The sequence below is a fragment of the Thamnophis elegans genome, chromosome 8, assembly GCF_009769535.1.
Source record: "Thamnophis elegans isolate rThaEle1 chromosome 8, rThaEle1.pri, whole genome shotgun sequence".
In the NCBI taxonomy this organism is placed as follows: domain Eukaryota; kingdom Metazoa; phylum Chordata; class Lepidosauria; order Squamata; family Colubridae; genus Thamnophis; species Thamnophis elegans.
Genome location: NC_045548.1, coordinates 17,969,323 through 18,092,120, shown reverse-complemented (window position 1 = coordinate 18,092,120; position 122,798 = coordinate 17,969,323). Strand labels below are relative to the sequence as shown.

Here is a 122,798-nt window from a genome sequence, read left to right as displayed (position 1 = left end):
TTTTGAGCCAGATTTCATCTAATCAGTACTTGCACCTATGGTTTTTCCTGGCCAGGTGTATAACCTTGTTTTTCTCCACATTAAATTTCATTTTGTTGGATAGGGCCCATTGTTCAAGTCTGTCAAGACTTGAAATAAGATTGATTGGCATGATCTGTTTTACCAAACTCATGCTGGCTACTATATATAACTTTATTTGTTTCTAGGTGTTCACAGATCTATTTTTTAATTATTTTTTCCAGTATCTTCTCAGGTATTACGTTAGGCTAATTAGTCTCCTAAGTCTGCCCCCCCCTTTTTTTGAAGATGAGAACCACATCATTCTAATGATGAGATTCCTATAAGTGATACAGTATGAACATTTAATTTTTCTATTTCTATGATTTAGTTCCTTCCATTCCATCCCAAACTAATTCAAGTGAGCTAAAAAAAACATACAGAATTGTAATGGAAGAATAAGATTTAATCAGTTCAAATGCAAGAATTAATAACTTTAATGTAAACAAAAACTGACACTCATGACACTGAGTGATTTCAGCAAACAAACCAATTAAAATTCCAGAAGCTTGCTTAAATAAAAATTTATATTGTTAAGTAGAGATGACCTATTGTGCCTGCCTTTGTGATTAATTCTAGGGGTTAGAAAACCCTGTGGGCATCCAGAGGGGAAGGTCAGTGTCAATGTCATTATAATTGAAGTCCCACTCCTTTTATATGTTCATGCAAGGAAGAAGATCTCGATCGCAATGCCATGCTTGTCTTGCAAATGTTGACTCTCTATCCCTGGGGGTCAACACTACTGGAATGCCTTCTCCTATATTTGTACATGTTCCTCCAATAGTCATAAGTCAGAGAAAGATGCTTATTTACCATAACTTAAGGCAGTTTTGGCTCATCCTTTTAATGAAGTAGAATATATTAGCAATTTATTTTACCCAATGATCACAATCTCAGACACAAGGTAGTATTCCTGGTCACATGATCCAAAATGTCAAAGGATACATTGACTGTAAAAAAAATACTCTTTCATTAGGTAATATATAATTCTTCCAAGATAAGTTTTTCCTGTGAAATTCATGATCCCCAAAAATGTTTTATTATCTTTAAAGGCAAAATCACAAGCATGATGCAGCAAAATTAAATCATGATTCAATTGAAATTGATTTATTATTAGAATATTTTTCAATATAGCATTTTGAGAAGACAGCAAGAAAAAGTAATAAATTTCTGAAAGAAAAAAAAAATTGAAACAGGGCCAAATCCATCATAGTAGGGTTAGTTATTAAGGCTGACAGCCAATAAAGAAATTGGAGTGGATTCAGATTTAATCATACTTAGTTTAAACCTCCTGAAATCAATGAAACATAAGTAAACTGTGGTACACTGGAAGTTCAAACATTACTGTATGTAGATTTTTGCAAAAAGACAGCATACTTGGCAATAATAATAAAGTCATGGTGAGTCAATTTGTAGTAGGATAACCAGGTCAGGCCACTTGGCAAGAAGATTTTAAAATGTGCTCAGAACAGCCCAAGTTCATTTTGAACTAAAATATCCTCAACAATCACTTATCTTGTGCAAATACCTAAACTTAGTCAAACCTGGGGTAATATTCAAACCTTATGCTACTACAGCCGGATTGCAAAACTCCAAATATCCACTAGATGGTAACCAAGAGTTAGAAATTTCTGCACTATAGGCTGTCAACTAGTGATTGTCCAGATTTTTGCATTCCAAACTAGCCCAATCAACACTCCAAGAAAAAAGAATAATTGTGTAAGGTTCCAGGTATTTCCCGAGAAATACCTGGCTTGGGAAAGTATCAGCTTTTTATTTTGGCCAAAGCAAAAAGAATCTGTGTGAAACTATTTTCAAAACACACAGGCAAAAAGCATGTAAGGAATAGCCACACCTCTGCAATAGTGGCCCAGAGTATTATACCCATTTTTACACTGTTAGAGGCAAAGTTTACCCAATCAGAGACAAAGGTTTGTTACCAAAGTGGATCTTTATCTTCAAAGCTTTCTTTGTTCAGCCCGCCCCTCTCTGTTCCCCTTATCTATGGAGCATTCCTATAGCCCTTTGTGTGTGAGGGGTGTGTGTGTTAGGGTTAGGGTTATTGTTTATTCAGCAGAATGCTTTCAGGTAACTCCCTGCTCTGGTACTGCCTGTGAGGCAGGAAACTCCCTACTCTGGTTCCTTTATCTATGGGGCCTGATATTCCTGGGTAATGCTTTCCTTTATATTTTGAAGGATGTACCTAGCTTTGAAGCAAAGATACAGAAGCAAGACACAGAAGTGAGATAACAAGCTTTGCACTAATGCCAACCATTATGCATGCTACAATTTGCTAAGCTAGAATTAATTCCTAACAACTAATTTCTGACAGTATACAATAATATAAGCAAAAGCCAATAACAAAGCTCAATTACTAACAAATGATTTCTTGCAGTATATCATATCAGAAGCAAACAGTAAATATTGGTCTGATCACTAACATATATAGTAGCATAAGCAATTCAAAACAAAACAAGTAGCCATTATTAATTTGATCACTTTGCTCCTTCAATAGTGTAACTAAAAAAATTCACTAAGATCTAGTAGCATAGAACACACTTCCCAAATACTGATTATACTCAAGCTCCTGTTGTCTGCTAATCAGGAAGAGCCATTGATGCAATCAAGCCTTATCAGTACTCACTTGATACATGGGCTCATGGGATATCATGCACTTTCCCTAAGAGAGTAGGTAGGGACTCTGGGTTCTCAAAAACAGTGACTTTTGACTCATTTGTTTTGCCTGTGTACTGGAAGACCCATTAATAAAGAGGCCATTGACAATGTCAGTCTTCTCAACCTCAGCAATTCTAAGCTGTGTAGATATAATTCCATGCTGGAGAACCCTGGAAGTTGAAGTCTACACAGCTTAAAGTTGCTGAAGTTGAGAAATAATAGATTTGGTTGAACTTATTACTCAAATTTTGCCTTACAGTTGCTCACTCAGCAAGTGGATTTTTATGAGCTTTTTTTCGTACTTGCAAGAGACATCAAGCCATCCAGCCGTAATTTGCTGGTTTCTCTGAATTTTTGTTTAGAAAACAATGTTACATTCATCAAGCCTCAGATACTTAGCAAGCCTTAGATATACTACCATATCTTTTGTTAGCAGAATTTCACATTTCTTTAAGGTCAAATGCATGCATCTAGATGCTCTGATTTCTTCACCTGTTAATATTCAATTGATCCCTTTTCTAATTTAGTATCCTCCAGATAGTTTGGAACTTATTTGGAGATACTGATGGATATATATATATATATATCTTATTGGGCCAAATAAAGACTGAAGAGCAAGAGCAACACAAACCACATTTGACTCTCTTTTTATTTACAACAAGAAGCTCTATATTGATTCTGCTAAGGTGTATGGTACCTGAAAGACACCGTGTGAAAGATTTGAGGCTTACTAGAGAGAGGGGGAAAAAATCTTTAAAAATGGCCAACGTGGGAGCTGTCAGAGTAAATGATTAAAGGACATGGAAAGGAGCCAGAGAAAACAATGGAAAGAAACTAGAGGTTTTCAGAGATTTATTGCTTCAAAAAGTTATGCATTCCTTTCATATTGGTGTTTAAAAGTTGTCTTTGGCCTTTATTGCACAGTAATCACATTGCCATTGAAAACTGCTGATATAAAATAAGTAACGCCTTTGTTAGCATTTAGTAGCAAAATCCTTTTTATTTTATTTTTCTTTAATAAACAGTAACGGTTCAGCAAGAACTTTATGGAGAGAAATGCCACAATAAAATCAATGTCTGTTTTATATTAGATTTTGAGGATCAGCACAAGCAGAGCTTGTCTGGCTAGAGGCTTCCCCACAGCAAGGTTTCATCAGTCTGTGCAGAGATTGTGATGGCATTGCTTTTCAGCATGGCAAGTAGGCCAAACAGAGGGTATGCGGTGTCTTGGCAACCACACTTGGCGATGATTTATGGGTCTTTTGTTTGCTTAAATGCATGAGTTAGAGAAAGCCAGAGAAACAATTGGCTCCTGCTGTGTTTTAGACCACATGATGCTTCCTTCTTTCCCTCTTGTTATTGTTGGGTATAAAAAAACAACCACAACAAGTACTTTGGAAAATATAATATAGCTTTGGCCTTGTAATTTGGAATGAATCTAAAGGAATTAGTAGAAATATGGTAATGTGGAGCACTGGAATTACAGGGGTGGGTAGGTATAGGAACTGAAATAAATATGTGTTTGCACAAATCTGCATACATGGATTTCTTCTCCACCAATAAGAGTTAATTTTGCTAGAACTTTGGGGGAAATGACTCTATTGGAGAAATGTCTATCTGGGTTCGGTTCCAAGTGGGGAGAAAGACACTGGAAACATGGAGGCTATTTGGGAAGATGGTTTAATGGTGTACAGGACTAAAGTAGAATAAAATGTGAATTAAAATATCAGGGACAGTTAGAAGCTTGCTTAAAGGGACAGGGAAATGTCATCAGCCTCTAACCACAAGATGTTCTAGCCAACGTCCCTATGTCAAAAGTCCAAACCACAAGGTTCAGATAAAGTTCATTAATGACACGTAGTCCATACCTGTAACAAAAGGAGAAGTAAGACCCTCATCTGCGTATAAGGCTCCCCCCCCCCAAAATAACCAATAAGAAATGAGTTAAGTATTTTCGTGTTGTGCTGCTTATGAGAATTTATAAGAACGCGTGCTTTGATAATGAAGGTTGTTTAGAATTTGCAATGTTAGAAATTTTGCTAGCTTTCTGAACCTGGCAGCCAAATAAACTTTTCCTGTATCCTGACAAGTCTAAAGCCTGCCATTTTCTGCAACAGGACCACATGGTTTGAGGTCCTGGGCAAAATGAACACATCGGTGTGTGTGAGAGAGAGAATTATACCTCTGTTGGGCTTTGAACTTACTTCCTCTTCCTGTGGCAAGAAATGTATCCTGATTGGTTGTCAGACTCCCATGGGGCATGCAGGGGTAGCTTTGTAGGTTGTCTTGAGTCCCAGGCTTGACTGAATCTTGATGGGTGATGTAATCTTTTCAGGTGTCATGTGGTGAGATAGGTAGAGGGTTAATCCTATTATGTCCTGAGGGTGAAGATCTTTTGTGTTGTAGATAAGCTGGCCAAGCCTTTCTGGGGCTATTCACAAAGGTGGGGGCTGCTTTCCAAGACCATGTTTCTCCTTTTCTCATCCAGGAAGGTATAATATTCTGATTTTTTAATATTTCCTAGAATATTTCATTCTTCTAGGAGAGGGGTAGGTGCTAACTTCCTACAACTCTAATGGTAAGAGTAGTTCACTATTGGTACCAGTGCTGGGAATCAGCCAGAATCTGAACAGTCATCTTCTGAAGATGTTCTCACTCTGAATCTCCTACATTGGGTATTGGATGAGATAGCCTTCAATATTACTTCTACATTTACAAGTCTATGACTTTTAGCTTCATAAATCACAAGATTGTGGAATGGCTCAAAAGGCGAAAGAGTGCAGAATAGAGTGAAATTGGAAGGATGCCATTTTCATTTAAATATTTAAATAATTTAAATAGAATAGAATACTTTATTGGCCAAGTGTGATTGGACACACAAGGAATTTGTCTCCGGTGCATAAGATCTCAATGTATATAGAAACAAGAAAGTAATATAATCATAAAATACCAATAGGAGAAGATAGTATAAAAGATAAGAAGGATAATAGTAATCCAGCCACACTATATTAAATGCAAATAATATCATTCACATTATGTTTCTTTATCTTTCTGTCATATTAAAAATTGTAATCCAGAAGCCACTTTTAAAAAAGATATGGGGCTATCCAAGTCTTTGAAGAAGCTGCTATGGCCAGAGCATAGGTGGTATTCAGCCAGTTCTCTCCAGTTCGGATGAACCGGTAGCGGCGGCTGCGTGAGGCTCTGCCCACCCACCCCGACATAATGTGCGAGCACTGCACACGTGCGTAATGCGCATGCTGATATTTTTTAACTGGTAGGGAAGGTAAGTGAATCCCACCGCTGGGCCTGTACAAACTGTACAATTGGTTGCCCAAATATTTTGCCACGCCTAGTATTATTGTGTTAATTGGTTCATGAAGATCTATTCAAATTATTGCTGCTTTTCCCCCCTATCACTGTGGGTAGCTTACATCTTCACAACAGAATGAATTGTGTAACCAGTGGGCTCTGTTTGAAATCCTTTTGAAGCCTGAGATTAAATGCATAATATTCATCTTGTAACTCTGATAAGAATGTACATACAGATGGAGAGAGAGAGAGACAGAGAGAGGGAGTGAGTGAGTGAGTGAGATGATCTTGAAATTCTTGTGGTTTCCTACAAAAATAAATTCCATTACATCCAAATCCTTGCCAAGTCATGAAGTAAACTGGGTGGCCTTGGGCTCCTTCATTTGCTGCAAGTAACAGAGATACTTAGAGAATAAGTGTTACAGAAAGACTTTCTACACTACAAAGTGCTGTGTGTGTGTGTGTGTGTGTGTGTGTGTGTGTGTGTGTGTGTGTGTGTGTAATATTTCCAAAGAAACATTGTTTAATGTCCTCATTCTGAAGCGTGAGAGAGAGAGAGAGAGAGAGAAAAGCCCTTTGGAGTCTTTTTCAAGTACAAAGTGATCTGGTTATTTCTTTCAAACACTTTTTAGAGAAGCTGGAGGCAGGGATAGGGGACGGGTAGAAAACTTTTGAAACTCGTTAAATTAATGTTTAAGGATATCATCCACATACAATTCAACTGAATGGCATTTCTTCAACTGATTATAAGACTTGCACATGGAGTTACACTTCAATGCTAAGAAGATTTGTATGTGCAAGTCAAAGGCCAATTAACTTCAGTAAGATTAATGGAAATTAATCATTCTGATTTAAGAAACATATCCATGCATGGAAACAATCCAGTGTGCTGATATAGGTACAAAAATTGAAGTGTAGCTTAAAAGGTTTAAGGCTGCAAGCCTAGTCTACTTATCTAGAGGGGTCACACCATTATATTTAGTGGCATTTACTTTTGAGGATTATCTTGTTGAAATTTGAGCTATGAAACAGGAATTTCCTTACTGAAATTTCAGCTCTGCCATTAATTGTTAAAAGTAGTAGCAGTATTATCTTACTGAGTATTACAGATACCTCTTTTGACAGAGTTGGCTAACAACAGTTTTATTTTAGGTGTGCCACTGAAATCTCAGCAGGTAACTGCTGATAATGGGGAAATACTCAGTGTTTATGTAATTTTCACTGAGTTCTTCTTTCAAGGTTAAATGCATTCTAATTAAAAGTAAAGGTTAGGATTTCCCCTGTCCAAGTGTGTTCGACTCTAGGGGTTAGTGCTCATCTCTGTTTCTTAGCCAAGGGAGGCTGCATTGTCTGATGACATTTTCCATGGTTATGGCCAGCATGACTATACACTGAGGCTCACAGAACAATGTTATCTTTCCACCAACATGGTACCTATTTATCTACTTGCATTTGTATGTTTTCAAGTTGCTAGGTGGGCAGGAGCTGGAGCAAGTAATGGGAGCTCACCCCACCGCACAGCACATGGGTCTGAAACTCAGCTTTCTTGCTGACAAACTCAATCTTTAACTACTGAGTCATCACGCCCCCCTCCCTGCATTCTAATTACATTATTCTTTTCATTAACAGTGGTGAGACCTATGGCATAAAAAGCAAAAATAAGTAAATAAACTATAGATGTACTGTACATGTTCTTGCACAGACAATCATACACAAATCCTAGAGAACACAATAGAGAAGTGAGAAAAAATTGCTGACCCTTGGTCCTTCATAGAACATTTGCAGGAAGAGATTGGTTTGATCTGGCTGTAAGAGCAAACAGATATGTTGGCTAAAATATATTGATCAGGCCATTCTACTTATATCTCCTAGGCAAGATTTTAAACCTTTTGTAGACCTAAACCTAAACACAATGGACCTGAGTAGAACCATTTTTAAACAACCAGAAAACTATGGATAAACATAAGACTATTTAGGTAAAGGTAAAGTTTCCCCTCGCATATATGTGCTAGTCGTTCTTGACTCTAGGGAGTGGTGCTCATCTCTGTTTCATAGCCGAAGAGCCAGCACTGTCCAAAGACATCTCTGTGGTCATGTGGCTGGCATGACTAAATGCCGAAGGCACATGGAATGTTGTTACCTTCCCACCAAAGGTGGTCTCTATTTTTCTTCTTGCATTTTTACATGCTTTTGAACTGCTAGGTTGACAGAAGCTGGGACAAGTAACTGGAGCTCACTCTGTTACATGGCACTAAGGATTTGAACCGCCGAACTGCTGACCTTTCTGATCCACAAGCTCAGCGTCTTAGCCACTGAGCCATCGTGTACTTTTAGTTCACAACAAATTGTGTAGATCCTTTCCATGGACACATACTTTTATGCTAAATCAGTTCCCTTAAATAACTGCTGCTTTTAGACTTGTCAAAGAGATGCATTTTTCTTTAACCTAATGATTTGTCCCAGAAACTAGGAATTATTTCAGTTCATAGGAGGAAGATATGAAGAAAACGCAGTATGTAACAAAAAATATTGTCACATTTAGAATGCAGACATTGAATAACACAATATTTAATCCATCAATTTTTAGAAGACTTCTGAGGAGGTGATATGATGAACCACCGAAGCTTGGAGAATTATACAAGCTGATTTCATGCAGAGAAAAGGGGTGGGTTGTTAAGACTATTGTCATTTCTCTTGCAGCATGTGGGAAGGGAAATCCACATAATGCTTTTCATGCCAAAAAGGTTTATAAGATGCTGCTGGAAGGTGACACCAACACATCTAGCTATACTGTATGTAATGCACTGTGTTTTGAGCAACCAAGGTCATCAATCAAATTTCTACATTGATACTTGATTCTGCCCTTTCAAGAACACCATTTTCACTATTCTTCTTTGGGAACTTCAAGGTGGGCAAGCTGAGCACCATCAAAAGGTGGGAATTTAGGCAGGTTCTGGAAATATATGCTATAGATGTAAGCATCTGGATCTCTCAATTCCTAGCAAATAAATGGAGAAGAAATGGAGGTAGTAACATTTTATTTTCTTGGGCTCCAAGATCACCACAGATGGAGACTACAGCCAAGAAATTAAAAGATGCTTGCTCCTGGGGAGGAAAGCTGTGGCAAATCTAGACAGCATAGTAAAAAGCAGAGACATCAACCTGCCAACAAAAGTGTGTATAGTCAAGGCTATGGTTTTCCCAGTTGCAATGTATGGCTGTGAAAGTTAGACCATAAGAAAGACTGAGTGCCAAATAATTGAGGCCTTTGAACTATGGTGCCAGAGAAAACTCCTGCGAATTCCTTGGACTACAAACCAGTCAGTCCTAGAGGAGATCAACCCTGGCTGTTCTTTAGAAGACCAGATCCTGAAGATGAAATTCGAATACTTTGGCCACCTAATGAGAAGGAAGGACTCAGTGGAGAAGAGCCTAATGCTGGGAAAAATTGAGGGCAAAAGAAGAATGGGACGGCAGAGAATGAGGTGGCTGGATGGAGTCACCGAAGCAGTCAGTGTGAGCTTAAATGGACTCCAGAGGATGGTAGAGGACAGGAAGGCCTGGAGGAACATTGTCCATGGGGTTGCGATGGGTTGGACACGACTTCGCAACTAACAACAACAATAAGCAAACATGGCTGGTACTGCTATTTTTCCTGTGTCAGCCCAACCTTCTTTGTGATCCACCAACATACCATAGTTTCGTCACGCAGGAAAAGAAATACTAGGACTTATTATCTATCTGGATCTTAATCTTTCAGGGATTCCACTTAGGATCTTGCATTAGAATGTATATTGTACAGGAGATCTAGTTTCTCCATATTTCATAATCTTACTTAGTGAAAAATGAAATTATATTTCAAATACAAAGTAAGAGGCTTTCCATTGAGAGGTACAATATCTCTGCCAGATATGTCATGATGCAGCTCTTCAGGCATGTTCTCCACTCTAATTGCATATATTAGCAAGCATGCCAACGGGGTATTCTGGAAGTTCAACTCCACACATCTTAAAGCTGCCAAGTTTGAGAAACACTGTATTAGGCACATACAATCTTTGAGAATGTCCCCTTTGAAATAATTGGAATTTCGCAAGTCAGCTTTTCCCATTTGTATTCACTCTTATCCTTCCACTTTCATCTGTCTTATTTTCATCAGCCTCTAATTCCTGTCCCCTATTGCCACTTCCAGTTTGCCATGTTTTCATTATATCTTTTGTGGACAGAACTGTCTTCCTTCTTCTCTTTTTCCCTTTTCCTAATTACAGTGACTTATCTTGGATCAGGCTATAACTCCGAGAACCAGATTTGCTTGTTAAAAGCACATAATGATTATAGAAGTTTAATTTTATATTTCATAATAAGGCTATTTTGTATCCTTGAAAATATGCTCACCAAATATCAAAATACATCAGCATTAATTGCACGTGAGTTCTGTTTTCTGGCTGGATTTTAAATACTACTGGTGGTATGCCATGATTGGCTACAGAATCAGTTGGAATCTGTTTTCTGTTTTGGCAGAAGCTGTGGGGTTTTCCTGGGGCTTCCACTAAGCTAGGCAGGAGTGTTTAATGCTGATACCAGTAAGGGAATGAACAAGGACCAACTAAATATAAAGCAGACAGATCCATGCATTTAAAATGTGTTAATTACAGATTATCTAGGTTAGTGGGCTTAGCTTTAAATACAGTAAGAAAATATAGCAAAAGTATGCAGAAAAGTGCTAATCAATTCATGCAGGATTTTTTTCCCTTCTCAGTTGCATTTTCCCACCAATTTAAAACAATTCTGAAACTTAAACTTGCGTGAGAATAAAAGTACTTGGAAGGAAAAAATTGCACACTATATACTGTAAGTATATATACTGTAAGTGGGGTGAAGTAGAATATCTTATATTTTCAAATACCTCCAGCTGCTCTGGCCGGAGGTGTTTGAAAGAAGGCCATTTAATACCTTTCTGCATCACCTGGGTTATTGTGCAAAATTTAAAGGGACAGGGGCATTCCTCATTCATAGATCTAGGTGCCAAAGCTGTAGGCAAGCACAAGAGGCATAACTGTCATCACCAGAAAGTTGTACTGGGGAGCTCAGGCAACAGTAACAGTCTAAATGTTGGCAGATGCTGATACCAACCATACATGTCCACCTGCAGATCCTTTAGCTGTGTAAAAATAGACTCCCATATCTTTTACATGACTGAGAAAGCTCCAGACTGAATATTCTTGCAATCATTTTTTTAAAATGTTTCAGGACCAGGGAAAGGAATCATTTAACTCTTATGATTGGCACCTAACACTTAGTCTTCCCTTTCAAGTGCATAATTTTCCTCTTGGGACTGATTTCGACTCTGAAATGTCACAGTTTAAATATTTGACCTAAAGTAGGATTAAACATTCTTATTTCTGTAACACTATGCATAATAAAAGTTCTGAAGAAATGCTGTTTTCATTAGTCCTGATGAAAACACCACTCATTAATATATATTGAAGAATAAAAGAATAAAAGGCAATGTGTGAAGAAATATAGTGATATTTGGGTTAGGTTTTGTTTTTCTCTGGGCTTGGTAGGAGACATGTAGTGTAGGATGATCATCCTCATTTCAATCCAAAAACCTTAGAAAATAAATGCTCCTTAATCTCATCACTAACTAATATAAAGAAATGCTTCTTAAGCCTAAACTCTCATTCTAGCCAGGAATAGGTGAAGCATTCTAACTACAAGATAGACTTATCCTTCTTGTCCTTGGCAAACTCCAGTGGGATGAGACCTTTGAAAACAAGATGCTTAATTATAGTTCAGAGCCAGGCTTAGCTAGTCAGAAACTTCCATGCTTGTCAGTCCTTCAAAGTAAATCAGGCCATGAAACCAATACCAATAGTTCAATACTACTTTTATTGTAAAGCCAGGGTTGAAATCCACTTACCTTTGCTACCAGTTCAGTAGCAATGTGAGGACCTTCTGCGCATGCACAGTGCATCAAAATGACATCTGGACTGGTGGGTGGAGCCTGTTACCGAGCGCGCCTGCAAAGGTGAGTAGAACAGCAAAGGGGGAATCCGCTGTGCCACACAATTTAGATTAGCTAGAAAGCAAGATTTATAAATTGCACGGCACAGCTGATCATCGGAAAAACTGGTTCGCCAAAAACTGGTTGCATTTTTTTACTACCGGTTCAGGCGAACAAATGGCACCGCCTGGAGAACTGGTTTGGCGGCGTGGCAGGCCTGGGTTGCTGCCGGTTCCAGCTGCCAAACCACTACTGGTTCAGTCGAACCGGTCCAAACCGATAGGAACCCACCACTGTTTCTCTTCTTTTTTTTCTTCCGTGTGCCCTGTATGTTCTGTGATTCACCTAATGATGCTCCTGTTTGCCTGACTATCTTATTTGCTGTAATATAGATGTGAAATAAATTTATATAAAACTACAAGTTCATGTGAGCATCGCTGCCTTCATTTGGACACGGGCTGAGCAACTCCCTGACAGAAATGCACTCCAATGCACCCTAACTGGGTGGATGGTGCATATTTGCTGGCTTTGAAGTGGGTCTACCTGCAATCATTTCTTTGGGGTTTCCTGACTGACAGAAGGGATGTCAGGTCTTTGTTTTAGTTATTGTTTGCTTTAATATTCTTTAATTGCTATTTTACATTATTTTCTTTTGCTGCCTTGAAATAAAGCCTTAGGTCAGGACTGTCAAACTCGTGGCCTGAGAGCCAGATATGTCACACCTTACTGCCCTTCCAGCCTTCCTCAAAGCAACTAAGACCTGGCTGTTCCGGCAGGCCTGGGGCTGTTGAATTATCCAGCCCCATCCTATGTTATGACTGTTGCTGAATTTTTAATTGTTGTTTTTATTTTTGTACCCCCCTTCCCTTCTTATTGTTAGCCGCTCTGAGTCTTCCGGGAATAGGGCGGCATACAAGCTAAATAAAACTCTAAACACACGCTGGCCACGCCATGCCTGGTTTAGCAAAGGGGAGGGAATCATGATACATCACGTGACAACGACATGAGTTTGACACCCCTGCCTTAGGTACTCATACTGGTGCTTTCATTGCTTCTGAATCTAAAGTAGTGGTCCCCAAACCTGACAACTTGTGGATTCTCCAGCCAGCTGAAGAATTCTGGGAGCTGAAGTCCACAAGTCTTAAAGTTGCCAAGTTTGAAGACCTCTGATCTAAAGGAACCTCTGACCCAACCTGGCTGGGGACAGCAATATGCAAGGTATGGGTGTTCTTTACATGTCTTTGTGTCCTTGGTATCTACAGTGTCAATGAGTTGGAAGCAAGCCTATCCTCAACCATCAAATACGAATTGGTTTTAACAATCCCATAACAAAGGAAGCTGTGGATTTGCCATATTTTTCCTTTCAAAGGGAAACAAATCAAAAGCCACTTGAGAGGAAATTAAATTTATGGAGAATGAATGTCATATTTTATACAGCTGTGTGAGAACAAGGGAGCATAAGAAATGATTAATCCCAGGGGAATTGAACAAAAGTCTTTCAGCCAATCTTTTGACAGCTTTCATATTAAGAGTGGGCTATTATTCAGAAAGATGTCACATAAGCTCATTTTGGAGGACAATAATGATATACATACTCTGATTTGTAACATCTTTTCTTTTTTTTAAAAAAACGCTGTTTTCTTCAGCCACAACAATGATTCCCTGCTATCAAAAATCACATTAGTTTTAGACGAGCATTGTTTTCTCCTGTCAATCACTCAGAACTTAAATGTCAAGTATGGAACTTCAGCCACTCTGTAATAATGAAAATAATGTGGGTGTGATTTTGCAACAAGGTCATGTTGTGTAATCCACTTATGTGCATCCAAATGAGATAAGTGTGGGGAGGAGGTTAAAACAAGATTGCTGTTGACTGGGAAATTTATGTTTGAAATGTTTCACTTAAAAGTTCATAGAGCAGTTTGAGACAAAAATATTCATTGCCCAACCAGTTTATATTCCAATATAATAATAACATCTATAACATTCAATGAGTGAACAAAAAGTGGAAAATGAAGCAGAATTATTTTGAACATGCAAATAAAACTGGGAGATGGTTGGCCCACAAAATAAGAAAGGAGAAGGTCAAAAGAATTATTAAACAACTGTATGACGAGGAGGGGAATCTGAAACAAGAAATAGGAGAAAAGAAAAAGATAGTACAGAACTATTATAGGAAACTATATAAACAAGACGAAATTATTGAACAGGACATTAGAAAATACCTTATAAAGCAGAAGCTTCCAGTCTTGTCGGAGGAGATGAGAGAGATGCTCGATAAAGAAATTACACAAGAAGAACTGAAAAAGGCCATTCAAAAACAAAAAAACAATAAAACACCTGGGCCGGATGAGCTCCCGTCGGAAATATATAAAAACTTCAAAATACCATAGAAGACAAATTATTAGAACTATGTAATGATACATTGCAAAATGGTAGGGTCCCAAAATCATGGGGGGAAGCTTACATTACCCTAATACCAAAGGAAGAGGCGGACAGTAGCAAGGTCCAAAATTATAGACCCATATCCCTGTTAAATGCAGATTACAAAATCTTTGTATCAATATTGGCGGAAAGACTAAAAATAATATTAAATCAAAGTACCCATTCGGATCAAAACGGCTTTCTCCCAAAAAGACATATTAGAAACAATACAAGAATAATAATGGACACCCTGGAATTCTATCAAACAAGATCCGAGAAACAACTCGCATTAATCTTTGTCGACGCTCAGAAAGCCTTTGATAACCTAGATTGGAACTTTCTAACCACTCAACTAAAAATGATGAAATTTGGCGATAAATTTATTAGGATTATAGAATCTATATATTCACGGCAATCTGCAAATATTATAGTCAATGGGGAACTAACGGAGAGGATACAAATTGGAAAGGGTGTTAGACAAGGGTGCCCGCTCTCCCCACTACTATTTATTACGTCACTAGAGGTCCTTTTAAATCGGATAAGATCAAATCAGGAAATTAGGGGCTTGACCATAAAAAGAGAACAATATAAAGTACAGGCCTTCGCGGATGACATGGTCTTTATCGTAGAAGACCCCTTACTTTCAGGACCGAATTTGATGAAGGACATTGAGAACTTTGGGTGTGTGGCCGGTTTAAAAATAAACAAGGAAAAAACAAAAATGATTATAAAAAATTTCCCCAAAAACCAGATTGGAGAACTAGAGGAAACAATGGAATTAAAGGTAACTAAAAAAATTAAGTATTTAGGGATCTGGCTGTCTGCGAAGTGCTCTTCCATAAAAGAAGACAACTATGATAAGTTGTTACAGAATACCCAAAAGGACTTAAAAACCTGGTCAAAACTACAACTATCACTGATGGGAAGAGTCGCAGTAATTAAAATGAATGTTCTCCCAAAAATCCTCTACCTATTTCAAACGGCACCGGTTAAGCTAGGGGAAAAATTTTATAATGATTTGGACAAAATGATTCGAAACTTTATATGGAATGGTAAAAAGCCCAGAATAAAATATATGCACCTGCAGGATAAAAGAACTCAAGGGGGAATGGGATTACCGGAATGGAAAACATATCATCAAGCAGCAACAACTATGTGGATAAAAGAATGGGTAATGTTAGCTAATAAAAGAATCTTAACAATAGAGGGCCACGACCTGCAATACGGGTGGCACAACTACTTATGGTGCGAGGGAAATAAAATCCACAATTATTTTAGTAGTCACCATTTAAGGGGGGTATTGATTAAGGACTGGCTCGAAATTAGAAGGAGATACTATACGCAACTACCTAAATGGATATCTCCGACGGAAGCCCTGATATACCCGAATTTGATAAACTTGGATAAAATTGTTACCTACCAACAGTTGCTAGACGACCAAAACAAACTAAACCCCAGGGAAAATTTGGCTGATAAGGGAATAAACATCGATTGGTGGCCATATCTTCAAATTCAAAACAAACATAAATTCGATCTAGCACAACCTGGCTTCCAGAACAAGAACCAGGAATTAGATAAAATTTTAATTGGACCAGATGAGAAATTAATTTCAAAAATATACAACTGCTTACTGATTCGAAAAACGGAAGCAGAAAGAGTAAAAGAAGTCATGGTAACCTGGGCCCAAAACATCGGCCACTCAATAGATCTAGACGACTGGGAAAGAGTCTGGGAATGGAATCTAAAATTGACAAAGTCGACGGCCTATAAAGAAAATATATATAAAATGTTCTACCGCTGGCATCTTCCACCGACAAGACTGGCGAAAATGTCTTCAAAAGTTTCAGCCATATGCTGGAAATGTAAAACGGTGCTGGGCACGTACTACCATATGTGGTGGACGTGTCCGGTAGCCAAAGCATATTGGAAGCAAATACTAGGATGGCTGAATGGAATCCTGTCAATTAAACTATGCTTTAAGCCGGAAACTTTCTTATTAGGAATAATAGATCAAAAAATTTGCAAATCTGACCAATACCTCCTAGTCCATATTCTGACAGCGTCAAGGATTGCTTACGCACAGTGCTGGAAGAGTGAAAATGCCCCCACCAACACTATGGTGATGAATAAAATTTTAGAACTAGCAGAAATGAACAGACTGACGATGCGAATTAATGACAAAGAAGACACAGACTTTTATACAGTCTGGGAGAAGCTATACAAATGGCTTGATGAGTCAGTGAAGACCTAGACATAAAAAGAGATAGCTAACTAACCTATCACGATTAAACCAATAACTCAAATGAACAATAAACAACAACTGAGAGATAAACGAAAGGAGAAATGTATCAGGGGCGAGAACCCACCGTCGAGCAATTTTGTCACGCTACAATGCTGGGAAAACTTTAAAAAGCTGATAGGAAATTCGCTATAATTACCTGCATGAAATTAGTGATCAAACTTCATTTTAGATGAGGCGAGAAGACGTATAATCCTTGCCTCTTCAAGCAAGGAAAGGGAAAGAGAACCAGATTGTCCTCAGCAGAGGAAAATATGCAAATGTAACAAAGGTTAGAAGGGAGGGAAGGAGGATAGTAGGGAAGTCAGGATGGAGAGGAGAAAGGAGAGGAATAGGAAAGGCAGAAGAAGGGGGGAAGAAAGAGGAGGAAGAGAAAGAAGAGAAGGGAAAGAAGGTGGGAAGAAAGAAGGAGAGAAGAAAGAGAAGAAACTGGGGGAGGAAGGAGGGAGGGAAGAAGAGAGGGTAGTAAAGAGGGAAAGAGGGAGGGAAAGAAAGAGAGAAGGAGAGTTGAAAGGAAGGAGGGAAGGAGGGAGGAAAGGAGGGAGATTAAGAGAAAAGGAAGGAGGAGGGAAAGAGGCAGGGAAGGAGGGAAGGTATGTGTGAAGGAGGGGGGGAGCGAGGGAGGGAAAGGAGGGGGAAGGAAAGGAGAAAAGGAGAAAAGAAAGGAGGGAAGGCAGGGGAGAAGGAAGTAAGGGGGGAGGGAAGAAAAGAGGGAGGGAAAGATACCTAACCTTTGATGTTTATAATGATTTGATAGTATGGGAATATCTCGAAATGTAGTTGTATTGTTTGTTACAAGTTATGGATGTTGTATTTTCTTTTTACCAATAAAATCTTAAAAAAAAAAAAAAAAAAGTGGAATATAAAACATCATACCAGATTAAGGATGTATTTATACATACCTCTTTAGAGGATGGTGGACAGTATGAGAAGAATTCAGAAAGAATAGCCACACCCAGCTCCAAATCCAGTATGGATTCAAAGACCATTTTGACATCAAAACAAAACAACGTTTGCCAAAAGCACCAAAACCTGGTTCAATGACTGTGGGATTACTGTGCTTGATTCACCAGCAAACTTACCTGACCTGACCCCATAGAGAATCTATGGGGCACTGCCAAGAGAAAGATGAGAGACATGAGACTGAACAATGCAGAAGAGCTGAAGGCCGCTATTGAAGCATTCTGGTTTTCCATAACACCTCAGCAGTGCCACAGGTTGATAGCTTCCATGCCATGCCACATTGAGGCAGTAATTGCTGCAAAAGGGGCCCAAACCAAGTACTGAGTACATATGCATGTTTATACTTTTCAGAGGTCCGATATTGTTCGATGTACAATCCTTGTTTTATTGATTGCATGTAATATTCTAATTTTCTGAGATGGTGGATTTGGGGTTTTCATGAGCTGTACGCCATAATCATCACAATTATGACAAATCACAGCTTGAACTATCTTGCTTTGCATGTAATGAGTCTTACCTCATATATTAGTTTCACCTTTTAAGTTGCATTACTGAAATAAATGAACCTTTGCATGATATTTTAATTTTTTGAGTTTCACCTGCATTTCCACAATTGTTTCATCAGTAACTCTGTATACATCTGATTGGGACCTACTGTAATAGGGAAATAGCCTGTGATTTTTTCTTTTGAGAAATGCAATTGATTTCTTCATGCTTCATCTGAAAAGCCACAGCTGTTGTATTAACAGAGGTAAACACAAGCATAGGAAAACTCAAGCGGAGAAAGAAAAAAATTGGCTCTGGCCTGATGAGATAGCAGGAACAGAAAACAAGGAAAGGGATAGCCTTGGATGCCAAATTAACTCTACTAGTTCTCTCCCCTCCACTCCTAGCTGGGGATCTCCCCTAATTCATATCTATACAGTTTCTATGGTCTGGGGAAAAAATCTGGCCATTGCTGGCTCAAGCCTGAAACTCTCTAAGGGATTATAGTGAGATAAAGGATTGTTGGTTTACTTTGATATTAGCTCTATATGCCATAGAGCTAAACCCAGGTTATTGTTACAGTTGCCTGGGTTTGCACAAAACTTTATGCCAGATATACAGCAGATGTAACACCACTTCTGTGTGACCTTCATTGGTTACCAATGTCTTTCTGGGTGCGATTCAAAGTATTGGTGGTTTCCTTTAAAGGCCTACATGCTTGAGACTAGGATACCTGTGGGATAAAGTTTTTCCAAGAATCTCTATTGGTCAGAAGTCAGCCAGCTCAGAGTGGTTCGAGCAAACCAGTAGTTGGTGATTCAACTGCCCTGGCTCTATGACGTGCTATGTAGCCACGTTTTCAAAATCGCGCACATGCATGCAAGCAGAATGCGCTAGCAAAGCACACACATTGAAGGCTGCGCACATGCACAGAAGGCACCCATGTTCACAAAGAGAGCGTGCGCATGCGTGATGAATCGGTGGTAAACTTCTGTGAAACCCACTCTGCTACTGATCCAACCAGTTCTAACAGCATGGACATGTTGCAGATCCTGTCAGCCAAAGAGTCTTGGCTGGCAGGGAGTAGAAGACAGCCCTTTTCTGCAGTAGCCCCTGATCTATGGAACATTATCTCTTCAAAGATTGGAATGGCCCCCAAATCTGTTAACCCAGGGGTGTCCAAACATGGGAACTTTAAGGCTTGTGGACTTCAACTCCCAGGTTTAATCTTTTGTAAGGTCTGAGGTTCCTGAGCCTAGGGTGCTGAATGTATTAAGGATCCTGTTTCCTGGCTGCCTTGCAAACTGACCATGTGTCTAGGTTACTATGTATTTTGGAGGTTTCTACTGTTTTTATTGTTTTAAAATATTTTTAGTATTTTCATTGTAATATATGTTTTCAATGGTAAGCCACCCAAAGTCATTGACCGAGATGGGTGACTCTAGAAAATGAATGAATGGAGAAAGGACGGAAGGCAACTTTTCAGGAGCCACATGTAAGGCTTCTGAAAGGGCCAAGGATCACAAGTAGGTGAGGTGAAGATGCAAAAGCTAGGATTTGGATAATAAAATGGGTAAAATAAAATAAAAATTATGGGGGCACTTACTTATAATTGATGTGTTTTCCAATTTGAAATGGCAAAAATGATAACACTGAATTCTAGTAGCTGTAGTTACAGTGTGCTCAAAGTCCAAGGGAGGTAAAGACCTCTAACAGTTCGGCCCCTTGAATTAATTCATTATCCTCACCTTCAGAGATTAAAGAAGATGAGAGGAAGGAGGACATCATTTAAGGAAGTTAGAACCTCATCACTATATTATTTGGGATATTTCAGCTCATTTTTTCTTTAGCAGAAAGAAACAGGAGAGTGTGAATCTGGCTCAGAACCTAGTTCTGGCAGCTATTAGGTCTTTCTTTGCCCAAAAATGGGTGCAGTGCCAGGGAAACTAATCCCATTTCAAGAAATAATTCCAACTGTGTGAAAAGTGTGATAAATGTCCTTTCCTCAGCCAAATGTGCCCCCGAGGTGCCTGCAGTTGCTTGTTAATTTTCCATTAGGCAATAGGTTAGCAACAGAAAATTCTGGGGTTTTCTTTTCTCAAATCAGATTGTATACATACAACCTTTTAAACTTAAGCTTGCTATTCAAAAATGTAAGATGTAACAATTTTATTTCTGAGCTATGATAACATGAAATCCGACAGCAGACTAAACATAACTGGCAATTTTTATTTGTTTGCAAATAACTTAACCGTTGTTGTCAGGTTAACTGTGACTCTTGGCAAATGCCTAGGCAAAACCCTGTGGTTTCCTTGGCAATAATTTCAGGAGTAGTTTGCCATTGTCACCTTCCTAGAACAGAGAGAGAATGACTGGCCCAGGGTCATCCAGTTGGCTATGGCAGGACTAGAATTCATGATTGCTCCGTTTTTAATTCAGCATCTTTAACCTTTGTGTCAAACTGGCTCTCTCACTAGCCGTACTTTTTTTCAAAGTTTCATTGGATCATCTGTAAACATTAAGTATATTTCAGAACGTTATTAATGACTTCCACTCCTTTTGTTTGAAATGCACATTATTCATTCACTTTGCCATAGACAGTTATCCAAGGAAGGTATCCTAAGCTTTTACTTATGATGAAGCAAGAAGGAAAACATGTTCCAGTATTTTTATTGCCTATTTCCTCATAAATATATCTCATTTTGACTTACAGATAAATCAGCTAGGATTGCAGCCTTCTAAGTAATGGCACAGAACTATCATTTGCTCTTTTAAAATTTTGGTTTAAGGCTTCGGAACTAGGGGGAAAAACGTTTGTTTCATTTCATTTATGATGATGTTATAGAAAGAAAAAAAGGAAGCTCCACTTGACTTAAGTCTTTTTTTTCAGGCTGCAATCCAGGGGTGAAATCCAGCAGGTTCTGACAGGTTCTGGGGAACCGGTAGTGGAAATTTTGAGTAGTCCGGAGAACCGGCAAATGCCACTTCTGGCTGGCCCCAGAATTGGGTGGGAATGGAGATTTTGCAGTATCCTTCCCCTGCCACGACCATCAAGCCACACCCACAGAACTGGTAGTAAGCAAATTTGAATTTCACCACTGCTGCAATCCTGTCCATATTTATCTGAAAGTACTTGGGTTTTGTTTGCATATCAAAGCATGATACAAACCCCACCAAACAGGCTAACTCAGTAACTAGGTCAGGGCTGTCAAACTCACGGCCAATGGGCCAGATGCATCACACGCTGGCCACACCCATGCCCAGCTTAGCGAAGGGGGGGGGGAAGTCCCGATATATCACGTGATGTTCCCGTGACAATGTGAGTTTGACACCCCTGAACTAGGTGAAGCATGTTTTGTGACACACAGGTAGTCCTTGACTTACAACACTTTATTTAGGAACTGTTCAAAGTTATGCACTGAAAAAGTGACTTGTGACCATTTTTCACACTTATGACCATTGCTGTGGTCATGTGATCAAAATTCAGACACTTGGCAACTAACTCATATTTATGACAGTTGAAGTGTCCCGGGATCAGGTGGATCACTTTTTCTGACCTTCTTGCAAGGGAAGTCAATGGGGAAGCCAGAGTCACTTAACAACCTTATTACTAATTTAACATCTGCAGTGATTCATTTAACAAATGTGGCAAGAAAGGTCATAAAAAGGGGGCAAAGCTCACTTAACAAATGTCTTACTTAGCAACCAGAAATTTTGGGCTCAATTTAAGTCGAGGACTACCTGTACAGATAGACCTTGACTTACGACCACTCATAGCGGCCATTCAAAGTTAGGGAGGTCTGTAGAATGCAAAAACTTTTTTAAAAAATTTGCCTCTTCAAAATCTTAGCGCGTCTTATACTCCAAAAATTTCGGTAATTATATTGTGTGACTTTTTGCCACAAAACCCCTTTGGATTAGTTAGTCAGATTCACTAACACGATTTGCTTAATGGCTCTCATAAAAATGGTCATAAAATTGAGTGAACTCACATGGTGAATCAACTTACAACTGCAAAAAATTATGACCAAACCTCTGGGGTCAGTCATCATGAATTATTTTTATTTCGATTGTAAGATAGTGATCAGAATCCCATCATGCCCTTCCCCCTCTCTTAATAGGACAGTCTGTGTTGTAAACAGTTTCTTTTTTTTAAAAAAAAGTATGTTGTGCCTTCCTTCAGAGTGGCTAAAAGTCCAAGTTGCTTCAGGCACAGAACCATAATCCAATCTTATCATTTCTTCATTTATTTATCATATTTGTGTAGCTGCCCATCTTACATGAAATGGACTTTGGGCAATGTACAACACTTAATTAAAAAAATACATTAAAGAGTCACACTTTAAAAAAATAATAACTATAAAAAGGCACATAAACAAGAGATGACCAGTCCTAATAAGAAAACCAGAACTTGGGGGAATTGTTGAGAGGATGGAGTTAATTTTACTTCTGGTCGGTAGAATCCCATAAGGAAGGTGCATTGGGAGAGAAGGTCCATCTCCTTGGCCCGCCAGATATAAATCCCTGGCAGATGGGACCCATGGCATGGCTTCTATGCCAGATCTGACAGGGTGAACAGGTACATTCAAAGGAAAGCGGTCCCCATGCCATGAAAGGCTTTTAAGGTCAAAACAAGCACCGTGAATTGGATGTAGAAGTAGACTGGCAACTAATGCAACTCATGAAGCAGAGGTGTAATTTTACTGCTCTTACCATATAATTGCTCCCACTACTGTAATTTGCATCTGCGGAGATTTCCAGATACTCTTCAAGAGCAGCCCCCTTGTAGAACACATTATAGAAATCCAAAAGGAAGGTGATTAGGACAAGAGGGATTGTGAGTAGATTTTCCCCACTTTAGTCAACCAGGAAGCACTTGGATCTATAGAGCAGGTGGCTGGCTCACAGCCCTAAGGACCTAGTCCACTTCCACAGGTCCAGTAGGTTCATACCATTCCCAGGTTCATACCATTCCCAAGGCTTCTCCATCAGATCTGCAACAAACCCAGTGTTGAATGGAGAATGAATCTGAACAATTTCATCGACAGGGCTGGGAAATGTTTTCCACAAAAGGTTCTCTGATCCACCCTTACCCAGAAAAGCTTGCATCACCCAAAAGAGGGTCACAATATGTGGACACAAGAAGAGCAGAGGAGCAATGATGCTTCACCATCCTTATTATCAATATACTGCATACATGGTCAATATATCACTATGGTGGTGCCATGCCAAAAATGAAAGATAGTAGCATACTATGGAGTCTGGGTTGATTCATCCTCAGCATTCCTTAACAGAGCTATCAGATTAGGGATGCAAAAACTAGACAAACATTCTCAATAGTCTCTATTGATCATCAGGACTTTTGCAGCCCAGGTGTGTGAAAAACTGCTGCAGAAGCAAGAAAGCAGTTATATTTAGTCTGAAAGATAGGTGTCAAGCTGCAGTTCATTTTGCTCACACAATCCTTTAAGTCAGGGGTGTCAAAATGGATTTCTTTGAGGGCTGGATCAGCGTTGTAGTTCTCCTCTGCAGGCCGGGGGGGGGGGGCAGGACAAAACAGGGCACGGGGGGGGTCCATGCGTGGCCCCACTGTGCCTCATTTTCACCCTCTATGGTCTCCTGCAGCACTTTGTTGCCCATTTTTTGGCCCATTTTCTGTCCGTTTTTGGCCCGAGTGCTGCAGGAGGCCATCGAGTGTGAAAATGAGGCACAGTGTGTGTGTGTGCACCCAGTCCATTTTAGCCATCAGAGGCACCAAGGTCCTTTGATATTTCCAGGCCAGTCCCGGAGGACGGATTCAAGCATCCTGCAGGATGGATCTGGCCCACGGGCCTTGAGTTGACACCCCTGCTCTAAGTGAATACTTCATGGTTACACTTTCTCCAACATAATTTCCATTGACCCTCCTTTTGGTCATCTGCAAACTGCAGATTTTAGGGCAACAGAATAAAGTTAAAATGTGGTTTGCATCTTTGCGGATGTCTTTCTAGTTGCTGTTGTTAACGATGGTTTTTAATTTACGGGATATGTCAACCCTGCTATTTGCAATTCATTCAATTCAGTCACACTGTAGTTTAACACACTGGGTGGACATTGCTTTTGTGAAATGTACAATTCCACAAAGGAATGGGTTCAAATAAGAGGAAAAATATAAGTGGGAGAATTATGAATAAGGAGGATCCAACTTCATCACAGGGGTTAATTTTAAAAAACACTTGAAAAAGATTTGTCAGATTTATGCTAAAAGTTATTTCACTTATGGCCTGCAAACTGGGAAAGAACGATGATGTTGAAGAAAATAAGAAATTGGCAGGGATGTTAGAGAGAGAGAAAACCCAGTGTTTTATCATTGGGTATTAGCACTGAGTTTTGGTCCCAACCAATGTCATGCCATCCTGTTAACCGTCAGAGACTGCAGCCATAAAAAAGTCGGTCCTGATTTAAAGCTATCCTTGGATTACAATCTAGCAAACAGTGTCAAATATATGTATTTGTCCTTCATAAATTGCTAGTTAATTCCATCAGTGTTACAGCATCACTCAAGAGAACATAACTTGCGGGTCCAGATATAACAATATGACATTGCATTTATTCGCTATTCCACTTCCATCACTAAACTTAGTTAATATAAAATAATTTGACCTAATTATGAGCAACAAGAAGGCTGTAACTGATAAATTTATTTAAAAACTGCTGTTTGTTAAAATATTTGCAAAGTTCTTCATTAAACATGTTTATTAAACACCCAGCCATTTCCCCAACTATTCATTTTAGAACTAAAATTAAATTACTAAGATGTTCTATTTTTCTCCTCCCTTAAACACTTTGAAATGTAAATGATTGAGTTTTGTATTAGTTTGGCTGATATTACTGCTTTCCCCATTTCAGAAAGAATTCATACAGCTAAGCCTTAATTTAATGGCTCATTTGAGGAAAGGAGGATATATTTGTTCCTCCCAATGCCTGATAAATACAAAAGTACATCTTCACAGTGATTGGCATCACTTACATAATGACATCATTATGCAAATGACCTAAAGTGTTGCATCATAAAATCAAGATAAAATTCGTGTAAATTAAAACAAACAAATTATGTGCAATAGACTTCTGTTATTTCAGGGGAGCTGTCCGGTCCACTGTATCCAAAGTCTACTGAATGTAAGTCTATTAAATCAGGATTTCATTAATTAATTAATTAATTCATACATACATACATTCATACACACACACACACACACACACACACACACACACACACTCAGTTGTGGTTTTCAAAATATAGTAAAATAAAAAGTAGAAAATAATTTAATTCAGCAACAGCAATGAGAAAAAAGTTATGTTTCCTGGGTAACCATAACTGATGAATGTGCTAGACTAGATTTCTGAAGTTCCTTTTGGCTGACTTGGAGCAAGTAGTACAGCTGAGAAAGAGAATTTGCAGAATTGCTCTGGATGTTGGAAATATCCTTGATCCTTGGTTGTGCACAATCATGCACAGCCTCTTGTAACTGCAGCTGCATGGGAAAGGAAACGGCTGATCCTCCGAGGTTTAGAGTGAACCAGGGGCGAAATATTTTATCACAGATGACCTATTGAAAAAGAAGGAAAACAGAGTCTTGTACTGAAGAATCACATGAGTTGTTCAGTCCTGTTGCACTTTGCAATTTATGGATGTGTTTTTTTATTTATTTGTTAAGGCTCCTATGCTGCTAAATTCCCATTGGCTCTATATGGCTCAAAGAGCTTCACAATAAGGGCTATAAAATAAAAATCTGACACATAAACACTACGCAGACCATGGCAGGGCCGTTTTGTAATGAGATCTTGGCTCAGAGCAATTTTTATACAAGTGACTCACTCTGCTTGGGCAGAGAAAAATCTATGCACTGTGTGGCAAAGGAAATAACCAGCAACCAGCCCTCCACCCAAGGATTTGGTTGTGGCTCCCAGCCTCCGAATTCCATCATCTAGCCAGTGTAGACTGGCAACTACCCGGAGGAGAGCCTTCTCGGTGGCTGCTCCGACCCTCTGGAACGAACTCCCCGTGGAGATTCGGACCCTCACCACCCTCCAGTCCTTCCGCGCCGCCTTAAAGATCTGGCTGTCCCGGCTGGCCTGGGGTTAAGACTCTAACCCCACTCGAATTGTGTGGCTGTTGTGTTTTTTAATATGTTGTATTGTCTGTATGTTGGAAACTGTTTGTCCTTCCCCCCCCCTTTTTTTGAACTGTGAGCCACCCTGAGTCCCCCCAGGGAAAAGGGCGGCATACAAATAAAGGGAAAATGAAAATGAAATGAAATGTGATCAGTCTCAGGGTTTGGTTTTTTGTTTTTTGGTTTGCTTTACTGGGGACTTGGAGGTTTCATGGGCACCTTAAATCTGTGGAGCAGTGGTGAAATGTAAATTTTTTTGCCATCGGTTGTCTGGGCGTGGCTTGCTGGGGGAGGGGTTTCATGTGAATGGGTGGGCATGGCCAACTTTTTTTAATTTTTAAAGCATTTTTTACTATCTATTTACCTGAACTAGTAGTAAAAAAAATGCTTTAAGAAGTGGGGAAAAAGGTTCAGCTGTGCCGTGGGATTGTGGGAACCTTTTTTTTCCATTTTTTAAATACCGGTTCAGGCGAATAGGTAGTAAAAAAATTCTTTAAAAAGTGGGGAGGGGAAAGGTTCCCATGATAGCACAGCACAGCTGATTGTCATGGACCTTTTCCCCCACTTTTTAAAGCATTTTTTCCTGCTAGTTCGGGTGAATAGGCAGGAAAAAATGCTTTAAAAAGCGGGGGCGGGGGAAGCTTCCAACAATCGCGTGACTCACAGCCAATCCATGCGATCCTCGGAAGCTTTTTTTTTTACCACTGGTTTACAGAACCAACGACAACCGTCTCTACCGGTTTGGCCTAACCAGGCTAAACCGGGCCAAACAGGGAGGATTTCACCCCTGCTGTGGAGACTTAAGGACACTTTTTAACTCCCCATCTCCTAGACCAAAAAGTTCAAAATCTGTTGGGTCCACGACCCTCAATGTTGATGTTACAATGCCCCCTGATGAGACCCAGAGACAAAAAATTATCTCCAGGCAGAAGAGTTCCCCAGCCAATTTTTCATTAAATAAATCAATGCAAACTCATACACATCCCATCTGGCCCAAAAGACTGATTTGTGGCATCTAAGTAAATTGCATCGTTCTGCACTAGAGGCAGGTTATGCTTTAGGTTTTTCCTCTCTTCTGACTGCTATTAAATTTCCCCACTGTTTTATTTATCATTTATTTTAAAAGACTCATATAGCTGCCCATATTGTAATTCTAACCCTGGGTGTTGCATAAAGCAGTAAAAATAGTTCTTCACCCAACCATAGGAATAAAAACTCAATAAAATTTTATTTTGCCTACTCCTCTCTTGGGTAAACACTTAATAGAGCCGAGGTGGCACAGTGGTTAAATGCAGCACTGCAGGCTACTTCAGCTGACTGCAGTTCTGCAGTTCGGCTGTTCAAATCTCACCGGCTCAGGGTTGACTCAGCCTTCCATCCTTCCGAGGTGGGTAAATTGAGGACCCGAATTGTTGTTGGGGGCAATATGCTGACTCTGTAAACCGCTTAGAAAGGGCTGAAAGCCCTATGAAGCAGTATATAAGTAACTGCTATTGCTATTGCTATTAATCCAACTTCAAGAATTACTCTGAGGAAAGCATAGAAATGGTTTCCAATAAAATGAATAAGAACACGATCAGATTAATATATTTGACCTTTACACTGATTGTAAAATAGGAGACCATCAACCATTCAGAGCAATAACTCCATATGAAGTGAGTCCATTCACAGAGGAAAAACGCAGCAAGCAGTTATACAATATAAGAACTGGAAGTAAGAATAAGTTATGTGATAATAAAGTCCTGTAGTTCGGAGCTCTCCAACCTTGGCAACTTTAAGACTTGTGGACTTCAACTCTCAGAGTTCCTCAGCCAGCTATGTTGGCTCTGTGAACTGAAGTCCACAAGTCTTAAAAGTGACCAAGATTGGAGACCCTTGCTCTACCTCTTTTGTATTTGAACATTATGGACATAAATTGCTGTTGCTTTACCTATGCAAATACTGTGCGTAGTCATAGTAGTATTAGCAAGCAATAGTAGCAACGGCCCATTTTTACTACATACACATAGTCTGATTCCTTATTGAGAGTGTATGTTTTACTCATTTTGGAAAAGGCTACTAACATCACTCCTGTGCAGTGGTAGAATTCAAAAAAAAATTTACTACCGGTTCTGTGGACATGGCTTGCTGGGTGTGGCAGGGGAAGGATACTGTAAAATCTCCATTCCCTCCCCACTTTAGGCGAAGGTTACTGCAAAATCCCCATTTCCTCCTGATTAGGGAGGCAGAGAATAGAAGGGGGCAGGGCCAGTCAGAGGTGGTATTTATACTGGTTCTCTGAACTACTCAAAATGTCCACTACCGGTTCTCCAGAACTGGTCAGAAACTTCTGAATACCACCTCTGCTCCTGTGGCAAATTCTTCTTCTTCCATATTGTAATATCTGGGACAGTGTTTCTCAACCTTGGCAGCTTTAAGATATGTGGACTTCAACTCCTAGAATTCCTCGGCCAGCATGGAATTCTGGGAGTTGAAGTCCACACATCTTAAAGCGGCCAAGGTTGAGAAACACTGCTTTAGAACAACTTGCCACGTTATATGATGTTATCACATTATGAAATGCCTTGCTCTGTGTTTGGCATCATTCGCTACCACTGGCACTGTGGTGGAGGAATGCTACACCAGATGTTGACAGTGCAGATGTTATTGCAGAGTCTAGAATACTAACAGAACCTGTTAATTGTCTTCCCTAAAAAGTATGACATGATATGACACTGCATGATCTGTCTGTGGCCGGTGTCTCTGGGCTCATTTATAGCTGTATCTTGAAGTCATTACTTGGGACTTCACACACCTAGTGATTGTGCTGATGTATGTGTATGTGCCCAAATGTCAGTCATGGATACATTCATTTTAATCAGTACAGTAATTAGGATTTTAAAGCAGAGACACACATCAACTTGAATAACAATATTTCTACTTAGCCTCTCACTTGAAGGTTAGTGTTGGCTCTTTCTGCTCCACATTTTCCATTCTTCAGATCGCATTTGGAAAAGCAATCGAAAAAAACACAGTCTTCATCTCCTGAGCAGTTTTGTTCGAGGATGTCTCTCATCTTAGGTTCAAAAAAGGCCATGTCTACATCAATGGCAACCACCTGCAATGAGAGCAAATGCATTTAGGCTGATTTACTCTTGCGTCAAAACCCCCATGCAGTTTTAGGAATTCTGAGTTCTGAGAGAAAGCTATGCAGGATAAATTCAAGAGAAAATGAGAAAGTACACACGAGACCCGTGTTACTCACTACCTCTGAAACGCAAACTGACTACTCTATAAAAGAAAATGTAAGCTTTCCTTGGACATCGTGGAGAAAATGTGAGCCTTGCAATTATTACAATTCTTTAAGGACACGCTGAGCCTCTGCAGCTGGGGAGAAGCAACTGACAAATGTGCGGTAATTGACCACCTGAATTCATATACTGACAACCAAGTGCACTTGTTATCATTTTGTCAGAACTTGCTGCAAATGCCACTGAAAGGCATATCCTTCTTTTATTACATCAATGAAATAAAAGTACTTTTAGGTACTTTTGCAAAAGGACCAGCATATCCCTTCTCAGTGATAGAACTCACCTTTTCATACAGAGATTCCTGGGTACCTTTTTTTAATTGTCCCACTATTTTCCAGAACTGGATGAAACCCCAGAGGTACCGAGCATCTTATTGCAATCCACATTTTTTTAAAAAGTATTTTTTTGTTTAATGGATACGCAGTAAGTGCAATGGTCAGAATGAGTTAAAAGTTGCTGATGAACTCTGGAGGTTTTCTCCATTCAATCAGCTTCAGTACTGAAAGAGACAAAACCTTTTGACTCCAGGGAGCCCTCGACGTATGACAATTGAGCCCAACATTTCTGTTGCTAAATGAAACATTTGTTATGTGAGTTTTGCCTCGTTTTAGCTCTTCTCTTGTTAAGTGAATCTCATTTTAGGACTTTTCTTGCCACGGTTGTTAAATGAATCACTGTGGTTGTTAAGTTAATAACACAGTTGTTAAGTGAATTTGGCTTCCCCATTGACTTTGCTTGCCAGAAAGTCGCAAAGAAGATCACGAGATTCCTGGGACACAACAGCTCTCATAAATACAAGATGAGTCTTTTGCCAATCATCTGAATTTTGATCACATGACCTGCAATGGTCATAAGTATAAAAAACTTGCCACTTTTTTCATTGCCACAGTAACTTTGAACCGTCACTAAATGAAGTGTTGTAAATCAAGGACTACCTGTACTTGAAAGTGTTGGGCTAAGGCTCAGAATTGGAAGCTCAGTGCCCATATGGCTGCACATCTGAATCCAATAGGACTTATTTGAGGATCTGAAGGATGCAACTGGGTTGTGGACTTAATGCTAATCTATAGGACACAACCTCATTTATACAATTACTCAATTTGAATCTAGCCAGTGATGAACAATACCTTTCATGTTAGGTTCTAGACTAGAGAACTCTCAAGCTAATTTGAATTTCTTATCCTTGATCCAAAGTATCATTCTTATTCTTCACATCTTCTTAAGTCATGGTTTGATTAAACATGATTTGTTTGTGACCTATAACAGACTAAACTATAAAACGTAATCACAGCTTCTAACGCCATGATGGTGAACCTATGGAATGGGTGCCACAGGTGGCACGTGGAGCCATTTCTGAGGGCACGTAAGGCATTGCCCTGTCAGCTCCAGTGCACATGCACGCACTGGTCAACTGATTTTGACCATGAGTTTCGGCTGTTTTTTTGCCTTCAGGAGGTTTCAGGGAAGCCTCCTGAAGCTGAAAAACAGCCCAACACGCAAACCGGAAGTTTGGGAATGGACTTCTGGTTTGCGCTTTGGGCTGTTTTTTTGCCCTCTGGAGGCTTCAGGGAAGTCCATTCCCGAGCTTCCGTTTTGTGTGTTGGGCTGTTTTTTTGCCCTCTGGAGAGCGAAAAATAGCCCAACGGGCAAAACGGAAGTCGGAAAACGGGCTGTCTCTTTTCCTGGTATTATTCATTGGCAGCACATAACCCAGGACAGCCATGTCAGTCTTTTGTTGCTCTTTTTTTCCCCCCCAAAAGAGACTCGCTCATCCCTAACACCAATGAAATCATGGGTTTTAGCCATGGCAGGAGAGGTCACATAAACACTTTTATCATTTCAGAGAATCAGGGAAATACAATGTGTGCAAATGACTGCCCTAGAAATTAGTTGATGAGATCATTTCACCTCTTCTGGAAGTTGCAGCAACATATTGATTCACTTTCTCCACTGATCCAGTTAAGCATGTTGTATGAATAAGGCCAAGGAGAGCTTAAAAAAAAAAGAAGCTACGGAGCTGACTGAGGCTGTTCCAAATATTGCTGGTTTCCCAGATTTATTTATTGCATTTCAATCATTTCCAGCCCTCCATGTGATTAAAAATAATTCCAAAGCCGATTCATATTTATTTTTAAATGACATACTCTGTGAATTTGTGCCTTTCAATGATCCATGTCAAAAAATGAAAAAGACAGACAGCAGATGAAGAAAACAGATCTAAAACTCCATCAGCCCGAGTGACAGGGTGATATTTCTGAATTTGAAACTTTCTTCTAATTTTTCCTGAGCTCCAAAAGAAACTACAGATTCCCTTTCCCTTCCCTTCTTTGAAAACAGTCCTGGGTCTTTCACAGGTTGATGCAGGCACTATCAAGAACATCAGTAATTCTTGACATCGCCTCTTATGTTTGCAACTTCTTTTGAGTTTCTCTTTCATTAAGAACTTCTAATGGAAAACATTTCCGGTTCATTGCCTTTTGTTTCATATATTTATTGAAATGCAAACAAGTAAGCGGGCCACATTTAGATTGTGGTCCAAATATTAGGAGAAGGCTAAGCTATAACTCAGAAGCTTCACAGAGATTTCTTTCGTATTCAAAAAGCAATTATAGGCAGCATTTATAAAATAACCTTTCTCTCTCTCTTGGTATCATGTGCTGGCCACTTCATTAATTTCTATTAGCAAAACTGGCAGATTGGCCAGAGTCTCCTCTCAGGGCAGCGTTTGGAACAAAATTACAGGAAGTCCTCAACAAAAAACATGAATAGGAATTTGAAACACATTCTAAGGCCGACTATTTGAAATGCCAGGCAGATTGTCATTTGTTTCTCAGATTCCTCTTCCTCAGTTAAATCCCATACATTTTCCTACTTTTTTGTTTAAAATCTGAAAATGACTAATTTTTCTCTTCTCTATCCCAAATGCCAGTATAGGGATTGTTTTTTTAAAAAAAATCTGTTATTTCATCCTATGCCTCAGTATCTTTTTGACACCAAGCAATTAATAACAACAGCAGCAGCAACAATAAATTGATGTGAAGGACACCCACCTCCTAGTGAGTCAAAAACATTCCTGTTCTCTCTGACATTTCTATCACTTTCCATTTGGTTTAATTTTAAGAGAACGGCATTTTTGGTCTCCTGCACTATTCATTAAATGTATTTTGCAATTGCACTATAGGATTATTTTGCTTGGAATATATGCAAAGAATCATTTAATGTTTTAACTAGCACTGTAACTTGCCTGTGCCCGGAGAATTCTGGTTACCAAGTGGACTTAGATATACTTTTAATACTAGTAGGAATAATAATGCTTATATTTTCTATTTAATGGAATAATTTGAGTGAGATGTGTCTTTTCACTTCTAAATGTTCAATACATTTAACAATGACAATACAAAATATGTTATTTGTGGTCTACACAAATGTGGCCTACATTATTTGCATTATGTCATTATGCAACTGAAACAGATTAATTTATTTGCATCAATTTACATGAAGATCTCAATAAACAAATAATGTTAGTACAAATGATCTTGGTACATATAACACAAATTCAATTGTTTCATTTAGACCTCTTTGGACATAAAACCTTGCCAATTATTTCCAGGAGGTGAAATAGAGATTTTCTTCTTTGCATCTGAAGTCTGCAAAGTGGAACTCTGGTTAAGCTGAAGTTTTATTGTATTTTCTTTCTCTTCTTCTACCTTTTGCAATCATTTTGGTCACTTACCCTTGGTACCTCTTTTCTAATATTTGCAATGAACTGTAAAGTGTGATCATTTCAAACTCTGGGGAGGACTTCATTCTTCTCTTGAAGAAAGTCACTATGCCATGTTGCATTGCAACTGCACATGTGTTGCTTGGATAGATATGCATGATTAACAAGTGAGATGAATACCAATGTTATTGCAGCTGAGTCAGCACTGTGTGTCTATGATGTTGAGCAATGGCTAGCAGTGCCGACAGCGGCAGGAGCTAATGTCTTCCAGTCAGCTGGAAAGAGTCCTGCATGCATAAAAGGGCATTCTGCAATGATTGTGCTGAATTTGAGTAAACATATAAGTATAATTAATCCAGGAAAATTAATCTGTTCACCACTTAATAATTCAGACTGTCTTATGGGCTAAGAAATAGAAAATTGAATTATCCCGACGCCTTTAACTCACCTTAGCATCGGGCTTTCCAGTGTGGAATTCTATGCAGGTAATCCTTGACTTACAATTGTAATTGAGCTCAGAATGACAGCCATAAGTTGCTGCAAATAGGTATCAAGCATCATGTAACTTGAGCCGATTTTCAACATTTTTTCCAATGGTCATTAAGAGAATTAATTTTTCTCAAAAACTGGAAGTAAACTAATAAAGGATGATATAGCTCAGGATTGAAATGAGAGGTCCTTGATGCTCTCTGAGCTTTTCTTGCAGATGTTTCTTTACCCAAACTAGGTAACATCATCAGCGCTAGTCACATCAAGCTCAGACAGCACCAAGGACCCCTTACTGGAAGTCAATGCCAGAAATTGGCAAAAAAGACATCATAAAGAGCAAACACATTACTGCGGGATGGTGAAAAAAGCCATAAAAGTGAACTGGCCAAATACCCAAAATACTGTCAAGGGAGGAGCTGCTGTATGGCCATCTTCAAAATGATCATCAGTAGCTTTTGAGGGTGTTGTAACTTCAACTAGTCATTGAGTGACCAGTCATAGATCAAGGACTACCTGGATAGGTACCTGAGCCGTGGTGGCGCAGTAGTTAGAATACAGTTTTGCAGGCTAATCGTGCTGACTGCCGATTCCCAGTAGTTTGGCAGTTCGAGTCTCACCAGGCTCAAAGTTGATTCAGCCTTCCATCCTTCTGAGGTGGGTAAAATGAGGACTCAGATTGTTGTGCAATAGGCTGACTCTGTAAACCGCTGTAAGCACTGTGAAGCGGTATATAAGTCTAAGTGCTATTGCTATAAATAAATACCGATTCTGACAGCAGCTGTACTAGCTTTCACGCCACAAAAATAAACTCATTACTTAAAGTTGAAAACATGAGTTGAAAGCACTTTTATAGACGTTTCAGTCCTTATAAAACTAATGCTGAGATCAGAACTCAGTTGAATATCTATTCCACCTTCCCCAAAAGCTCTTGATGGGTTAAATCAATAACATGATTTCCTGCAAACTACTCGGTGTATTTCAAGACTGTCAGGAAATACAATAGAAAACAAATCTCTCCCACTCATCTCTGGCATAGGAGGGCAGTTTCCTGGTTTTGCCTCCAGGGTGGCCCTCAGCAAATACCAAACTCTACTGAATTTTCCTGCTTCCTGGTATTTCATTTACCTTTCCTGGTATGCTGGCCAAGAGAAGGAGATGTGGATTAAACATTAATGTATGAATCCTATATGGATGGATGAAAGGATGAAAGCATAGGAATGAGGCAAAGGAGATTGTATCAAGGATTACGTATTGATTGATGGAAAGTGTCAGAATGGAGATAAACTAATGGATTTATCTCCATTCTTTTTGTATGTGTATTTGCCTGATTGTGTGGGTGTGAAAAAGGTAGAATGGGAAACAGCACAAGAAAAGGAAGCAATCTCAACCACTTTGCTGTTATCCACAATTAATGGAGAGATGGCTAATATTTGTGCAAATGGATCAGTGCATGTAAAAAATGTGTTGTTACAGAATAGATAAATGAGGAAAAAGAAGAGTCTAAAAATTTTTTTAGAACCTCTTCTGTAGGTGTAGCCTGCTTTGTGGGAATGGCTTGCTGGCCATGTGACCAGGTGGGAGTGGTTTGCCAGCCATGTGACTGGGTGGGCATGGCCAACTTGTAAAATGTGGTGAAACTCACTTAACAACGCTCTTGCTTAGCAACCAAAATGTTGGCTCAGAAACTCTGGCATTTGAAGCATGCAAGTTTTAAAACTACAACTTACAAGACCCTTGTACCCCTAACTCTTTAGAAAAAAAACCCCAGGGGTGTTCAAACTTGACAGCTTTAAGACTTTAAGGTTTAGATAGGACTCTTAGAGGTGGGCGGGGCGATTGGTGAGCTAGCCAATCAATGAGCGGCAGGCAGGGCAAGCGTGGTGCGGACGGGCATGGGGAGGGAGCTGGAACCGGTTCTAAACAGCACGGTAGATTTGTGGAACCTCTTCTATAGAAGAGGTTAGAACTGGCAGGAACCCACCCCGGTATGTAACTATAACACCCATTCCCCAATTGCCATCCAGGTTATACATTTATAATATCTTTGGAAAATGTTGGAGACTGGAATTTCTACTTCCAAGGAGATGGAATCTACAAGTGAGAATCTTCACTCTTTTTCACTTTCATAATTACATACTTCTGATGTTGGAGCTCCAAATAATTATTTCTTATACAACCAAACCAGTATTACCTTTGCACAAGGTGATAGCTTGTGCACGAAATACTTATGTATTTTTAAAATATAAGTAGAAACATAAAAAATGTAGGATGGGAACCCACAATCAGAAACTTTAATGACTATGTAAGGCTAAAAGTGTGTGTTTGGTGTAGTGGGGGCAAGGAGAAGGAAGCGCAAGAGAAGAATAAGTGTGGTCAGATATTCAGGTAGAAGGCAAGTCTGGTCTCTTGCAATCTGAAACAGAAGCAGATCAACATTTTTGCATAGCTTCTACTTATTCAACCTGCCATCAGTATTTTTTGCAAATAGCTTATACATTCAAGAAAATTCTTGCTGACGCTGTAGAACAGCACATAGAAAAAGAGACTCTTAACAAATGCAGAATATTAGAACAGCACAAATGTAAAGGGCAGAGTTTTAAATAGCAAAATTTCATAGTCTGGTCTAATGTATTATGCTGGCAATATCTAGAAAACTGTTGCCTTGCTCTCAACAAAGAGATGAACAATTAACAAGATTTCCTTATTACCCTGATCATAATATAGGTCAAAGTCTGTGCCACACATAAGTCTTCACAAAGATACCCAGTCAACCCACTGGTGTTCACAACTTTCGTTATGACAATAAACTCTATATTTAGTTATGAAAAGCTCGGTCCTAACTTACCGTCAGATCATTCCGGATGGCAAAATTTTCTGGCTTAATATCACAGAGATGAAGAGGATAAGAAAAGTCGTTGTCAAAATGATTCACCATATCCAAGAAGCTGATTGCAATTTGGATTATGGCTTTGGCCTTGTGTTTAATCCCAGATAGGGAAGCACCAACAGCATCTTCCACGGAGAAAAGGGTACTGTGCCAGGCGTGTCCAGCTGTCAGATATTCCACCGCATAAAAGTGGCCACAAGAACCGATCACCCTTAGAACGTGTTTACTGATGTCCTGCAAAACACTAAAATAAATGTACTCTTCCTGTTGGAGTAAAGACCACAAACTAGCCAGCTGTGCTTTCCAATGTGGGCCTCTTTTCTTCCACAAAGGTCCCACAGTTTTGTTAGGAAGTTCCAAACCCAAGGTGTTCTTGACTTCCAAAGCAACCATCAGAAGCAGCTCTGTTTCCGGAATTCCCTGTGATTCCATTTCTTCCAAAAATCCAAGACTACGGTAGCTAGAGAATATTTCGTTTTTTGATTTTAGGATCACAGGGCGGCCTCTCCAGTCAGCTTGGATGACCTTCTTCCCCTGGTCATAATAAAGGCAGCGTTTATAGGTCAAAGTCTGGGCCACACATAAGTCTTCACAAAGATCCCCAGTCAACATGCCCGTCCCGTAGTCAAAACACTGCAGAAAAACGGAAGGAAACAATCAACGAAAGGCTAATGATAGGAAAGTAAAAACTTCCAAGCACTTTGAAAATCATTGATTCTTATCTTGAAAGTATATTTTTCATCCTATAGGAAGCAAAAAATGCAAACAAGGTGATGGGACCAAATGATGCATTTTTTTAACCCTTTCTGTTTGCCTCTCCTGAAAAATTGGCTGAGCAATAAGCAAGAAAACTATGAAATAACTATAAAAGAAATAAGCATAGAAAGCTATGGTTGCCTCATTTAAGGCTAGTGCTGTGATAACAAGCTTTGCCCACAGTAAATAATAAGTTGTTTCTCATGGTAAATTATAACCAGAGGTGGTATTCTACCAGATTGGACCAGTTCGCCCGAACCGGTAGCAGAAATTGCTTATGCGCCCGCCCACCCACCTGGCTCTATTTCGTCCTAGTTAGGGACTTTTTTTTAGCAAAGCACATGCGCAGAAGGCCAGATGCATGCATGGATGGGGTATATGCGAGCAAAGTTAGTGTGTGCACAGCACACACACATTTGCAAACCGTAAGGAAGGTAAGTGCAAACCACCCGATTATAATAACCGTGTCCGTTTTACAGTAAATCATAACTTTAGTTGCTTCTCTGTCCCATGGTGAAAGACCAGCTCTAGACCTCTGTAGCTTAGAGCTAGCCTCTTAGCTAATCACCATGTAATTAAGAGTTCAAATCCCATAGGGGGAAGAAACTAAAAACAACCTCTTCAGAAACATATTTTCATCATATTTAAAATTGTTAAAAATGTATCACTTTTGGGTACGTGATGTTGAAAACCAGTGATATAATATATAAATATGTAAGACATGAATGAAAATATGGGCAAGATGTGGCCTTCTAGATATTGTTGAATCACCATTAACTCCAAAGAGGTATGTTGCAATCCAACATTCTTCTATCCAGAACAGTGGATGCTGGTTACCTAATATTGTGCGAAGATGCCCAGTGGGATGAAGCTGAAGTCATAAAAGTCAGGGAACATGACTTTAATTATTTCATTACATTCAATACAAATTTCACATGATAAAAAGTGAGTGTGAACTACCATTAGTGTTTGTTCCATATAAAACACAGCATTCGATCTATTATATGTTACAAATCCCAATAAATGCAGAAACCAATGATTAAAAAAAAGATTAGATCACAGCACCAGCCTCTTTCTTTACTGCGTTATTAAGCTAACTTCACATCCCTGAACAAAGGGAATGGAAGCTGAATATATTTGTGTGGTTTATATATTCCATAATTTATGACTGCAAAGCTTAAAAGGAGATTAAAAGTCTGTAGTTATGTGGTCATTTCAAATGCATGGAAGAAACAAAGAGGATTTCCCCTGCCGGTCCCTTCTTCCACTCATAATTGTTTCCATCCTTTCGTTTCTAAATAGGCATAGGTAGCCTGTATAACCACATCCATTCAGTCCTTCAAGAAAATGCAGCTGCAAAAGTTTATTCTGGGCACAACTCTGAAGGAGACACTAGTTCGTGTGGATTAGAAGATGCCAAAAACTAAACAGTCAGACAGCGACCTTATACCAACTTCCTCCCTGTTTTTCTCTGGCCTTCCTTTTTTACTTTCAGTCAACATTTCAGAAGGAGCATCAGGCTTTTCTATACCTTTCTAGAATATTTTCTATATAACCCTTCCCAGACCTTTTCAAACTTCTTCAGCCCATTTACAGATGGAACTATCTGTAAATGGGCTGTAAACTATCTGAAAATACACTACTTAAGTGTATTTTCCGAAGTATGCAAATTGGAAGACATGACCCCAGATTATTCCAAGAACAAATCCACATACCTCACCACTCTCTAGAGTCAAAGAGGTTGAAAGGTCTGGAAACCCTGTAACCAGATCCAAAGGTTGTGAATAACGTAGCACACATAGAGTTTTTAAAAAAATGGCTTAGTAAAGCGTAATGCAATAAAGGAACATAATGTACATAGTAAAACACTTCAAAAGGAAACTTTTTATAACATCTAAAGTTTAAATGTTTCATATTTACATCTGAATCAAGTTTTCTTTTTTTGCACGCAAGCATTCTAAAATTGTATCTATATAATAATCTTGATTTTGCATGAAGATATACATTCATGCAAGTACCGTATTTTTCAGAATATAAGACGCACCAGAGTATAAGATTTTGAAGGGGCAAATTAAGAAAAAATGTAGGTAGATAGAGGGATAGAGAGGGAGAGAGAAATACAATAGGAAGGTAGGGAGAGAGAGAGAGAGTAGTTAGATAGATAGGTAGGTAGATAAAGGGAGAGAGAGAGAGAGAGAGAGAGAGAGAGAGAAATATATATATATATATATATATATATATATATATATATATATATATATATATATGTATGTATGTATGTATATATATGTATGTATGTATGTATAGAGATAGAGAAATACAGTAGGTAGGTAGAGGGATAGAGAGAGAGAAATAGAAAGAGATAAAGAGAGAAATACAGTAGATAGGTAGGGAGAGTAGGCAGGTAGGTAGATAGGTAGATGGAGAGAGAAATACAGTAGGTAGTTAGGGAGGGAGAGAGAGAGAGAAAGAAATACAGTAGATAGGTAGGTAGATGTTTCCAGGTGTATTTATCCATATGCTGGAGAAGGAAATTGCTGACAATCTGCAGCACCTAAGACTTTGTTTCTGCTGGCACAGCATTTGATCAATGTAATTCTCATCAACCAGTTAAAGAGTTTTCCAAAAGGAAAAAAAAGTTTTGCACTCTGCAAACCTCCCAAAACTGGGCCATTTTTAAAAATGCATGAATAGCCTTGGGGGGGCTTGTAGAGTGCTCCTGGGGGGGGGGGGGCAAAAACAAGCAAAAAAGGGCCCATTTTTGCAAAAACTTTTATCAAAAAATTGTATGCATAGCCTTATGGAAGCTTATGGAATGCTGCTGGGGGCTGGGGTGGGAAATGGCCTGCTTTTTGCTCATTTCTGCCCTCCCCAGCCCCCAACACTCTGAAAGCCTCCATAAAGGTATGCAGGGCCATTTTGGTGAAGGGGTGGGGCTTCAGGAGGCAAAGAAATGCTGCATTCAATGTATAAGACGCACCCAGATTTTCAGCCTCTTTTTTTGAGGAAAAAAGGTCCGTCTTATACTCCGAAAAATATGGGTAGTATTATATGAGGAGGAGCTCTGCTAGTAGTTTCCCCAGTGTTTACTTGAAGTAAGTCAAAAGTTAATTAATAGAAGATTATAAAACAACTTTTTCAACTTTGGGGGAAGGTGAGTTCCAGAGATGGTATTCAGCAGGTTCTGACCAGTTCTGGAGAACCGGTAGCAGAAATTTTGAGTAGTTTGGGGAACCGATAAATACCACCTCTGACTGGCCCTGCCTCCCAAGTCCCAGTTGATCAGGAGGAAATGGGGATTTTGCAGTAAACTTCCCCTGGAGTGGGGAGGGAATGGAGATTTTACAGTATCCTTCCCCTGCCATGCCCACCAAGCCATGCCACGCTTACCAAGCCACGTCAACAGAACCGGTACTAAAATTTTTTGAATCCCACCACTAGTGAGATCCACGATTCTTAATCCAAACACATCTATTAAAACAACACAATAGTTTTTTCTCAGATATTAAAGATAAGTAACAAACAAATGCAATAACTTTAAATGACTACTTCAAATTACAAGCAGTTAAAATCAGCAAACCTTTTCAGGGATTAATCAGAAATTGCTAAAATTATAATGTTCGCTTATAAGACAATTTGGTTTCTTCAAGGGCAATAAAACCACTGGCTTAAACCCAAGCAGAGTACCATCTTAACTGGCTTGTGGATAAGCATAAATAACTTTTATCCTTCAGAAATCAGTAAGAGGCAGGCTCAAGGATGAAGGCAAAATGCAATTCTCAAATCAGGCCCAAATGGCTCCAAATCCTTTGGGGATAATAATGTAGCTCTGTGGGAAATGGCAAATATCCCATACAGTATCTCAGAACTTTCAAAATGTCCCATCTGCCTGTCAGAAGAAAAATATGGAGTATTGTTGCCAATAGAAAAAGGTATTTATAACTCAGGGTTGAACTGGGGGTCCTTGGTGCTCTAGATTGTTTTCTTGCAAATGTTTCAATACTCAACTAGGTAACATCATCAATATTGTTCCATTTCCACAAAATCGGCAAAGCTGCTGCCACAGCATCCTATTTGCTATTGTTTGTTATGTATCACACAAGGGACATTTGTAGTCATCAATTGGTAGTTACCATAACAGAATTATATCTCTTAAAGTTACTTTTCCATTTGATGAAGAAAACAAGAAACAAAGCTACTTGACTTTACACCTTAACCCTCTTAAAATTAGATAAATAGAAATAGCACTTAGACTTATATACCACTTCACGGTACTTTACAGCCCTCTGTAAGTGGTTTACAGAAATCAGCATATTGCCCCCCAAAATCTGGCTCCTCATTTTACCCACCTAAATACAACCTCAGATGAACAACAACACATCACCTTAACATAATTTTATTTTCAGGGAATGTGTAATGGAACAATTGTGAAACATAGCAGATAACATTTTACTTATAAAAATGTTTACATTGGCAAAGGTCCATGGCCTGGTTACTTGAGGGACCACCCATCTCCCATAACATCTGCCTAGCCAATTTGGTCCATGGCACACTCCAAATTCCTTTGATTAAATAATGTAATCTCTCACAATCCCCAAAGTGCACCTTCTTCTTAGCAATGAGTACTTCTGGGAAGTGGTTTCCTACATATGTAGATGACAATCCCACCCCCAACTCTACTGTTGTTTAAAAGATCTGTGAAGATCTGGCTCTTCACCCAGGTCTCTGATGAGGGAGAGTGAGCCCCTCCCTCATCTGGACCCTCATGCTTTCCATCTTTTATTGATTTTATTGTAATTTCTTTGATTGTTGTGAGCTATCCAGAGTCATTGAGAGTCAGGTGGCATATGAGTGTAATAAATTATGGGTATAACCGATCCAGCAAATTCAATTTAACATTCATTTTAACATCCTGTTTAGGAACAAAATAATTCACTGTGGAAAGAAACAGAAATAATGGAATAACTTTGACTTTATCACTATGTTGCCATATATTATATCATGATGTATTATAGATAATACAGAACAATCTTGCTTCTTTTATCACAACACAGAAAAGGGAACCCATTCCTTCTCCACAGTTGCCAAATTACTCTATTGCCACAAATCAGATACATCTCCTGAAATAGATTACAGTTCAAAAAAGGAAAATAAGTGCACTGAAAGCCATCCTTTTATCTACATTTTGTCTGTTTGAGTAAGTTTTATCAGTGAGATCCATCAGCTGAGTATTCTGACTTGTTTAATTGACACTAAGGGTTGCCTAGAGCAGGGGTCTCCAATGTTGGCAACGTTAAACCTGGTGGACTTCAACTCGCAGAATTCCTTTGCTAGCTGAGGAATTCTGGGAGTTGAAGTCTGCCAGGATTAAAGTTGCCAAGGTTGGAGACCCCTGGCCTAGAAGGCTAAAAATGCCATCGTACTGGCAAAGGCTTTTCAGTCCTTAATCAGCAGCCTGACTCCTTTCCTTCCTCTCCCCTTTTCCTTTCAAAATCCAGGCAAAACTTCATCAGCATGGACTACAGTCCTTGTCTCTTTTCATGGCAATATATTCACAAGCCTCCTATTCAGAGCATCAAGCTTTCGGGAGTTCTTAGCCAGCCTCTGCTCAAAAGATTCATTCCTGATCGTATTTGGGTCACCATTTAGCATTGTGAAAAAGTAATCAGTTGCATTTGGCAGACTGGAGTGGAGGGGAAGGACCTGCATACCATAAAGCAGAGAAAGCAGATAGTAGAGAGCCATTTATTGGAACCTGTTGTATTTTTTTTTAATATTAAGTAGCACATGCCTTCTTTCTGGCAACACAAGTCTGACTTTTTTAAAAACAAAAGCAGTGAAAAGGGGTTCAACTCTTTTGCTGGCCACAGGGCAGTGGTGGGTTGCAGGTGGTGCGCCCCGGTATGGGCGTACCAGTGCTTGCCCGGAGTACGGGGTACCATTCCGGTATGGTGCTCCAGAGGGCCCACCGCCCGAGCTCCTTATCTGTATTTGAGCTCTTCGGCGCTTCCTCGCACGGAGCACACAGCGGTTGAGCGACACTCCACCGATCAGCTGGAGCGTCACGGAGGCTCATGAAGGCGTTGCAAGAGGTAAGGATGCATGCATGCACCGGGCGCGTTCATGCGGTGGACGCTGGACTTCATTGCACCGTACCGGTTGCATGGGGATCCGGAACCCACCACTGCTATAGGGATGAGCTCAAAGTAGCGAGAGAGCCACTGCACAAGGTTTGGATTTTTAAACAATTAAATGATTAAAGGTAGCAGCGGTCGATAATGTAATTATGGTTGTAAGTTGTGGCAGTAGTTAAGCATCACATGATTGCGCCCGATTTTACAACCTTTATCGTGACGGTCATTAAGCGAATGCCATGGTCATTAAAGAAAGTTGCAGTCATTAAGCGAACACAGTGGTTGTTAAACAAATTCATTATATGCAATGGACTGTTTTGCCGTAAACCAGAAATAAATGCTGGAAACTAGCAAAAAATGATGAAAATTATGGTCATTTCACCACCATGGCATGCTTCACACAGCCATAAATGCAAGCCAGTTACCAAGCACACACAATGCGATCATGTGACCATGAAAATGTGTAGCCATCACAATAACTTTGTAATCAGTTAATCAGTTCATTTTTGGAGGATGCTGATGAATATACATTTCTGCCCATAACCTTTCTTAACTGTAGAATTAACACCCTACGTCTTAGAGTTAATAGCTCTGGGTTGGAGTTTTCCATGGAGAAAATCCACACAAACCCCACCCCATTCTTGTCATACTGCATACCATATTCTATTCAGATATCCTAAATATCCTTATCCAAGAACAGTTATTTAGACCCAGGTGTCCAACCGTGGCAACTTTAGACCCAGAATTCCCCAGCCAGATGTGTGAACTTCAACTCCCAAAATGCCCAGCCAAGATGGGGAATTCTGGGAGCTGAAGTCCACAAGTCTTAAAGTTGTCAAGATTGGGCACCCATCATTTACACTATGCAGCAGCACTAAATTAATGCAATATGTGCCATTTATTTAATGCATTATCATTTTTGTCATGTCTAATTCTCATGGAAGGACATATGACTGTCAAGCCATTTCCCTATTTCAATTTCACATCAATCTAGTAAAGTGCTCTGAGTTCAGAATTAAGGATGGCTATGGAGTGAATGAACTGAAGGATCGGTGGTGCTTCTGAGCTTGCTTTATTTCTTGCAGATATTTCATTATCCAAACTAGGTAACATCATCAGTGCTAATAAGGAGTGTAGTTTAAGAGTTTAAGAGTTTAAGAGTTTATTAACATTTATAGGCCGCCCTTTTCCCTGAGGGGACTCAGGGCGGCTCACATAAAATCAGGAAGGGGAATACAAACAATAACGTAGACACACATAAGTAAAAATAATAGGCAACATTCATTCATCATTCGGGAGGGGCGGCTATCTTTGTCCCCAGGCCTGACGGGCTAGCCAGGTCTTAAGGGCTATGCGGAAGGCCTGGACGGTGGTGAGAGTACGAATCTCCACGGGGAGCTCGTTCCAAAGGGTCGGAGCTACTACTGAAAAGGCCCTCCTCCTTGTAGTTGCCAGCCGGCACTGGCTGGCAGATGGAATTCGGAGGAGGCCCAATCTATGAGATCTAATTGGTCGCAGGGAGGTAATTGGCAGAAGGCGGTCTCTCAAGTACGCAGATCCACTACCATGAAGGGCTTTATGGGTGACTAATAGCACCTTGAAGCGCACCTGGAGATCAACAGGTAGCCAGCGCAGCTCGCGGAGGATAGGTGTTATGTGGGTGAACCGAGGTTTGCTGTCAATTTATATACTGTCAGTGTTGGTGGCCATGAGAATATAAACTCACAGCAAACTACACTCCTTGCGAGCATTGATGATGCTACCTAGTTTGGGTAATGAAGCATCTGCAAGAAAATAAGCAAACTCAGAGAACCCCCAAGGACTCCACATATCAAACCTGAGCTACAAAAATTCTCCTTTATTAGTGAATGAACTGCATGGTGGAATGGAAACTTCAGTCCAGACTTTCCCAGTTATATTTCAGCCTTTACCAGCTTGAAACTCAGAGGTCATCTAGTCCAACCCCGTGCTCAAGCAGAACACCCTTACAGAACAACAGTTGGAAGGGGTCTTGGTGGTCATCTAGTCCAACCCCGTGCTCAAGGAGGAGACCTTGCACCATGCCAGACTATTGGCTGTCCAATCCTCCAGTGTTGGAGCCCCCCACAACTTCTGGAGGCCAGTCGTTGGGGTTTCCCCTTATTTAACAACCTCAGTGTTACTGCCTCAGAAAATGATTCTCCCACCTGGTGAGTAATTTCTCACCGAACTCGGGGGCGGGGTGGGGGGGGGGAGAGAGAAAGGGAAGGACCCACTGCCAATGCAAGTCGCTGGGGGATGATCTTTAAGGCACATCTCGGTGGCCCTGAACCACTGGAGAACAGCTGGTTCTAGGCGGCGTCTTTTGCCAGGACAGCCCTTAAAGGGCACCGGCCCGATTTGGTGGCCAGGTCCTGCAGCCGCCACTCCCGCTGCTGCCACCTACCAGCTTGGCCAGGATCCGGCGACTCTGCTCGTCCGTGCACCGGCCGGAGAAGACGCCCCCGTGCGCCAAGAAGAAGAAGGCGAAGAGGCCGCCCCCTACCGCCCAGCACGCTCCCCAGAAGAGGCACTGCGCGGCGGGGCGGCGGCGGCAGCCCAGCCTGGCTCTCAGCAGCCGCTTCAACGCGGGCATCCTTCGCACCGACGACAGTTGCCCGAGCTTCTCGCTTTAACCCGCGCCTCGGCACCGGCAGCAGCAGCCAGCATCCATCAGCCCACCTCGGTCGGATTCCCAGCCGCTTGCGAAGGCGCCTCCCGGATCACTCGGAGCAAAAGGCGAAAGTCTGCAGTTCGGCTGCCTGCAAACCGACGTCCCCAAAGGGGCGAGAGCCGGAGCCGCGGACGGCGGACGCTCGCACATTTCCCGGGCGAACGCCCGTCCGCGAGGTTCCACTCCCTGCGGCTCCAGTCGCCCCCGACGCGCAGTGCCGGCGAGCCGCCGCGGTGGGGACCTGGGGGGGCTCGGGGAAAGCGCAGCCTTTTTCTCCAGCCCCAACCACGCCGTGCCTTCGCCGCCGCCGCCGCCGCCTCCTCCTTTTGTCTGCTGCGGCTCTCGGATAGTTTTTCTCCGGCGGCTCCTCTCGCCCGACAAAGTTTTCACGTGCCGGGGAAGATTGCTGGGGGAGGGGGGAGAGAGAAGGAAGGCAGATCTGCCTCTGGGAATTCAGACCGACTGAGCGCCACCTTTAAAGAGACGCTTCCGACCTGCGCGTCCGGTAGGGCGGACGGCTTCTCTTTGAATTAGCGGCCAAATGTGCCTTGGTTTCGTTAAACAGACATCCCGATGTGTATCTGAAAGAAACGGGATCACTTATGTGCCTTTTGTATTGCGAGTTGACGTTCTTCTCGCTGGATCCTATATATCAATGTAAAGCAGGGGTCCACAAACTTGGCAACTTTAAGACGTGGACTTCAACTCCCAGAATTCTCCAGCCAGCTTTGCTGACAATGGGTTAAATGATCCTGAAATGGCTAAATCCTGAATTCTTGTGGTGTCTTTTCTGTCATAACTTGCAAATGGCAAACTGAACAAGTGGTTGCCAAGTAAGGACTGTCTGTATTTTAGTGTAGATACTACCTGTAAGGACTCTCTTAGTGCACCTATGCAAACATGTAATTTTTCCTCATCAACCTGAAATAATCCAAAGCAAGATGAAGGACTTGTCACTGAAGATCACAGACTATAATTAGACCATGCCGGTCTAATGTGAGCTGGTAGAAATATCCCACTTCCCAGTCTATGACTCAGAGAAAGTAATTGGCTGAAAGTCATTCAGCCCAGTTGCCAGTAGTGGCTTCCAGTCCAGCACTTTAACCACTATACCACACTGCCTCTGTTCCTTAGCCTCAGTTTCACAGGCTTGCTTTTAAGGACCCCGGCCTAGCTTGTCAATGCATTCTCCTTCAAAGCAGTTCCTGCACATTAGTTGACCAATATAATGAATAAACAAATGGACTGATCACCCCTCAGGGAAGAAAAGTCCTGACATGTGCCTTGTCTGTCAGACATATATTATGGGAACAGCCTTGAGAGACCGCCTTATGCCAATCACCTCCCAAAGACCTATTAGATCCCACAGATTAGGCCTCCTCCGAATTCCATCCGCCGGCCAATGCCGATTGTTGACCACCCGGAGGAGGGCCTTCTCTGTGGCTGCTCCGGCCCTCTGGAACGATCTCCCCATGGAGATCCGGACCCTCACCACCCTTCAGGCTTTCCGCAAAGCCGTCAAGACCTGGCTGTTCCGACAGGCCTGGGGCTGATGAGTTCCCATCCCCACTCGAACTGTGTGGCTGTTGACTGCTTTTAAATTGTTTCTGTATTTTGTTTGCTTGCCTTTTGCTTTTTTCTGTATTATTCCCTTCCCTTTTGGTTTGTTAGCCGCCCTGAGTCCCTTCGGAAATAGGGCGGCATACAAGTGTAATAAACCTTGAAACCTTGAACCTTCCCCTTCGTGGTGTTTGGCTAGAGGTGTTCCCAAACTTGGCAACTTTAAGACTTGTGGACTTCAACTCCCAGAATTCTCCAGACAGCATGCCCAATGGCTGGCTGGAGTTGCCAAGGTTGGACACCTCTGCTTTAGATGTTGCTTCTTCCATTGATGTGGCTGGGAGCTGTTGTTCCCATTGCTCTGAAAAAAAGTCATGTATTCCTAAAACTGGCTTCATAATAAAAAACCCTAGAGTAGCCTCACTTGTCTGTATCTTTTGGGAGGGAGTAGGGGAGACTATCTTGAGCTACCACAGCTTTCTTATTTGAATGATATGATTTGGGAAATTCAAATAAATAACTAATAAGTTTAATAATTGATTACTCTTGCATATATCTGCTTTTAGTTTCCTTTCAAAAGTGCGCTACCCAGCCCTTAAGAAATGTCCCATTTGATAAAAACATAGCATATATTGAAATGATCTTCACCAAAACAGCCACAAAATTACTAGAACTTATTTGAATACCCTTAGAATAATGCAACTAGAAAATTAGGTGCATGACAAATGAGTTAAAGTGGTTCTTTTTCAGACAATAGTTGTTACTACTACAGGTAGAATGCTAGCTTAGTGTAGTGGTTAAAACACCAGATAGAAACTTGGAGACCATGAGTTGTAGTCTCCCCTTAGGACAGTGTTTTTCAACCTTGGCAACTTGAAGATGTCTGGACTTCAACTCCCAGAATTCCCCAGCCAGCAATGCTGGATGGGGAATTCTGGGAATTGAAGTCCAGACATCTTCAAGTTGCCAAGGTTGAGAAACACTGCCTTAGGAAAAAAGTTAGCAGGATGACTTTGGGCCAGTCACTCTCTCAGCTCTAGGAATAAGGTTGGCAACAGTAAAGAACTTCTGCAATCTTGCCAAGAAAATTCGAAGGTGCGTACCAGAGGTGAGTTGCTCCTGGTTTGGCCGAACCAGTAGTGGAATTCTGGCCTGGGTTGCAGAACCAGAAGCAACCCAGGCCTGCCACGCCCTGGAACCAATTCCCTCACTGCCGCTGAGACACCGCCATTTTGGATTTTAGTGACTGTGCGTGCGCAGTTCACTGTAAATTGTTCTGCGCATGAGCGAAGAACAATTTATATTGAATAGCCCTTGCGCATACAGCGTGCATCTGGCATGCACACGAGTTGCGAAGCAGTAGTAAAACTGGCAGCAACCCACCCCTGGTGCGTACACGGACATACACACATACACTATAATATTTAGTATAACAGCTACTTGTATAAGATCATCTGGGGGCCACATTGGGGGTGTAGATTGCCCACCCTAATATCTGGAGTCACTTTTCCCATTTTCACAGTATGCCTCTGTGAGTCTTCTTTTTTTTTTTTAACCATCTCTCGTTATGAGCTCACTAATTTTACTTTTCTGTTATCTGGTGTTCATCAGGATTCCCACAGCCCAAATACAGTCCAGATAGTCCTCAACTTAGGAGTCAAAACTGAACCCAAAATGTCCATTGCTAAGCAAGACAGTCAAGTAAATTTTGCCCCATTTTATGATCTTTCTTGCCACCATTAAGTGAAAGTGTTAAGTTAGTAACACAGCTGTTCATCGGCTTCCCCACTGACTTTGCTCCTCAGAAGCTCGCCAAAGGGAACCTGGATACCGCAACCATCCTAAATACATATCAGTTGCCAAGTATCTGAATTTTGATCATGTAACCATGGGGATGTTATAATGGCCGTAAGTATGAAAAATGGTCATAAGTCACTTTTTTCAGTGCCATTGTAACTTTGAATGGTCACTAAACCAAAGGTGGTAGGTCAAGAACTACCTGTAGCCCTACTGATGGGATCCACAAAGTGGGATGTAAAGTTAAAAGCTTCTCCTTTTAATAGTGCATTTTTCTACTCACGCTGGACTAAATTATTCAAGCTATTGGGGAAATTGTCATCTGTAAGAAGCTGTTTCTGCCTTATTGCCAGGAGTGAGTTAAAATAGTTTTTTTTTCAGGTCTTTCTAAGCTTTGCAGAAGGTAAACAGGAAAAGGACCAGAAGCTAAATCAAACAGAACTCAATAACGGCAGGTAAGATGAATGTGCTTTAGCAGAGATGAACAGATCGGATCATGAGGACGGGGCCTTGTCCTCAGGTTGCATCCGATCTCAGTGCATTTTTTTCCTCCCTTACTTTTTTGTCAATTGAAATTAATGGGGCAGTAAATAGGAGAGTGTGAAGAAACTCCAAATACTAAAATCACTCTTGGGAAGCTATTTCAGCTTACTGCCTTGAAGGAAAATTATTGATCCGTCTCATCATTCAAATGCTGAACCATCATTTGGATGGAGTTTCCTCCAGGAAGACGGCTGACCAAGGCAAGGACTATTAAAATCCAATCACGACTAGAGATGGCAATAAAACAGAAAACACTCACTTTTTGTTGCTGAATTTTTGCAGATCAGATCTGGCAGACCTTTCCCTTGGGGTAGTGGGCATCAAGAGAGAAAGAGAAACAGAGAGAAAAAAAAACAACATGGGGGAAAATACAGCATTTTAAAGACAAACAATAGAAGCGCACTCACATAGCTGAAAAGCCCCCACTCCCATCACAAACTTGGAGCCCCCAAATAGATCAACCAGATCCAAGCACTTTATTTATATAGCATAAACTAAACATAAACTAAAACAAGACACATTTTAAAGGCTTTTAGAGGCTTTTCTGAATGCAGATAGGTCTGTTTGTGCTGGTATTAGAATTCCCTTGCTACAGGAATGGAAGTTGCTAAAATCTATTTTGCGCACTTAAGTATTCCACAACAGTCCCTTATGTTTAAGAATTATTGGGGGGAGGGGGAGAAGGGAGGCAGATGGATGAAACCTAAAGAGTAAAAAAATGTTATGGATGAGGCAAAAGACTTAAAATCTTTGCTTTGGCAGGAAGAATAGAACACAAAAGCGCCACTATTCACCCTCCATATACCCCCGAGGCTGAAACAGTACTATAAATGACACTTCTCTATTCCCTTCCCCATGGGTAGGGTCTTTTACTAACCTCTTCACCCTCTTTCATTCCTTGTTTTCATTTGCAGTCAGCATGCTTACTCAGCATCATACCCCTTAACAGAATAACCCTTTTACCGGGGGGGGGGGGGGGGGGGGTTGAAATGAAAATGCAAATGTTGTAAAATCAATGCAAATAAATGTAAGAAGAGATACATGTGGGGGGAAAGTTCTTTTGCCAAACTTTAGCTGTGTCAGAATAGGCATACATGTGTCATGTGCTGATCAGGATTTTCTGAGCCAAGGTGGCGCAGTGGTTAAATGCAGCACTGCAGGCTACTGCTAGATCAGCAGGTCAGCGGTTCAAATCTCACCGGCTCAGGGTTGACTCAGCCTTCCATCCTTCCGAGGTGGGTAAAATGAGGACCCAGATTGTTGGGGGCAATATGCTGACTCTCTGTAAACCGCTTAGAGAGGCCTGAAAGGCCTATGAAGCGGTATATAAGTCTACTGCTACTGCTATCTTCCCTCTTTTCTGTTTTTTTCCCCTCTCTGAGTTCCCCTTCTCCTCTCCCGCCACTTTCTTCTGTTTCCTCCCAACAAATCACCCACGACAGGAGTTTGAACTGAGAGCTTGCAGAAACTTCTGAAATTTGGGTTGAGGGTCACAAGACCTTAAGCCAGAGAGCCACAGGTTAGTTGTGCTACACAAAATCCCATTGTTTGCTGAACAATTGCTGAATTGCGTCGGTTCAATTCAGATTTCCAAATCAATTCAGGAAAGCTATTTCTTTGCATGTGCAGAGGCATCCAAACCAGTTCAGAGGTATCTGATTCAAACTAACTACTCAACTGGATGGGCTAGTCGAATAATCTGCGATCAGTCATAGAGATGTGACTGATTCATCTTTGAAAAGAAGGATTTGAAAATTAGCCTAACTCTACTATTGTTTTTCCTTCCATCAATTGTGTACAATTTTTGGAGACGGCCTCTACAAATCCCTGAAGTTTTCTTGACAAGTTTTTCCTAGGACTGAAAGAAAGGGACTGGCCCAAGGTCACCCCATTTCCTTTTTGCCTAAGGCAGGACTACAACTCACGGTCTTCCAGTTCCTAGCCTGATGCCTCAATCACTACACCAAAACTGACTCTTAAGCAACTCTATTGCCCACAGCTAATCTACAGCGATCAAACTGGTGTTAGAAACATAAGCATTCTTGAGAAATCTACTGTACATTGTCCATATTCATTCCACATTTTTATCCATTCCATTTATACATTCTCCATGCAAATAAACTCTTGTAATATATTCACAATATTCTTTCAGCCAAAATGCTACAGATGCTACTCAAATCATTTTTCATTACTGTATCTGAATCTATCAAATAATATAATCTATTAAATGATACTTGCCGTCTATCTTCTCTTATAGATGCTGTGTCCCTTCAAGTGTGAGGATTTACACGACTGCCATCCCTTCTCTATTTTTACACAGTGTATACATACTGCCTCCTGGTGGTAATTAATTGTTTGAAGCAATACCTACTTTCACGCACCCTAATTTTTCCTTACCCCACATAGTAGCTGAATTCATTCAACAATGCATACTGAATTCATGATTTCTTGAATATGCCACTGTTACTGGGTTTATATAGCAAACTAAGCCAAAACCAACCACTTTATGGTCTAGAACAACATGAATCTAGGAGACATGTAGTTTTTGGATTCCATTCTTCAAACCTGTCTTTATTTTTCTCATCAAAGAAGTCTTCTTTTATATTAACTTGCTCTTGAATTTTGCTGCTTGACACATCCGCATGGCCAAAATGACAGCTGGCATTACGGTAAAACAAAAATTTGTCATACAAATTAAAAATATCTATTCTCCATCTGTTTTCTGATTGTGTTGTGATGCACGATCAACAACCAGCAAGTTAATGAAATTGAGATTGTCAGAATTTTACAAATTAATGGCCTTTGGGGGGAACACTCCCTAAAAACTGGCCTTTTCTTGAAATATAACAATTAGCTCAAAGCAGGTGGCATTTGGAATGAGCATACGGGTCAGTTTATCTCACTGTTCAAAATGCTATATATTAGGGTCTCTGAAAATTTGGGTCTTTCTCTTAACTTATATTTGGAATGAATTAACTTTTTTTCTCACCTAGAGGAAATGCATTACAACTTTTACAAATGCACTGGGATGCGGTTTTTGATGCATTTTACCATCTACCTAAATAATTCTGATTTCTCACAGCCAAATTGAAACATCCTACTAAGCCTTTGCACCTGCTTGAACATCTCACCTGTGTACTACAAGCTCTAACTTTATTATGCTAATTTGCCTTCTTTCTGAATAAGAAGCAAGAGCCATTTTCTAGGAATTCTGTCGCATAATCGCAAATCAATAATTTATAGCTATTAATAGTAACGGTGGTTAGTAGCATTCCTAAATGCTGCACGTTTCTGTAGAGCTTTCTAAAAATAATTGAAATTGTAATAAACCTAGGCGTCTTCTTAATGCTTGAGATCAGAAGTTGGAGAATTTTCAAATGTGTACTTTACTGAACATTCAAATCGATGTGTGCAAGGTAACCTTTAAAATCAATATAAAACACACACTTGGATAACTTTGGAGTAGGGGATAAATGTGGTCTGGAAAAGCAGAATGTTTAGGTTAGCAAATCAGCTGAATGGCAACTGAGTGGTATTGGTATTAAAGGACATCTTCACTGCAGCAACAAAATGAACTTTCAAGTATTTAGGTTTCCACAAAATAATCCATCCAGGCCCTTTTAAAACTCTGGTTGCCATTCTGAATATCTGCTTGGAAGATTTCTCTATACTCCCTGCAGCATTTTCTAGGTTTCTTTATTATGGATAACATATCTGGACCTATTGCTAACCCGATTCTCAGAAGTGGCTGACAATCATTTCTGGAAAGCAGAAATGGGCACCTTCACCCTCCATCAATCCTCCATTCACTTTGAAAGTCATCCTCACACACATTTTTGTCTGCTTCAGTTCAAAAGTTTCCTCTCTACGTTGTCTTAAATGCTCCTACAACATCTGTTGGACTGCTATGCTTTCATTTTACTGCAGCCTAACTTCAGGAGTTTACTGGCTACTCTATAGAGCAGGGGTGTCAAACTCAAGGCCCGTGGGGTGCTTAAATCTGGCCCATAGGGCCAGCCTGGAAATACCCAAGGACCAGCCCACAGTGCCTCTGGTAGCCAAAAAACCCCATGGCCCATTTTGCCTGGCAAAGTGCTGCAGAAGGCCATCCGTCCTGTCTCCCCCTCCCACCGCCAGCCCATGCAGTACTACAATGCTGATCCAGCTCTCGAAGAAATCCAGTGTGACACCCCTGCTTTAGCAGAAGGACCCCCAATTGAATTATATTAGTTCTGGTATCTTGCAGCCCTCTCTTTTATCCTGACCACTGCAGTAATATAACGTGACCCGACAAATGCGCGCCCGAAAAATGTGCACCAACAAAACCGCGGTGACAAAACCATGCCCACAAAAGCGCGATTAGGGTTTTTACATTAGGGTTAGGGTTATAACGTTGTTTTCGCATCCCAATATGTTGTTTGTGGATGGCGCGCTTTTGTCGGCACGCATTTGTCAACGCGCTGTTGTGGGTGCGCTTTTGACATCGCGGTGTTGTCCCGCTGTTTTCTGGGCACACATTTGTTGATGAACCGTAATATAATATATATTCAATGGGCTTAATCACAATTTAGTTAGTATTTGTGACCCCAACCTAGATGGAGATGGGGCAAATCTTAGAATAAATAAATAAATAAATGAGTGAGTGAGTGAGTGAGTGAGTGAGTGAATGAATGAATGAATGAATGAATGAATGAATGAATGAATGAATAAATAAATAAATAAATAAATAAATAAATAAATGAAATCAAAGGTTTCAACCTGGCCTTTTTTTTCCTGGGAACTATGAAGGCCTGGAAAAAAAAGAAAGACAGAAAAACATAAATAAGGGGACGCTGAAATTTAGTCATTCTACATCAGCGTTCCCCAACCTTTCCAGTTTTGCAGATCGGTGGGGGGGATGGGGGAGACGGGGTGGTTCTGTGTGAGCAGTGAGCAAACATGTGTGCACAGCTTCATTTTCACAAGCAGCGAGCACGTACACCTTCTGCACTAGCAAATGTAGCTTCGAGTGCTCGCCCAGTGCTCACACAAGTCTTCAAACTGTTTCTGTGGGCTGGTTCCAAATGGGCCAGAGCCCGATAGTCAGCTACAGCCCGGGGTTGTGAACCTCTGCCCTACATTATTTCCTGTACTGCTGAAATGTATTTCTATACTTGGTTTCACAATTCCATCAACCTTCTTCTCCTTTTGCTTGCTTCGGAGGCAAAACACGTAACTAATCCTATGGTCTCAAAGGATGGGATCATAAGGACCAGTCTGTGTGAATGATGTTGATGATAAGATTTTAATAAGATAGATTTTAAAGCAGGAGTTTTTGTTGGAATAAATACAAACAGTTCAATTCAAGGAGTAAAATTTAACAGTTTTAAGTTAGCTTTCATTGCAGATACAAGAGGCCACCTTCTGGCCCCTTCTAGTTATCACCAAAATGGAGTTTTGGTTTTGGTTTTTAATCATGACCTATTATAATATATAACTACCAACCCACATCATTTTACACATGACAGTATGTCAGAATATTAAGCTGGTCATGGAAACCTCACTAATGCGATTTGAAAACCACAGTTTCTGCCTTAGTGGATAAACAAATTCAGCCAGTCAACAATATTAAGCAAATTATGGCACAGCACGATGGACAAGCCCTTTCTTTGTTTCAAATAGTTCTTTTAAGATACAAGATCTGATTGTTTTCCATGTTAAAGAATGACTATAGATTACTGATTGTTTGAGGTGGGGTGGGGGGAATGGAAAGAAAACTATCAAATTAGATTTTTCCTTAGTCTGGAAACTTCCCCTCCCAAGTCATGCTTCTGTTTCATTTTGAGTTAGCGTGTTGTGCAAATTTGGTCATCGCAATATGTGAACACATTCCTATTATAAGTAGTACTAATAAGCAGAAAAAAAATTAACATGGGATGCTGGTAAATCAGGCCAAAAATCTACGATGTCTAGTCTTTTCTCAGTGCGTTTTTTTTTAAAAATCTCCTAGATCAGTGATGGCTAACCTTTCTGTAAAGGCGTGCCAAAATTGCGCCCACACCCACAATGGAATGTGCCCCACCCACCCACCTGTGCATGTGACAACCCCCCCCCCCGTGTAGCTGGGGGTGGGGTCACCCTCTCCAGGCTCCAGAGGCTTTCCTGAAGCCTTTGGAGGGCGGAAAACTAGCCCAATGACCCAACTGGAAGTTGGGAAATGATCTGTTTCCGCCTTCCAGAGGGTCTCCAGGGAGACGGGGGAGGCCATTTTTGCCCTCCTCGAGCTTCAGGAAAGCCTCTGGAGCCAGGGGAAGGTGAAAAACAGGCCCAACGGGTTCCGATCGGGGCGTTGGGAGTGTTTTTCACCTTTTCCAGGCTCCGGAGGCTTTCCCCGTCCCTCTGGAAGGCTGAAAATCAGCTGGCTGGCGTGCGCACTGGAGCTGAGGCAGTGGTGGGTTTCAAAATTTTTAAGAACCTCTTCTGTAGGTGTGGCCTGCTTTGTGGGAGTGGCTTGCTGGCCATGTGACCGGGTAGACATAGCCAACTTGTAAAATGTGGTGAAACTCACTTAACAACGCTCTTGCTTAGCAATCAAAATGTTGGCTCAGAAACTATGGCATTTGAAGCAGGCAAGTCTTAAAGCTGTCAAGTTACAAGACCCTTGCACCCCTAACCCTTTAGAAAAAAACCCCCAGGGGTGTTCAAACTTGACAGCTTTAAGACTTGTGGACTTCAACTCCCAGAATTCCTCCTCTCGCTCTTCATCTTGATGATGTGCGCACGGGCGGGGGAGGGAGCTGGAACCAGTTCTAAACGGCACTGTAGATTTGTGGAACCTCTTCTATAGAAGAGGTTAGAACTGGCAGGAACCCACTCCTGCCGGGGGGGAGTTTTCACCCTCTCCAGGCTCCAGAGGCTTTCCTGAAGCCTTTGGAGGGCGGAAAACTAGCCCAACAGGCCAAATGGAAGTTCGGAAATGATTTGTTTCCACCTTCCTGAGAGCCTCCAGGGGGCCGGGAGGGGCCATTTTCGCCCTCCCCAAGCTTCAGGAAAGCCTCTGGAGCCAGAGGAGGGTGAAAAACAGGCCCAACGGGTTCCGGTTGGGGCGTTGGGCCTGTTTTTCACCTTTCCCAGGCTCCGTAGGCTTTCCTGAGCCTCAGGAGGGCGAAAACGGCCTTCCCCACCCCTCTGAAAGGCTGAAAATCAGCTCACTGGCATGCGCACTGGGGCTGAGGGTTGAGGTGCTGGCAAATATGGCTCCACATGCTACCTGTGGCATGTATGTCATAGGTTCACCATCACGGCCCTAGATACTCTTTTGTTGCTATGTTTCTGTAAAGTGTTAGTCTTCTAAAATCTGGCTTTGATAAAGGATGGATTAAATGTCATCCTTAATAGGTATATTTTTTGAGTCGTCCAATTGTCTTCTGAAGCCACCTAAGCAAATGGCCATCTATGTTATTAAATATAATAATGCTACACTGTTACAGTCATTGTTTATCATTATTAGGGTTCTGGGCAGAGGTGTATCCATTATGTAAAGGGTAGATGATCGAGACTGCTGGAAATTGAAGACTGTCAACCACAAGAGCTGTTGAGCTGACTACACAATAATTCATAGTTACTGTAGTACTAAATCTTGTTCTTTCAGTGCAGCCTCCTACCAAAGTTTGGCAACCATTAGTGCTATTTCAGCCACTGAGGTTTATTTTCCCCCACTCAACCTGGGAAAATATACTGCAATGGTTTTCCCTTACCTTCCAGATTGCTGTTGCATTGTTGTACTAATGTATTCCATTCCCAAGATGATATAAGCAGCTAAATAGTTGTTCCAGGCTATTTCTACTATCAGTATTTGTATTTCCAACATGGGGAGATTGCAATCTGTTAAAACAGTTTGCATGAGTAAAGTTAAATAAGTAAATTAATGACCAAAAGCAGAATAATAAATAAAATTTCTGCGATTGGCAGATAGTTTTGAGTTACGGCTAGATCCAGAGGTTTAGTCATCTCCCAAGACTCACTTGGGGCTTTGTTCTCAGGTTTGCCCAGATAAAGTTGGAGCCAGGTTGGACATTTTATCAGGTTTAGTGTGTACTAAGCATCATCTTCAGGTTCGGCTTCCCCTGCTTTACCTGAGTAAGACCAAACCTTATATTGCAAGCTGGAGGCGTTCTGACTGTGCTCCTGTTGTGGATGGACAATCATTAAAATGAAAGCATTCTCAAAACTGACTCTGGATTTGCTTCCTGCTTTGCCTGAGATATTTCACTTTGTTAAAGGAAGAGCACTGTAAAAACTTAACTCTGGGGCTTGCATACATTTTATGATCCTTTTCTGTAGCATCTGGCAACTTTCTAGGGCAGGGGTGTCAAACTCAACGCCCGGGCGGCAGATCCAGCCCACGGACTACTTAGATCTGGCCTGCGGTGCCACTCTGGAAACAGGGTTTTCAGTGGAAGAGGGTTGCAGGAGGCCGTGGCAGCCAAAAATGGAGCTTGGGAACCTGTTTTCGCTGGAAGAGTGCTCAGGCCACCACAGGCGCTGACATGAGTGACATTGAGCTGGCCACACCCATCCAATCCCAGGTCAAACACAATCCTGATGCAGCCTTCAATGAAATCGAGTTTGACACTCCTGCTCTAGGGAGATGTGATCCTCACTAAAATCCCATGCTTTAAATCAGTGGTCACCAACTGGTGATCCATGAGAAAATTTTGGTGGTTTGCAGAAAATTTATTTGCATTTTTTATATTGCACTAAATACAATTTACCTTTTTAAAAAATTCATTTTAGTAGTCTGTGGGATTTAAAATTATGGATGTAGTGGTCCCTGAGGTCCAAAAGGTTGGTGACCCCTGCTTAAAATAAAAATACAACGGTTAAGATATGGCATTATATGTTGAAAAACACTGGAGGAACAAAGGAATAGAGAGGTTTGCATAAACGCAGGCAAATCCTTCAGTTTTCAAAAGGTCCAGGAGATCAAAATCAAGCAAACCCCAAGCTGTATTCTGAGTCTTAATTTTTCACTTGTTTTCTCTGATTTTCCGAAGAATTAGCATATTCTATAGCTATTAAACTATTTTAATAAGGGATACGGTAGCGCAGTGGCTAAGACACTGAGCTTGTCGATCAGAAAGGTCGGCAGTTCGGCGGTTCAAATTCCTAGCGCCGCATAATGAAGTGAACTCCCATTACTTGTCCCACCTTCTGCCAAACTAGCAGTTCAAAAGCATGTAAAATGCAAGTAGAAAAATAGGAACCACTTTTGGTGGGAAGGTAACAGCGTTTGGTGCGTTTAATCATGCTGGCCACGTCTTCGGACAGCACTGGCTCTTCATCTTTGAAATGGAGATGAGCACCGCCCCCTAGAGTCCGGAACGAATAGCAGATATGTACAAGGGGAAGCTTTACCTTTATAGCTATTTAATATAGCAGAGGAGACGAATCAACACACATTTACAAAGCTGATGCTTCTCTTTTTTAGCATGTTTTTTTTCTGGACAGAGTTTAGCATCTTTCGCCTGTGCGTGCGTGTGTGTCTGCACGCAAAACATTATAATGTAAGCTTAAACCAATTATAGGACTGAAACGCTTTTGGCAATTTCTACATTTTTCTGGCCTATTATTAATTCAACCGCAAGCGGTCCAAGAAGAAAATCCTAGCTAGCGCAGGTGACCCCCTTTCCCTTCAAAGGAGGGCCTCGCTTTGAAAGAGGCAAAGCTATCATTACAAACCCCCTTCGGTGGTTGAATCTCAGTTTCTGTTTTCGCTCTCCCTCCCTTCATCCACGCCTCCTTTTCCTTCCTGGGTTCCTCCGTGCGGAGCGACCAATAGGGCCAAGCCGAGTCGTTCGGAAGGCCGCTGATTGGCCTCGCCGCAATTCCAAAGGAGGGGCCTTAGCAAGAGGCTTTAAGCTCCACGCTGGGTTCTCTTGAACGCCCTTTCTGAGCTTTCCACTAAGAAATTGCCCGCTTTCGCGAGGGGTTTGGTCCGCCTGCGTGGCACAACGCACGGTAAGTAGCGGATCCACCACGCGCCAATGCCCACGGGCTAAGGCTAAAAAAAAAAAAAAAGCCCGGGTGGGCGCCGGCTTCTAGATGTCGGCGTCCCGTGCCCACCTTGCTTGGCCCCCTTCATTGGCAAAGTTTGCCGGGCATCCCGGCTGCTTCCTCGCTCGCTCCCAGTTTCCCATCAGGGGAGGCAGCGAGGAGGAGCCGCAGGGGATTTGCCTCTCTTCGCGTCCGTTCCCCCCCCCTCCTTCCTACGCCCGGGCCTTTCTTGCAGCCGTCGTTTTTGCAACCGCCGGGCAGGATCGGCCATGGCTGTAGCGCTCACCTTCTCTAGAGCCTGTAGGGCTTTCCTTAGCCGTGGCTTCTTCTGCCCCCGGCGCTGGAAGGCTGCCCCGAACCGCAGGGTGAGTAGGAGGAAGCTGTATTGGTGGAGCTTGGCCCTACAGCTGCAGCCGCTGCTGGGCCGTTTCAGCCTTTCCCGAGAGCTGCAAGTCAGGAAGGACGGACCGAGCCGGCCTTTAGTCCCTTCATTGTAAAGGGCCTCTTTTATTTTACCCTGCTATCAACCGCAGCTCTGCCCCTCCGCCGCCGCCTTTAAGATCCCTAAGGCCATGTAATCCTGGCTTAAAAATCGGATATTCTAGCCCAGAGGTCTTCAAACTTGGCAACTTTAAGACTTGTGGACTTCAATTCCCAGAATTCTCCAGCCAGCTGGCTGGAGAATTCTGGGAGTTGAAGTCCACAAGTCTTAAAGTTGCCAAGTTTGGGGACTCTTCTGGCAAGGCGCCTGTCAGGGCTTTTCTTCCCTGAGGGGTTATTTGTCCATTTGTTTATTCATTAGATTGGTCAACTAATGTGCAGGAACTGCTTTGAAGGACAAGCTAGGCCGGAGTCCTTAAAAGCAAGCCTGTGAAACTGCGGCTAAGGAACAGAGGCAGTGTGGTAGAGTGGTTCAGGTGCTGGACTGGAAGCCACCACTATACCTGGAAACTGGGCTGAGTGACTTTCAGCCAATTACTTTCTCTGAGATTGGGAAGTGGGATATTTCTACCAAATCACATTAGACCGGCATGGTCTAATTATAGTTTGTGATCTTCAGTGACAAGTCTTTCATCTTGCTTTGGATTATTTCAGGTTGATGAGGAAAAATTGCATGTTTGTGTAGGTCCACTACAATACAGAGAGTCCTTCCTTAACAAAGACTTGTTCAGTTTACCATTCAAAGTTATTACAGAAAAGAAACCACAAGAATTCAGGATTTAGTCATTTCAAGATCATTTAACCCATTGTCATTCTCTGACTCAGCTCATTCTCTGAGTTCTGTTTCTCTGAACTTCTTGGAAATAGGAATATTCTTACAAATATTCTGTTTTCTCTGTTTACTTTCATTTTCTTCCCATATAGTTCCCCCTCTCCCCAGCTTAATGCCAAATGCTCCCACAAATACATATAATAATATATTATTATAGAACTCAATAGGTACATTCTTCCTTTTCATATACATATATTAGATTTGTGCTGAGGGAGTTCTTGAAGCAAAAGTCCTTAGATATTTTTGCAAAAAATTGTTCAGTATCTGATTTACAACTTTATGATAAATGCTTATTTACATGTCTTATTATAATTACACTGGTGCCAAATGGCGGTGAATGTATTTTATACATTTAATAAACAAGTATTAATATTTTAATTACTTAAGTATTTTTATTCAGAAGCTAGGCCTCTTACTATTTCACAGCCTCACAAGGTTGTTTCAATGAGAAAGAGGGACTGCCTGGAGGAAAAGAATAATAATTTACATTTGCAGAAAATCTGTGAAAAAGAAGTCTAGGTCATCACACAGTTCGAATCCTGATGTGGTTATGCATGAACTCTTCAGTTGCCAGAGAGAAATAGAACTGGGCTCTGAGTAGGATCTGTGAAGACAATAAACAGGATAGCTTTCCTGCAGATTCTGTTTCTTACCTCCTGAATGGTGTTACCATTCAGCTCTGTAAGCTTTTAAAATCAACAGCTCATGACTTCCTTTGTATTGCTTTTTCCTGTCATGAGACTAGTGGCATTATTCACAGAAAGATTCCCCTTTAGTGAATCCTCATGATTTTGTTAAAATCTGCTGAGCTGCAAGTTAGAGCTTAGGCAGAATATAGAACAATTAAAAAGGAAGGATCCCAAGTGAGACAACCTGTTGCAAGATTTAAAAATTATTTTTCTCTTTCTCTTTTTTTTTTTAAAACCCACCCTCTAGATTTCTCAATCACATTATTTTGATCAGAAAATGGCATCTGCTCTGGAATCTCTTTTTGAATATGTGGACAAACATCAAGACCTTTATGTGGAGGTAGGTAGCTCTTCCCAGAACATAAAATCCATAAACTCTTCCTTTGAGACTACAAGATTTTAAAGAGTTTACACAACTGCATTGTTCTTTCCTTGAATAGTGGGTGTGGAACAATCATGGCACAGCAATTCCCAGCTAACCTTAGTTAGTAACATAGAAGAAGAGTTGACTCTGCTTATTCCAAGAGTTGTAGGCTGGGAATAAAGTTTCCTTTGGAGAGTCACTCAATTCTCTCATTGCAGCATTATAGTATAATAAATGTGAATCTCAAGGTTGATGGAGATGGAATAGTCCATTCTCAAAGTTAATGAGGCCAAGAACAAATTAAAGGACCCGAAGCACTCTGCAAGATTACTAAACTGAGGAGTTCTTGGTGCTCTCTTGGTTTGGTTGTTGCAGACATTTCATTACCCAAACTAGGTATAACATCAGGTTGATGTTACCCAGTTTGGGTGATAAAACATCTGCAAGAAAACAAGCTCAGAGAGCACCAAAGAACCCTCATTTCAATACTGAAATGCAAAAGTTGTCTTTTATGGATTACAAATATTTCTGAGTTCACCTTTACAATAGCTTGGTTTCATGGCAGCACCAATACATCATGGTATGAAGCAAAGAATTGAGAAAAGGAATAGTGGATGTGATAGGTTTTACGTAAGTCAGAGAGTGGGGGATCTAAACCCTGAGGGTTTATTCCGCATTCCGTAACTGGCCAAGAACAGCACAGATGGGGCTTTCCTGGGTGCTAGGTAAATGACCATCTAGTCATCAGGACATCTTTAGAAGAATCACACCTGCAAATCTTAATGGTGAGCAAGGTAACCAACCCTTGGTGAGAACCTAGCTTTAAAAGATTGTTGAAATAAATGGAGGGCTGAAAAGTAGGAGGAATAGGATTTTGTACTTATGACCTTTGGAATTGTAACTTCACCTTGATAAAAGAACAGAATCTCATTTTGGCACGGTTGCAATTCTTTAGACTCGTAACTAAGAGTTACAACTATTATTTTGGACCATGAAGCAACTTTTATTGCACTAGGTAGAAACAGCCCTTTTCTTACTTGGTCCCCGAGATCCAAAATTGTTCGCTAGCTTAGCTAAGGGGCTATATTGAAATATGCCATTCTTGGGCTTAAGATTAGGTGAGTGTAGAAACCACTACAATTCTGCTGCACTATTTATTTTTATTCATTTATTACAATTATAATTGCCACCCATCTCGTTTCAAAGCTGTAGTTTCTGTTGGCTTACAGTGGGCATTAAGACAATAAGATAAACTAAAAAAAAACATGGTTAAAAGATGGGGAGTGAGTGAGCAGGATGCATGTGGGTGTGGAGGTGGGATTGCCTCTTAAGTCATCAACAATCTCCAGTGTGATGCTCCCCACACTGGATCCCTTAAAACCACCTGAAAGAGCCAGGTCTTCAGGTCTGATCTCATCTCAGGGATAAGAAGTTCCAGAGGGCAGAAGCCACAACCAGAATTCTCTGACTGACAGGGTCCTCAACATGCTTACCTGTATTATATTTAACAATCAGTAGAAATCCTTGCTGATTGTGGTCTGGGAACAATTAAAAAGAATTCTGGCTTTTCTGTTAATTCCAGAATACTTGCAATTTTTCTTTATGGATCTGTCTCCCCTAAAGAAAATGATCTCATTTCATTTTTTCCCCCCTTTCACTCTTCTTACCCATCATGTTTGCTATTTTCTAAACGTGAGTAGCGTCTAGCTCAGTGGGTTGCAATACAGAGTGTGTCAGCATGGCCGGAAAAGCGAGAAGAAATCAGACGGATGATGGAAGTTGCTGCAAAGGACATTGAACGGCTTGGGGGCACAACTGAACTGATAGATGTCGGGAAGCAGACGGTAAGAAGAGGGGTCGTTATCAAGGAACTATTGGGAGAGCAGAAAGAGCTATAATCATAAGTAAAAAATAAAAAGGTTCCATCCAATTGAGCTCAACGTGGCATGTAGTATAGCCTTTATTGTCATTGTACATCATGTATACAGTGAAATTGGTTTAATATAGCTCAGTATGAAAATGTTTTTTGCCTTTTTGTTTTTCCAGTCTAATCTATATCCCTAGGATTTCCTGATGGTCTCTCATCCAAGAACTACACAGGGCCAAAACTGCTTATCATTCTTTGCTTATTTGTTTTGGAAGTCTGCTGAAATTGTCTAGAGTTGTGCCATTTTTAGATAATCATATTCAGATGGCAACTAGCTTTCTTTCTGCTCTTTGTGTCTTTAGATGAGAGAGTGGGTTGTTGTTTTTAGTGTATGGCACGTGTTAGCCAGGGATCACCAAGGTGGCTGGTGAAAAGAATTTTTTGGGGTGGTGTTATCTTCACCCGCGGAACATCTGAATGCCGGCAGGTAATTGGGACAGCTCCTTTCTTGCCCCTATGTAATTTATTCGATCACAGAAATCAAGCCGTTGACCTCAGCGGTGCGCAGGCCCAGCGTCTTACCACATGAGCCACCGTGGCCCCCTTAGATGAGAGGAGCTCAGCAGGGATAGGAGGAGGCCTTTGTATTTGGCAGTGGAAGGAGAGTTTGTATTTGTGAAAGTGTGGAGAGAAGTCTGCATGCTGAAGTTTGCAGTGCAAGAGGGGAACGTTTCTTCACTGCTAAAGAGAGGCCCCCTCTAGCTTGGAACCCAGAATATACTGCTGCTTGTGGGGGCAACAATACTGCCCTTCCTGGTCCTGTGAGTGACAGGCTATGATCTGTCAATCGTTGTGCTGCCCTCCTGTCCCCACTTGAGCCTGAGCTAATTAAGCAGTTTCTCTCAGTAGGCAGGCAGGCAGGTATGCACTTGTAGGCAGTTTCTCTTTGAAAGGAAGTATCTGATCTTCAGAGTCCCAGGTTCAACCTGTTCTCCTGGCTTAATTCTATATTTCCCCTCTGAGGACAAGCCCCAATCCTTGTTTCTGCCAGGGTTTGAGTCAGCATATTGGCGGTGGAGCACTCTCGTGCTCTCTCTTAAGGCTTTTATGGCGCAATTGCCTGGCCCTTGCTCCTGACCAGAGCCTCTATATTAGACTTCCCTATCCTGGATGTCCTTCAGATAGCTGGGAATTCTGGGAAGTGAAGTATACATTTGTGGAAGACACCAGTTTGGGGAAGGATATTAATGGACATATAAGCCTTTTTTGACCATACAAACAAATGTTGAGAAAGAGAGATGAAGGAATTGATAGTTACACTGTCCCTCTCCTCCTCCCTCCCTTTCTCCTTTCTCTTTCTGGCATACTATTACTAACATGAATTATTGTGTTTATGAGACAAAAAAATAATTTTTAATCTTTCTAACCTTTTTTTCTCTTCAAGTTGTAGTTTTCATAGAAATGAGACTTCCATGTATTTCCTAGTGACCTTCAGAAATAATACCTGAATTCATTGATAACCAGGCTAAGCCAATACTCGTGGATCCAAGACAATGATACTGTTAGCATGTTGTGCACTTCTTTCTTGCCTTAAACAAAGGGTTACTGTATTTTTTGGAGTATAAGAGGTACCTTTTTCCCTCAAAAAAGAGGCTGAAAATCTGGGTGTGTCTTATGCACTGAATACAGCATTTTTTGCCCCCTGAAACCCCATCCCTTTCACCAAAATGGCTGTGCATAGCTTTTAGAAGGCTTTCAGAGTTCTCCTGGGGGGGGGGCTGGGGCGTGCAGAAGTGAGCAAAAAACAGCTTGTTTTTTGCTCAATTTCCCCCCTCCCCTAGTCCTCAGGAGCACTCTATAAGCCTCCTAAAGGCTATCCATGCCCTTTTTTGACAAAAAACAGGCCCATTTTCGTGAAAAATGGACCATTTTTGGGAGGTTTGTAAAGCGCAAAACCTTTTCAAAAAAATTTGCCTCTTCAAAACCTTGGTGAGTCTTATACTCCGGTGCATCTTATACTCTGAAAAATATGGTATACTATACTTTAAAACAAAATGTTATCAATGGTCTCTCGACATCATTGGAGCGAAAAGACCAGACTTTTAATATTTTGTGTGGGTTTGAAGGAATGAAATCTGTGTCTCAAACATTATTCGGCTTTAAAAAACCCTGTTTTCTCCTTAACCCATGTTTCAGGTGAGAAAAATAAGAGTTTGTAGACATTTTAAAGAACATGTGCCAAGATTAAAGCTCCTCCTTTTGCCGCTCTTGCAAACGTGAAAGACAGCATCCTGGGGTCATGTAAACAAAAAATGGGAAGATGCATGTATGCTAAAACTTACATCCCTGTGCTAAAATTTTTGCATTTTACCCTTTTATAATAAATATTATACAGTACAAAATAGTTCTACATATAGCAATTTCTCAATAGCTCTACACTGACACCTAGTGTTTCTAAATTACAGTTGCCTGATGGTAGTAAGATTCCTCTACCTCCAATAATTCTGGGCAAACTTGGCTCAGATCCTTGCAAAAAAACTGTTTGTGTCTATGGCCATTTGGATGTGCAACCTGCAGCTTTAGAGGATGGCTGGGACAGCGAACCCTTTGTCTTGATAGAAAGAGAAGGTAAGACTTGTCTATACCTGACCTGTGCTTCTATATGTCAAATCTTGAGAATAAATGTTAAGTTGCTCTCATGTTGTTGCTTTCAAGTTGGGTTTTTGAATTGAGTTCTCTGTTTACTCTTTGCACATAACCTGCAAGCGTGCCCAAATTAGTTGTGACAGAAGATACACACATAAACCAGAGACCAAGTTGTCTTAATTGTGTTTGTTCAAATAATTTATTTCTTTATTTAAAGCAATGATTCCCGTCTCTCTGAAAAATTGGACACAATATGCACAGTAGCTGCTTAACTTTAACAAAGTATAGGCGATATACTTAAGATTTTGCAAATGCTGCTGAAGTACAGTGTCCAAACTCTTATATCATTTCCTGTGCACTGGGACATCTGGAAGTCATTGCACTGGGACATCTGGAAGGCCATTCCAAGCCCTAATTTTAAAGGTTAATTACCAAGCCCTAATCTTAGAGGTGGTATCTCTTTAGCACGCTGTGAATTATTTCCAAGCAAGCTTAGATAAGTTTCCTTTGTGACCTGGCTTATGTAGGATTGTAATAAATGTTGAGTATAGGCAACCAAAAGGATTTTAGAGCAGTTCTATACAACTGGGTTAATTCTTCTACATGTGTTCAACTAGGGACAAAAAAACCCCGGAAAATTCACACAGCAGAAAATGCAAAGTAATTATAGTTCAATAAGCTGCATCTTTTCATTAGAGTTGTAAGGTTTTTTTTGTATGATGCTCAGGGATTTCCAGTCTTTATATTCCTATCTAGAACTTGGAAAGCATGTAAGGGGCTCTGTGGCTCCATAGTGGTGAATGAGAGTTTTCTCATTCATAAAACAGCTGCAGTCATGGGTATGAATAGTTGTCAAACAAAACTGCTAGGTGGACAAGTGAGGTCACACTGGTGTCTAGCCTGCATATTAGGTTTCCTGCTGATAATGTGCTACAATTGGGAAAGTCTACCATATGTCACCACTTAGCAGCCAATTCAACCTTCTCTGGTGGAAACTTGCTGATTAAGAATAACGGAAGTTGACAGGAAGTGAAAACTACCAGCAATGTTTTATTTTCTTTCTCCATTCTCTTGAGATGTGGATGAAAAAATTATTGCATCCAGTAGGATTAATTAAAAAAAATAAAAATAAACATTGCAGTTGGTAATGGAAAAGTTAGGCGTAATCAAGGTTTTGAAAGAAACATGTTTTTCCTTTCTGCTATTCATTTTCCCTGAAAAGATTTGCCAGCTTGTCGGCCCTTTGAGGAAGGCCAAGTCAGCAGTCTGACTCCGCAAGGACTGCTGACGTTCTACTTCATTGTTGCAGAGAAGAAAACCAGAATCTTGAAAGCCAGACAGAGATTGGGTGTCCCTGCTCTTATACTAAAGAGAAAATATTTTTAAAAATAAAATAAACTGAAGTTGATTATAGGGGCCCAAACTCTCTACCTTGTTTTCCTGAAAATAAGTCCTCCCCCCAAAATAAGCCCTCCCTGAAAATATTCCAACACAACAGCAGCCATGAGGTGACCATGTTCATTGCCTCCTGCACCTCAAAAATAATAAGACCTCCCCGAAAATAAGGCCAAGTGCTTATTTCGGGGGTCAAAAGAAAATAAGATCCTGTCTTATTTTCGGGGAAACATGGTAGCATAGTGGTGATTAGCATATTGGGTCAAAAAAGAAAAAAATAGGGATGGATTAGAGTATTCTGAGGAAGGTCATATTAAGATGGCTGGCATCTTGATCATGTTGTAGGGGTAACCCTTCCATTTTCTACCCCATGCCCTTAACTGTTTTTTCCCCAGCATGGCACTTTCAGCAATGGAGAAATATTGTATGTACCTTGGGCTTTTTTCCTTCTTATCCAAGCTTATCAATTAACAAATAGAGCAATTTCATTTAGCTCTATTTGTTCTAGTAATAGATAAGTTTAAGATTTCAGGTCAAATGCTGATGACTAAGCAAATGTTTATCTTTGCAAGCAAGCATTATGCTAAATAGAAACCTTGCCAACGAATACACTTTTTTTTCCTTGAGCAGTCAAATGTTACTTGTTCACTTGTCATTAAATTCAGATAAGACTTTAAAAACTTACGAAAGTGGATTGTGGAAGCCTTTGTCTAAAAATCCTCTCCTCGCAATTCAGTTTAGATGCAGGCTTGCTCAGTGATCTTTCTCTGCTGTGATATATTGCCTGTCTTTTCAACTGTTCAAAGGACTTAGCTCAGGGTTAAGAATCCTTTCTTCAATAATTGATTTTTTTTGTTGTTGCAAATAGTCATGGGGAGGCATTGAAGTGGACTTTAAGCTGAACAAAGTTTTGTGCACCAACAGGTTTTTTTTTATCTTCAAGATGCTGAATGTGTAGATAGCAGAGGCATCTTGCTTTAAAAGGAGATGCAGGAGTGTGTAGGTTTGTAGCCAACTCTTTCAATTTACCCCCTTAAAAATTAGTGCCTGTAAAAAATGAAAATCCTGGTTTCTTTCTGTATATCAGTGGTCCCCAACCCCCGGTCCGCGGACCGGTGCCGGGCCGTGGAGTACCTGGCACCGGGCCGCGCAGCGGCCGGGGGCCTAAGGGAAAGTCGCTAGGCCTACGGGACAACGTCGTCCAATCAGTATTCTGGCTGGTCGGCGAGGTAGGGGAGGTAAGCTAAAGGGGCGTGAATTAAGGCCGGGCGTTCAGTTGCTGAGCAGCGCACGCAAATTGGTGGCTGGGGTGGCCGGGCGCGTGCCTGGGACGGTGTGCGGAGTGGGGCCACCGGACTGAGCCTCTCTCAGAGGCGGTTGGTGGGGGTGTGCCGTCGCGAGGTTTCGCTGCGAGGAATGTGAGAAGCCCAGGTGGTTGTTTCCTCCCCTCCTCTTCCCCGCGAGCTCTCGCCGGCGCCGGGCTTTCCCCTGGCTCGTCTGCGGCCGCCGTTTTTGTCTCCCGCAGAGGCTGTTCCCCGAACCACCACCACCACCAACCCGGCCTCCCCTGTCAGTGCCCCGCGTCATGTCGTGATCTCCGGGCGGACGTGTGGGACCAGGGAGGTGGCGGTGACGGCGGCTGCTGCTGCTGCTGCTGCAGCCGCCGATGGGGCTGCTCCGGATTATGTTGCCGCCTAAATTGCAGCTCTTGGCGGTGATGGCGTTCAGGGTGTCCGTCTTCTTCCTGGAGAACCAGAGCACTCGGGCCACAACACGAGTGATGTCAAATTGACCACGCCCAACCCAGCCCCACAGGGTCAAACACAATCCTGATATGGTCCTCAATGATATCGAGTTTGACACCCAAGCTTTAGATCCTGATAGTGTTTTAATTATTAAAATTTAATAGACATAAAAAAGATGAAGAAAGACTAACCTCTATGTTATTTTTATGGAAGGCCTGCCTGAAAGTTATAATGGTAGCTCCTGGGCCGTGCGCAAAGGCTCCAGGGAAGAGATGCCCCCCCACCCCTGCGCGCGCTCAGTGGGCCACGGTAAAATTATCAAAGGCTGACTGGTCCGCGGCGATAAAAAGGTTGGGGACCACTGCTGTATATGATCCAATCTTTACATTAGCCCCTTCTGCTGCAGCCTTCCCTTCCCTAAAAGTTAAGGGCAATTCTCAGCCATTAAAAGGTCATGTCTTTGGCCAAGGTGGCGCAGTGGTTAAATGCAGCACTGCAGGCTACTGCTAGATCAGCAGGTCAGCGGTTCAAATCTCACCGGCTCAGGGTTGACTCAGCCTTCCATCCTTCCGAGGTGGGTAAAATGAGGACCCAGATTGTTGGGGGCAATATGCTGACTCTCTGTAAACCGCTTAGAGAGGCCTGAAAGGCCTATGAAGCGGTATATAAGTCTACTGCTATTGCTATTGCTATTGCTATTGCTTAAAAATAGGATATTGGGGCCAAGGTGTTCTGTTTGCAACCAATGTCTCACTGAGAACATTAATATGCGCCTGTAACCATTTGATATCAGAGGACGAGAGGTCTAATATCTAAAGCTAAGACAAAGCTATGAGATGGGCAGACAGTGCCAGAATGACCTGATCTGTGCAGGCTGTAGCTTTCCATGGCAGTAGAGATAATTCCATTTAATTACAGCTTGCTTTAATCCGTTGCCTCTTTAGGGAAGTTGTATGGCCGAGGATCGACAGATGACAAAGGTCCAGTGCTGGCTTGGCTGAATGCTCTGGAGGCTTACCAGAAAACCAAACAGGTAAAAGCTGGGAGTCCTGTGGACTCTACATTTGTACTAAATCACAGAAGCCATCAAGAAAGATAACAATGTAAAATGGCTGAAATGGTTTTGTAACCGAACTATAGGGAGGTCTGCGTGGCTGGACAACTTCTCAGTGGCAAGCTTTCGGTATTGTGGCAAATTAATTTGTTTACTGAAATGCTCTCTCCTTTGGAAGCCTGGAGCATGACAAATGTCCAACTTGGATCTTGTTTGCTCCAATCCTAGTAAAGGAAAGGAGCTGTTTTCAGTGAGTCCTAGCATTTTTCAAACCCCAAACAAATGAAAGGGGCCGTTCAAAAGGGGTTCCATCTTTTGGATAACAGAGCAAAAGATGAAAAAGGAGTCAACTGAAGAAGAAGGAAAATCTATTGCCAAGGTTTTTAGTTAAGATATGACAAGCTAGTACAAGCAAGTTACCTTTAGTTAAGGTGTCTATGGAGATTCTCAGTCATCCAGGTCATGGTTGTCCCAAAGGTGTTTTTTCAAGAGGCGACTGGATTTTCTGGTTTTTCTGAGCTTGTTAAGAAGCTTCTTGGATGAGAAACGAAACGTCTTCAAAGAAAAACCAGAAAGTCCAGTTGCCTTTTGAAAAAGCAGCTTTGGGACTTTAGTTAAGATATGACAAATTATAAGGAGCACCCGTAAGAGCCTTCCTTGAATCTACTCTGCCTGAATTTGCAACCTCTGTCATCCGTGACCCGACAAATGCGCGCTGACAAAACCATGCCAACAAAACCGTGCCCACAAAAGCACGCCATCAACAAACAACATAGTGGGACGCGAAAACAATGTTATAACTCTAACGTTTTGTCGGGCGTGCATTTGTCGGTGAACCCTGTCATCAACCTACAGTGCAATTGAAGGGCTGTAGTTAGTGAGTCCAGGAATGTTGAAAACTGTTGTCTTGTCCCAAATCAGTGTGCTGGTTATTTTGCCTTCCAGTTGCAGTCAGATGAACAACTGTTCTGGCTTCTGCAGAAACATTTCCAACCACTAGACTTTTCCTTTTTCTCCACAGTCCTAAAGAAAGAAGGCAGGCAGGGACTATATGCTGGAGCGTTGGAAAAGTAGTGCTGGATAAAATTGTTCTTTCCTCCATCATTGATGAAATCACTGTTAATCTGAGGGAAACTTGCTTTTGAAAGAGAAATATGCAAAGGCTGATTGTGTTCCAGATCTCAGTATAGGGCCGGGGGCGGGGGGGGGGGGAACAATAACAATTTCCCATTTAACTTTTCCTGGAAGTTATTTTGCATTGCAATTCTCCCCCCCCCCCTCACACACACCTACTGTTTAGAAAACACTTCATTCAAAGTGTCTGTAGCATTACTGGAAAGTTTTATTTGGCCCTGCAGCAGAAGTCTCCAACATGGCGCCTTCCCAAGAATTTTGGAAGTATTTGATTGGTTCTAACTCTGAACATCGTAACAATCCCTACTTCTTTTTCAGTGTTGTGGCTTTGTCTTCTAGGAAATCCCAGTCAATGTCAAGTTTTGCTTAGAAGGTATGGAGGAATCTGGTTCGGAAGGCCTTGATGACTTGATTTTCGCACAAAAAGATACTTTCTTCAAAGACGTGGACTATGTGTGTATCTCTGACAACTACTGGCTGGGCAAGAAGAAGCCCTGCATCACCTATGGCCTCAGGGGCATCTGTTATTACTTCATTGAGGTAAGGACTAAGAATAATAACAGCTGATTAAGATGACAACCATAATTAGGTTGTTCTTTGTATGCTAAGCTGAAAGACATCCCATTAGTGTGCATATAGGACTGTAGCCTCACTCAAACATTGAGTGTTCAAAGTTTCAACAGCTATTTTGGCACAGTGATTGTCTCTTTGAAAAGGAGGATGCAGAAGGCAACCGAATGAAACCTCGTATCTTGTCATGGCTTCACAATGTTATTTGTACTGTGTCATTGGTGTATATCTATACTGCTTCCCATATGTCTTCCAAACTTAAAACTTTATGCAAAGTTCCTGGAAAGTTCTCATATCAGAGATGAGAAGCATTTTTGTTGTGTTATGGGCCATTTCTCTTGAAAAGTAATCTGTTGCAGATGTCCACTCTGATGAGCAGGACCGGAGTCAAAAATGAATAGGCCTTCTCCCCTCTTCTCTTACTCCCTACCCATTGGGCTGTTTTGAAAGACCAAATAGCTCTTGTTGGAGGAAAATGCCTAAAATTAAGTTGCAGGTCATATGTAAGTTGACAAGCCTTCTTTGATTCTATGGATGTAAGTTGTCCACTCCTGTTTTAGGTAGTTAAATTCAATGTCCAGGTGCTTGTCACACCAAAGATCCCAGTTCAAAGTACCACCTTGAGGCTTGTTATTTATTAATTATATGGCCAAAGAATTAGTTATTCTCTTGCTCTCTCTTTTCCAAACACACACATAGTAGAAATGTTTTTAGTTGTTTGATTCTTTACTTCAACCCTAGCAACTTCAGAAAGGTATATTTGACTTTAAAAAAAAACAATTCTTGGCCTAAAGAAGATACTGAAAATGGAATTTTCTGAAGCAGCAATACCATAATTCACTTTACAAGTCTCTCTGTAAAACCTGCAGAAAAAATCCTTGCTACAACATCTTGACTTAACCTTAAAAATGCAGTCTAAATAGTGCCTGTCAGAAAGACACTTAATGGGCTTTGCTTTTATCTTTTTCTATAAGGTGGAATGCAGTGACAAAGACCTTCATTCTGGTGTATACGGTGGTTCGGTCCACGAAGCAATGACAGATCTTATTGCTTTAATGGGTAAGGGCTATTTTAAGAGAGCATTGTATACAACAAGAACCAGAACCTTTGAAAATCAGTGCTACATGGGAATACCCCTCCCTTAGTTTGTACCTTCCCTCGTATTAACGATTGCAGGATTTAGTAATGTGGTCATGCTTTAAGGGAAAAAAAAGAAATAGCCTTGACCCTCCCTGAAAGCTCTTGATAATGCCAGGTTAACAATTGATGGACTAATGAGAATCTTAACAAGAGGGTAAAGATCTCCAAGGACAAAGATTAATTGCAGCATTGTTGGACCTCGGAAGCACAGATTTATTAACAGCCTATTGAATGTCGTTTCAACTTATGAGGTGGTTGAAGGTAAAATTTGAATTCTAGCAACTTTTCCCAACCAAGGTGTCTTCCAAATGTGTCTCGTATCCCAGAATTCCCCTAGTTTGTATGGCCATTGCCAGATATTTTAAGAATTGAAGTCCTTATATCAGGGGATACCCAGTTTTTTTGGGGGGAGAGGGGGGCTTGAATATAATAATGATGCAGTTGTTATTGGCTTATTATTATGTTATTATGCATATTGGCTTTACTGAGCCTGAAACATCATCCCGCCCTTTATTAGCTAGCGTGGTTCTCTCTTCCCATTTCTGCTGTTTGTTTCTTTATTGTTTGATGAGCAAGAGACTAATACTTGCTCCGGTGAGAGAAGATTAGAATTGCAGTGGTTTGCATCGAACTGTCAAATTCTGTTTCGTAGCATGCAGTGCAATTCCTTTGGATTGACTCCGTAAGCACTTGGCTTCCCCATCAAAGGCACGTCAACTCATCATCAACTGAAAGCCACACAAACAACCTCCTGATCCCACTTTACCATACTGCTCTCTTGAGAATGTGCTATTAGTACATGACATGAGGGCAGGGTTATTCTATGGCTTAGGGACATTTTGGCTTTGGTTGTCACCCCATCCTTTCCATCTTCTGGAATGGCCTTAAATTGTTCTGGAGGAAATTCTGACACTTAGAATTGATTGATGTTTTGTCAGATATTTCTTGCCTTCAAATAATGAAGGCAGAAAGGAATCGGGTTTTGAGGAGGGATATAGCTCTGTGTGTGTTCTTCTCTGTTTTAAAGCTTTTTAAACCAGACAGACCAAGGAAATTTCTTCTATCTGTCTTAGTCCAGAAGAGAACCTTTGATCTTCATTCACAGCAATAAACCCAGGCCTCCTAGAAGTTAATAACTGGAAATATCTGGCTAGGCGACAGAAAGTTAAGCCTTGAAAGGATTTATTGGGCAGAGAGAAATTTGTGAGACAGCAGTTAACAGCAAAGGTCTGGTGGTTTCCGCCTCTGGACACAATTGACTGTATTCTAAAATTGGGGAAGAATGAGAATTCTAGTTCCCCTTTCCGTTTAATTAAGATTACAACTTTATAGTAACTTTCAGAGGGTCTACCAAGAGGAGGGTCATCCTGGGAGCTAAACTGCATGTTCTTTGGCTTATAGAAGAAGGGTGCTCAGAGAACAGTCTTCCCGGGGTCCAGGCGGAGCCTGACCTTAAATCCTTTCCCTGCTTGAATTGGCTATAAGATGGATCGCTTGGCAGGCAGGGCAATTAGCTGAAGAACAGCACTGCCCTGTAGCTCTGCATGCATTTTAGTGTGTTTGTGTCTAAGGTCTAAAAAAAAAATAATTGGAAATCCTATCTAAAAAAGAGAATGTTGGCTATGTTTATTTTTATCAGCAGCTTTTGTGTAGATGCCAGTGTGCCTGTAGTGCAGCTCTCCTTGTTTGCCATTTTCCCTGCAGCTGCCATTTCAGTATGATAGGCAGGAATGCAATAGGGCAGTGATGGTTAACCTTTTTGGTGCTGAGTGCCCAAAGCACAAGCGTGCGCGAATACACACATACGTGCCCGAATACCCAAAATGCAGTGCAAACACCCACCACCCCCATGGATGTGCGCGCAACCCCCATGCATGCACACATCCCCTGGGCAATCACCCTGCTCCCCCACGCCCTATTTTGGCTTTCAGGTTGGTGCAGGAGGCTTTCCACGTCCAAAACAGGGCGGGCGGGCGGGGGGGGGAGCTTGTGTGGTGCTCCAGCTCTGTTTTGTCTTCCAGGTTGATGCAGGAGGCTTTCAGGCCCAAAATGTGGTGTGAGGTCCCCCTGCACCCTGTTTTGGGCCTGGAAAGCTTCCTGCACCACCACCCCCATGCATGTACTCCATGCCTCTGCGCATACACACCTGTCCCCCGCATGTGCCCCGCCCACCGCACATGCGCAGCAGAGACCTGAAGACCAGTTGGTCAGTGGGAGGCATGTGCGTATATGCGGTGGAGCTGGGTTGGGGCGACGGCTGGCGTGCCCGCAGAGAGGGCTTTGTGTGCCACCTGTGGCATGCGTGCCTTAGGTTCACCATCACAGCAATAGGAAACCAGAAGCTTTGGATATGACTAGGACAAGTTTCTCAGACTGCCTTTAATAGCACATGGCTCTTTCTTTACAGGCTCCTTAGTGGATAAGAAAGGAAAAATCCTCATCCCTGGCATTTACGAGACCGTGGCGTCACTCACAAATGAGGAGAAGCAACTTTATGACAAAATTGACTTTGACTTAAAAGAATACGCAAAAGATGTTGGAGCCACAAAACTGCTCCATGACACAAAGGTGAGGTGGATCTTCTTACCAGTTTTGTAAGCAAGAGAAGCAAATTTTGTGATGTGTCACTTTTAAGCAGCCTAACATTTCATAATTAAGAGTACTTAAAAAAGGTAACAAGATGTCTAAACCAGGATTATCCAACCTGGTAGTCTTCAATTCTGTTGGGATGCATCTTTCATATATTATCAGCCTGTTCTTGCAAATTTAGGTTGTGCATCTGGTTAGAGGAAGCTATTTTCTTCTGTGGACAGTGGACCTGGCACGACTATGCTCTCCACTTCCCCCCCCCCCCCAAACTCCCAGATTTGTGGAAATGGCTGCTCTTGTATGAGCTCTCTGTATTGAGCTCTACATCGTTGTCATTTTCATAATTAATTGGCATGCTTGTCAGTTGGTGGGCTAAGGTCACTTTCAACTCTGAGGTATGCTTCTGCAGATACATGCATAACATTGTATTATTAATCTGAGATTTCTTCGCTTGCGTACACATACTATTATAATCCATCTTTTAAGCATTTGACTCCTCTTTTGATTGGGGAGGGATGTGCATTTGGAAGGCTTTTCTAAATAATTTCTAGTAAGGATGCTTTCTCTTTCTGATCTGAAGCCAAAAAGGAGGTTTTGGCCCAAGTGCGGGCATTCACACTGCACCCTCTGTATCCTTAAAAGAGGAGGAATGTATATTTTCCTGGATTTTTGGGACCAGAGTTAGCCCTCAACTTAAAACTACAGAATTTACATTGCTAAGCAAGGCGGTTGTTAAGTGAGTTGTGGCCTGTTTTACAGCTTTTTTGCCATGGTTGCTAAGTGAATCATGCAGTCATTAAGCAAATCCAGCTTTTCCCATTAACTTTGCTTGTTGGAAGTCATCTGGAAAGATCGCAGATGATGATCACATTAAACTGGGGTTCTGCAACCCTCATGAATACATGCTGGTTGCCAATTACCTGAATGTTGATTGTGTGATGGGGATGCTTTGACAGTCATAAGTGTGAGCGCTGGTTGTAAGTCACATTTTTCAGGACTGCAGTCTGTAAACGAATAGTTGTAAGTTGAGATGTACCACTAGTTGCCCAGTCTCAAGAAATAAGTGTTTGAATTAATGAGGTTCCAGGAAATTCTGATAGCATTCTATTGATATCTTAATTCCACCACGTTGTTTCCTAGAATTGCACAGCTACCCAGAGAATCAGGAAAAGATGTAGTTTCTTGACAAATCCACTGTCAGATGTGGCATGTGCATTTTAATTAGTGAAATATAAACACATCATCTATGATAAACTCAGTAAGAAACTCTATATACCTAGTGATTAAAATAGACAAAAGAATGAGAGGAAGGAAAAAAATATGATTCATGCACATAATTATGTATCAATATAAAACTAGTCCAATCCTTAAACTTTTTACTAAATCTGTACCATAAAAGCACATTGTTCCATATTGGCACATTGATCTAAAGAACAGAAGGTAAACATGATCTTTTACTAGATTAATATTAGGCCATTGGGGGAATACAAATATTCCAGTTCTATCATTATCCAAGGTAGCCACAGGTTCGTGATTTATAGTTTTGCCTTGAATCATTCTGCTATAAATATACAATTAATGCCTGACTTTCTCCTCTTTAATGTCTTTTATAGGAAATGATTTTGATGCACAGATGGCGGTACCCATCCCTATCCCTTCATGGCATAGAAGGGGCTTTCTCTGGATCTGGTTGTAAAACTGTGATACCACGAAAAGTAATTGGCAAATTTTCAATCCGATTAGTGCCGGATATGACTCCTGAAGTTGTAACTAAGCGGGTATGTGTCAAAGGAAAGTAGATAAGGAAGCTCAAATCACAATTCAGAACATTGTATGTTAACTACATCAGCAGAAGCCAGGATTAGGGCTGTGCTAGAAATTCCTTCATTAGGGAGGCAGGCTGTGTTTTGGGCTTTTTCCAATTTTAGTTGCGGCTTTGCAAATACTTTTTTGATGGATGGTATGTAGCATCCATGATTTGTAAGTTATCTCAAGCACTAATACAAAGCCTTCATGTGAGAGAAGCGGGCAGAATTGAAAAAAGTCCCATCTCAGCTTGTGATACGAAAATCCAAACTTGGACATTTCCTGTCCCCATAAACAGTTTTGATTCTTAAATCCTTTCCCACCACAATTACTGCCTTAGCCTACAAACTGCTGTGAATCCAGAGTTAGTTTCAGTGCCATTTAGTATGTTCCCTGATATATGCAGTAGTGTAAGGCAAGTCAAATATTGGTAAGAGTGTAGTTCAAACTTTGCCTATATGCAAAATAGGGTTGAAGTACATGATTGTACTTGAAACGGTTTGTTTATTCAGATGTAAGGAATTGATATGTCTTAAACAGAGTTTCTGCAAAGTTGACCAATCATTTTGTTCCAGTTGTTTTAAGTAACAAGTTTTTAATCATTACTAAAGGTTGAGGAGTACTTATCCAAAAAGTTTGCTGAGTTGCACAGCCCCAACAAATTCAGTGTAAAGTTGGGCCATGGTGGAAAACCTTGGGTGTCAGATTTCAATCATCCCCACTATATGGCTGGCAGAAGAGCCATGAAAACAGGTCAGTACATCTTTCATTGTTTCTTTCAATATCTTAATCAAAACATGATCTAAGATATCTTTTGTGTATGACCAGTATCAAGATAAAAATGTAGATTCTTTAGAGCACGGGTGTCAAACTCAAATCGCATTATGTGGCGTATTGCAACGTTTTTTGCCTTTGCGGATCCGGGGTGGGCGTGGCCTGCATGTGACTCATCCAGCCCGCAGGCCGCCAGTTGGACACCCTGGTTTAGAGTGAGTGCATACCAGAGGTGGTATTCTGCCGGTTCGCCCTGGTTCGGGCGAATCAGTAGTAGTAGTGGCAGCGGGAGGCTCCCTCACTTGCCCAGATGTCATCACGGATCCTCTGCGCTCCCGGTTCTGAACCACTAGCGAAGGTAAGAGGATTTCATGCCTGGTGCATACAGTGGCAAAAAATAGTTTTCATGAAAATCAACCTGGAAAATGGTCCTTAAAAAGATAACAGATGGGTATTGTGTTAATGCAATGTCAACCTGCTGGAAGATTATAAAGAGATAAGAGGTACATGAAAGAAAATATTTTTCACAGCCTAAATATCAGAATGTACCTTGGAGACCAACCGAATTTTATTTTGGGTTGTGAGAATGGAAGTCCCAACACAACTGGAAGCTACCATGGATGATAAGGTTGGTAAAGAAAATGAGGATTGCTGTTAATCTTCTCCTTTGTTTTTCCTAGTCTTTGGTGTGGAGCCAGACCTGACTCGCGAAGGAGGGAGCATTCCTGTCACATTGACTTTTCAAGAAGCAACAGGCAAGAATGTGATGCTGCTTCCTGTTGGGTCTGCTGATGACGGAGCCCATTCTCAGAATGAGAAACTTAATAGGTGAAGAAGCACATGTTTTGTTTATCATTACCCAAGTTGGAGCTCTAGTGCTATGAGCCAGATTTAACTCATTGGCTAGAGATTTCCACTTGTATTTTAGATTTTGCTGGGATTGTTCGGGTTTTCGGTTCGGGTTTTTAGGCGCTTAATTTAATATGAGGTGTTTCCTTTCCAGATACAACTATATTCAAGGAGTGAAGCTTCTGGGTGCTTACCTTTATGAAGTTGCCAAGTTGAAGAACTGAATCTGAATTTATTTTTTATTTTATTTTATTTTGCAAATTGTGCTTTGAGATCTGAAAGATCTTGAAAATCTTGAAAAGTTGCACTATTTTAATTCCCTTTTCTCCTAGTCTAACTTATGCCAATATACCTGGTGGAATATTTTGAAACTCAGTAAAGAGCACTTTATACAAACATAGTTGATGCTGATTTTAACCCTAACCCTTTTCCAAAAAATATCATGTGCTCTGTTCAAGGCGTTATTCCAACACAGCAACTCTCCAATTGACTTCCCTTCCCAACAAAGTAGAGGGAGTTGGAATCTCTGGAAAACTTCTAATGATTGAGTGATCTAAGCTAAGAAAGCAGCAGCAAATGATCACATAATGCCTCACATTGACTTGCCCCCAAGACAGAATCTGAGCCCAGTTCTTTGATCTGAGTGGAAGAAAATAACAGTTTATACTTGAACTTACAAAAACAACAAGCACTTCTAGAAGGATCCAAAAGGAATGAAAATACAGCCATGGGTGGGGAAAGAGAAGAGCCCCTGTGGGACATGTAGTTGCTTATTTACAGATTTTTCCAATCTGTGCAGACATCTCATAATAATAACACATTGGTATTTTTCTACAGCATTCTTTGTACTCCATGTGGAAAAGCTGCTAAATAAATTCAACTTTGATCTATCAGTTCTGATGTTATTTATTGCTAGACATTGAAATTTTGAGGCTATTGGTAGCTTACAGCTTTAAGAACGCAGGAGGAAAGAGTCACAAATTCCAGAAGAAATCAAGACTTCAAAACATCATGTAGTTGGTTTATTATGGCATCTACAGACTAGAACAGTCTTCTCAACCTTGGTAAACTCAAGATGTGTGGACAAATCCCCAGAATCCTCCAGCCAACAAGACTAACTGGGGGTTACTGGGAATTGAAGTCTGCACATCTTCTGGGCTACAGCATGCCTCAGAATTACTAGGCTGCCCTCTCCTTTTCTTCTTTTTCTTTCTTTTAGCTCCCCCTACAATTAATTGCAGTCAATTGCTGTTGTCTCATAGGTCATAATTTGAAGTTGTCTTAATTAAATTCCATGATGGAAGATCATTTAAACCACGGGCAGCATTCACATGTGCTAAGCCATGAGTTATTAAACAAGCCATAGAATTCTGGTTAGCACAGAGCCATAAAACAGTTTCAAAACTACAGTGACTTCGTTTATCCAACATATTGAACAGAAACCAAGGAAAACCTATTTTAACTTGATACAATTTATAAAGCCAGCTTTAATCATTCTACTTTAAACATCTAAAACAGTGGTTCCCAAACTTGGCAACTTTAAGACTTGTGGACTTCAACTCCCAGAATTCTCCAGCTAGCTCTTCTGGCTGGAGAACTCTGGGAGTTGAAGTCCACAAGTCTTAAAAGTTGCCAAGTTTGGGAAACACTGATCTAAAATAACAATGTATGACATAACTTTTCCCCACAGGGATTTTAAGTCTTATTCTTCAGTGTAAAATCAAATTATTATGGTCATAGATCAGCATAAAGAAAGTGAAGTACAGTCATTTAAAGAAAACATAAAAGATACATTAAGAGTAAAAATAAATGTTAAACAAATTTTGAAAAACGACCATATAAAAGGTATATGAATAAAAAACTAAAAGTTTTATATATTTAAAACTAAAGTATAAAATAAGATGTAGGAGTATTAGATTTGTGTAGGGAAGCATAACAGGTTAATATGAAGAAGATCTATGAAGTTTCAGAGAATATATTGAATAGGGCTTATGATGGTGAACATTTTGGGCTCAGGATGGAAAATGCCTAACATGACTGCTGGTGTGTCACCACCCCTCCTGAAATAAACAGAAGATAATTATTTATTTTCAAAAATCCAGTTCAATTGTGTGGTGCTATGTATTACATAAAGTACGGGTGTCAAACTCACTGTGTCACGTTGCTGTCACATGACGTTTCACAATGTTCCCATTTGGGGTGCTGGGAGTGGGCGTGGCCTGTGTGTGGGAGACGCATCTGGCCCTTGGGCTGCCTGTATGACACCCCTGACAAAGAAATGTCAAATAATTAAAAAAAAATGAAAAGAAACTCATTTTTGGAGGCTCCAGAGGTTATACAAGATCATAGCCCTTTCACACAACTTCTGGAGGTTGTGCAAGAGCACCCATCTTTCTCACACAGCCTCCAAAATCACACCAAAATGGGTTGTGCTTTTAAGAATAATTGTTGGTGTTGATGAATGCTGATGTGTTGTCCAAAACGTCATGGCATGTTACCTTTGACACATGAACTACAGGTGTTCGTTCAATCTACAGTATGTTATAACAGGGTTCTTATCGGAAAGTAGGGAGGTTTTGAATTGTTCTGCGCATCCTGAGTATTTATGTTCAGTAATAACAGTGAGTAAAGGTGAGATGAGGCTACTATGACGGTTTCTGTAGTACAGACACTAGAGAAGCATTTGCTGTGTTGTTTCTGTGTGTTCAGGGTCTCCAGTCATTGGATCTTGGAGTAAGGAATCTTCCCATATCGGCCTTGAAGGGCAGCTGAAGTGTCAGTGTCTATCTCAGTTGTTTCATAAGTTTCCATAATTGTTATGACCAAAGAAAATATTTTTGAATACTAGGTTGCTGTTTTCCCTGGTTTCCATCCATATACAACAGTAGTTACATAAAACAAGCAAAATAAAGGAATTTCAGAGCGGTGGCCAGATGGACGACAATCAAGGGGTCATTATTTATTTGGAGGCTTGAATCACATTATTTAGAATAATGAACCTTTGTCCTTAAGCCTGCTGTCCACATATTAAAAGCACAAAGAGACAACAGGGAGGGGAGTGCGTTTATAAAAAGAGCTGCAAGCTACAGAAAGGATCTTGAATGAGCAGTACTTTCTGTGTTGGATGGGACAAGAAGAAACCTTATTTGCTGTCAGAAATTTTGTCATGGTAAGCCTTCAAATTTTAAGTATAAGTATCATCTTTATTGTCATTGTACTTAAATACAATGAAATTGGTTTGTCTATTGATTGCAATACTGCAAAATATACATATGTACACCTTCAAATGATTTTCAGATGGACTAACTGCTTTGATCAGAAGGCGTTTGGTAGCACCTTTTCAAACTAAGAGGCTTTATTAAAAGTCGCTATGAACCAAGGCTCACTTCTGATTTTTGACTAATGTAGCCTAATACCAACTGTCCTATAAGTCTGTACTTAGTTCAGAAGAACAATTTTTTTTGAAATTTGCACCAATTTTATTTCTATGTGCTTAATGCAGATGACCATTGCTCAAAGTGCAGACAGGATTTACACAACGTGCTAAATTGTCATAGGGTATATATTATAATAGCTTGGTGTATATACCCATTGCGATTTGCCTATTTGTTTTTTCGGCTCAGCATATAGGGGATTCCTATTACTGTTAAGTTTATTCAATCACAATGGGTTAAATTGCCTTTGTGCAGATCTAATTAGAGATAGTACTGCTTTACCATATCTTCCTCTTTATCTGTATTTGAAGTGAGAAGTAAATCCATCTCTACAACTTTATAAGATAAGACAAATTAACAAACTCCTGGATTCAATTGGTAGAGATTGTAATGTTAAAATATTGGAATAAACCAAATTTAACTTTCCATGTTTTCATCAAGAAAGGGGACCTATTTTCTTCCTCATGGCAACTTTGGCAGTGTGATAAGTAAATTGTTAATAGATTTCTTAGCTTATTCCTGACTTGCCCTTTGTCAATTCAGAGATATGTAAACTGAGAGGAGGGAAAAAATAATTTTATTTATCTGCATGGCTGTTTTTTTTTCAGGTATGTTCAATCAGGCATTCTGAAAACAATTGTTTCCTTAGTGTAATATGTATATATGTAGCCACATTGCTAACTTGCAATGCTTGGGAGATTTTGCTCAGGCACTCTTGTCAAGATGTGACTGCAGTTAATGTTATCATTGTTATGCATGGAATCTGAAATGCCACAGATTTAAGGAGCCTTGTGCACAAAAATCATTAATTACCCAGTACTCATGGGAAAAGTTTCCTTTTAGACTACTTTTTTTATTTAATTCTTAAACAAAAATGAAGCTCCTGTTCTGGTGGGATCAAGTGGAAGCTGAATGCTATTTGAATGCTGGTATTAAATACACCCTAAACTCGGAGATCAAAACCCAAGATGTAAAGCACAAAATGAAGAAAATGGATACAATACAGCTTGGAACAGAGTCACAATGCCAAGAGCTACAGGATTGCTGATATCAACTGAGGGCAAAGAGAATTATTGATCCCTAGGAGAGCAGGTCATTAACCACACTCAGCAAAATACTCACTTTCCTGATTAACTTTATAGCCTTTTACTGAAGTTTATTGGGATAAAGGGGAAAATAGGTGCTTTATCCAGACAGCAATGGAGAAGTATATTTTTCCCTCTCCACATCTAATAGTCAATCGGTTCTGATCCCTAGAAGGTAGTGTTGAAAGAAATGTCCTTCTGGGTTCAGCTCCAAGTGGGGAAGAAGACACTGGAGACATGGAGGCTGCTTGGAAAGATGGTTTACTGTTGGACAGGGCCACATGGCTTGAGCCCTGTACAGAAAAGGTGATCACATGTTTCAATGTTGATGGAGAAGAAGAGAGAAGGGCTGAGGAAAGGGCTTGCTAGGCTTTTTATACCCTGTTTAGTCCCACCTCTCTGTTTCCTGTTCCTGTGTAAGAAATGTATTCTGACTGGTTATCAAACTCCCATGGTGCCATGCAGGGGGCTACTCTCTAGGCTGTGATGAGTTCTCAGATGCCTTGTGGTCAGCTGAGTAATATCCCTTCCCCCTACAGCTGCAGTGAGGAGAAGTCTTTATTATGTAAAGTGGGCTAACCGGGCCATCTTAATGGCCCATTAGCTGGGGATGGGCAGAAAGCTATAGGCAACTATTCTGTCTTTTAAAACATGTTTCTTTTCACATCCAGAGAAATATTCTGCCTTTTCAATATTTCCTAGGATATTTCATTTTTCTGGGAGAGGGCTGGATAATAACTTCCCACAGTAGATAAAGCTGAAGATGCAAGGGCAATCCTACTTCTCTGCATGGACCCGTCTTGCAGCGTTGCTGTTTTACAATTGATCAAATCATTGGGTAAGCCACCATGATGTGAAAAGCTACATCACACTTTTTGTACAGTAACTGGTGGCAAAGAGTCTCTGGCATCCAGCTAAATCCTGGCTAATTACACTTGCATGCACTTGCAAGGGTGCAAAGCTAGTCTGTCATGGGAGTTTTTCCCAGGCCAAAATTAAACAAACCACACTAGAACCCGGATCTAACGGCAAAGGCAATCGGAAAACGCTGCCTTTTTATTCTCAGGGATTTCTCCTCCTCGCTTAGTGAGCGGTGCCGTCGGACTCTCCAGAGGTGCTGGGGCCAAAATTTCTCCCGACTGCCAGCCGGCGTGTGCCAAAGCCCCCAGGACAACGCAGTGGGGACGGGGCAAGGGAGCAGGGGAATCGGCCTCGGGGAAAGCGCTCGTGGGCCGCCTCGCTCCTCCCTGCCCGATCCTTGCACCGGCTACGCCTCCCTCCCGCCGCGGAAGGCTCATAAAAAGTCAGCCTCCGCCCGGGCACTTGAAATTGCTCAGCCCGGAGACGGGAGCCAATCGCGGGCGAGCGAGTCAGCGAGCCAGCGCGGAGCTTGCAGAAGCGGCTTGACAGCTGCCCGGCTAGCCGGCTGCCCTTAAGCGTTTGGCGGCGAGGGAGGGCGGAGTGGCCGCCGAGGAGATTGCCCTCTTGAGTAGACCCCCCTTGGCCGGCGCCTTGTAAGTATGCGGCTCCTCCCTGCGAGTATCTCTCCGAAGGGCTTCCTTCGCCTTCTTCCTTGGACGTCCCGTTGAGAAATGCCAGCATGAAGGAGAGGAGTGGAAGGTCGCCCACCTCAGCCGCGTCGCTTGCTCTCCAGTTTGGCAGCCGAAGTCCTCCATTGGCCCACCTCGCCCTGGCAATGCCACCTCAAGGGGAGAGAGCCAGTCTAGAGGAGCCAGAATGAGCCTCTTTTGGCCAGACGTCCCCCAGACACCGCCAGACACCGTTTCCATCATCTTTAGCTGGTGCCCTGGCTGAACAGATGGAAGTGGACTCTGGTTCCTGCCAGGGAAGTCCGGGTTTGAGGGTGGCTGTGTGGAAGCATTTCCGTGGCCCGTGAGGTTTCTTTGGGGGGGGGGGGTCAATCTCAGACAGGGTTAGGGTGAGGTGTCTGGAGCAGCCATGAGTTCCTCTAAGGCAGTGTTTCTCAACCTTGGCAACTTGAAGATGTCCGGACTTCAACTCCCAGAATTCCCCAGCCAGCGAATGCTGGCTGGGGAATTCTGGGAGTTGAAGTCCGGACATCTTCAAGTTGTCAAGGTTGAGAAACACTGCTCTAAGGCTTCAGTGATCAGATTAACTTGGCTTTCCTCAAAGGGGTCAAAACCCGGCTTTGTAGCCTTGTGTCGGGGACACAAGGGCCCAAATAGCCATGGAACTGGTTGTCCCCATAAGATGCCCCTACCTGGCCCTGCCTGTATTAAAAGCTCCAAATCTTCCCATCTTGGAACTTTCCTTTTTTTTTTTTTTGCAATTTTATAATGTTTTACATATTTTTTTTAAAAGTTGACTTACTTGACTTAAGTCTTTAGCGTCGGTACGGCATCGCCAATCCCTTCGCTGTAGAGTCGCATGCATCCCGGAACGGGATCCATGATTCTAGGCTAAGTACTACTTGGGCTCGCCGGGCCCAAGAGTCGACAGAGCCCCTTCTGTTGGAAACGGTGGTCACCTCGAGAAGGCAGGGGTTGTCTTGATAATGAGAGGCTGTATTTTCGCATCAATTATCCTTGCCCACCTTAAAAAAAAAGTTAATCCTAAACTATTTAGTTTTTTAATGATTTATTATATTTATTAAATTGTACACACACCCCCAGAGCCCCTCTACAAGGGAGATATGTGGTCAAGAAGTTTGATAAACCAAGTAAATAAATAAAATATATTTGTTAAGCCGTAATTTTAAAAAATGGAACCTGTGAACTGGGCTGATCATTTAGGGAAAGCAATCAACTTGCTTAGTCCTCCACAAACATTGTATTGTCATTTACTATTAATAGTATTAGCAAGTAATAATTGCCAGATGAGTTATTTTTAAATAATTATATTGTGTACATAAAACATCACTATGAAAACATGTAAACAGCAATAATAATAGCCTTATATACCACTTCAAATAAAACATATTATATAGATCAGGGGTGTCAAACTGGCGGCCATGCTCACCCCAGTTCCGCAAAGGGAAAAAAGTTGTGATATGTCATGTGACAGCAACGTGACGCCGCGGGTTTGACACCCATGATACAGATAACAAATACAACTGGATAATAAAAATACATTTTAAAAAAAGAATTTAAAAAATGCAGAAAAAGAAAAAATTAGGAGAAGAAATTCCCCCCTTCTTCCCCAGCAAATATAATCAACATTAACAACTTATTGCTATCCCTTAAAAACCCAACCAAGCACCTCTTCATTCCATACCTTCTCCATTCTCTATAAACCTGTCTCTAAAAATCTCATAGCTCCATATTAAATAGTAAAAGTCCATTAAGAGGATCAAAAAAAGCATAAACATTGCAAATTGTATTTATTACAGCCAATTTAATCTTTCCCTTTTGTTTCAAGAGATCCTGTTTCCTCTTTTCAAATACTCAGGAAACAAATATTACCAGAAATAACCATCATCATCCATCCCAATCATAAAAGCTCTGGACATCTCCAGAAATAATAACCCATAACAACCCATTATTTTAATCTTGATGAAATAAACCAATTTTCTATTCTGTCTCCCAATGATCTTTAAATTCATCAAAGAAAATTCTAAACCTGCTTTTTTATACTTTGTCTCAGAATTCTTCTCATCTTTGTAAAATCCCTTTTGTAATTCCAATGTGGAAATTCCAGCCAAACCTTTTTGTAAATCCAAGATACTGTATGTATGTATGTATGTATGTATGTATGCATGCATATATCCGCATTGCTCTTCTGATTTGTTATTTGAATCATCCAAATTCATTTGTAAAGCCATTACTTCCATCTCATTCTTATATATAATTTTTAAATCCTTCTGCAATCAATTTAGTTTTATTCAGTGGAGCTTGTGCTTCTTCAGTCACACCTTCTGATTCTACTATAAAGTTAAATAGCTCAAAGACCTTCATCAAACATTTATTTTAAGGTAGCCATCTGGTGTCCTCTAGTGTTCAGCCTTCAAAGTCATCTTATCACTTTCAAAGTAGAAACGAGAAGATTTTCTCTGGAGAAAGGATCCTTTGAATTATCTTCAAAGTCTTAAATCGAATCCATTTGAGCCCATAATCCATTTAAAACTTTCAAAAGGCAACAATATCCATCCTTTTGCTGTAAAAAATTATTACAAATCTTTAAACTTGTACTTATTTTTAAACGATTGAAGGGGACTTGCTTAATGATTTTAATAAGATTTGCCAGTCTGAAGGTTCTCAGTCTTAAAAAAAAATCAGCCAAAGGGAAAATAATCCAGAGTGATTATGAGATGAGCCTTGGCTGAACATAAAGTCCATATAGAAGACATTAACACAATGAAATCCCACAACTCCCAGCCAATCTCAAAAAGAAGTTCCTGTTGTCTATTGACAAAAAAAAGCTGGCAGTGTATATATGAGTAAACGTGCAATCTCTCCTTACTTAGAGAGTTTGGCAGCCCCCCCAGTGCATTCAAGCACTGCTTTTGGCTGCAGTGTGCCAGTTTACCATCATGAACAGTGCTGTCACATTGGACAGGATGAGCTCTCTGGATACTACCTTCCATTTGTAGACCCTACCTTTTTCTTACTGTTTCTCACAGCAGCAGGTTAGGCTGAAAAGATAAAGACACTGTTCAATGTTGTTTGATTGATACTGCCACCTGTAAGCACCACAAACCCTAAGCCTCAACTATTATTTTGGGATCCCCATTTTGCATTTGCTGGTTTTCTTACCAAATAGGTTAAATGGTTGCTGATGTCCTGACATGCTCTTCACCACCTCCTAAATGTGCCCCAATAGCATCCTCTGTCCCCATGATGTTGCCTTCACCTTGTCTGCAGCCTGCAAGTGGAAGAGGATTTAATCAGTTTTAGCTGTGGCAGGATTAATTTCCCCCATTTTCTCTCACCCTCCAACGGCAGCCCCAAAGTGTAAAATTTATTAGGCTATGTCACCATTACCCTGGATGTAAGTCAGGACTGGCAGTAATTGCAATAAAAAGTGATAGAGCTGGGCTAGCGATCAGCAATGGGCATATGTCATGCCAGTGTTGTTTTTTGTCAACTCACAGATAAGGTGGATAACATTTACGGTAGGTAGCAGTTAATGAACCTTAACTAACTGTTGTAAGAGTGTCTCTGGGTAACGTGCATTCATGACTTATGGATCAAAAGACGACTTGTATAGTTTTGTAATATTATAAGAGACACACACACATCCAATATGTATAAGAAAGTAAGTATTTCATCTTCTTCTGCTGGGTAAAGAAATTTTTTATCGCAAATCAGGCCTCTGATCTTTTTTGCCTGTCTGGTTGTATGCTCCCTCCAGTAAGATGGAAATCTTATACAATTATCCTCAGCTAACCTGGACCTTGGACTGTAACCAAATATGCTGCCAGCAATATGTGGTAAATTTCTTTGTTAATTCCTCCTATATTTCCATTCTCATTCTTCTCTCTGCATCTAAAGGATGCTAGATAATTCTGAAACTGATGCTAACCACATAGTGCTTAGTTTTATTCTGTAATAAGCAGGGGTGGGGGGTTTACAGACAAACCTGTGTAAGTGATCAAAACTGTATCTGAAAAGTATATAAGGACTTGTAGTTAGGTTGGGATCTGGGGTGACGTGAACATCTTTTTCCAATTTTTGTTTATTTAGATCTATGCCTCAATAAATGTTGAAATAATCCACCCTGGTTCTCACTAGCTACAGGATCCAGTAGCATACAGACTTAATTAATAGTTGGAGAACAGAACTTTTAACAAGCCCCTTCCGCTGATACCAGTTCGCAGGAGCCAACATGGGAGTGTTGGGCCATGAGGCAATGACACTGTTCTCCAAGGCTCCTGCACTTACAGTGACAGCATGAGGTAGCTTCTTTTGAGTGGCAGCAGTGATATTAGGGCTGAAGTCAAGGCCTGGTCCTTTGCATCTGACTGAACCTCAGTGCTTGCCACCAAATGCCACTGTTTAGAGTGGCCTGGATTGGGGCGGAGAGGTGATAGAGCATTATTTCCCTTTTGTTCGGATATGTGTGCGTGACACAACAACAAAGTCAAATTAGGCATTTTCTGAATTTTTGAGCCCAAAAGGTTCTCCATCACTATCAAGCGGGAAATTCCAGATCTGGTACATTGTTTTTATTTTTGCAAGGTGTCATTATGTTTAAGTACCGTTAAATCTATTTGATGGTTTGATTTACTTTTTAAAATCCCATTTTATGCAAACATTTATTTTCCACTTTGTCGGCCTATTTATTACTTATAAATGATGGGCTATAAAACACTAAGCAATCATTTCATCTTGTATAATTCTGAATATTTTTTTAAAAAGACCCTGAACCCTGTCTTTGTAACTTGCAGATATTCTATATCTCCCTTATCATGCTGCCCTTTGGAGTGGGCAATTCCTTATTTTCCAATTCCTTATCCCTGGAGGAGCAGCTTTTCAACTACATTGATGAACATCAGGATGAATTTGTTCAGGTAGAAATGCAGTGATTGTGAGTTTTGCTAACTAAGTACAACCCAAGTCTGTCTGTCTTAACTTGGAGTTAAGTTAAGAGTTAATTAGATTAATGTTATTGGCATGCCAATAGCCACAGGTTGCTAGTTTGAATTACAGTGCAAAGAGTATTAATACTGATTGGGAGATCAGATTCCTGATGCAGTATCTTCACTATCCGAATCAATAAAGGAATTTCTGCTTCAATGGTTTCATACTTTATGCAAAGGTGTTTCGTTGATTGTTAGTTCATTCTATTTTTTGCTTGTTTTATAAAAAGGGTGGTATACATATATATTTATTAGATTTATATCCTAAGTTTTTTCCACTGATGATAGACATGCAAATCCAGTTGCACCTTCACTATAACAGTGTCCTGAGGGTGAGTGGGGTGAGAGACAATGAGTAGTCCAAAGTCACCAAGGTGAGGATGGATGTACGGGGGTCTCCCCATCTTTGTTCAAGCCCAGTACAGGTAGAAGTGGGAAAAGGGACATTCCCATAAATGCTCAGCACTTCAAGCAATTGTAAGAACAATACATAGGGATGCAGTGGCTCAGTGGCTGTCGCTGAGCTTGTTGATCAGAAAGTTCGGCAGTTTGACTCCCTAGTGCTGTATAATGGAATGAGCTCCCATTACTTGTCCCAGCTTCTGCCAACCTAGCAGTTTGAAAGTATGTAAAAATGCAAGTAGAAAAATAGGGATCACCTTTGGTGGGAAGGTAACAGCGTTCCGTATGCCTTCAGCATTTAGTCATGCTGGCTACATGACCATGGGCGTCTTAAGACAGTGCTGGCTCTTTGGCTTTGTACCGGAGATGAGCACTGTCCCTAGAGTTGGGAACGACTAGGACATACTGTATGTGCGAGGGGAACCTTTACCTTTAAGAACAATACATAATAAAACTCAAGAGAAAACTAGAAGCAAAGATAAAAACAGCAAACAAAATCAGACTAAATCCAGGAGCAACATTAAACAGGGTGACAATGTAAAACCATTACAATACCCTGGAGAATCAAAAGATCATTGCCTGACCTTAAGAACATTGCTCAAAAGGGTCTACAAGAGTTTCTCTACAAAGGGCATTGCAAAGTTGAATGCCACATTGAAAAATCACCTCTTGTGGACACTTCCCTTGCCTCTTTGTACAATCTAGGCCTTAGGTCGATAAATATGGAAGAAGGTACTTTAAAATCTGCATTTTAAGCTATATCGGTGGTGGGAAAGCAGAGTAATGGCAATCAATAACAGTGCCAAAACTGACTCTTTTGAAGACTTGACATTTAAGGTCTTTCAAAAACAACCCATCAATACATAAGTTATGATTAACAATTCCAAATGAGTATAAATAGCTGTTCAAGCAAACGGTTTAGAAGCAGATTAAAAAACATGCTGTAGGCACTGAGGCAATTTGTGCTTTTATTGACCAAGTTGGGTTGAGTGGCATATCACAATTGTCAATTCAATTATTTTGATCATGGATGGGCAATTTGCAGCCAGTGAGCCATTTATTGTCCCGACAACCCACTAGAGTAAAAGAATCTGAACAAAGGAGGAGATTGTTAAGAGGTAAAATGAGCATTTTAAGCTTTGCAAAGGATACAGTTAAACCTCTTAAAAGCAAAACTACCCTCCCACATTGAAACATTAAAGGAAACTTCCCCAGCACTTCCTAGATGTAAAACAAATAGACCTGGGCTGTAAACTTTTAACTGCTCTTACTCCAAGGATATCATGATGTCTGCTCTCAAAGAGAAAACAAACACTAAGTTCTGCCTACTATTCAGAAAAAGACTATCATGATTACTCAGAGAAACTAACCCCTTTTGTCTGGATGGGAGCTCAGTATATTGATTCCCAGTCAATCAATTTCTAAGTTATGGCTCAGAACTGAATGCCTCCCCAACAGTAGAAGAACCAGTCCAAAATATCAGAACCCAAGCAGGGAAAATTGAGAGAGGAACCAGGTTTTGCTCAGAATCCTTAGCACATCTTTTGTTACTAATATTAGGTTCTTCCCAAGCTCTTGGCAGACAACAAAGCATTTCAGAGTTGAGAATAAAGAATCAAGAACTAACTTGCTACATTGATTTTGGCCCTCCAAAATAAGATAATGGCAGTTGTATTATTCATTGTGCTGATGGGCATTTCTGCAAAACCAAGAGAAAAGTTATCTCACAATGCAAAGTGAATGCAATTATCCACTCCAAACAAAATTTCAGGACAAGAAGATTGTGTGGGTGGACATTCTTATTGTTGCTGTTATTCCTCTCTGATTCTTCTTCTTTTTTAAAAGGCAGATTGCATGGTGACAAGTCCCTTAGAAGTAATTAGAAGGAAATAGAATTTACAAAGATGGATTGCCTGTGTAAAGCCTTGCCAAGTGCTGTCATTTTTAATGAGCTTTCCTGGGGAAACCTAATGTATTTCTAAGAGCTGGTGCAGCAGAATGGCTACAACAGTATAATGAGAACTATGAATCAGGAAGGCACTCCTTTGCGATGAACTGTAGGCAAGATACTGTCTCTCAACTCTTTTCCTTCTCAATAGGGAGACTTTACCCACCTATAGACAGGATGAGATAAGACAACAAAACAAGACTTATGTATATTAGTTACATTTTAGATATTTAGAAGCACAAAACATGATGGTGTGCTAGAGTGCACAGTATGTTCTAATTAAACTGTGTGTAAGAAAATATACAAAGCTTTTGACAAAATTGCATTAGGCTCACAACATATCATACATATTTCATATATAATGCACAAAGTATAGTGTATATATGCAGAAATCTTCATTTTAGACAAAAACTGGATAATATGTTTGATTCACTAGGAGAACTAGAATTATTGCAGAAGGTACATATATCGCTAGGCAAACGTGACATGGTTGTAGGAAGAAGCAGGTCCTGCAAGAATCTGTATCTAGATAAAATGGATCCACAATCCACATTTTAAACTTACTTCAGATATTTTCCTCCCTTGATCTGATTTGCAATAATGAACATATAGATAACAGTAACACATTGCTATGGTAACATGAGTTTTATCCCTGGCTTTCCTTTCAGAAACTTAAGGAATGGGTGGCTGTAGAGAGTGATTCTCAACAGCCACATCTAAGAACAAAAGTCATAGAAATGGTCAAAATAGCTGCAGACAGTCTTGAAGACTTAGGAGCTACTGTGACACTCAGTGAAATGGGCATCCAACAGGTACTGGTTCTTGCGTCCATCAAAAGACTACTGTGCACAAATAGAAGGAATGTCTGCTTGTGCAATGGAATCAATGTAGACTTGTCAGATCTGGCTTACAAAAAATCTAGAGTCTAGACAAATCACAAGATAGCAGCAAAAAAATCTGATAGAAGAAATGTGGCAGATAGATAGATAGATAGATAGATAGATAGATAGATAGATAGATAGATAGATAGATAGATGATACATAGCTAGCTAGCTAGATGAGAGAGATGAGATATAGATAAATAGATAGATAGATAGATAGATAGATAGATAGATAGATAGATGATAGATGAGATAGATGATAGATAGATGATACATAGCTAGCTAGCTAGATGAGAGAGATGAGATGATAGATAGATAGATGATACATAGATGAGATGGATGATAGATAGATAGATAGATAGATAGATAGATAGATAGATAGATAGATAGATAGATAGATGATACATAGCTAGCTAACTAGCTAGATGAGAGAGATGAGATAGATAGATAGATAGATAGATGATAGATAGATAGATAGATAGATAGATAGATAGATAGATAGATAGATAGATAGATAGATAGATAGATGATACATAGCTAGCTAACTAGCTAGATGAGAGAGATGAGATAGATAGATAGATAGATAGATAGATAGATAGATAGATAGATAGATAGATAGATAGATAGATAAAATGTTACATAGCTAGCTAGCTAGATGAGAGATAGGTAGGTGGATAGGTAAATATAAAAATCTGTATGTAAAAAATCTTGAGCTGGAACTAAACCAAAATTTAAGAAAAAATCTTTCAAGTTTATATCACCAGGAAGGGAATTGTTGCTTATTACTTTAAGAAACTCACTGAATTATCATTAACTGTGTTTCAATATATTCCTACAGCTGTCTGATGCTCAGAATATTCCATTACCTCCAGTCATTCTGGCAAAGTTGGGAGATGATACACAGAAACCAACTGTATGTTTTTATGGACATGTGGATGTGATGCCAGCTAAAAGTCAAGATGGATGGAAAACCCATCCTTTCGGTTTAACAGAAATCGATGGTATGTGTGTATTATCCAGTCGGTACAGTAAAAAAAATAAAGGGCCTATTAAAAATTCCACATTTTTTTATAGTTTTGTATGATAAAAATGGCAGAGAAACAAATACAGCCATAGAAAGACATTGAATAAAGAACCAAGTCACTGGAGTGTCTATAGCTAAAGAAGACCTACTGTAACCATTTGTAGCCATTCTTTTCAAGAAAATTCATTTAAGTTTGTTAAATGGAGGAAGAAGAATATTCTGTTGAAAAGAAGAATCTGATAAATTCTTATAAGAGGACTTCTACATTTCCAAATATATTAAATTGTTGGAAGACTGTACCATTCTCTGTATAGATGTGAGTCTTCCTAAGAGTGGAATCTGACCTGACCAATGATTAGTGAACCAGGTATTATAACTATAACATAAATGAGATTTAATCATAGGAAATACACTATATTGCCAAAAGTATTTGCTCACAACTGAGTCTGATTATGTGGATGGGTGAGTGAATACTTTTTGGCAATAGAGTGTATTTAATGGGGATTAGGCAAGACTTCCCCTTCTGTAATTGGAGCCCCTTTTATGATTGGGACCATGATGAAGTGAAGGGGCTTGTGTGAGTAAATAAAATTGTGGGCTATGTCGTCAAATATGTATATGTCCAAAAGGGTCACACAAGATGAACAGGCCATAGTGGATACCCCAGACTAACACCAATCACATCTACCAACCCGCATTGGACCAGCGTGGCAGATTATGGTCTATTCCTTCAACATGTCAATACAACCTCAAAAATGGCTCTCATTCCCTGGAGGCTCTAGGCCCGTGATGGCGAACCTATGGCATGCGTGCCACAGGTGGCACATGGAGCGATTTGTCAGGGCATGCGAGGCGTTGCTCTGTCAGTTGGCCAGCGGGCATGCACGCGCTGGCCAACTGACTTTGGCATTCTTTTGAGACCGTTTTTCGCCCTCCAGAAGCGTCCCTGAGGCCTCCAAAGCGCAAAAAACCGCCCCTACTGGCATAATCACATAATCTCCTGGTGTGCTTGTGCTGCAGATATCTATTTATCTTGGTGGAAGATTGGAGGAAATATTCCTGTTTGCTTGCCCAACTGATCATTCCACCCTTATATAGGGAGAGCTGTCTGCTTGTAGACTTAAAAATCTACATCTTTTTCTATTCAATATGCATCATTATAGCATATCAGTTTGGTCTTGCTATTGGTTGTAAGCCTGAATCTAAATTTGCAGAGCCTTTTAGGCAATTGCCCACCCTCTTGACTTAGAGGTAGTCTCTTTTCTTTAATATACTCCCATTTACACACAACATCTCAATTGCTACAGCAATGTCCATTTGGTTTCACTGTTTATATGTACAGGTAGTCCTTGTATTACGATGGCAATTGCAATTGGGAACTCAGTTGCTAAGTAATGCAATCATGATGTCATGTCTCTTAGCAATGGAAATTCCAGTAGCGTCGGTTGTTGTAATTAAATGAGGACTGTGCAGGTTGTTGTGACGAGAACCCTATGTGATTATGACTTCCAATTTCCTGCTGGCTTCTCCATTGACTTTACTTGTGGGAAGCTAGCAGGGTACATTGAGAACTGCCCAGATTGCCATCATGTGGCTACAGGATGCTATGGATGGAATTTTGCAGACCCATTGTAAGTCCTTCTTCACCACCATCATACTTTGAACAAGGGGTCATAACCTGAGGACTACCTGTACAGGACCTTACCAATTGCAATCTTTTATTTATAGCTTTGCAATCTGTTTCAGGAAGTCAATTTCCATAGGCCTACTGGCTTTTTTTAGTTTTAGCTAGTTCTAGAGATGTAATAACAATAGCAATCACACTTAGACTTATATACCGCTTCATAGTGCTTTATAGCCTTCTCTAAATGGTGTCACCATATTGCCCCCAACAATCTGGGTCTGCATTTTACTGACCTTGGAAAGATGGAAGGCTGAGTCAACCTTGAGCTGGTGAGACTCGAACTGCCAAACCGCTGCCAGCCAGCAGTCAGCAGAATTAGCCTGGAGTACTGTATTCTAACCACTGTGCCACCATGGCTCACTTAAGAAGATATTTCAACTCTATATTTTAACTTCCATCCTCTCTTTCTATCTAGATGCCATGGTAGGAGATACTCCCGTTTGTTTCCCTGATGAGGTTCCTTACAATCTCTGAGCTATCCTTATCTTGATAATAGATTACTAAATTATTTACAGAGGTGAATATGTCTGCCTGTCATACCTGCACCGGAAGTAAAGATAAGGATATAAGCTTCATTTTGCATGAAGGAATGTTTGGCAAACATCTGGTTGAGCTTCTCATCCAGGCTCCAGCTGCTTACTTCTGGCCCTAGATGCTCATGCTAGATCTTTCTGTCCTAGTCCTTCAAATCTGGGTGTCTGTTGCATGTATATCTTCAAAGATCTCTCTCATGGAGGAATGCAGACTATAATCAGGGGTGTCAAACTCGCGTTGTCATGTGACATTCCCCCCTTCGCTAAAATGGGTGGGCGTGGCCAGCGCGTGACACATCCAGCTCTTGGACCGTGAGTTTGACACCCCTGATCTATATCAAATGACAAATCTTGTAATTTTGACTGAAAGGAGCTCTCTTTGTAGGGAATACATTTTAGGAATAGGCTGGGGGGAAAAACAGAAGAAAATGCATTCAGATGAACAGTCTCTTAAACAAAGAGCAGCAGAGTTATCAATAGAGAATATTGAGTAACTAACTGACACTCTCTCCATACATACTATCCTTGAGTTGCTGAAGAGTCCATGGCATTGAATTTATACTTTTGACAAGGACTGGATATGATATGCAATATTCAGTTAATGCTGGGGAAGAAAATAGCTTTCTACACTTTAGAGGAGGTAGTCATTGCATATTTGAGATCAGGGACGTGCAGACACTAGAGGCAAGGGAGGCGAGGCCTCACCAGTCTCCTCAGGGAAAGGAAAGAATTTTAAATAATTTTTTTAAAATAATTAAAGCCAGGGTAGTTGCTACCAGTTTTCAAGTCACAGTGGCTTGGTGTCTGCTCTCAGTATTAACTAGGAGGAGGCCAGAGAACTAGGGGCCTCTTTTGCATAAGGAATTTTTTGCCTTTTAAGAGTTAAGCAAGGGTTAACAAGCAAAGAATTCCTTATGCAAATGAGGCACATATTCTCTCACCTCCTGTAGAGGGCATTTTTAGAGGCTTTTTAGAGTTCTCTGGGAGCAACTAGCTCAGTCTGACAGAGCTCTGGCTTTTCAAGAGGGGAGGGCAGGGCAGGGAGAAGCAGAGTTGAAATTGTCTCTGAAACAGCTGGAAAAGGTCCATGTGGGGAGGGGGGAGGAATTCAAAAAGTTTGATCGGAAGGCAGCAGGGGAAGGTGGGGGTATGGCAGAGGAGCTGCTTTCAAGCCTTTGGAAAATTGAGACTATCTTAGTGCTGTATAGCTGGGATGGGGTTAGGGTGTGGAGATAGTCTTCATATCAACAAGGAGAACAGTTTTTGCAGTAGATGGGATATCAGCAATTGTGACAATTTACTAGTTTTATCAGGATGATGTGAGGGTTGCGCAATATGCTGCCCACTGCTCCTTTTGTATGTGGATCTGATGTCACATAGGCTTGTATCACAATACGGCTCACTGTTTTGAGAGGAAAACTGTTAAGAGAATTACTAAACGTGATACAGGTATGAAATATTCTTTTTATTTTTCCTACCTTCCATTATGTCCATAATGAAAATAAAAAAATGGAATCTTTTGTACTGAGAAATATTATTTTATAGTGACTGAATTTAGAACTGTCTAGGCTATTACTGGATATAAATAAACGATTCTGATTAAAGTAGTTTTTCTCATAGTTGAACATTTTCTAAGCTTCTAGAAGAACTATGACAATCTCAACTGAGACTGAATACAAATATTCTCTTGCAATGAAGCCTTAATATTTTATTGGCTGAAATTATCTTAATGGATTATATCAAGCACGAGCAGTTTATTTTGGCCTAAGGATATGCATATCTGAGTGGTATGCTGGGAACTATTCTCTTAAAAATGCATGGGAGCTGCACAAAAATAACCTGAATTGTACTTTAATGCATTAAATGTAATCTCTGGATTACTCAAAATTTCCACTATCGGTTCTCCAAACTACTCAAAATTTCCGCTACCAGTTCTCCAGAACCTGTCAGAACCTGCTGGATTTCACCCCTGTTCCAATTCCTTAGCAGAAAGCTTCCTTAGTTGACTTTGTATCCACTGACAGAGAGGGAGGGAAGGAGAGCATGAGAGACGGAGGCGGGACAGACACATTTTGTTCTGTTTTTAGCATCATCAGAATTTTCAAATTTTAATATCAGTTTCCTTTATCTTAAGGAAATCTGTATGGGCGTGGAGCAACTGATAACAAAGGACCTGTCTTAGCCTGGATAAATGCTGTGAACGCATTCAAAGCACTAAACATAGTAAGTAAAAATGTGGCCTTGTAGAAAAAGAAGAGTTTTAAATGTTTTCAGCAATACTAAAAAGAGCAATTGGAGAAGGCAGTTTAAATTAGGGAAATATCAAGAAGGAGCGATCCAACACTCACATAAGAGGCTAAATGCTTATGTATTCTGGAATTCTTCATCACATTGGAGCCAACCATAGGCCTCATGGAATATCATGTGCAAAACAAATGCAACTGTTCTCTTGTGTGCTTCTCCCCAAGTAACTGGTATTTTCCTTGGATTCTGAAAGATCCCTTGGTAGCCCATGTTCTATTGTTGTGGCCAGCTGCTATTATTATTTAGATTTGTTATAACTACTTCATTCCAAAAGATTTGGCGTGGCTCACAACATCCAATATAAAACCTAAAAACATAAGCATAACAGCCCAGACAAAAACAGCTATAATAATTAAAAATATATGATATGAGGTTGACTACCATGTTAACCTATGGCCTGGGGACAGAGCTAGTTCTTAAGGAACATTTGGAGAGCACAAATCCTATGTATCTCTGGATGATATTGTCCCAGAGAGCATGGGCTGCAACAGAAGAAGATATGCTTCCTTTGTTCCATAAGATAACAGCACTTGAGAGGACCTCCAGCACATCCAGCCTGCCTGAATACACTGGATGGGCAAAGACAATTGGAGATAGTCAGTCCTTCAAATAACCAGGCCCTATGCCATGAAGGGACTTTTTAGATGATGATCAATTTAAGTTGCACTCAGAAGTCAAGTGTAACCAATGCAGCTCACCTAGCATGGAATGTATAAAAAGTGCCAGTTATTTCTAAACCGGTGGCCCTTTACACATCTGGTGGCAGTGAATTTCATAGTTCAACTATGCATTGGTTAGAAGTGGAATTTTCTAATTCACATCTTCTTAGATTCTGGAGGACATACCCAGGCTGGATGATCCAAAAATACCTTTCAAAGAAGAAGAGTACGTAGGGCAAAAATCATAATGTAGTCTGGCCCTCCAGTGTTGCTATGAAATAGGAAAGGAAGCACCAAGGAATAATTCAGAATGAGATGGTCAGTTTCTTACACAGTTAATCAAAAACAGGAGAGAGTGAGTTGGGAGTTATTCTTTCAGTATATTGGCAAACTCAAGAGGACCAGATTCCACTTGAAGCAGATAAAGTGGTCTCATTCATAAATAGTTGATAGGTCAACAAGCCCTAGAAACATATGCAATTGATACAGCATGTGATCATGCTTATGACAGTAATATTCCAGGCTTCTAATTTCCCTTTCTTTCCTCTGTGATTTCTCAGAGAGACTAGTCCACAGAGCACTTCCTTTTAGTCAATTATACGCCATTCAAGCTTTGATCTCTCCAGTTAAACTGGGTACGAAATCTGCAGCCCTTAACAACCTAATTTCTAGGGCTGTGTGAATTAGCCAAGAGCTATAGCAATAGCAATATAGCAATAGCAGTAGACTTATATACCGCTTCATAGGCCTTTCAGGCCTCTCTAAGCGGTTTACAGAGAGTCAGCATATTGCCCCCAACAATCTGGGTCCTCATTTTACCCACCTCGGAAGGATGGAAGGCTGAGTCAACCCTGAGCCGGTGAGATTTGAACCGCTGACCTGCTGATCTAGCAGTAGCCTACAGTGCTGCATTTAACCACTGCGCCACCTTGGCTCTTGATTTGTATGTACACTTTGAATAATGAAATCAATTTGACCCCAAATGTTGGTTTGATCTTAAAATGTGTGTCTCTGTGTGTGTTTCTTTCTGTGTGTTTCTGTGTGTGCATTCAAGAAAGGTTGATTTCAATTTAGTTCAAAGGCACCTAATTTGTTGAGACAAATCATGCTTATTTCTACACCAGAGAACAAAAAATGCTTTATCTCAATGCCACAAAGATCTTTATTGAGGCGAATCACTAAGCTCTTTGTTGAAGCTAATCCAAGCCACATTGCAATGAACTGAACATCAGATTATACATTATAATTCTGTCTGACATTAAATGGAGAGTTCTTTTTTAAAATGGTCATTTAAAAGGAAATCTATCTATTTTTTAACCAGGATTTACCAGTAAACATCAAATTTCTTATTGAAGGCATGGAAGAAGCAGGATCCATTGGACTGGAAAAATTGGTTGAAAAAGAAAATGAAAGATTTTTTTCCAGTGTTGACTATATTTTGATTTCAGATAATACCTGGCTTTCCAAAACAAAACCAGCTCTTACATATGGATCCAGGGGAAATGCCTGCTTCTCAGTGGAGGTAAAAGGGTAAAACCAAAATTATTTGTGACTAAAATATTCTGATTGTATTCTGGAAGAGTTTCTTTCAAGCTGATAAAATGCAAATTTTACTATCTCTAGATTAATTTTCCCAATTTGATGAAGATAAATTGGATTGCAACAACTATAATTTCACATTTTGAGAAGAATGTTATGATATGTATGGAGAGCAACAGTTTATGGAAGGTTACTATAGAACAACAATGGATATAATTTGAGCTATGTTTAGAAAATAGAATTAAGCTCAAGAAATTTTAGGAGCAACCTGAGAAAGTCTCAGCCAAATTCACAAACTCTCATTCAAATTCAGAGTTGTAACTGAGGGTACAATAGCAATAGCAGATTTTTATATCGCTGGAGAGGAGCTATAATTAGCAATAGCACTTAGACTTATATACTGCTTCACAGTGCTTTACAGCCCTCTCTAAGTGGTTTACAAAGTCAGCATATTGCCTCCAACAATCTGGGTCCTCTTTTTACCCACCTCAGAATGATGGAAGGCTGAGTTAACTTTGAGCCAGTCAGGATTGAACTCCTGGCAGTGGGCAGAATCAGACTGCAATACTGCATTCTAACCACTGCATCACCACAGCTCACGGCAAAGAGGGATGACAGTCTTCAACTCCATGGAGAAAGGATATGAAAGTAGCTAACTAATAAGTAACAGATGAACTACAATCCCAAAATCCACCAATCAGATTAGATGAAAAAGGATAGTTCCCCTGAGTGGAGGATCCCTAAAACCTGGAAGCTGTGAGTGTGTGCTAAGTTATTTATAAACAATACCAGTATCAAGTTTAACAGTATTTCATAGAAATGTTTACCCTTAGTTTTCTTTATTCTTCAGCAACCCAGTTTCGGGATAAGGTCACTGCTTTTTAACTGCAGTCATCCAGTGGTGGGATTAAAATAATTTAACAACCGGTTCTCTGCCCTAATGATTTCTCCCAATAACCAGTTCACCAAACTGCTCAGAAAGTTAATAACCAGTTCTCCTGAAGTGGTGCGAACTGCCTGAATCCCACCACTGCAGTCATTGTTAGGTAATTGGGAACCAGAAATCCATGCTGACTTACTGCAAAGCTTGAGATCTACTAATAGATCATTTTCCCTACTGCTTCCGTACAGGACATTTTGTATTTGTATTTGTATTTTATTGTTTGTATGCCGCCCTTCTCCGGGAGGACTCAGGGCGGCGAACAATTCAAGGGGGAAAAAGGGGAACATAAAAAGACAAAATACAAATAATAAATGTAGACAACAGTCGCACAACCATACATGTCGAGAGGGGAGGGAACTCATCACCCCCAGGCCTGCCGGCAAAGCCAGGTTTTGACGGCTTTTCGGAAGGCCTGGAGAGAGGTGAGGGTCCGAATCCCTGCGGGGAGTTCATTCCAGAGGGCCGGAGCTGCCACAGAGAAGGCCCTCCCCCGGGTAATAGCCAGATGGCATTGGCTGGTAGATGGCACCCGGAGGAGGCCAACCCTGTGAGATCTAATGGGTCTGTGGGAGGTAATTGGCAGCAGGCGGTCTCTCAATTTTCACTCACTGTGTCTTTTCTGTTCTTCTTAACGAATACAAGACTGCATATTTAAGAACTGATCATCATTCCTAAGGTCTTCATTGTAAATTTGTATTTCCTCCCACTGTTTCTCATGTGCTTATTGATCATGCTTTTTTCTTACATTCCATGTAAAGAGATCAGGAGCTTATTAAGCTGCCACATTTTATTTTCAGGCTCTTTTAAGACAGATGAAGTGTAAAAAGAACAGTGTCTAGCTAAAGATCACTTTATAATACCTGGCAGAAATTTCAAATTGAGCTTCCTTCAATCAGAATCAATGTCTTATCTACCATTCTACACAGGCTACAAAGTAATGATGGGCAAATGGAATTCTTGAATTGACAACTTCCTGTGTCCTTGGCTCATTACAATAGTACAGTGGTGGCGAACCTTTTTTGGCTCGCGTGCCAAAAGCAGGAGGAGCGCAGGGGGGGGGGGGGTTGTGCGTGGCATGCCACACCCATAATGCTATGGGCATGACCACAGTGCATATGCACGCATGACCAGTGCTCCCCCCCCCATTTTTGGCATGCCTTTTTCACCCTCCCCAGGCTCCAGAGGCTTTATAGTAGCCTGGGGAGGATGAAAACAGGAGGCCCTCCGGAGGCTTCAGGAAAGCTCCGGAGCACAAAAAAACAGCTCTACAGGCAAACCGGAAGTTTGGGAATGGACTTCCGGTTTGCTCGTAGAGCTGGTTTTAGCCCTCCAGAGCCTTCAGGGGCACCTAGGAGGCTTCCCTGAAGGCTCCGGAGGGCAAAAAATGACTCTACGAGCTGGAGCCTTCAGGAAAGCCTCCTGGAGGCCCCTGAAGGCTCTGGAGGGCTAAAATCGGCCCTATGGGCAAACAGGAAGTCTGTTCCCAAACTTCCAGTTTGTCTGTAGGGCCAGGTTTTCGCACTCCAGAGGCTTCAGGGAAACCTCCAGAGGGCAAAAAATGCCCTCAAAAGAAGGCTGAAGTCAGCTGGCCAGCCTTGCGTGCCCTGACAAATGGCTCCACGTGCCACCTGTGGCACGCATGCCATAGGTTCATCATCACGGCAAAAGTAGCCTTTAGCAGTGATTGTAGCTAGCATCCAATGTATAAAATAGGGGTATTTTCTCACTTTCTGCCCTCACATAAACTAGATATAACAACCCTCCATCCAGGATGGTTTTCCGTCCATTCTCTGGAAAATTGAAATCTCTTCTAATGTATGTTTCTTTTGCTGAGAACCCTTAAGCAAGATTTCCATTTCCAAACATTTCTGGATGGATGGTCTCCTTGACTCATAGTCCAGGTAGATGATCTTCTTATCTTAATCTCTAGGAATATACTTCAGAATAGTGTGGTTATTGATCAGTGCTAAACATAGATATATGCATCAGTGGTGGGATTCACTTACCTTTGCTACAGGTTCGCAAATGTGAGTGTGCTCGCATGCTCGCTTCGCATGCCTGCACCACCTTCTGCGCTGAAGGTCGCACATTATGTCGGGGCGGGTGGGTGGAGACTCCAGCAGTCACCACTACTGGTTTGCCCAAACCATTAAGAACCGGCTGAATACCACTTCTGATATGCTTGTTTTTTATTTCTATATACTTTATTTACAGACATAAACAACAATTCTTTTTTTTTGAAATATACTTTTTTATTTTCCATTTTCATAACATACAATCACATGTATACTATTACATAGCCAGTATCCTATTGTATTAAGTAGTAATTACATCAGTTCTTCTTGTCATCAACGCCCAGAAAGATAAAAACCCATTATTAGCTATTCTGCTCTCCATACACCTCTTTCTTCTACCTCTCTCCTACCTCCTTTCTTCCCTCCATCATCCTTTCCTACTCTACTTCCCCTTTCTTTCTCCTTCTCTTCTCTCTACATTCCACTTCTCCTCATCCTCCTCTTTTTCCCCCCTTACCCTCTCTCCTATCCCACTCTTCCCATCTTTCTTCTCTCTTCTGTTTCCCACTCTTCCTCTCATTGGTGTATTTCCGCTTCTGAGCAAACTCCAATCTATGTTGATGGTATTTATGCTTCCATATCAATATACTTAACATATCCTAGTTTTAAAGAAAAAAATAAGAGAAGACAGTATACATGTGCAATCATATTACCTTAAAATCTAACACCCCTCGTCAAGCCTAATATACATCCCTCCCTCCCCCCTCCCCCCAACCCCCCTCAGCCTACCCTCCCCCGACTTCCCAGAACCCATACATGGTATAAATCTTTAACAAAAACAGTCTAAAATATATTGGAAAAAAGAATAGAAAATTGAGAACATCTTTACATTGAACTTAGCTCCTCCTTGCTAAGCTAGCTTTAAACAATTTATATAATTCCTGATCTTAATCATAAACTATCTGGAATTTCTTAGTCCCATATTTATTTTGTATATAATCAATCCATTTTTTCCAGTCTCGTTTATATCTCTCGTTTGAGTGGTGCTTAAGCTATGCAGATATTTTAACAACAATTCTGATACATCAAAGACAACAGAACGTTTGAATGTTGGAGGAATTTTGCTAATTGAAAGACAAAAACCAAATCATTTTTTTTACAATTAATCTTGGTGCAGGCACCCATAAAACACCAGTACTGTAAATTCAAAATTCATTGAAATGTTGATTTTGTCTGTATGATGATTTAAGTTGTCTTTATTTAATTTAGGTAGAAGGTGGTGAAAAAGATCTTCATTCAGGAAGTGCGGGTGGCATCATCCATGAGCCCATGTCTGATTTGGTAGCTCTACTTGGTAAAAAAAAAGAAATTATATATTGTTTATATGGAATTGTTAGGTTTTTTACTGATGGGAGGGGCGGTGTCTTCCATTTCATAGCACTTTACCATGAAAACCAAAAAAGGAGTTGAAAATGCTTAAATGTGTTCTTCTGATGATTTCACAGCATTACTGAGTAGCCTCTTGCAATCCTTCAGAACAGGGGTCTCCAAACTTGGCAAACTTAAGACTTGTGGACTTCAACTCCCTTCTGGGAGACCCCCTGCTACAGATGATTGGGAGGCTGAATTATGACCGAGTGCCTCAATCACATCACAAGGCAACATAAACACACAGATTTCTGATGTTATCTGAAAAGATGAGAAACTTCTAAAAGGCTTCCCGCTAATGCCAAATGTTGTGATATTTAAGGAGATCTTAACTGCAAGGCTAAAACATAGAAGTGGAATGCTAATCAAAACATGACATGAAGTTAACTGATGTTATATGGGCTGGTATAATTTGTATAAAGATTAATCAATAATACAAAATATGAATTGGTTTTGTTTAAATCAATTTGGAAGGGAGGTAAACCTATCAGAATACGTTACTTTCTATTTTAAAATGACCCTCCTTTTATTTCTGTCTGCAATCTACTGTATATTAGCATAATAATATCTACATTTTTAGTTTCCTCTCTCCTTTAGCAGATTAGAGCCAGGCAATAGTTTAGTTAGTTTTCATTAAACAGTAAATGCTAATACGATAAAATAATTATTACAATTTGTTTTGGTTGTTGTTGTTTGGAAAATAGCAGGAGGAAGGTGTGTTGGATACATTCTCCACCTTGAGTTATTTGTAAAAATAATAAAGACAGGATACATAGAAATAAATAAATAAATAAATAAATTTTGATTCTATAGACAGTCTCGTGAATTCATCTGGACTTATTCTGATCCCTGGAATATATGATGATGTGGCCCCGTTTACAGAAGAGGAGAAAAAACAGTATGAGTTGATAGAATTTGATGTGGAAGAACATAAATCAAATCTTGGAGTACAGGAATTCCTTTACGATACCAAGGTATGGTACTTTCAGTAATAAGACACCATTGTTACAAAACTCCCCATTTATAGGGCAAGATTATGCATATCATATTTCCTATTGTAGATTCTGTCTTCTGTTTTCACAAAGGCAGGGAAAAAGAATAGATGCAGATCTTTTTATTAGTTTTATTAGGAATTGTATAAATAAAAACCAAGGTTCTTTTTCATTACATTTATTTATAGTTATCTGCTTTCCAAAGATCTGGGTGGAAATTAGGGAAACATCAATTTTATTTCTCTTGTCACACATGGAAATCCTTATAGTAGGTACTTAAATTAACCTAAGAAGTAATTGTTTATAAAAGCAACTTTAATAATTATTGCAATCCCATGGAAAGATTTTCTTGTCAGCAACTTTCAGATTGTAAAATTAATATTTAAATGACGTAGGCACATAATCTTGGTGTGAGGAAGCAGAATCTGAACTATAACCCCAATGTCGTCTTAAAAAGATCCTTCAAATCTAACATTTACATTGGATGGCTTGCTCCGATGCTGAGTGGAAGTACTCTTCATCCATTCATGAGTTCTGATAAAACTATCTTACCATGACATTGTACCCCATTGCAAATACTTATCTTGCCTTTCTGTCAGCCTAGAGTCCTTTTAAAGACGTTGATTCTGGTTAGAACAAGATAGCCATTCCGTTGTCTCCCAGAGCTGGACACCACTGTCTTGTGGTCTTCTTGTGAGGAGCAAGTGTCACTTTATATGAGCTCAAGTCCTTTCCTTGCCTGGAGAGGAACTATAATTAGCAATAGCACTTAGACTTATATACTGCTTCACAGTGCTTTGCAGCACTTCTAAGTGGTTTACAGAGTCAGCACATTTTCCCCAACACTCTGAGTCCTCATTTTACCCATCTCAGAATGATGGAGGGCTGAGTCAACCTTGAGTCGCTGAGAATCGAACTGCTGGCAGCTGGCAGTCAGCAGAAGTAGGCTGCAGTACTGCATTCTAACCACTGCACCACCATGATTCATAAAGAGCCTGTCTATTTGTTGCCTCTTCATTCTGCTGTTGTTGGTTCTGTTTTTTATAGGGAAGCCATCTTCAGTTTATTTCTCCCTTGAGAATTGACCATTCCTAATTCTCCAAAGATCAAGGAAGGGACAAGGGAAGCATATTCAAATATGCAGGATTCTATTCCTACAACTTTATAATAAACATAGCATTAACATCAGTAATTTTGCTTTCCTAGTCTAATCTATGTTAGATAGTTAAGGTATGTTTAATATTATCAACTATTTAAGATTGGGTGTTAAACTTGATTTTAGTTAGATGTGAGCAATCTCTGAAAAAGCAGTGGAATTGGAGTAATATTTAAAAATATCCTGAAAGAGATATCATTGCTCACTACTGTAGCTTTATTGAATACACTCTGGCTAAAGTTTTATATTTCACTTTGTTCATTCTCTTTTACAGGAGAAAATACTCTCACATATGTGGCGCCTGCCATCTCTCTCTATTCATGGGATAGAGGGAGCTTTTTACGAACCAGGTATCAAAACAGTTATACCATCAAAAGTCATAGGAAAGTTTTCGATCCGGCAAGTCCCCCATATGGACCTGTCTAAAGTGGAACACCAGGTAATATTTTCCTGAAACCTTGTATGACTCTCAACATATCTTAAATGATTTGTTATTGATCTTTAGCATAATTCTGAGTAGCTTAGCCTGACACAGTTTTGGTACCAAGCTTCTTTTTCATAATGAGATATGAAAAATGAGCAGCTAAGCGAAAAGTTTTATTATGTGCAAGAGAGCTTGAGATCAGGACTCTGTCATCCTATTGGGTTATTCCATTCTCATGTTATAGTAGTATAAGCTCTGAACAGTTTGTTGTTAATGGGCCAAGAAGACTGATGGAAAACTGACTTCCTAGATCAAATTCAGCTGCATGCCTGATTGTTTTTGGTTCCTTCACTACTTAACATTGCAGGCTTTTTCTAATGGCTTGCCAGTTTTTAATAGCTTTTCAGGGCTCTGTCTATGGATAACAAGAATGATGTGAAGTGATTTGGTGTAGTTGCAAAATTCAGATCCCAATAACATTTGATTACCAAGGGACACATCTCTTGCCCAAATCACAACTCTCTCTTCCTCAGATTGTTCAGTTGTAGCCATGGGAGGGAACGAAACTGCTTGCAGCCCAGATTCTGAGTGCGAAAAATCCTGACACTGGCACAGGCTGAAGACTGAGAAGAGGCTCTAACTTGAAGAAAATTAAAGAAAAGCAGACATCTCAGCGGGAAATTGAAGATGAGGCAGGAAGGGTTACTGGGGCAGGGCCATCTGTGGACGGTGATGATAATCAAGCCCCATCTCTTTTTATGTCCTTTGATTGGACAGTTGTTCCTATCATCTTGATTTGGTTGATACTCCTCCTCCCACCAATTTGCTACCTAGCTCATTCATTCAGTTAGAGGTTTTCGGTTTTGAGCTGTACACAATAGAAGTAACAGTTTCAAAGACCATTAAAAAACAACCCTGAAAATAATTTATTTCTTTTTTTAGGTGAAAAAACATTTAGAAGATGTGTTCTCTAATCGAAGAAGTCCAAATAAGTTGACGGTGTCTATGCTAATGGGTGCAGTGCCTTGGATTGCTAATATTAATGATCCTCAGTATACAGCTGCTAGAAAGGCAATCAGAAAAGGTTTGTACTATTTTAGGCATTGCAATTTATGTTTTGCATGTAGGACAAACATTTATATAATATTTGTGGGTTTGTGGCAAAGACCAAACATTTATATAATATTTGTGGGTTTAAAGTTCTAGAGAAGTGGAAATAGAAAATTGTCAGATACAGAAAGAAGCTATGGTTCAGTTACACAATACTTTTGTTCTATGTTTCAAATACCACATCTGTATGTTGCATCATAAGCACTTTTGAAGGGATTTCAAAAATAGATGATAGAGGTCAAGCAGGACAGGGGATAAAAAGTAACCATTCAAGCTTTTTCCGTGTCTTTTCAAACTTAAGCACAGCAGGGAACATTGGAATTGCTCAGTTAGTTTATATGGAATAGCAATAGCACTTAAACTTATATACTGCTTCACAGTGCTTTACAGCCCTCTCTAAGCGGTTTACAGAGTCAGCATATTGCCCCTCAAAATCTGGCTCCTCATTTTACTCACCTCAGAAGGATGGAAGACTGAGTCAACCTTGAGCCGGTGAGAACCGAATTGTCGAACTGCTGTAGCCAGCGGTCAGCAGAAGTAGCCCGCAGTACTGCATTCTGACCACTGAGCCACCAATGACTCATACTTAAGCATCTTTGGATGTTTAGCAACATATACTTTACCAGTAATTATATCTTGTTTTATTTTTATATTTTGCCACCACAAAAAAAAAAAACATCATAAATATATTTTCTCCTTTTCTATGTTTTAGTGTTTAATCAAGATCCAGATATGATTCGGGATGGATCAACAATTCCAATTGCCAGAGTGTTCCAGAATATAACAAGGAAGAGTGTGATGATGCTTCCAATTGGTGCAATGGATGATGGGGAACATTCCCAGAAAGAGAAAATAAGCAGGTTCAAAAATTTTAATTAATTACATATGTTAGCATAAAGGAATTTGCTTCATTTCCTCATTTATAATTCAGTCAATGGTGAGGATGATTATGGAAGGAGATCATCATTTCTCTGTCCTCCATTTTTGCATGTATTAGTACCTGTTTCAATTCATAATTTATAGAGGTTTTAGCTTATTTATAAACTTGATTCATGTTTTGTGTTAAGTTAGTACTTGTTTTAACTATGATGTGTTTTGATGAATGATTTAATCTCTTTGAGACATAGTCTTAAGCAAAAAACTATTATTTACTAAAGAAAATATGTAGGTTCAAACATCAAACTCAGCCTACAGCCTAGCTGTTTAGAACTTCAAAGCAACAAAACACCTTTAACTTTTTGATTGCTTGACAATTGTTTTTCTTTCCTTTCTTTCATGATCAGATTTAACTATATCAATGGAACGAAGATGTTTGCCTCCTTTTTACTGGAGATTTCAAAACTTCAGGCTTCCAAGTGGAAACAGTGATGATGGTCCATAAAACTACAGTCCTATTGTTTTCATTTATGTCTTATGCACGGCTGCAGTTCCCAAGGCATATGGTGATGCTGTATGAATTCTTCCAGAAATATATTTTCAGACTTACATATTCTTATGACACGTAGCTAAGTATTTCTTTCTCATTTGCTTTTTGTCCCTTAAATGTATGTATTTCAGTAAGAGAAAGGCTGGATTCACACATTATATTATTTGTTGAACAAGCCAATGGGTGTGTTCATATAAACCCAGGAATGGGCACCTTGCAAGCTATATATAGTGCCTTGTGTGATCCGTAAGCATCCACCAAAATTTGTGGCAAGATGGTAGAAAAATTAGCAGCAATTTTTAAAAATTTAAAATGACAAATAATGTTTGGAATGGGATCACAAAGATTCTAGCAGATGAAACAGCTAGTTTGGTGACCATATGCCCAAGTGTTCTGATGCTCAGTTCTCTATTTGTATTTTTAAAAACATTTATGAATTTAGCACCATGACAAGGCTAAATCACGGTGCATATAAATATTATCAATATTATTCAATATTCAGAGTACTGTTTTGCTAGCACATTTATCTCCCATGTGGAGAGTACAAGTATTCTCAAGTACAATAGCTTATTAGAGTTTATCTGAAATGATCTATTAGATTATATTCATTGCATTTATTTATTTGAGCTCAATTATTTTCTAACCAATATCGCTACAATAATAGATTTTAATTCTGTCACAATATTGTGTTGAACTGTACCAAAAGTTATGTTAGCAATACCAGTGAAATGGCTTCCTTGCTTATGGTAAACACTAAGTCATTTTATGAGAGCAGTGCTCACATGGTTAGGATACTGGGTTGATGATCAGCAAGCCCATGTTCGAGACCCAAGTGCTACTGTTTGGTGGGGTGAGATCCCATCATTTGCTCCAGCTCCTGCCAATCTAATAGTTCGAAGTGAGCAATTGTGAATTGATAGATAGGTACCACTTTGGTGGGCATATTAGCAGGGACATGACAGGAGCCCCCAACTGGGCATTCTGCAGGCAAAGCTAATCACCAGTTAATCACAAGCGGTCATTGGCTAATCGTTTCAACCTGGGAGTGCCTTTGCCGCTTGCGGCATGAATACAATGAAAAGCCATTTTAAGAACTTTGGAGTAGCTTTGAAAAGTCATTATAACATTGATTTTGTTTTTAAAAAGGTAAACCAAAAAGCATCGCACCTGAGCAAATATCTTTAATAAGCCAAGCGGAATGTTACAAAATTGTATGCAAACATCTGAGCTAATTGAGAATTCCATTATGTAAGAGAGCTGACCTGATATTTTTCTGGATTTCATTTTACATTTTTCTGGATTTCATTTTAAAACTTTTTTAGCATATAAAATCATTTTGTGCTTCAGCAATATACATATATGCAGTTTTCTTTGTCATGTTTTTATTTTGTTGCTTGCTAAGGTAGGCTATTTTTTTTTAAAAAAAAAACGAATATACACTTTTTAGTTATCTTTACAAACCTTACACACTTCTAAAAAATTAATAGATGCTATAATTGTAAAAAAAGGACCAATCAACAGTGACAATATGATTCATATTTTTATTTTAGAAGACCTATGCAAATTCCAATATAGTCTGCTAGAGATTAGAAACTGATCTCAACGTTTGGACCAAAGAGATCCTGGCACCACTGAGATAGTTATGTTTCAAAATAATTTCTCATTTGCCTGGGATGGTTATTATATTTTGGGGTTTTAATTTACAATAATTATGGGTATGTAAGTGACTGAAAAATAGGCAGTGGCTTGCAGTTTCCAAGTTCTTGGTATAAGAAGTTGGGATTGGTATATTCAGTTTTGCTTTTGCCTAAATAAAGAGATAATATATTTTGATATTTACTGTCAAAAAGGAATTGTCTAATGCTAATTTATGTTTAATTTTAAAGCACACGTTTTTGTAAAGTATTTACAAAATTAAAGATGAAAGTAATTTTAATTATTTTTTTTCAGCAGTTATTCCGTATATGTGTTTTATGGTATAATACTGTCTCTTTCCTTCAGAACTTAATCAGTTCCTTTACGTGGTACCTTCTTTTTGAATAGTCCCCAAACAATATGAACTGAAACACATTTAGATACATCAGATTAGGGGAAAAATTGTTCAATAGTATTTGCAAGAGTTTGTTGGCACTTTTATATTTGTCTTTCGGGATTTTAGTACTTAGAATATTATCTGTTGACTGGTACAAAATGAAATATACCGCATTTGGGGTTTTCATTTTGAACATGGAATGCAGGAAAATAATCAAAAGTAGAGGTAGCCCTTGACTTATGCCCCTTTTGTTCAATGACAGCTCAATGGAAATATGAATGCCTTGGAAATGGTACTTTATGGCCCATAAACTATCTCTAGCGATTGTCCCGTGATCATATGATTGTAATCTGGGTGTTTGGCAAGTGGTTAGCTCTTACGATCAGTTGCCAAGGCCCAAGCACCCTCTGATCACATGATCGCCATTTGTAATCTTCTCTGCCATCTACTTTAGAAATACAATGGGGATGCTGGCAGAAAAAGTTGCAAGCTGCTTTTGCCTGTTGAGAGGACTGCATTTCATTTCTGGGGGCTGGCTGGAAAACCAGCCCCCAGAAATGCCAAGGGAAGATCAGCTCTTTTGGTGGGGTGCAGAAATCAATCAGAATAGATGTGGAAGGCACCTTGGAGGTCTGCTAGTCCAACCCCCTGTTCAGGAGACTCTATATCATTTCAGACAAGTGGCTGTCCAGTCTCTTCTTAAAAACCTCCAGTGATGAAGCCCCTACAACTTCTGAAGGCAAGCTGTTCCACTGGTTAATTGTCCTCACTATTAAGAAGTTTCTCCTTAAATTCTAGTTTCTCTCCTTGATTAATTTCCATCCATTGTTTCTCATCTTGCCTTCTGGTGCTTTGGAAAATAAGTTGAGCATAGAACATAAGTTGAGCACTGAAAATAAATGGAGCACAGATCCCAAAAATCCAGGCTTATGGAGGGGAGCTAAACTAGGTAGGTAGCTCTTTTCACTCCGTCCATTTAAAAACCTGGGAATGCTGGGATTGCTTCTGATTGCAACTTAATGACCACATCATTCAAAGATCGAGATTCTGATTCCAGTTGTGGTGGTAAGTCAAGTACTACATGCATACATTGGATCAACAGAGTCACACCTGCAGGTCTTCTGTGAGGACCCTTGTTTGCTCTGAAACAAACTTCCTCAAATTCTGCACTTTGACAGACAAGCTGTATTAAGCAGTGATTGGGCGCTTCCTGAAATCTCATGAATCACCAAAACAGTAATTGCTGGCAGCGTTTTAACAGGATCAGCTACTTTAACACTAATTAAACAGAAGACTACTAAAACTAGAAACAATTAAAAACGCTATGTGAGAATTTGCTTGTGGCTGTTTCTGATGAGCACTAAAGAAGCCAAAAGTTTTCCTTCTTCTACAATATTCATAATTGCAAGGCTCGTGAACAGCCCAATTAGATTTAATTTCCGTATGAAAAATATAGCTTTATATAGCACACAATCTCACATCATATATTCCGGGGGCAAAATTACAGCTTGTTTTTTTTTTTAATTGCCCATTTGTCATAATTTGCACATTCCACATGTCTTGCTCTTAGAACACTTGTGACTGCTATTTAAATGGAAGCCAAGATTGATGTTTTTGTGATGTCAGTGATTGGTTTTACATGGAGTAGGAGGGAAGTAGGAGTTATTTGCAGGGTGAAATACTGTCTGCACCAGCAAGTTTAAAGTAACTGATCTGTTTATTTAGAATGGGAGCCATAAGAATGCTAACTTGCAGGCACAGATGAGAACCAGGTCTGAACCAGAGTTGAAACTTCAGGTCAACAAGTAACAACTGTTCAACTTGTAGCCATCAAGCACATAGCAAACTATCTGATGACCAGTGGGAAAGGCGGGAGGAAGAAGCACCATGTCTAAGCTACTCCAACTGGATAGCTTTGGCGGCTGAGGCTACTACACATCGTTTTTCGAAACTGCAGTGGTTGGGGAATAATGCAAGGTGAATGGACCTATAGGACGTATCTAGAATTCAGAATTTTATCCCTCCCCAAAGTATTTGATAAGATTATTTTTTATTTATCAGGATTGTGCATATTTTAGGGTGTTTATGGTCGTTTTTATGAGCTTCCACTTCAGTATGGTGAGAAATTGTATAACAGTTTTCTGCAACTTTCAACAGGGCAGATCTAGGACTCTGCAAAAAGCGGGTTTGGGATTTATATACAGATAATGTTGTAGATTAAAGAAAAAAAAAAACCACAAATACTTTTACTTCTACTTGGAAACCGCTTCTGGATTTTGTGCTCGAAGTGGGAGAAAAAAATGAAACTTTGATTTTGGATTTTACCGATTAGATAGATTTGTTTTTCTAGAAATGGCTAGTTTATACTATTATGTAAAAGTAAAAAGTTGAGGTTTGATGTTAATGCCTTATTCTACTGCACCAAATGGAGTCGGAAGTCAATGCCTTTTTTTTTCTTTTTTCACTTTGCTTTCCTGCACTTATATCTTCCCTAACATCCCTACTATTTACTTTTGTATTCTTTTGTATGCTATTTTATAAACTAATAAAATTGTTTTTTTTTAAAAAAGATGATGCTGTAGGTTTTTTTTTTAAAAAGATGATGCTGTAGGTTATTCACCACTGGGATATAAAAAAACCTACATCCTATTTCAGTTTAAACTAACTGCCTATCTAACCTAGTGTTATTCACCCTGATAGCAATTATTCTTCATCTTCCTCTTTTAGTGTTATAAAGGAGATTCTCATGCAGGTAGTCCTCGACTTACAACAGCTCATTTAGTGACCATTAAAGTTACAACAGCACTGAAAAAGGGACCTATGACCATTTTTCAGTTACAATCTTTGTAGCATCTCCATGATCATGTGTTCAAAATTTAGATGTTTGGCAACTGGTTCAAAGTTCTGACCACTGCTGTGTCTCAAAGTCACTTAATCCTCCTTTGCAACCTTTTGACAAGCAATGTCAACAGGGAAGCCAGATTCGCTTAACAACTGGGGTACTAACTTATCAATTGCAGTGATTCACTTAACAATTGTAGTAAGAAAGGTCCTAAAATGAGGCAAAATTCACTTAACAGAAATTTTGGGCTCAATTGTGGTCAGAAGTTGAGGACTTCTTGTCAAATGATTATCTGGTCCCTTTACCACAGGGCCTAACTCAATGGAAAAAATAAGAGCCAAACAATACTGTATCACCCAGTATCTATTTGGAAACAAGGTTGGTGAATGTACATCAAGTGGTTTATAATTAACGTTGTTTGGACAGTTAAACAAATAAAAGAAGCTTAAATAAACATGACTTGGACGAATCTTGGACAGAGAACATTTTTCTGAACTGTTGACTCAGTTTCCAGTGGCAAGAAGAGAGGATTCTTCTGTTTGGTTCTGCAGCTATGCCCTTTTATCTTCTTATATGCAATTGTCAAAGATGTACGAGACATACTTAGAACAGATGGAACATGCTCCTACTCGTATTCTCAGCAGTTTGGGAGATTTCCTTAAGTAGAACTAGAGACTTTTTTTATTGTGCAATAGCTAAAACCATAAGGAATGCAACACTGATGTGCAACAGGAAAAGCTGTCCCGAACCAGATGGCTGATGTTTTGTGTTCGTCCTTACCGTAATGATTTTATTCCTTGTTTGAAATTTCTATTCTATTCTTCTTCTTCTATTCTTTTTTTTACTTATAGGCCGCCCTTTTCCCTGAGGGGACTCAGGGCGGCTTACATAAAATGAGGGGAGGGGGTATACAAACAATAAACACACACAATACATAAAAGTAAAATAATAAACAACATTCATTCATCATTCGGGTGGGGGCAATTATCTTTGTCCCCAGGCCTGACGGGCTAGCCAGGTCTTGAGGGCTGTGCGGAAGGCCTGGACGGTGGTGAGGGTACGAATCTCCACGGGGAGATCGTTCCAAAGGGTCGGAGCTACTACTGAGAAGGCTCTCCTCCTTGTAGTTGCCAGTCGGCACTGACTGGCAGGTGGAACTCGGAGGAGGCCTAATCTATGTGATCTAATTGGTCGCAGGGAGGTAATTGGCCTGCAAATTTCCTTTCCCTTTAAAAATAAAGGCATTTATTCTGTAACAAAAACATTGGAATTGTTACCAAATATTGATTTGTTCTTTGAAGCTCAGAAGATGGCACTGGGGCTGTGTTAAAACAAGTTTGAACTTCTGAGCTGCTTTACAACAAGGCATTTTTTGTCATGGAAGAAAAGTTCAATCTTTTCTTTATTCTCTCTTAGAATAAAGTCACTTGGGTATACTTCTCTGGAAATGTAATAATAATCAGAGGGATAGGCACATTAGGTTAAATAAGCTACAAGTAGGATACTGTATGTACTTGGAGATAGTCCAAGAATTTAAATGTGAAAATACCCTCCAAATTAGGTTCAGTTTATCCTGGATGGACCCATTCTTCAGTATATAGCTTTTTTCTTCAGCTTTTTAGAAGTGCCTATATAGTATACACTCAATGGTAAAATGAACCCCCAAAATCTATCTTGTCCACCTGCTATTTCATATTTTATCAAGCAAGAATATGTTTATTATTTTAAATATATATTGTTTTGAGGTTGATTTTTTTAAAATTCAGGAAGAATTAATATAGAATGTGACATGATAATACCTTCAAAAATATAAGTTACACATATTCTTGTTGACACGTTTTCACATATGCAAAAAAGCCCCTTTCAAAAACCAAAATTAACATTTATTAAATATATATGCCACCCATCTTGCCATCTAGCCCAGCTGACTCTAGGCAACTTACAATGCAATAAAAGTAGAAATATAAAAACAATTATAAATGGAAGAACAATTAAAATTACAAGAATTAAAAATCAGAAAGCCAAAAAAGCCTGAGAGGAATAGGGATGATATCTTCCCTATGATCACATCAACCACTTACAGCCTCAGGTGACTCTGTCCGAGCACACACGCCAGCTGGCAGAACCAGGTTGTGTAACAGGTTATGTAACGTCTAACTTACTTTTAAATAACCATGACGAGTTTTCAAAACTTCATGATGTTATTTAAACCATATACCAGTATTTAAACAGTTTTTGTACTCATATACAATGCAATTTTTCCCACACAATTCAATAGAATATTTTTTACTTATACTGTACATGGTGATAAGAAAAGGCTGGAGCTTATAGCGATATATACAATCTTTAGGTCTCCTTCAAAGTTCCTTATTAAAAAATATGATAGATGTATGGTTATATTATTTGGTACCTACTATTGGGAATGTGTTTTGTTCAGGACCATCCTATTATGTTGCTTCAGTTTGATTTGATATATAGCGCTTAATGGACTTAACATCAGTAGTCTAGGTTTGTACCACCATGCACCAGTATTTGGTTAAACAAATGAAATATTTTCAAATATTAAGGGTATGGGGACCTATTTTTGAACATCCCTCATTAAAAGCTACCAGGTCCTGCAGCATTTCTCATCCATCCATCTTGACTTGCTGGAATGGTTCCCCCCCCTGAATCAAACATTCAGTAATATTCAGAAACTCAAAACATGAATTCAATTGAGTATATAAAAAAGTCTTCATGGACTACATAGTTATAACACAGAAACTTATCCAGTATCTTCACAGATGTCCACCTATTAAATAAAACAGTGAAAAGGGCATTTATATGGCAATCTTTATAGTGGAATCTATCACTACTGCATTGGTATTCTAATACTATACTGTAGAATGGCTAAAGATAATTGTAACATTTGAATGCTGGAGAAATATTCCTTCATAAGCCTAAATGATAAATGAATTAATCTAATTTAAAAATGTGGCCCAAAGGGGCTAAATATACAAACATGAAAAAAGAAAAGCAATCCCAGGTGCTTAAATAAACACTAATGAAAGTTATCTATGTCCGCCATGCACCCTCTACTGGCTACATAAGGTTTTACAGAATCTTTTCTTAAATTCTAAACCTGTATTTTTTATTATTAGAACCAGTGTTGCTATAGTTACTTTTTAAATGCTTTAAAAGTTTTGTTGCTTGATTACAGAAGTAGAGAATAAGAATTTTGTATCTTTTTTATTGACCAAGAACTGTACTTACAGCAGAAAATGCTGTCCCCCCCCCCCAAGATAATGAGGTAGCAATGGAACAAAAGCATGTAATAATTGGTCTCCTCCCCATGAGGCTAACTAAAATCAACCCCAAGCTCATGTTACTAAGACTACTATAAACAAATGGACATATAGCATATTAAAGTTATATTAGGTTGTAGATACATAGATAGTCCTGGACTTATTATCACAATTGAGCTCAAATTTTCCATTGCTAAGCAAGACAGTTAAATTTTTGTCCCTCTTTACGACCTTTCTTGCCACAGTTAAGTGTATCACTGCAGTTGTTAAGTTAGTAACACGGTTATTAAGTGAATCTTGCTTCCCCAGTGACTTTGTCAGGTCACTAAAGGCAATCATATGGCCCTAGGATATTGCAACTCTCATAAATACATTCCAGTTGCTAAGCATCTGACTTTTGAACACATGACGATGGGGATGCTACAATGGTTATAAGTGTGAAAAAGTTATAAGGTGCTTTTTAAAGTGCTGTTGTAATTTCAAACGGTCACTTAACAAACAGTTGTAAGTCAAGGACTACCTGTATACTAGAATTATGCTTTCAATACAACACAGAATAAACTAATATAATTTCAGCTCATAAATGAATTAAATAGCAAATTACCTTCACATTATATGTGAATAAATATCCTGAGAACATGTAATCCCAACTAAGTTGTGTAGCACAATCAGTTGCTATATCTGTTGTATCAGAGAATCTGTATATGAAACCTTTTCCCTCACTGACGAGATACTAAATTCATAATTTATCCACATAGTAATGTTTTGAAAAATGTCCAGTGCTAGATTGCCAGAATGCCTTATGCTATTTGCATGGTATTAACTTCTAAATTAAGTTGATATTTGCTATTAACTTTGCAATTAGCTTTAAATGAATAAACTGAATTGAGATACAGTCATTTCAAAAGGAACTCTTTTGAGTTCCATGGTTTTACATAGCAGGACAGAATCAAAATCATCTGGTCCTTAGCAGTTCTTAAAAGTAGATAAATACAACCACAGATGAACAACTCATGACACGTTACACCATGACATCATTTATTTTACAAAAAGAAAACCAAAATGGAAGAAGCCGTGTGCGAAAAATTAAGTACACCTTATGATCAATAGTTCAATAGCTTTGCTGGCTGGGGAAATCTGGGAGTTGAAGTCCGCCAGGATTAAACTTGCCAAGGTTGGAGAGCTCTGCTTTTAAACGTTCCGTTTAAAAAGAAAACCCACACACAAAGTCGCACACCTCCTCACGCGGCTGTTACCACGGTTAACTGTCACGACGTTTCCGGTTTTCCCGCCCACCCCTGTCGTGGGACGTGACGTAGGATGTTCCGACAGTGACGTCTGACGGCGATTCTACGGCACGCCACTTGTGACCAAGATCATCACAAGCGGAGGAAGACGGCTTCCCCCCCTCTGGTAAGCAGAGACCAACGGTTGGCGGTTACCGCGCGTCGCAGGAAGGCCTCCGCCTGCGACTATTATAGGAGTCAATCTGTGGGTCAGATGGTTTTCTCAGACTTTCACCGGACCTTTTTCGTTTCCGTAGGGCTTTTTGGGCCTTTCTGCTGCCGTCGTTTGCCCCCCACCCCCCTTCCTCCTCTAAGTTAATGGGCTGGAAGATTAAAAAAAAATACAAGTTTTTGGCCAATCAGTACCCGTTACCGCAACCCGAGGTTGATGAACCAATTTCTGAGTGGTTGGGCGAGGAGGGCGGGAATATAAATGCACGTAGCGATTGGCTAAGGCGCCAAGATTTCTTGCCCGTATTTTAAGGGTGTGTTTGTTGGCGGGGGGGGGGGGAAGAGTTCATCTCTCGAGTGCGCATGCGAGGGAATCATCACGGCTTCTGTCAGTCGTACTGCGCAGGTGTTAGGTGCGACGGCTGTTGCTCAGAAGTGCGGAAGGGAAGCACCGAGAAGCTTTTGGAGAGTTTTGATATTATAGTTCACTGAGACCTGACGGTGCCTTGCGCGACAAAGTTTGTTGTGCCCAGGCGGCTTTGTCCGTTGGTCTATTAGAGATAGACTGCAAAAATCTCGACCGCAAAAACCGAGTCGACCATGAAATAGCAGCACAAAGCTCAGAAAACACCAATTATGTGCTGCTGTCTAGCGAATTATATCTGGAAATATTTACTAGGCACAAATATAGGCCGTCTGAGTTACCTAGATCAGAGATGTCCAAATTTGACAGTTTTAAGGCTTGTGGACTTCAACTCCCAGAATTCCTTAGTCAGCCATAAGGATTTCTGGGAGTTGAAGTCGACAAGTCTTAAAAGCGGACCAAGTTTAGAGACACCCCCCCCCCCCCCCAATCTAGAGAATAGTTAAAAATGAAGAGCTTAGATCAGTGTTTCTCCATCTTGGCAACTTTAAAATGTTTTTAAGATTTTGGGAGTTGAATGCTACATACCTGAAACTTTTGGAGTATGACCTCACACACCCTCTTGCTAGATGGCTGTCATTCTGTCAAGATTTCTGCCAAAGTCTGTTTTATGAGTGGATAAAAAAAAGGAGAAGTGGAGCCAGATGTTGTGTACTTCTCAACTGAATTAAAAAGTGTGCAGTGTTATGGAACGTTTGGCTTGTAATAAAGACCCCTTTTCAATATTTTTAAAACATGCTCAAGTGTGCTCCTTTGACCCTAAAAATTGGTAGCAACATTTGGATGAGCTCCGGGGCTTGCCTTGCAGAAGTTTGGATGGCTTCCTGTTGGAGTTCATTAATATAGTGCTAAACAATATGCAGACATTGTGAGACCTTACGAAATCTTAATAAAGATCAAGGAAAGATACAGTGTTGGTGTGCTACATACAATTGTGTTTGTGTTAATGGCATTGCTTTCTAGATTGCTCTCTTCAAAACAGCCCAAAGCAATACTGGTACAGAATATCCCCAGGCTTTTGAAGCAGCAAAATGTTCTGT

At 40.3% G+C, this 122,798-nt stretch overlaps 4 protein-coding genes across 6 annotated transcripts in view; 3 read left to right on the top strand and 1 right to left on the bottom strand.

Annotated features, from left to right (window-relative positions):
* Positions 1-25,555: 25,555 nt before the first annotated feature.
* DIPK1C (divergent protein kinase domain 1C) lies at positions 25,556-46,265 on the bottom strand. Its single transcript, XM_032222872.1, has 4 exons — positions 46,077-46,265; positions 36,720-37,394; positions 29,307-29,471; positions 25,556-25,810 (listed from the first exon to the last, which is right to left on the bottom strand). The coding sequence occupies exons 1-4, from the start codon at positions 46,263-46,265 to the stop codon at positions 25,556-25,558; spliced, it is 1,284 nt and encodes a 427-aa protein (XP_032078763.1).
* Positions 46,266-60,131: 13,866 nt separating this feature from the next.
* CNDP2 (carnosine dipeptidase 2) lies at positions 60,132-81,066 on the top strand. Of its 2 annotated transcripts, none has more exons than XM_032222863.1 (12): positions 60,132-60,242; positions 62,488-62,580; positions 64,305-64,448; positions 66,937-67,099; positions 71,202-71,290; positions 72,785-72,985; positions 73,990-74,074; positions 76,563-76,723; positions 78,358-78,522; positions 79,162-79,303; positions 80,005-80,152; positions 80,328-81,063. In XM_032222863.1, exons 2-12 carry the CDS (start codon positions 62,518-62,520, stop codon positions 80,395-80,397), a joined length of 1,431 nt encoding a protein of 476 aa, XP_032078754.1. In that variant the 5' UTR covers positions 60,132-60,242; positions 62,488-62,517; the 3' UTR covers positions 80,398-81,063. The 2 variants fall into 2 exon arrangements, with proteins under 2 accessions (XP_032078754.1, XP_032078752.1); XM_032222861.1 differs by lacking the exon at positions 60,132-60,242 and adding an exon at positions 60,466-60,643 and having other exon boundaries at positions 80,328-81,066.
* A 4,882-nt stretch (positions 81,067-85,948) lies between these two features.
* On the top strand, positions 85,949-112,720 carry CNDP1 (carnosine dipeptidase 1). Of its 2 annotated transcripts, XM_032223115.1 has the most exons (13): positions 85,949-86,206; positions 90,024-90,102; positions 91,060-91,182; positions 94,270-94,413; positions 95,321-95,483; positions 99,858-99,946; positions 102,008-102,208; positions 106,453-106,537; positions 107,425-107,585; positions 109,034-109,198; positions 110,126-110,267; positions 111,006-111,153; positions 111,577-112,720. In XM_032223115.1, the coding sequence occupies exons 2-13, from the start codon at positions 90,028-90,030 to the stop codon at positions 111,659-111,661; spliced, it is 1,581 nt and encodes a 526-aa protein (XP_032079006.1). In that variant the 5' UTR covers positions 85,949-86,206; positions 90,024-90,027; the 3' UTR covers positions 111,662-112,720. The 2 variants fall into 2 exon arrangements, with proteins under 2 accessions (XP_032079006.1, XP_032079007.1); XM_032223116.1 differs by lacking the exon at positions 90,024-90,102 and having other exon boundaries at positions 85,950-86,206.
* An 8,190-nt stretch (positions 112,721-120,910) lies between these two features.
* The window catches only part of ZNF407 (zinc finger protein 407), a 369,608-nt gene continuing 367,720 nt past the window's right edge, over positions 120,911-122,798 (top strand). The window contains exon 1 of the mRNA XM_032222974.1: positions 120,911-121,290. The gene's annotated coding sequence lies outside the window, so the exon portion shown is untranslated. The remainder of the gene's footprint in view (positions 121,291-122,798) is intronic.

Excerpts from the sequence above, each read along its gene's own strand:
- CNDP1 (XM_032223115.1), top strand. The coding sequence starts at position 90,028 with ATGGAAATCTTATACAATTATCCTCAGCTAACCTGGACCTTGGACTGT. Across the intron at positions 90,103-91,059 it reads TATGCTGCCAGCAATATGTG|ATATTCTATATCTCCCTTAT; the intron begins GTAAATTTCTTT and ends TGTAACTTGCAG. Across the intron at positions 102,209-106,452 it reads ATGCCTGCTTCTCAGTGGAG|GTAGAAGGTGGTGAAAAAGA; the intron begins GTAAAAGGGTAA and ends TATTTAATTTAG.
- DIPK1C (XM_032222872.1), bottom strand. The coding sequence starts at position 46,265 with ATGCCCGCGTTGAAGCGGCTGCTGAGAGCCAGGCTGGGCTGCCGCCGC. Across the intron at positions 37,395-46,076 it reads GCCGGATCCTGGCCAAGCTG|TGTTTTGACTACGGGACGGG; the intron begins GTAGGTGGCAGC and ends GTTTTTCTGCAG. Across the intron at positions 25,811-29,306 it reads GAGCCAACACTAACCTTCAA|GTCATCTGTGATAAAATATT; the intron begins GTGAGAGGCTAA and ends CTTTTTCAATAG.
- CNDP2 (XM_032222861.1), top strand. The coding sequence starts at position 60,548 with ATGGCTGTAGCGCTCACCTTCTCTAGAGCCTGTAGGGCTTTCCTTAGC. Across the intron at positions 64,449-66,936 it reads TAGATGTCGGGAAGCAGACG|TTGCCTGATGGTAGTAAGAT; the intron begins GTAAGAAGAGGG and ends TCTAAATTACAG. Across the intron at positions 80,153-80,327 it reads CAGAATGAGAAACTTAATAG|ATACAACTATATTCAAGGAG; the intron begins GTGAAGAAGCAC and ends TTTCCTTTCCAG.